Source organism: Vanellus vanellus (genome assembly GCF_965231255.1).
Source record: "Vanellus vanellus genome assembly, chromosome: 7".
NCBI lineage: Eukaryota > Metazoa > Chordata > Aves > Charadriiformes > Charadriidae > Vanellus > Vanellus vanellus.
Window position 1 is genome coordinate 19,260,188 of NC_138912.1, and position 144,179 is coordinate 19,404,366.

The window sequence follows — 144,179 nt, forward strand, 5'->3', positions numbered from 1 at the left end:
ATTTTATACCTCGATTGAGTGATCTGAAAGAAGTCTGCTTGCTTTAGCAAGGATTTGAGTGACCAAAGTGCAGACCGTTCTTATCAGAACAACTGATACGTGCCTGCCCTCATGCTACTAGCATTTTATCCAAGACGGAATGATGACAATACAGAAACATCCGAAGGTCTTGGGAGTCCTTCAACTTAGCCAAAATAGCTTTTAGTAAAATGAACTTGGAACCAAATAAAATCATACTTTTTCTGAGCTATTCTCATTTGGCAGCTAATCAGGTAACACAGAGAGGGCACGTCTGGAAAGGTGGATTCACCTCATGGAGAGTAGGAAGTCAAAACTGTCCCTTGCATCTGACAGCGCAGCAGCACCGGCTGCTGGGGGAGAATTGCTTTGCTTTCGGTAGAGGTCTCACGCAGTCCTGTAACTGTAGCCCACCCTGGCTAAGAGCTGGATCAGCGAATTTTTTCCCAGATGGCCAAGCTCTGGCTAGCAAAGGATTATAGCATTTTGAACGGTCATGTTGACTTACATAGGGGTACCCGCATATGGGAAGTTCAGAAATATACCTAAATGCTTTACTAAATAAACTGGCCCTATCCCTTTAGGATAGGAAAGGAAACCAAAGGCTTTGCTTCTGAGCCAGGCAGTTCTGCTGGGGGTGGCCTGAAGTTCTGCACTGGCACAAGGGATAGAGAAATAAATAAATCTTACTACAGATTCCCTTAGCTAACATTCCCCAGTCCTGTTTAATTTATCTATGGACAGATTTATAATGTACTTTGATGCTGAGCTCATAACATTCTTAAAAGGCGTATTTAATAAGCCTCTGAAGAGAAGAACCCGTTCTTATATGGAATCAGAGACATTATGCTTCAGTACAGTAAGAAATTAAACAAGTATTCATGCTACTGACATTGCTGACAAAAGCTATGGGAAACCATACTGGCTAAGCATCAATTACGCATTAATGGCTGCCCTGGGACCACTGTCTAAAGCAACAAACCTGTCAGTCAGATGCCAGCTTGGAAGCACAGGGTAAGAGAGGGTGCGAGCTGGTCCCTCACAGTGAGTCCAGCACCTGAGGCCACAAAGGCTGCAGGCTGCAAGTGACTCGTGAGGTGGCAAGATGGACTGAAGATGGACAAGGAGTACGGCACTGCTGTGTGGACTCTTTCAAAGCAGAACATACAGAGCTGTTTTGTCTTTTTTTTTTATGGAGGTAATTCACCGGTAGAGATGGTAGAAGAGTTCACTGTAAGTATGGTAAAAGAGTTAACTCAAGAATGACAGAGGAGTTAAGTAAAAGCAGACGTGCTGCAAAGCAATATTAGAACCACCCAAGTAGTTATATCGGCAGAATGGAGTAGTCACAGAATCACAGAATGGGAGGGGTTGGACAGGACCTTGGGAGATCATCTAGTCCAACCCCCCTGCCAAGGCAGGTTCACCTAGAGCAGGTTGGACAGGAACGCATCCAGGCAGGTTTTGAATATATCCTGAGAAGGAGACTCCAGAACCTCTCTGGGCAGCCTGTTCCAGTGCTCTGCCACCCTCTAAGTAAAATTTTTCCTCGTGTTGAGGTGGAATTTCCTGTGTTCCAGCTTGTGCCCTTTGCCCCTTGTCCTGTCGCTGGGCACCACTGAGAAGAGTCTGGCCTCATCCTCTTGACACCTGCCCTTTGGATATTGATAAGCATTGATGAGATCCCCTCTCAGTCTTCTCTTTTCCAGGCTAAGCTGACCCAGGTCTCTCAGCCTTTCCTCATAAGAGAGGTGTTCCATTCCCTTGATCATCTTTGCAGCCCTCTGCTGGACTCTGTCCAGTAGTTCCCTGTCTTTTTTGAACTGGGGAGCCCAGAACTAGTCATAACCTTGCTATTATTATTGGTCTGAGCATCAGAAATGCATGAACTCCAAGCTATGCTCCCACACAGGCCAAACTCATAGTGTTACTCAAGCTAAAGATCTGCATGTATGGACAGAAGTCAGCTTGGGACAACTCTGAAACTCATCCTTTAGGAAAGAGAAGCCTAAGGAACCAGATATGACCTTTAGTTACTGAACTACTTCAGAAATGTATTTCTTCTTTACAAAGAAACAAGGAATCCAAGATTGTCTATGTTTGTATTTTGAAATTGCCCGGTTACAGATTTTTTTAATTTCTCAGTTACGCTTTGTCCAAATACTTTAGACAGAGGATTTATTGGCAGTTATTTTTTCTTAGGCAAAGTGCCAGTGTCCTCTTTTAAATCCCTGCTTCTGCTCCAGTTGATCCCAGCACAAATGTGAAGGCTTGGGTGACTTTATACTCCCAGCCAGAGCTTCCAAACTTACATTGTGTAAAAGCTTGATATAGCACCTCTGTATCTATATTGGGAGGAGTTGTGTAAAGCAGCTAGATATGTGATTATTGTGAGTACTGGCAAATTCTGCTCCTTTTTTTACTTCTTATGCCAAGCACTCTGATATATCTTGGAACAGAGTCTGTGCCATTTGGAAACCCTGCCTTCTGCCCACTCTTCAGGGAAAAAGAATTTGAGTGAAGAGAAACCAACACAAACATGACATGCATGATGTGTTAAAAAGTTTCAAACAAAAAATGTAATGTCAGTGAAAGACCTTGATTTTTCAGGCCAAAACGGTGCTTTCGTTTTGATAAAAGCTACCTTAGAAATACAGCTAAGAAATTACGTTGCAATACTGCATGCAGGCTCTTTTGCACCTTGATCTTTTGTAAAATACTGGGGCACTTAAAACTAATGGATGGAAACATTAGCGTAAATGTTAACTAAGAATTGCAAACAACAAAAACCAGTGAATATATAAAAAGCGTCAGAATTTCAAGGGCAGGGGGGGAATATTTTCACCAGTGTGTGACAATTCGCTGCGCTTTGTGGCTGCTTGATAGGAAAATTTACATTGCTTCTCTTATAGGAAAAAGTATGCTTGTGAAAAGACAACCACCACCACCTTTTCTTGGGCTTGATCACAGAAGAGGGAAAGACCTTCCATAATTTTGGAAGACTTTAATTCATCAAGTGATTAACAAAGAAAAATATGACACAGATAGGGGGACTGGTTTTTGTTTGCAGCTTAATTTGGGCATGTTGTTGTGTTGTGCTGTGTTCAAACAGTGACTTGACATGGGCATTGACATTCCAGGCTAAATTCAGAAGTAATTCAAAGCAAGGCCACAGTGACCTGCAGGGGCTTATTTGTATGTTCTTTTCCTTTGCTATGTGCCTTTTAATGCCTTATATCACTCTCCCACGTTTATCTATATGAAACTATCACTCTCCTATTTTTAAATTGCTTCTGAATTTCATCTAGACCCCTTTCCTTTAAAAGATATGTTCATGGTTGTGCATTTGAGCTGCTGTATTGGAGCTCGTTCGCAGCAGACCCACTGACATGCAAACCTTGTTTCTGCATCTGACATGTTACCATATGGCACGTCTAATAGCACACTTACAGCGAGGCACCACTTTGGAGCTGACAGCCTGCTGACTTTTTAAGCTGCCTCTCAGCTGTGACGGAGAACATGACTGCTCTTAGTTGTTTTTCAGGGCAAAGAAGTTCATCTGAAATCCTGTTGTGGCTTCAGCAACCCTCTTTGATGCGACCCAAAACGAATTGGAAAGACTTCACTGAATCAATTCTTGGCTGTCTTCTGTTAGCTACAGGTGAGAGGAGGCAAGGATGGAGCTGATGCCTTCCCCTCATGTCCTCGGGGCGAGAACGGCGGGTTGAGTCCCCTGTTACGTTCCCTCCAGCAACCTGCCTTGCCTCAGCTGAGTGCCGAGTTTTCCACTGGGGAGTGTTTGTTGTGCGGATGCGTGAGCCTGGCCCCGAGGCTGGCGCACACAGCAGCTAGACATGCTCGGGACTGGCACAGCTCCTCTAACTGCAGGGACAAAAAAAGAGCAGTAGGAGGAATGGGACGGCAGGGAAATGTGCCTCTGAAAATGTCATGCACCATTTTAGCTCTCACCTTTTCCTAACATGTGTGTTGCATCACTGGAGGCACAAGGCGAAGGGAGCGGAGCAGAGCAAAGGGTGGGCAGTGGCCAACATCACCTCTGAATTAGGGCCCTTGTGCTTAGCACTGCTCAAGGACACTGAAAGGGTTGTTTTTTTTTTAAAACAAAACCCAAGAGGGAATTTCTGCCAGAGTAGTGATGTTTGGATAAAATCAAATGTGCCTACAAAACACTTAACTGCAGTGAAAATACAGAATTTATGAAGACATAAAATTTCCCTTCATATTTAGACAATGTATCTAAAGATTTTTGCTTAGTGCTTTCTTGGCACATGTTACATTTAAAATATGACATGTGATGGGAGAAAATGACCAGCATGAACTGGCAGTGCTCTCTTCTGGTTCCCCTGTGAAGAAAGTGTTGGAAACCATAGCAAAGTGACACATCAGTACCCATTCGGGGACACTGCTCAGAGCCAGAACAAAGCCGCTGAGATATGAAGCCTGTAACAACTTATTTCCTAGCCTGGCATCTATTTTTTCCATCACCATTTCCTCCTGCTCTCTGCCTCCTGCACCAAGTTAGACCAAATTTAATAGATAATTCCAGACATTCCTATTCAAAAGTGTCCCCTGGCAGGAAATCAGTGCCCCATTTTTCAGATTTAAGGGAAAAAAAAAAAAAAGTTAACCAAGCATTTCCTCAGAGTGTATGCTCATCTCTCTCTTACCCACTCTAAATCCATGCATACACTTTTTGCATCAGCCGTCCCATCACCTGCCTTCTGAGCCAGGCTACCAAAGACAAATTTAAGGTGGATGAGGAGTCAATTATCTGCAAGAATGAAATCTCAGTGGGTAATTGAACTCATCTACTCATAAGACTTAAAAAGGAAGAAAACTCATTTTAGATATGATGCTGTGTATCAGTAATGGAGTCATAATACGTTTCAGTAGTCTTACCCTGCTAAAAGTATGCTGACTCAACGGTTAAAATATTGCGCGACATAACAGTGGCTCAAAGGATTCTACAGCAGTTTGGCTAGAGGTTATTGGAGTGCATATAGTACGGTATATCTTTCCCTCCTGCTAGAAAGTCTTGCTCTAGTTCCTTGTTTCAGATCTTTGACCATATGACTCTTTTGATAAGGCATGAAAACATCATCATTTAGCTGTGAAACTTATACCAATATTAATTTTCAGGGAAAGCAGCAGATTTGCTCAGCTGGTCTGCTGAACCACTGCTTCCATAAACAATACAGGCAGATGAAATAAATATTAGGCAACACTTCTTGAAACTATCGCAGGGTTTTTACAGTGTTTCTTTTCAGCATTGCATCAGATTGCAGATTGGTGTTGGATATCGCCATTCAAACTGATTGAATTATACTGGCACTGAAGTACAGAAACCCACGTACTCAAAGGAACCTTGTGCTTTCTTAAATTTGTGCAAACTATTGTGGCTGTGGGGATGATGCACAGTGAAAGCATAATTGTCTCAAAAGGCAGAGCACATCCCACTGAATGGCTTTCTAAGCATCTCCGTGCCCCATCAAGAAAAGACTGGTAGTGGGAGTTTCAAGTGGGAGTTTCCACCCTTGTTATTACTTGCGTTATAAGGGTTACACGCGGACTCTGGTAACATTGTTCAGGGAGAAATCTTCAGGAGTATAATTACTCTTTCAAATTCATATGGAGAAAGAAAGGAAATGATCCGAAGAACAGAGGACCTCAAAGACCCATGAAAGCAAGAGGAATATCTCTGTTGACTTAGCTGAGAACCTATCATTGGAAATGTCAGCCAGCGAATAATGGCAGGGACCTTCTATATTTATAGGGTAACAAGTTTTTCATCGCTTCACACTAGTTTGATGTGCTTACACTGGAGTAGGTCTCGTGTTTTTCAGAAAATCTGTAGTTTCATTAGGCACAGTTGTTTCTAATCAACATCGCATCCAACTCTAATAGGTTTATACAGTTTAAACAAAATAGAGGTGAATGCCCTATTTTGATAAAAATGGTAGAAAGAAGGTTTTGCTAATTTCAACAAACCAATGTTAAAAAAAAAAAAAAGTCAGAGTCCAGGAAGTCGTCTGCCTTGAACAGAATGACCTTTACCTGCAAGGGGGATTGATTTGCCTTCATTTTTTTATATGGCTATCATAAAAAAACAGGGCACAAGCATGAGCCTGGAATGCAATTTACAGAAGCTATAGTGTGCTATAACCTATATTACGTATTTTTAAAGTTCTACATGCCATGTAAAAACACAGAGGACAAAACTAATACTATATTACTTGTAAAGCTTATAACAAAGGGTGGTAGAAGTAGGGCATATTAGAAGAGACATTACATACCCATAAGTCTAAGGCTGATCTAGATCTTTTGATATTGAACAAGATCCACGACAGAAAGCGTGGGCACGCTCCTGAGCACAGCATCTTTTTAAAGAGATTTGACAATAGTCAAGAATATGTTTAGACTTTTGAAGCTTTAGGATGTAGCATATGAATCAGCAGTCTTGTTTTTTGGATGAACAGATAATGAATCATCACTTCACTTCCTCTATCTGTACTTACGTTGTGTTACATAAAAGGGCCAGGTATACTATTTTATTTTCTGGTATTATACCTGCAGGGCATTCACACCTGATTTTGAAGCTAGCAGCCCTGATAATAAGGTGTCATTTCTGAAACAGAGACATTCCATTGACCAACACCCCATCCCGCTTTCAACATTGCTGTGCTATGACTAGCAGAGAAGTTTCTCCTTAAATACCTTCTTCGTGGCATATTCAAATATGGACTGTATGAATTATGAATATGGCTATTATCTGGAGAAGCCAAAAGTGTAATGCATGATGGCATTACATGATTGGTACATAATTTCTATGCTACCATTTTTATACAGAACTAGAATGTTTTCTCTCATGCTCACTGTCTGAGAAAAAAGCTACAAATGAAGCAACTTTCCTTTCCCTTAGGGGACGGAGAGTTTAAAAAAGTTAGCATTCTGTGTTGGACGGAAACAGATTTATTAAGCTTTAGTTTGTAAATATTTTACATATCTCTCCATTCCCTCCCTTGCTCCCAAGGGCAGAATCACAACTTCCTCTCCCATAACAGCCAGTAGATACGGCCAGGCACTTGCTGGCTCAGGAGACACACTGCTCCTGCCCTACCAATAGGCTGCAAACTGCCTTTACTGGAATCCATCTCTCTCAGCCTCTCCTGTTAGAGCTATGCAGCTTTCCATATGTAAATAAACTGCAGAGAAATATATAGGCATATGAAAAAGGATCAGAGACTTTAGGATGGGTTTGCCCTAACCCAGGAGAAGGACATGAATGGCGTGCCACCAATGCCATGTGTTATTTTGCGTCACATCTCATTCTCTGGGAAGGGGTTGCTGGTAGAACGCCTTGCTAAAGTCAGAGAGAAAGGTTGTTTGGTTTTGTTTTTTTTTTTTTTTAAATAGTTATATTTCCAAGGATCACTCTGATGAACATTCATTCCTCTAAACATTCCAATTTTGTAACAAAGAAAAATGCCTAGCTACCCCGGTTCAGAAAAGCTTTTTCCTTTTTACTAGTCTGGGAATAAAAACAGAATTCCTTTTCCTCTCCAACACACTCAGCGCTTTCTCCTTCAGAGAAAAGTCCTCAAATAACTCCTCATACCCTTAAATAGTACATTATGACTAGTAAATGCATATCAGTGTCACCGAGGTGTGATCTATGCTTTTGCAGTAGAGTACAAGTTAGATGAAGTTAGTGCATGCTCAATAAATAAAGTTGTGCTCAATTAAAAAAAAGTCCATCTAGTTGCCTGGTTAACACAAAGTGGCTACCAAGAACTAACCAGGAAGGGTGTGTGTGGGTTAGATTAGCATTTGAGCAACCTTAAGTGGTTTGAAGTAAATTTTTGTTGGTGTGGTGCAGGACCAGACTGGTGAAAGAGCAGCTGTGATTTTTTTTGCATTAGATGCCTTTTTAATGGACTTCAGAAAGAAAAACTGAAAGGTTGCCAGCCAGAATGCTGAAGTGAGATGAGGTAAAGTAGTAATGAAAATCTTAGTGGCTTTTGCTAAGCTAACAGGGCAATAAGCCTTGGCTAAAAGATTAAGGGACACAAAGTGGAAGTGTGGTGAACCAGTTTAGGAGACTTGGAGCCAGAAGGGATGAGAGGATGAACTGTAAATTGACAGCATGAGAAGTCACACAATCAAAATGAATTAGAGGAAGAGATAGGAAGAGGAAGCAGCAAGGTGTGGAAATAAAGACGTGGAAGATCTTAAGGTGTCGGAGCAAAAGCCTCCAAAGAGGTTTGAAGTTGGCCTATCCATTACAGCAAGCAAAGCAAATAGTTTGCAAATCAGCATTTTGGGGAAAACTCTTTTTTTTTTTTTTTTTTTTTTTTCAGATTTACAGATACGTGTGAATAGGTGTAATTTGGAAATGGAGGCAGATGTTAAATCAAAAGTCCTGAAGGTCTGAGAGAAAGATTGCAACAGTCTGTTTACAGAAGTGCAATAGCCCTTCCATAGATGGCTGAAATTATATACGAGAGAGAATGATTTTCAAAACTGCCAAATTTGGAACAAAAAGTGATAAAAAGAGAATCTTCCAACCCACAAATAAAATGTAATTTATTGTATGTCAAAATACTGATAACTGCTGTTTCCCAAACAAAACAAACGACCCTGAAGAAATTGCACAAATTTTTATGTACCAACCTGTACAGAAGCTTTGCCACAGCAAACAAAGAAGTTCTGCTTGTGTTCTATGTATGAGAGAACACCATGGATCTTGTTTAAAATCCTGAAATAAAGTGCCCTCCGTGAGGTGCTTGCGAGGCTGCATCTGGAGAACTGTGTCCAGTTTTGGGTCCCTCAATAAGAAAGTCTCATGGACTAACTGGGGTGAAAGCAGTGGAGGGTCACCAGGATGGTTAGGGGACTGGAAGGTGCTGCACCAGGCGAGGCTGAGGGAGCTGAGTTTGCTTAACTTGCAGAAGAAAAGGCTAAGTAACAGTGGGTGAGAGTGCACTCTCCCACTACCGACAGAGGGAATAGAGAGAAGATGAAGCCAGACTTTCCCCTGAGATGTACAGCAAAAGGAAAAGAGGCAGCAGTCACATGTTGCAGCAAAGGAATTCCAGATAGATAAATGGAAAAAATCACAGGAGTGGTTCAGCACTGGCACAGGGTGCCTAGAGAAGCTGTGGACTCTCTGTCCTTGGAGGTATTAAAAGCTCAGCTGGACAAGCAACCTGAGCAGCCAGATCTAACTTTGAAGCTAGTCCTGTTTTGAGGAGAAGACTGGATTAGATGACCTCAAAGGTCCCTTGCAACCTCCGTTATCCTGTGACTGTAATTCTCCAGAGAAGCATGCAAGATTCTTCTCACTGATTAAATCCATTTTAAAGATTGCAAAACTTACTGTAAGCATTATTGTGTATATGGAGCAAGCACATTTTGACAGTAAACGCTGTGTTCTGGGAAGCAGCATGCAAGAATAACCCAAGGAAACCAATTTATTGCAAATGTGTTATTTAGGCCACAAGTCTTTCTACACTCAGAGGCCCTAACTACTTCCCCTCCCATTGTGGGATGAAACAAGACTGATGCTGTTACAGCACTTGGATTTAAGAGCTTCATTATTTCCAGCAAATCTAAAAAAGAAATTAATCTCTGCATGAAATTTGACCCCTGTGAAACTGGAGAAATACACATACATACATAAACACACGTACATATATATGTTGTGCATCCAAAAAGGTCAGATCCAAAGGTCAGAAACTCCAATTTTACAGCTGAAGTGATTAGAAATTAGACTAAATCTGAAAGAGAGAAGGTTCGTTCGTCTCTTAGACCTGTGCCATAGGGGAGCTCCCCCCCCCATCAAATCCAAGAAAAACTTGGAAATCAGTACAGTGACATTCTGTCTCAAGTCCTGTTCTTTCCCTTTGATACACAAGACAGAAAAAACCTTGTAAGAGAACCTAAAATACAGGAATGGATCGCATCCCTTGGGTGGCAGAACAAGAAAAGGAGCATTATTCAGACCCTTCAAAGGCTTCTAAACACTCTGGGTGAACATATTGCAGATGTTAGCCGGGCTGCTGTCAAATATATCACTGCTCGTTCAGGATGAAGGTTTTCATTCAACATTAAGTCCTATGGGAATGGTAATCATATTGAAAAGTCATGTGGCTCCTGTAAGGAATTGTTCACATGTGGATAAAGAAATCACACTTTTGCTTGAAAGTTTGCAAAGAACGAGAATACTTCCCACATAGCCGATGGAAGTGTGTACTCAACCAACATTTGCTTGGTCACACAGGCAGGATTAAACATAAACTCAGTTGCACAAAGCAGCATTTCACTTACTGTTTTCTTTGGAAAAGACGACTGATCAGCAGAGGGAATTCCTCCATCTGGGCCTAGGAAAAAGAATAGAGAATAAACACTGATTATCTATACACAGCAACATGATTTATATTTATGAAACATTTGGCCACAGAATCTCAAGGTTCAACCTTCTTGGGTGTGTGGTTGAAAAAAAAAAAAACAACCACAAAAAAAAAGAAAAGAAAAGCAGTTTCAAAAAGTACTGAAATAACACATTTCTTTTAAACATCTAGGAGGGCCTTTGCATTCTCAAAAACTGGTCTGTATTCATAAGCCAGATTTATACTCGTATTAAATATACGTATGCGTTTTATTTTCTGCACTCTTGTGAATCCTTCTTTGGAAGTTCATATTATTCCAAAAATTAATACCGACATTCACGTTCTTCCTTCTTTCAGTTTTTCTATCCCTCGTTACTTTAAGTAGTAGCAATTTCTAAGGAACATGGCATTGTCTTTATTTCATCTCTGGCTTACTACAACCAAAGCAATTATACTTTTAAAAGGCTGCATTTTGCATAAAAGCTGTTTAAGGGAATCCTGCTCAAGATATCCTGAATTTAATGTAATCACATTACACAAAACATTCGAGCAGCCTGAGATGCATTTTATGGCTTTTTCTATGTCAGTTGTTTCAGAAAGCAATGCACTTCTCTTGCACTATGCATTTCCAAAGCGATGACTCATCTACCATTGACTAATCTGTCATTAATCAGTCTTAATAAGATTAGACATTTTAAATCAATTTCTAGCTTCTAATTCTGTCCAAAGCTTTCAGTTTCTAGGAATTTAAATGCCGCTGAATTTAAGCATACGAAGTTCTGAGACCCAGTACCGGCAAGAACTTTTGCTATTGACTTAAAAAGAACCAGACCTAGAGCCCCTGCCAGTGCTTAAAGAGTCCGGCCCACATCATACCCCAGGGAGACTGATTATCCTTATAGTTGCTGTAAGAGAGCATAAACACCATCCATCTCTGCATAATCGCTTGGCGAGTTTGGCTGTGCGCCGCTTGCCCCTTTCTCTAGGCTGTATTCTGCCTGGCGAGCCTGCGGCAAAGCCTGATGTCTACGTGCAAGCTGCGACTGGGTAGGAAATGGATGTACTGTCCCGTCAACGTCTGACTTTTCAAACGTTGTCTAATAATGAAATATCTGGAAAAGTTAAACATTTCTGAAAACACACTATTCCCATCTCCAGCTTTACGTCATTTTGTCTTTTTGAAATGTTTCATTATATTTGTTACCTTCTTTCTTTCTGAGTTAAAAGTTTATTCCAAAAGCAGCATATCTCAAACAAACATGGTTTAGCAGCAATTTCATCCTGAATGATACCAACAAAAATTGCTCTTGGAGTCTCCCAAAGCATAGCAGTATCATTATGATGAAGAGGAGTTTTGTGGGCACTGGAATACTTTTTTCTGGACTTTCTGTGAGTTGGCTGTTAATAAGTGGTCACAAGTTACTGATGTGCTCTTGGTGAGGGGATCCCAAAGGCCGGAGCATGTTAGGTCTGGTTGAACCATGAAGAATGGGGTAATAAAAATTCTAAAAAGATCAAAACCCTATTTATTCCTCATACGGACTCTGCCAGTGCTGAAGAAATCCCTAAAACAATGGAGTTTCCCAGGACAAGTTTCCTTGGTATATATTCGTAAACATTAGGAATTTTCAAAGTTCACCAAAGGGCTCTGAGAAGCAAGTAAAGAAAATAACCTTCCGTTAAGACTAAATAAGACTTCTGCTTACTGTATTTCATCGGATAAATCACTGATTTTAAATTTTCAAAGGCTCGCAGGCTCAACTCAGTTTAGACTTCACTAGCCTTGCTCTGTACCTGAATAATTACTCTTTGCATCAGGGCCACATTCACATAAACCTGCTGCCCAACTTCATAAATAACGCACGTTTACAAAGATTAGTCTTCGTTGCAGAGAGCGAATATTGAACAGAAGAGCTCAAATCAAGAATAAAAAAAAGGCTGTTGTAAACCTTGTGTGACAGCACTGTCCCCTGACTTAATGGGCCTCATCTGGCTGTTATCACAGATATTCTTTCATTAAAGCTCTGCTTCATTCACAGGTGTTGAGTGATGCTGCAGGAACCAAATATGAGCCAGGCAAAAGAAGGTGGATGTTTTCTGTTTTCAAGTAACCCCGGTATTTTGCCTTTGGCCTAGCAATTGATTTTAGTCTCAAGCCCAAGATCAAATCAAAAACTTCCCTGCTGAATTGCATGCTATAACTGCATTGAGCTAGCATTGCTCTCCCACCCTGCAAACAGCAACGATTTTTCAAGGGATGCGTTACTATGCGAGTGAAATGGAGATTTGCATTTTTTTCTCTCTCTGGACTTTTTTTCCTATAAGTGTGGTCATGACTGAACTTTGCTCTGAGGAAATGCTTGCTTATGTTTGCTTCAGAAGGTTTCGATTAAATGCCAAAGGCCATTCCACTCTTTCTATACCCTCCACTGCAACATATCTCCTTTCTTCCCTCCTGGAGCTGTAGGAGAGGACGGTGGAGAAGCACGACCACCTGAAAGTAATAAAGTCAGAATAAACCACAAAAACCTTGTTTAATTGCTCAGTTTCAGAACGCAGACTGAAAAAAAGCAGCTCTTTCATTCCACTCTGCCATAAAATGACCACAACCAACAAACAAATGGCCAAAGCAGCCCATTGCTAACCGGCAGCTGACAGAAACGCACAATCACTCATTATCTGCTCTCAGAGCTGATGATTGAAAAACGTCGGTTAGTTCAGCCAGGTGAAGAACAGCGAGACCCCGAGGGCCGTCCGCATATAAAAGCTTGCACTGTGGAGCTAATACCATATATTTGTCTTTGAACAGAATAGCGTGAACCCAATAGCCTGCTTGTCACGGGGCAACCTCAGTGAACCCCTTGCAAAGCGAGCCTGCGCCTCACGTTGCCCCCACATCAGCTAGGCTGCAACCTATTTTTAAAAATGTACATTTAAAATTTACTGAAACTACGGCTAGCTTCATTTGCTATAGCTAACTCGTTGGAACTAGCTTCTTACATTTGAAGTGCAATGTTTTCAGAAAAAGACAAGGAACTAGTCTGGGTGGTCAATATGGGTTTCCTTGTTACAGAAGCAGTTGGAGGTGCAACCCCCTATGATGGGGCTTAATTTTCTAATCAACCCTGCTTCTTCCTCTATCTGTCTATCTATCTATCTGTCGTTGCTTCTATGTGCACCTACAAATGTCAGGGAAGCTGATATGCCATGAAGTGCTGTCAAATGCACAGTAAGACAATTATTTTTTTCCTCCGGCGCTCCCATTTTAGCAGCCCTATTTGAGAGGTAAGACAGACAGACAGATCTGCATTTTCAAGCTGCCGATGACAGGAGAGCTGCCGAACCAAAATAACTGGAAACCTGAGTCCTCTATAAAAAGAACAGCTAGGGATCCGTCACTGACAGTGCAAACTGGTGTGCTACCTCAGATAACCCCCTCGGTTTGCCTCGATATCTCCTCGGATGAGGAAAGAGTTACCCTGGCTCTGCACAACGCTCTCTGCTTGTACTGGCAACCGGAAACCGGGACACCAGTCCGCGGCCATGAACGGGCTCCAGGGTACCAGGCAGGTACGGAGTTGCTGTATCTAGTCCTTATTTACTGACTTGGGCAATGATCTGCCCGTGAAAGGCTTTGTATCTCACTACTGGTTTTTTGCTAAGTATACTACCTTAGATCATCTTCCATGGTGTGTTCTAAGTCGGCCAAAACAGATATTTTACCACAAGCGGAACAAAATTTTTTATAGCGGCAAACAGTGCGATGAGCTACTAAATGGTAGCAGAAATACGTGTAGCCAAGCCTTGAGGCGACTCCTTTTGTGCAGGCTTCAAGCATGGAATAAAATAATTCCCCAGGTCACGTTTAACGCCTGCACATAGGTGCTGTGACACAGCAGCCCCAGCTGTGGCACGCGCTCCCCGATAAGGCAGCAGCACAGCTGCACGGTGCCCTGGGGGGAGCTGCAGGGACAAACATTCAAGTAGCAGAGGCTCATAAAACTTCTCCGGAGTCATTCACTCATTTTTTATAAGGGGTGAATAGAGGAGACTTGGGAAGCGCCACCCACGTGCCCGACCCTCCCTTGTGCTCGCGGGGGGCGTTGGGCTCTGCGTAGCGCTGCCAGGCAGGGAGCTGGGGCTGGAAGGATTTGTAGCTCTTCCTAAAGAGAAATAAACCCCTCCCAACTAGCAAGGCTTCCAGAGCACAGGTACTGTTTTCAAGCACTTTCCCCAGGCGAATGCCGAGAAAGCATCATCTACCTTTGAGAAGGTGCTGGCAGTCACCAAGAGATAAGAAAGACAGAGAAGGGAAAGGAGAGGAAGAGGGTGTAAGCGGCGGGGTGCGACTGGAGATGGGGAGGACCAGGGAAGGTCATCCTGAGTAACCGGCGCCAGGGAACAGAGCAGTGCTTTCCAAAACCTTGTCTGCGTTGCCAGTTAGTTCTTCAGGCTTCATCTGTGTGACATTTAGTGTCATGTACTGGCACGAAAGGCAGGAACTTCAGTCACCAAGGGTCCGAGCTAAGAAACTGAAGTCTTACTGTCCTATGAATACTCTTATTATACATACAGAGACAGTGTACCGATCCGTGTGCCACACGTCAGTCAGCAGAAGTCTTCCCTCTCCAGCCCTTTCATGACTGGTTTTTCTCTCTGCTTCTGTGTAGCTTGAATCCAAACTGGAGGTGTCCTTGTCACCACCTTGCCATGCTCACACACTGTCTCCTAATAAACTCACAGACAGCAGTGGAGCTTTTCAGTTATTTACCTCACAAACAAAGCAGAGAAATATAATTTGTGTGAGCCAGAAAAATCCTGTATCATCCGTTCATCACCGTACGACCCCTTTGCTTCATGTAGAGGATTTCCTACATCAGGGCCTGTCACATCCTCAGACAGCGCACTGATCACCATGGGTGCGAGGTGAAAAGCCATCAGCACCATTCAAATTAAATGTCCAAAAATGCTTTTTCACTGAGGACAAGGACAGTTATATTCCAGGATGACAGATTTCTACCCCTGGCAGCATTATCTTACAATGTAGGGCTCCAGCTGCTTTTCAACAAAGCTGACAGTCTATAATTTCAACTGGGTATTAGGTTTGTTCCACCAGGTAACATCCTTTAGCAGTGACTTTAAAGCAGCCCTACTTTGACATGGGAAACAATATCCACTTCACATGGAAATCCCATGTAGCAAATCCCTGTTTGCTTTCCAGCTGCTTGAAAAGGCAGGTGTTTGAGCAAGCCCACTCCTGCCTGCCTTCCTGCTGCTCTATTAGGGCCTCATCTCCCGCCTTTCCGAAAGAGGACAAGATGGTACAGCACAGTTTCAGAGCAGGCTCCTGCAGCGCTGTAGCTCCCTGCTCCCCTCTGGCCCCAGGTCAGGGAGACCGATTCCTGCCAGGGAAGGGTCTGCTCGGCTGCCCCTTTGAAACACTTGCACTGAGACATGAGACCCCTGAAAACAGGAAGAGCAAGTGCCGTAAGCAGGCAATACAGTAGGGCATTGAGCCTTAGGGGGGGGAAAGAAGGAAAAAATAAGATGGAAGGGGAGAGGAAAAAATCGGGGAAAAAAAAAAAAGAAAAACATGGGGAAAGAAAAGAAAAAAGGGGGAAAGGGGAAAAAAAGGGGGAAATAAAAGGGGGAAATAAAAGGGGGAAATAAAAGGGGGAAATAAAAAAGGGGGAAATAAAAGGGGGAAATAAAAGGGGGAAAAGGGAAAAAAAAGGGAAAAAGGGGTGGGGAAAGGGAAAGAAGGGGGGAAAAGAGGGGGAGAAACGTGGGGAGAAAGGTAAACCGCGGGTGCCCCCCGCGGGGGGGCGGCACACGGCGCCCCGCAGCCCGGACAGCCGCCGCCGCACGGGCGGGACACGTGAAGCGGCGACAGCCGCCCTCCCCCCCCCCCCCGCGGGGCGCCGGCAGGCACAGCCCCACCGCACCGCACCACGCCGGGCCGGGCCGCACCCCCGCGGGGCCGGGGCCGCCCCTTGGCCTCCCGCCGCGGGAAGAGCCCCATAAAGGCGGCGGCGGGGCGGGCGAAGCGTAGCGCAGCGCAGCAGGCGGCGGAGCTGCCCCATGCACTGCAGCAGGTAAGCGCCGCCCGCTCCCCCCTCTCCCCCCCGGCTCCGCGCGTTGTCCCCGGCCCCGTTCTCGCTGCGCGGTCTCTGGGCCGCCCGCTCCATCCCCGCGGGAACGACGGCCGGGCGGCCACGGGGCTGCAGCCTGCGGGGGAACCAACCCCCGAAACTTGCAGCGCTCTCCTCCCCTCCGCCGCTTTTACGGGTCCTGCAGGGCGCCCTTGCGCTGGTGTAGTGCCCGTTAATGCTGCCGGACCCGCCTCATCTTGTGCTGGCACTTCATTTTTTGCCTCTTCGAGCAGCCTGCCTTTTTCAGGTTGTGTTGTTGAGGTGTTTTTTGTTGTTTTTTTTTTTTTTTTTTTCTTTCTCCTCCCCCCCCTCCCCTTTTTTTTTTTTTTGATACTGCAAAGGCATAGCAGCAGTTGCCCCAGGAGCTGCTCATGAAAGTTCCAGAGAGAGTGTTTTTGAAGACTCAGTTCTTTTCCTATTAAAGCAAAGCAAAAACTTGATTGATTTGTTACTGCTATTCTCCTCATCTGACTAATTATGGCAAATACTGCCATAATAAAAAAAGCAAGGAGAAGAATTAAGAGGCCAGCACAGATCCTGCTTTTTTTGGCAGGGCTCTGGAATACCAGTGAGAACCCTGGGAAGGAGAGAGCCATTTATTTAAGTGACAATGCAAGAGCTCTGGCTTCCCATGACTCAACAAAAATCCACATTTCCAGCAAGGACTGCATCCTTCTGAGAAGGGATGTGCTGCAGTTGAAGCCCCTTTTTACAAATACTGAAGCTAAACTGGCTTTGAAGGGGCCGTGTTCTTGCATAGTAATTGTGATTTTCGATATCCGACCGGGAGGGTTATGAATAAGTCTTTACAAATAACACTGTAGCATTCTTATTGAACACTTGCAGTAGACTTTTGGTGTGGACTTTGGGGATTATTAAAAGATGTTTTTAAGCTAGTTCTTCAAGCCTGATGAGGTGAAAAAATAAAGTGTGTCCCTGTCGTTCCCCCCCCCCATTTGCTCAGCAGTCAATGTTAACAGTGCAAGAGAGCTCTGTTACCTAGACCAGGGTTAATACCTCATGCAAAATATTTCCAAAGGTGCTTTAGCATTTTTATTCACCTGAATTAACCAAAATTAGAGTGCCTAACAAATGCATTTATGGTTATTCAGAGCCACAGCGTGATGGATCTGTATCAAGGTACACAGCCTCCCATTTGATGCTCCAGTGGGATAGGCAACTTACAGCTTAATATAGTGCTGTCTCTGCTCAGAGATGAAGCGGCTGATCCAGCTTGCTGGAATTTTAAGAATGGGCTCAGAGTCTCTAAAAGGGAAGCTCGAGTGGATGAGCACTTCCGCTGTAACTGGATCTGTTTTACTGGTGACTAGAATGTTCTTTTCTGTATTTTCAAGGAAGTGTGTTTAATTAGCTGTCACTAAAATCTATTTTTCAGAGGTTCTGAAAAAGCAGATGAGACTACATTTGAATTGAAAGAGTTCAGAATTAGCAAGAAATGACTGAACACTCTCACCCTAGTTCCTTACCTTCAACTGTCAATTTTAATTTAGGCTGCATTATTTAAAGCCGTGCAAAGACGAGGCCATGAATAATTAAGACAGCGGATGAAGCAAATATGCATTCTTAAGAAGCTTCTTACCCGATGTAACAAATATTAACGTCCTGTCTTTCTGCTCCTTTCAGGATGATACAGATCTTGGACCCGAGACCCTTGCCAAGCTCCATCATGCCTGTGGACGTGGCCATGAGAATTTGCTTAGCCCATTCTCCACCGCTTAAGAGTTTTCTCAGCCCCCTCGAGGACTGTCAAAGAAACAACTTTGTGAACAGATTCAAACCTCTCAGACCGTGTCTTCACGTGAAACGTGACTCTGACGCTCAGAAGAGCGACTGGAACCACTCAGCAGCCCGAGCCAAGAAGCGAGTTGTGTTTGCAGATTCAAAGGGGCTCTCCCTGACAGCGATACACACCTTCTCTGAGTTCCAGGAGCACCCCGGGTGGGATCTCCAGTTTGACCTCTTAGGCCTTGAAAACATAACGTCTGGCTTAAAGCTACACGAGGAGAAAAACTTGATTCTGGGTTTCCCTCGGCCCTCAGCTGACTACCTGGACTTCAGGAACCGCCTGCAGAAGAACTTGGTCTGCCTGGAGAACTGCACCCTGCAAGAGAAGGTGCTGTCAGGGACTGTGAAAGTGAAAAATGTGAGCTTCGAAAAAAAGGTTCAGGTTCGAATTACCTTTGATACGTGGAAGACCTACACGGACGCTGAGTGTGTATACATGAACAATGTTTACAACGATTCTGAAAATGATACTTTCTCATTTACTATTGACTTGCCTCCTGCCATTTCATCGGAAGAGAAGATAGAGTTTTGCATTTCTTACCAAAGTGGAGAACATACCTTCTGGGATAATAACGAGGGTCAGAATTACAAGATTCTCCACGCAGAGTGGAAGCCTGATGGTGTTCAGATACCGTCTGCCAAGAAAGACTGTGCAGATCTTCAGACTCCAAGGAGGGGACAAGAGAGAGAGCCTGATCAGCTAGGCAGCCCGAGGCTGTCCAGCGGATTCTTTCCCCAGTGGCAGAGCTTGGGGCGTATTGAAAATTCATCACCATATTGGTGATTACTACTAGCGAGGAAGCATTCTTCCATTTGGCAACAGAACAGCGTTAGTTTTCTGGTTCACATACTACGTGACGAAACCACCTGGCAGGTTTTGTTGGCTGTCTGAACAAATCCAGATTCACTACTCCGCAGGACTTGTTTAACCGTATTATGCTACTGAAGTTCTTAGCCAAAACTTATCCTTGGAAAGAAAGAAAACCAAGATAAAACCCATGCGTATGCCACCTACTATAGAAATAGCATGCCCGTAGCTTATGTATACGCTGCTTTCTTTCTGCTGTAGACTCTCGCTGAGTCACTAGGGGAGAGGCTTTTGTGAGGAAGTGTGGAAGGCGACGGTATCTTAGCAAGCCATAACTGCATGTGTGAGAGTATGTGTGCGTGCGCAGGGACCTTACATGAACAGGACATCCCACTTCATTTTGCACCTATTAGGAGTGCAGTAGAGATGAGGTGATGCTGTTGGGACGGAGGCTTGCTATGACCCTCTACGTGCTTGTAGCAGGGGCAGGTAGGACTGCATGGCTAGGATTTGTGGCTTCAATACAGGTTAAGAAACTTAGAGAGGATAGTGGAAAAGTGGGAGAAGGGGAAGAGGTAGGATGTGCTGTATAACTTGGAGATGCACAGTGTTCTAGTTTCTTCTTTCCAAAGCTGGTCTTCTAAATCCCAGAGAAACTTCTCTGGGTCAAAAAGGAAGATCCAGAAAACGATCCAGAGGATCGTGGAAGTGACTGCTGCTTTGGGAAGACATCTGTGTCCTTGTTGGCTTTGTGAATAATAAAGGTCTTGCACGTGAGAACAAATCTAACCTTGACTTCATCATCCTACTCACTTAGCAGGCAGATGTCATTCTAATGTCAAAAGAAAAATGTGCCTTTTAAAAAAAATTTTAAAACCACCCTACATGCCAAATACAGGGTTAGGTGACAAAACAGACCAAGTGATTTGTAAACTTCCTAATCTGTAGCAGCATTGGATGATTTGACTCATCACCTGCTCTGATCTTACAGCATCTGGTGGTCAAGTGTCCTGCTCCCTATTGCAAAGTTAGCAATGACTTTTCACAAGTGCGTAACATAGGCGAGGTCCTTCATATTGAAGACAGTGAATTAGCTGCACGTTCTGAAAGCTAATTTCTTTTAAAGAGCAGGGTTGCTACTAGTTTTTTTCTAGACTGAATATAGGCTTGCACATAAATAGGAAAAACTGCTCTGTTTTATTGTACCTCATTTTTTGAAGGTTTTTTTTAGACTTCAGTAAACTAATGCATATTTTGTATCTGTATGCTTATAATTTAGCTTTCTGAGCTGTCAAACTGTAAGGGTGATCTGTGTTTCATGCAAGACTTGTGAGAAATTGTCCAATACATACTCAGCAGGTGTGAATGCTGGCACACCTTTTAGCTTTACAGAAATGGTGTTAACATCAAGATATAAATCACATTTCTGCCCATTGCTAAGAAGTATAATATCCTGAGTCTGTAGCTACTTGCAATACAGTGAGACGATAAATACTAAGGTGAAATAAGCCTCCTCCACTAATTGCACTTTTTCCTTATGTAACCCTTACTGTTATGTGTAAACTAGCCGTTTTAAGAATAAATTGTATTTTGATACATGTGGTTCTTACTGTGTCAGCTCAATCTGTCTATTTTCTCAACTTCTTTAAACAACTTCAGTTGTGATATAAGGTACAACCAGTTTGTTCTGTGCCATGGGATGTTGATAAAGCTGGCTGTGGTATGGTGTCTCAGGTCAGCAGCTGGCATTACCCTGAAGATGAGATCCAAGATCTTCACTAAATGAGTGATCTTCAGACGTATTCACCTTGTGAGTTGTGTCATTAAAAAAAAAAAAATCCAAACTAAAAAACCACAAACCCTGTATCTCAACAAATGTTACTGGAATATTTTGCTTTGACAGATTCTGCCAGGAATCCCACTGTGCCATGGACGAGTCTGTCTGGCAGGACACTGTCTTAATCCGACTGCTAGACTTAACCTGCCGAGCTATAGCATATGTGATGCTTGCATGGGCACATCTAGACAGCAGCACTTAATGTCTTCTGGCTCGTTTTCACCTGGTACTTGGCTCATTATGCTGCCCTCTGCAGCTATACCGCTGTTTGGGGCAGTGGGAGGTTGGGTTTTTCCTCTTACACCCAGGAGCCCAGCTGAACCGCCATCAGTACCAAACGACCCCGCAAAATCAAGTGTCTGTCTCTGAGCCAGCCATTCACCTTTCACACTGCAGTGTGGACCTACCCTTGCACGCACTCAGAAGGGAGAACACGGTGTGTTGTTTCCCAAGGGCCCTAGTTCCCCCGGGAGCGGAGGGACTTGGTAAACCCCGGCTTCTCCTAGGTGGCAATTTAGACCAGCACAGAGTAAGAACAAGCTAGCCAGCACCAGCTGCACAGCAGATACTTTACATGGGATTTCCTAAGACAGTAAGTCAGTGACAAGTTGCAGTTTAGTTCAATCCGTTGCACACAAAGTCAGGGGGTTCCCAGCAAGAAATCTAGTTTAATTATGAAAAAGCAATTCCCAAAAGGCAAAAGACAACATGGCACTAAGAGCGCGTTTCTGACCCGGGAAACGAATTTAGAGCTTCCACGTTGCAAAGCCTGCACTGGACACAGGTCCCTCCTTTCCCCAACACTGTCCACCAATCTCAAACTCTACTGAGTACCACACTGCGTCTCGCTATACAGGAGCTCTTATGGTATATACTGCACCACCAGCTCCCTGCTCGAGGAAAAAAAAAGTGAACTGAAGAGAGATTTGTAAACTAAGTGGCTTGAAGGCTCCTCTGCCTCAGTGTGGGATTTTGCTTCGGCAAACCAGATGAAAGGATACTGGGTAGAGAGCAGAAGCCTTCTAGCCTGAGGAAAAGTAGCATTTCTTATCCTCCAGCCAAGTTTTGTGACCAGCCATTACAACTGAAAAATGTTTACTCGTCCTTCTCTTCCCCGAGACATAAATTACTTAAAAATACCAGAAGAGAGGTTCCTTTGACCAAGCCTTGGCTTTAAGCCAGCTTCTTTGCAAAGATGCCTTGCAAAGATTTTAGTTGCCCAGCGGAGAGGTGATGCAGCGCTGCAGCGTCGCTCAGCAGCTCCAAAGCCCTCCCTCAGCCCAGAGAGCAAAGGATTTCTCCTGTCTCCTCTCCCTACCAAAGCAACGCAGCTTCACTCCTTCCTCTTTTAAAACAGAGTTTGTTTAACACTAAACCTTGCATCCATGGAAAAGGTAATAGGCTCCTAAAGGAAGGTATTAGCAACACTAAGGTATATTAAGACTTAACTTTTTTTCACTTACAGTATTTATCTTGTAGTACTTGTCAGAAACTGAGAAAGCCAGTATCACCCTTGGAAAACTGCTTTAGCCCAGGGGATTCAAACATGCATCTTAGATACGGCTCTTTCAGACACATCCTATTCAAAAATGGAAGGTATAAAGCAGATGCAGCCCTTGAAACAGAGCTTGTAAACCTATGGCATCATCTCACTCCCTTAGGAAGTCACTTTTCCAGCTGTGTTGTAGATTTGTATTTCCACCACTAATGTGACAGAGTGGACAACTGAATTTGCTCCTTTAGCTCTGAAGGTCTAAGGTGTCCAGCTTTCAGTTGTAGCCTATGGGTGGCACGGTACTTGGAGACTTTATTCTTCAAACAGAAGTGTTTTAACTTGAGTTCCTAATAACTGTACTCACTTTCGTGAAGCTAGGATCTAGTCTTACTGTGGAAAATTAAATTGAAATTTACTGGTGTTTCATATTAACAAAGATCTGTCACCCTGGGAGATCATCTTCTGAACATTTACGGAGAACATAATTAGAATTTTCACAGGCAATCAGTGAACGTCTCTTTTCTGTAATTATATATATATCTAAACAAATTACCACCATTTGTATGGTAAATTTGGCAAATTAGTGGGAATATGTTAAATGTTACGGTATTTATATATACATAAAGCAACAACTCCCATCCCTCCCAGACACTTCTGAGCTTAAAAATTAAATGTAATCAAGAACAAAATGTTTCAGCGAGGGTGAAACAAAAGAAAGGTTGCACTAAATCCTCTCGAGAGGCCTCTCCTCCTCTTTCAAGAATCACCTGTACTTCAGCCATTCCTGATTGGCATTTGCTGAACTTGTCCCTACAGCCCTCCTGTGGTGGCTCCACAAGTTTTCCAATTATTATTTCCTCTTCTTGCCTTAAAAGAGGCTTCTGAGGTCTCAGCCTAGTTAAAGTTAAGCTCCCGATTATGTGTTTTATTCTGCGTAGACAAGAGGAGGAAGCTATTGCTTTCTTTTTGCAAGAGCCTGTAAGTGCTTGAGAGCAAAGAAGAGCTTTCCCTCCTCTCTCCACATCCCTTCTCTAGGCTATGTAATACTTCATTGCATGAAAAATGGATATTTTGGCTTTTCATCCTTGTTTGGAAAAGAACCTGTTAGACCTTAGGATTATCCCATAGGCAGAAATAACACTCAGCTAGCTCTGGTAAAAGCCTTGCGGTGTGGTCCTCCGCTTCACCAGTGAACACAGCACAGCTCGGTACCCATATTTCATTGCTCAACTGACTTCATCTGTCTCATACAATAAGGCCTCGGGAATGTACGTATCATTTGTGCGGTGCTCGATAGACTGTCTGTGAAGCTTATGACAGCCGGGCAGATTGAATCAGTGATGCGCTTCACTGAACGATTTATTCTAAGGACGGCATTTCCTCCATTAAAACATTCATCTTTTTCCTGCTCCTCCTCCCTATGTTGCAAACTGCTTCTAACACTCCGGCCTTTGTTTCTCTCCTTTCTGCGCTAGTCATCGAGTTGCTCAGCTTTCATTTCTTCCGTGTGAAGAACAGCGTTTTCTGTTTCAGTGACAAAATTCATACGAGCTTGATAGGATGCGTGCAGAAAAGGCAGACTGACTTGTGTTTACTGCAGGTGGGCCAGCATCAATATCAGTAAGTGCATCTTTCAAACAGTAAGGTAGAAAATACCAGGGTTAATTCTGGCGAGGCAAAGCATGAACACAGCGCTGTGGGTCTGCTCAGTTGCTGATAGTTTTGTAAGATGCTCTAGGCGTTGGAGTGTGCTGAACGTACAGCGGTTGTGTACATGCGTTGCATCCTCAGCTTCCTTTGAGCACAGGGGAAAAAATAAGGCTGCTCAACAGCTAAAGACCGGGCTTTCTGACAGGAGCAACTGTCAGCAAGATTATGGTTACAGTAAGTTAGCAACCAGGACAGATTCAGGGGGAAGGAATAAGTGTCAAACAAGCAAACAAACATAATATACCAGAAACTGGAAGTCTGCAAGAGAAGAAATTGGTCTACAGTTTACTGTACTGTAGAAGAAATGAGGAAGAATAAAATAAAAGTTACTTGCTGCAAAGGTGTTATTGAGGAAATACCTCTGCTATCTCTTCATATTTCAGGTCATTGTAGTATTTTATATGCTTTTGGACTTGCAGCATCGCGCACCTTGCTTTTAGGAAACAAGGTGAAAGTGGCTGCTGCTACACACTTGACTAGGTGGCGATGGGACCGATATGGCAGTTCCCCTCTCTTGCAGAAATAGTAAAACAAAACAAAAAGCTTCACACAGCACAACTCCTCTCCTAAGTAGTCCCCTCTTCCCCCAACCACACACACGACCATAGTTAACCGTGAAGTCAAATCTGTGAAATTGTAATGTCAAAAGCAAATATCTGATTTTTTTTTTTTTTTTTTGAAACCCAGGACATTGTCTTACTGCTATTCCTTTGAGAAAAATACCATTTTAACAGACAAATTCAGAGTACGCAGCCAGTATCATTAACTGAAATCAGGGAAAACTCAGGATGAGGTGGTTTTGTGTGTGCGTGTGCTTTTGTGTTGTGGTTTGGGTGTTTTTTTTAAAAGACTTCTCTTTGCAAGGCTTTGCTTTTGTCTCCTGCCTTCCCACTCACAATCTCCCTCCAGTTTCCCATGCCTGGAGCTAATTCAACATCTAACCAGGAAACAGACAGCTTCTGAAAGCATCCAGCTGCCTTGCTTTAACCCAACAGTTAGAATAGAATTTACAGAGATTTAAAAAAAAAACTCTCAAACACAAAACCACAACACACCAAACAAACCAAAAACCAGAAAAAGCAAAAACCTCAATTCCATTCCTCAATTTGAAGGTAATTACATACTGCAGGTCCATCAGGTCAGGTCAAGAATATTACGGTACAGCACGGACCTCTTTGGCTCTGGGCACCATAGCAAATCCGCAGACCCCGGGAAAACAGATCTGTCCATAAACTCAGAGTACAGCCACAGCCATTACTATTCTCCCCTCCTCTACCCACAAAAAGCTCAGGCCACAGATTGATACAGTGCAGAAACACGCAGGAGCTGCAGAGTTGGATGGGTACAGTTACAGATAGTTTTGTGTTTAGGTGACAATCGTATATCAAATATTGATACCCTTCAAACTCTCCATCTAGCAAAGGTGAGTGATGGAAGAGCTCCAAACATTTTCTGCCCCGCTTTATCGTTCCCTCGGGAGAGTCCCACCCTCCCCTTTGCCTTCAAAGGTGCGCAGTCAAGACCAGCACATGGTCTCTGTGTCTGTAATCATCACCTCAGCAGCTGCACCAGCAACAGCATTTACCCTTTGCTCTGCATTGGGAAGTCAGGAAACATTAACTTCTAAGCCATTCTCCCCAGCCCTAGAGCTTCTTTTTTCTATCAAGCCAAAAGATCCTCCTTTTCTTACCTGGCATAATCTTCTGAAAGACCACAGGTGTCTGAACTGCCGGACAATATCACTTTCAAAGGTCTGTCATCATTTTTGTTCAGAAAGGACACCAGGGCAGTATATAATCCCAGTACGCAGGAACAGCCTGCTGGTGGAAAGGAGACCCCAGCAACTGAGATAAGAAGAGTTAGGACCACTTGTAGGTCCTCCAGACAAGAGCTACGAACCATCCCCACTAGCCAGAGATGTAAAGGATGCTTTAGGGATAGGCGTTATTGCTGAAGTATATCTTCTGCAGGCCTGGTGTTGGCCTGGGAGTGGTGGGTTAGTGCTGAGTGCTGCATTAGCAGCAGCTGAGAAAATGGGAGTAGCAGATGCTAATTGTAGGGCACACGTGGTGGTTATTTGCTAAATAACTGAATGACATTCATTTCCCTCCAAATCAAACCTTTGCCATGCTGGGAGAAAAAAAAAAGGGGTGTTTCACAGGTCCCTATCTCAGCATCCTAGTTGTACTGGGACCAGTTGCCCAACTTTTTACATTGGCTCATGGCAATGGTCAAGGCACCACTGAAGAAATGCCTGGGCCTGCGCTGAATGCAGCGTGGACCTTGCCAGAGTACCAGCTGCGGGTACGAGGCGCTCCCACTCAGCTGGAAGAGAGCGATGGGGCAATGCACTCTGTGACGAGTATGAGTGAAGACTCTGGTCCTCTGTTTCAAAATCCATGAGCAGCTGAATACTGAAGAACTCGACTCTTGCATTCATTCTAGCTAGTAATTAGAGAAAACATAGTATTTTGTTATTTTCAGTGGACTGCAAATGTCAAATATTACCCTCTTATTCGCAAGATCAATTACATAAATAACATTGCATTTTATTCTATCCGGTGAAAAATATGCTACTTCTTAAGTATAAAATGTCATACGAATGCTACAAGTGTATATTCTGGGCAAGTGCAGGTTAGGGTGTCATGTAGTCATAGCCCCAAGCAGCTAACTGACAGCGGAGGTTGTGCTGGATTGCTCTTCTTCACGCTTCAGTCATTATTCAGAGAGGGGGAAAAGAGATATGAAGTCTGTTTCCAAGAGCACGTCTTGCTAGCTAGTTATTAGAGCTCACGTCTTACTCCTGCTGGCTCTGGGAAGTTGCCCAGGGCATACACCTGAGCCGAGTTCAGGGTCACAGTGGCTGTGAAGCCATTCGCCCTGGCAGGTATGCTCTTTCTTGTCGCATGTGATAATATGGGAAAAGAATTTCTTTCTGTCAGTGTGGCAATCATGCAGAAAGAGAGGTCTGTGCAGTCATTTTAAATAATCAGTCACCTTCCCTGGGCTAAAAGCTCCTTAGAGAAGGCAAAATTTTACCCTTCAGGACCTACGGATCACAAGTTTGTACTAACGCCTTTCTCAGCCACTGGTGAATGTATGGCAGCAATGCCATTACAAGGAACAATTAGGCAGAGACATATATTTATAAATAATTATCATGTTAGGGCAGCAAGAGCAGAGCAGGGTGAACTCCAAATGAAAAATACTGCCTCTCCTTCCTTTTCCGTATGGATTATATTAGTCCCTCTGGTGTTTGCTTATCCCTCTCGGCAGCCTTTTCAAAGGCTTCTCAGCTCTGGGATTTAATGCCTGGCATTGCTGACGTGCGGAATTAAAAATGTAAGGCATATTTTCCACCTTCTGCTTTTAGATTAGCAACAGAAAAAGTAGTCCTCGGCCTGCATGTAAAGCCGGGAGGGCCCAAGGGATGCAGCTGGAGCGCGAGCGGAGCGGGGAGAGGAGAGCCCATCACGGGGCAGCTCAGAGCGGGGGAGGCAAAAGTCCCTCTGGAGCTACAGGAGCAACTGGAGGAGAGGGAAGCTGTGGAGAAAAGCTCTGACAAATGCTCATTGCTGTATGTTATCTGGCAGGGAAACCTGTTGAAATGTTACTTCAGGAGACAAGAAGAAAATGTTTTTGTCTATAGCCCTTGGCCTATAGGCCAAGAAAAGGAGTGGGTTATAGCTTAATTGATATCTGCAGCTGTTAACAATCAGGGTGGTTTGACAAAAGATAGTAAAAAAAATGATTTTCACTGGGTGGTCCTGATATACAAAACTAAAAACCTTTTATTAAAAACAATAAAGAGAATGGGAAGTGCGTTTTCTCCACCCTTAATGCAACATTATTAACAGCTCCAGTGTTTGCTTCTGAAGTGGCCTACAGATATTTTCCAGACACTGTTCTACCTGTTCTCCAATTCCTCTTGTTTACTGAATATTTTTTAAGCCCTCAAGGCATAGATATTAAAACACTACTTACAAAAATGGTCTCTCATAACACTTTTGAAGGATCTTCTGACACAGCAGGGTTACCACAGCTCCGGCAAGACTAGAAACCAGAATAAAATTCTAATAATTTACCTTTATTTTTATACTGTGAGTTTGGTAAGAAGAGCAGTGTAATTCATAGGCACGTAACCTGTGGTTTTGGTGCCACAGTGACATTTGCCACAGGTTTAAAATAATCTTGAGACTGTTGTGGACTTTTTTTTTTTCATCCATAGTTTCAATTTTTGTCAGAGCAACTTCTTGCCTTTCCTGCTCTGAGTCACCAGTTTGTGCAGAACAGCATGGGAGCCCCTGCAGTATTTTATGTAAGGGTTTATTTGTGTGCCTTTATAGAGACAAATGCGCACAGTAGTTTGTAATGTATTTTTTCCAATTGATTTTAAATTCTGGTCTTCTGCAACTAATCTTTGATGGTGCTACGAGTTTGCTGGGTTTGTGACTACACAACAGACTCGGTCTGACATAGCTGGTGAGGGAGAAGTATCTGTAGGGCAATTCCTCTTGAACGAATGCCAGTCCTGCCAGAGTGACTTTGGCCCATTATGTTCAAGCATCTTTTGTTCCCCGAAGGCATTCCTTCTCAACACCGCGAGCCCACGTGGTTTCCCGGACAGCGTGGATTTCCCTGCACATAATGGTGCAAATTAAGTGTCTCCGTCCTTCAATACGCTCGGGACGTGTGTGACTGCCTCTCACACTGGCAAGCAACACAAAAGTGAAAAAGGACAGAACGTGGACGGGAGTCCCTGGATATTTTCCACCATCCGGTCCTTAATGCTTGCTGCGAGCTCCTCGCTTCCCATGCTGGCTGCCAAGCAGAGCCCGGCCAGCTCCAGACACAGGGTAAAGGGGATGGCTGGGTCAGTGAGTGCTGGGCTGCAGCTCAGTGCTGCTGAAGGAAATATTCCTCTGCTCTAAGGAGACACTGAGAGAGCTGTACTGTCAGCACCTGCTTCCTCTTAAACATCTATTTTACTCCTACATTTGACAGATGGACCAGTGATGGGGAGATGAGTGCTGAGAGCCTCGGCTAATTTCACTGATTTGGAAACACAGCTGAGAAATATATGTATTTTTATCCCTTGCTATTTTCACAGGGGTTTTACTCTTTTCATTCAGCAAAGGCCAGAGCTACAAATCAAATCTGAATTTCATTTAGCAAGGAGTAGAAGATGGAAGTGTGAAGGTCTGGCTGATCTATACCAAAGGTTTGGCTGACCTAAACCATTTCACCCATTTTCATGGTTTTGCAGATCTGCTGAATATTTCAAGCACAAACATTAACAAACATATTCTTAGTGCAAAGACTGCTTCTGGAGCAGAAGCAGCAACGCTTGATTTCCAGCTGGATTTCCCACCCTACTCCACACAGGCTGCAAACAGTTAAGATTCCTCTCGGATAGCCCCTCGATTTTGCTGGTCAGGCGACACAGGAATTCTGCCACCACGCTTGCCTCCCTTCTTGGGCTCCATGCAGTTTTTCCTCTCATGCATCCCCAGTTCCCAGACTCGCAGCAGAGCTATTCTCACCTTACGTCCTGCCTGAAATTCACAGGCTGCGTGTGCTGCTGTGAGTCAGCAGTAATTACCCTTCATCTTTAGGAAAGACAGTGGTGAAGGAGTTGAAGGTGATTCAGCAGAACGCTTTATTAGCAATATCACACAGGCAGTCATCCCACCTGAGTCATCAGGTCCGAGCTTCACAATCACAGTGATCGTGTAATAGAGAGTTATCCTAAAGGCTTTCTGTAGTAGCCTGAAATATGCTATCCCTTTATACTTACAGACTGCAAATTAAAGCACTGTGGAAGGGCAGGGATGGCGCCTAAGCGCTATGAGCAATTTCACATTTGTCTTGCCTGTCAAGTGTTCTTCTCTCATTTCTCAAAAAACACAGCACTGTAGTTAGAAATCAGTTTATTGTGATGAGTCAGTGCTCATAGTATTATGCTGGCACAATTGAGGCACTAGCAATTAAACCTTATTCTCCAGTTGTTCTGCCTTTTTAATCACTGCCAGTTCTCATTTGTTTCTGGCTTATTACTTGCTCTGAAGGAGCTGGAGGCAGAGGGCCGATCAGGTATCACAGAGACATGCCATACTGATGTCAGTCTAACTGCAGAGTTAAAATATACTGCTGAACAAAAAAGATTGGATTTATATAATGAATCCACCATGGGGTTACATTGCAGCATCCATTAAAACAAGAGCAAACCAGCACTGGATACCAGTATCATGAAAGGAACCAGTAGTTAATTGTGTGATTGGCGGGGTATGTTTGTTAGCAATTACAGTAATTAGCAATGTAAACTAAAGTCAAAGGCATTTCTTCCAAACTTTAACTATTTCTAATTTCTTATTTAAAATGGTACAGCTGGAGGTAGCTATTTACGAGGCTGAGAGTGAACCATCACTGGACTGAGCCGCACAGCATAGACTGTTCTGTGGGACGTGTAAGTCTGCAGGCTTCCTCTACAGCCCTGCCAGCACACGGACCCCCTCTGTCAAGATCTTCCCCGTCTGGTCTACCTTTCCAAACAAAGCCTACTAATTACATGATGTTTTGTACGAGACGGATCAGTAAAGGGTCAGCATGAGACCAAGAAACTCCTAGTTTGTGGCTTAAGGAATGCAATGCTTAACATATTTTGCCTAAGAAGTATTTTACAGCAATGACATGCCGTCCTCTCAGTGCTTTATACGGCCAAGTAGATAATCTTTCCTTATCTCCTAAATATGTTTTGTGTAATACCCTGAACAGCATTTGCAGCCACTAATAAAGACAGTCTATTTTATGGACGTTCTAATTTTACAGGATCACATTTCATTATTTGTTTACTTAGTATAAAGATGTTACATTCTGCAAATATTTTCTTTAAGGCTGGCAATATTTTGGAGGCATGTCAGAAGGAAAGTGCTGGGTTTTTAATGTAAGCAGAAGAGACCATTTGAATGCCAAGTAGGGAAAGATGCGATGGAATGAGAATGCTGTGGCCATGCAGGGGAAGTCACACCCGAGAGCAGACATGACGCCTCCTAAATCTGTAGCTGGGTCTTGATCATGCAACAACTTTTCCCTAAGTTCAGAATTCAGGTTAATTGTGCTCTTCCTAAGGGGAAACAAGGCATTTCAAAAATATATCTGCAAAAGCTACATGGTTATGGAAACCATCCAAGTTAGCCAATATGAAAGTCTGTTTCAAGCCCTGCTCCCCTCAATAACTTATTTTGCATTTTATTTAATTTTACTTTAAAGATTTCACTGAATTCAGCACTGCCAAACGCCTTGATGCTTTTGTTTTTTCTCCTTTTGATTCCTTTCTTAAAAGTCTGAATTAAAACCTACCTATCTCTTTTCAAGGTTCCCATTTCTGTTAAACAAAAGAGTAAGAAAGACACATATAAAGGCAGCAGAGAGAGAGACTAAGATTAAAGGGAAATAGGATTTTGGTAGCCTGGCTATGATAACCCCACCGTTTCCTCCCTCTGTCTCTCAAGGGCTGTACTGCAAATGGTGAAGACATCAAGGTGTTCTTTTTCAAGCACACAGAGTTACTGGGTTTTCTGCTCAGCACATTTCCTTTCTCCAAGACTCTGACAAAACTACAGACATCACACACTGTAAGAAGCACCCAGGGGGCATGAATCTAATCAGTGTCCTCATCACCAGTTTGGTGTTCGCCCTTCACTGAGACCACACAGAATGGTGAATAACTCAGATGACAAATTTGCCAGGTGGAGCACAGGCTATGGGAGCTCTTGTCTGGTGCCCATTTCTGTGCCAGCATATTGCTAACTACCTCAGCCCCAATGGGGGACATCCAATCTGATTCCCTTTCACATCTGAGAAAATGAAAAAGAATGTTTTCAAGGAGGGTGTCCTGCCTATGAGACCATGAGTTCCCTCCAGATCTGAGAGGAAAAGCTCGGAAACACCTTTTTCAAGGTGTCCCACTGTGTACCACAGACAAAAAACTTCCTTGCATGTAATAAAAATATGGATCTATCTCAACAGCCCAGTGTTTGAAGTATTCAGCTGGCTTTCCTTGTCCTGTGAACACATGTATTTCTGTATTAAATTGCCATTGGATAAAGTGCACAAGCAATTCCTGAAGCTGTCCAGGGGATAAAGTATTCCTCCACTTACCCACAATAGAAATGAGTTGGAAGTAGGTGCTCAGTCGCTGGGGTTTCTCACAACTGAGCTGCCTTTGGGGCTCACAGTCCCAGAACTATGCAATTGGGAAACATTAACAATGGAAGCTGGAGCTGCTATACATGGCATCTGCCTGCTGGCTTAACCACCAGCTACATGGAGTTGGGGGAGCAGAAGGATTTAGATGCCAAAGTTTCTTTCTGGATCTGGACCTCAGTGCAATGAAGCTTCCACTGGATTTCAAAAAAGGGTCTGTCATTTGACCTCTGGTCCTCCCTTCACTTTCAAAAGAAAGGTGGATGCATAATAAGATTACTGTATGCACCTGATAATACTTGAAGTAGCAGCTAAAGAGATAAAGGGGATTCGTGGGTAACTTGTCTGTACTCAGATGGAATTGATTTTCATGGAGAAAATGGCAGAATCCCTCTCTGAAATGTATACAGTATTTGCCTTTTCCAGAAAAAAATACAGCTAATTTCTTTACGGGGTTTTATGGAGCTCTTAAACAGTTCTTCAGTGTGAAAAGTTATGTTTTTACCAAGTACATGTAGATTTATCGAGCATTTAACAATGGCTAGAAGCAGTCTACAATGAAACATTTGTCCAAACTCTATTGATAAATACCTTGTTATAAACGTAGTTGAGATGCCACGCAATATTTTCCCTGATAAGAAATAAAGCATAGTCATGTGTCATTCTGATTTCAGCAAGGATGATGTAGCAAAATATGTATTCATAAATTCACTTTAACAGACTACCGTAAGAACACAACTACAGCGTTTCCAAGGAGATCCCACAACAGATCCCATATTAAACAATGTTCCAGCTTCATTTTCAATGAACAGGGTTTTCTTTTTAATTTAAAAATGGGACATCATCTGAAAGGTCCATACACTTACCCAAGCTGTGGATTAATCAGGCCCTGCCTTCAGCTGATGCCTCTGTTATGGAGCTCATAACAGAAAATGTTTTATGCTCACCTCAGACACAGCATCGCCTACTTTTAGTTAAAGCTCTTCCCCTCTCTTTAGAGAGCTGATGGCAAAGGTGAACACACTCAGTATGTTCTTATAGCCTCATTTATATATGTTTTATATCACGAGTCTTTTGCTTTATCTAGGTTATCCCACCTCATCCTTATCCCGGATAATTGAGCGGTGAGCATGCAGCAGAACTGGGTAATGAGGAAGGAATTATATCTTAGGGAAAGGACTGTACTCCAGGTAGCTTCCCAGGGATTTTCAGGGAGGCTGAAGAGAGCTAAAAGTGTCTTAACTTCTAGATCTGGCCCCAGGGTAAGAACTCCTCAGCAAGGCGAGGAGCTGCTTTAGTTAACCGTGACTTTGAGCAACCGAGTGGGCTGCCCCAAAGTTACGAGGCAAGTTGGTGTGCGGAGCACTTTGGCCACATGTCTGACTATCCAGCTTGTCCTCCAGAGCTTTCCAGAGGTCGGCCTGAGTCACAGGCTTACACATGGGACTGCAGTGGCAACGCAGATGGGCAGACTTGTGGCACCGTGGCTGTATAGGGCTGCCCAGACACTTCACAAACAGAGGAAGAAAGGGGCGTGTGGATCTTCTGCCAGGCCCTTTTGTAGCAGAAAGACTACTGAGTCCCCAGAATATGCAGGGTCAGGTTATGGGTTTAAAGCACGGACATGAAGAGCATGAGAAGGAACCACAATTTTAACTTCTTGCAGGCTCAGAAGACACATGTGTTTCTAGCCTTAAATCTTTGGAAAATTAACAGTGTGAGGCCTTGCAGTCTGCCCTTTATACTCCGGGTGCTTCTGGGATCCAGTGGTCATATCATATCTCTCAGAACTGCTAAATGAGCCTTTACCAAAAAAAAAAAATAAAAAAAAATCCAATTTAAGAACTGAGGAGACATGCCAGAAGTGTCAGTGGTAGGCCTCCTTCCTTCCCCTTCCCACAGCCCAGCCGCCGTGCTCAGTGGGAGGTTTTCTTTGCTGGAGCTGCATTAAAAACACTCTGTCCCGGGCTGGATTTCCAGGAGGAGAAGGAGTCCATGTGCACATGTCAGAGCTTGAGCCTAAGCTCACATTCCTACTGCCAAAAGGTACTTGTTGATGCTCAATAAAACAACTTTCAACCTGCAAACCACAGACAGGCCAGGATCCTCTCAGACAGAAAAAAAAACAAAACAAAACAAAAAAGTCTAGTTTCTACACACGGAGTCCCAAGTTCTCCATTTCTCTTGGGACAACGCTACTTAGAGGACCTCAAACAGAGGATGGAGAAGGCACTAAGGCTCTAGGCTGCAGCCTTTCCACACAGCAGCAAGTACGGTTGCATCTAAGGCATCCATCCTATGTACTCATCTCAGCAGGATGAGTTCGGGTTGCATAGCTGACATGCAAGCACTCTCAGTTACGAGAACTCAATCTGGGAATAAGTCATCGGTAGAGGTCACAGCCCAAAAGCTTGCCAGAGCTTTGTTGCAAGAGATAGCAACACATAAAAGGGGTTAGCAAGTTGCCTTGAAAAGCAGGCCTCAAGTTGCGCCAGGGGAAATTGAGACTGGACATCAGGAGAAATTTTTTCACCGAAAAGGTTGTGAAGCACTGGAACAGGCTGCCCAGGGAATTGGTTGAGTCACCATCCCAGGAGGTATTTAAAAGACATGCGGATGTGGTGCTGAGGGACATGGTTTAGTGGGACTTGGCAGTGTTAGGTTGATGGTTGGACTTGATGATCTTAAGGGTCTTTTCCAAACTAAATGATTCTATGATTAATTTTTAAATCCATTGTAGACAGTCAGGGAGCTCTGGTTCTCTCCTATGCGCTTCTGAAAAATTCCCATATATATCCCCAAGCTCATTGCAGACAAGTCCTTTGAACCCCAGATGCACTTTTTTGGAGTTCTGGGTTGTTTTTTTTTCTTTCAGTAAGGGAGTGAATTCATGTGAAGGCCAAGCGCTATGCTAGAAGAAACATTCATTCTTCCTAGAGAAAATCAAGAAAGAGCCAGTGAGACGGCAGTGTTCAGAGAAGTACTTCTGTAGGACCCTGTGCTAGCCTCATCATTTCTTGAGAAACATCTCTCTAGGTAGTTCTCCGATGAATTCATTATTCCACCCAGTGACTTGAATTTATCCCATACAAACCAGATATATTTAGAAAAAGTTGCAGTCAAACCCATACGATGCCATCATTGATTTATGCAGAGCAGCAACAAATGAGCAATAAAGTTAAAAAGTAATAAGAGAGGTCTAGCAGATGGGCAAAGCACCAAAATAAACATTCTGATAAAAACAGACATTCAGCAAACCACCAAACCCAACATGTTCTTGGGAGTTTGGGTTTATTTGGGTTAACTAAGTAAATTTGCTAAGAATGTTGTTAAACTATTATAATACTAAGGCACAGAACACGACCAAGGACAGTTCAACATAATCTGGATATCAGGATATCAGAGAGAAAACGCAGATCTTATTGTAGCTCAGTTACACTTTGCCCCCATCACGCAAGCTTAAAAATCCTTCTAGAAGAGCTGCCCTTTCCCACAATCTGTGTCACTAAAACCAGATGCAGCAACAGCATTTGTGCACCCAGAACCCTCAGCTGCTGTTCCTCACATCGTGCCTTGACATTTTATATGAAATTGCTTTCATTTCAGGAAACTGGGCTCAAACTTGGGGAAAAAACTACAGTAATGCAATACTGTGTAATAAAATACTGTGCCATCTTAATGGGACATGGCACCTTGGCAAATAACTTCTCATTAGCAAGGTTTTTGGTCAACTTGGTTCCTGTTTTCTGCTGCAGGATAGGAAATGTTAGATAAAGAATACTTTTGTTTTGGGGAATGTGGCCTTATTATAACTGAGGAATCCAGTGCCATTACTGATGGTGGCTTGGGGGCAGATTCTGGAACTCGGCTGCTCCCTTATTTACAGTATCACAGTATGCTAGGGATTGGAAGGGACCTCAAAAGATCATCTAGTCCAATCCCCCTGTCGGAGCAGGAACACCTAGATGAGGTTGCACAGGAAGGCGTCCAGGCGAGTTTTGAATGTCTCCAGAGAAGGAGACTCCACAACCTCCCTGGGCAGCCTGTTCCAGTGCTCTGTCACCCTCACTGAGAAGAATTTTCTTCTCAAATTTAGGTGGAACCTCTTGTGTTCCAGCTTGAATCCATTACCCCTTGTCCTATCATTGGTTGCTACTGAGAAGAGCCTGGCTCCATCCTCATGACATTCCCCCTTTATATATTTATAAACGCTAATAAGATCACCCCTCAGTCTCCTCTTCTCCAAACTAAAGAGACCCAGCTCCCTCAGTCTTTCCTCATAAGGGAGATGCTCCACTCCCTTAATCATCTTAGTTGCCCTGCTTAGTTCCCATACTGCAGCTCTGAACCTGCTCACAGATAAGGGAAATGGGTAACCTCTCCTTTTGATCAGAAAAAGACAGTCACAGGCTCTACTCTGTGATAATAAAAATGACTCAAAGGGGGTAACACTGCTGCATAATCCATTGCAATCTGCAAATGAAATAGAAGGATTTTCAACAGCATGGTTTTCTTGTGTATACAGCCTGTGTACAGAACTAACATTTAGTTATATCTTTTTGGGTTAAGAACATCTGAAAATAACCTCCAACTGCAATTACAACCCATGGATGGCAGATGTATTTCCAGAGATAATCATCGGTTCTGGGCAGAAAATGAGACTTATGCGGCCGAGACCAAGATCAAATTTTAAAAACGCTTTTAGAGAAATCATTTCTAGGATGGTGGTTTCTCAACAGCTCTCAATCAATCCAAGTGCAGGCTGCCAGCAAAAAATTCGCCCTGCCCTCCTCCTTCACCTGTATGTTTCTTCCCTTCTCCTGGGCCTGCGTGAGCAGAGGGTGACCAGAGCAGGACGCTCAGCCAGCTGCAAAACAGACTCATTCTTTGCTGGGTTCATTTTCAGCAGGTCAGATTTGGATAATCCCAGACCAACAGTCTTGGTTCTAAAAGTGCTTTCGAACCACGTACAGTTCAAATACCTTTTTCCTGCTGTGAATAAATAATTTGGTTTACGTTGCAGCAGCAGCTCAGGAGGACGGGAGGCCACTGTGCTAGCCACGCAACCCCCGTGGTCCCTGCTGCCTACGGCTTGGAGCCCCAAACCCTCTGCCTGCTGCCAGACTCTCGCTTTTGTGCGGAAACCCTTTGCACGAGTGGAAGCAGGGCTGAAAGGACCTCTCTATACGCTTCCAGCTATAACGTCTGGGTCTGAACAAACTTTCCAGCATTAGAACTCAGGATGAATGGACAAGTGTAAAAAAACATATGGTAGGCAACTCTTATGAGTAGCTTTTGTCAGAAACAAAAGCTGAATGATGTACGAATGGGGAAACCTCGGTTGCGGGAGACTGTATAGTGGTTTTCTCAAATATATGTTTTTTGGATATGGCTGTTTCAGTCTATCAAATCAATATTTTCTAAATTAAGAGGGATTTATATAAACAGAGCGTAGTCTCTAAGGTGCTGTTTATGGTCTGTCTGGTATAAATATTTATGATCATTCTAAAATTAGTGATTTTTCTAAAGTGTGCTTTTGTTTAATATAGCTCATGACAGTTTCTATGTTAAATATGGAGGGTTTTTTTAAGAGAGAAACAGAGGCAACATAGAAACACACTGTAAACAGTGCTACAATGGTGGCTAATCAACAGAGGATTGTTCTCGTTTAATACTAAGCCTGCTTCTTGAGTGCAGTCTATTCGCGTTCAACCATAACTAGGAAGATGTGATCTTGGATATGGTAAGTGCTCCAAAATGCTTGGAGACACAAACTTCCACATGACATATTCTAAAGAACTGCTGTTATGGCGTAATTGCGTATGAAAATACAGACAAATAAATTAAATAATACATTTATGTGGAAACAGTTTTCCTACATGGAACCCTCTTTAAGATGAGTTATCACCTCCATAACCGTCTGTTAAAAAAAATAATCTTAAAATCAATAATTCTGTGATGTAATAGTTGAAACTGGGCTGTCCTGAGACAGCTCTTAACATCATTTAGGACTGGACTTAATGTTAAGAGGAGTGCTGGCAGGGTTGGTGCTTCTGCAGCCGCAATTGTTGGGATTTTCCCTAGCCATTCTCAGTTCTGGCAGCCCAGGGTTCTGGCATCAGCATCATGGGGATAAACCAGAGCAGATATTGTACTTCCTTCAGAATTAAAAAGTTTCCATGTTAATACGTCCACAGAATAGACTCTGGCAAACACCCCCTTGACACAGGCTCTTTCCTTCCAGCTGTATATACTATACTTTGCTTCTCAGGTCTTTTTTTATGACCATGTAGCGCAAAGGAACAGTAGCAGCTCTCTTAATAGGGAAAAGAGGGACACAGGCTTCCTCTGAAGGAGTTTGAAAGACAGAGTTCATTTTGCATCTCCCTCTGCTTTAACACCTTGCTGCTTTGTGCAGTTCTGGATCTTTCTGAATTTTCTTTCTGGATAACAGTCCACACTGTATAGCAAGTTGGCTGAAATAATTATCTGTCCATAATAATTGCACAAGTCAGAATATTTAAAAGCAGCATAGTTTGGTTTTCTTTCTACTCTGTTTTTAAATACCTTGGTAAAAATACACTCCAAATACTCTGACAGCAATACTTTACATGTCCTTATGTACAAATCTAAAGGTACACTTACCCATCTATCAAACCCCAGAAATATGGAATTTGCTGACATATGTACATGGCACTTGCAGACTGTACAACTCAGCACTTGTGTGGTAAAATCATGTTGATATTTCACCTTGTCTCTTCTGTTCACTAGTGTCACCTATGTGTAAATCGGTGTGTAAATAAACATCTGCGGGCCCATAGGTTTCACTATTTGAAAAACAGGCCCTTCTTTATTCTGTGTGTATTAACTATATATTCATAAAGCACTCTTTAATTATTTCAAAGTATATATAACTCCTGTCAAGTCGTGATGGGTAGGATGCTTCCAGGTAACATAAGCATCATTGTTTCTACTGCCAAGAAGTCGACAGACACATCTCAAATGTGCTGAGAAGCAGCTGTTACCATTGACTGTACGGTACTGGGTTAGGGATTCGGTTCGCTGCGGTAGAGAACATACCTTGCTCTGATGTTCAGCCATGGCCAGAGTGCCTGGTTCTTAAAAAGTAATGCAGGATTGCTAGAATTAGTTGTGCAATTTTTTTTTCTTGTCTTTCGGCCTGATGGATTTTTTTTTTTTTTTTCAAAAAGTAAATTACTATTGGCATTTTCATTCTTACCTTCATCACATTAGCAGTGGAAAAGCAGCTGTAGATCTTAACTTTGCTTGAAATTTTACCGGTGAACATGTGCACTTGGTTTTCACAAGTCCATTTCTTAGTACTTTTCTCATTATTGCCGAACAAATTTTATTCCAGGATGTCTGGAAAAATTGACAAATGTTTGCCAAACCGTCTGTAACAAAAAGACTATGAAATTAGTTGTGGGCTTTGCTGGAGTCATGAGAAAAGTTTATCTTTACTTACACTTCGAACATTGTAAATCAAATTATTTGACTATAAATAAAACACCTCACAGCTTCCTGGTCCTGATCTGAGGAACTGACCATCTCTCCCAAAGCCAAATGAATTGCTTATGCTTCAGGTAATTGAGATTCATCTTGGCCATTTTCTGCAGACAGCAATTACTAGATCATACAGAGAAAGTTGCTGAGCTTGCTCAGCTACGAAATTAATTCCTGCTCCCATCACCTTGTATTCTCTTTGCAGCTACTGGATCTGGTCCAGATTTTTTTTTTTTTCCATGTGTGCTGCTGCAATACCATGCTGGACTGACTCTGGCCAGAAAGAACATTGCATTCTGCTCCCTTCCTGCTCTGGCAGACACTGTGTGTACACAGCTAATTCAGTCCACCCTTTGCTAACTTGCTGTTTTTTTCATGCTGCCTCTTCCCTTCCTCGCCTTCCTTTTAAAAGCTCTTTCTCCTTTTCATGACATCTGTACAATTTTCAAGTGTTTCTGATTATACTCATCTTCATCGCTTTTCCCTCTGGTGTCGTGCAGCTCTTCTTTTGCCACAAGCTGCTTTTCCAATGTTTCTCTCTCTTTGCTTTTTAGTAAGTCCTGTCAAGACTTGCTGTTGCCACCGTGCTGCTGCACAGCTTGCTCTGCAAAGGCTACTTGTTATTATGTGGGTAGTAGTCAGCCCTGGAGAGAAGGGCTACATTGTGCTACGGGTAAGGCTGAACCCATACCAAATAAATCAAGCTCCATTTTTCTTCCTCTCTGAGATCAATTTATTTTGCTGCAGCCCACAGCAGAACTAAAGGCATCGAGTCTCAAGGCCATCAGAAGACATGGAGATTTCTGGCGTTTGTACGAATAGACTGGCTCAGATTCTTATCTTAAAATGGGGCAAATGTCAGAAACCTCTTCTGAAAACAGCAAAAACCCATGCAAGTACAGAGGAAGCACAGCTGAAAATTAACTTTTACTGATTTGACTAGATGAGGATTGACTGTTGCCCAGTATCTACAGAAGTGGCTGGAACTGACAGCAGAATTGAAATATCCCTTCTGACATGACAAAAGAAACGGTGAAAGAAAAAGCTAGCAGTTACTCAGGGAGGTGACAAGACAGACATAGAAATCATTCAGGCTTGAACAAAACAATTCTGGTTTTTGGAGGTCAGCTCTTGCTTTTTTAGAAGCAGCTCTTCCACCTGGTCAGGTTCAGTTACTGCAATTCAATGATCCGAGATGCTGTGTGCTTCCCCTTGCCCTTCTTTCATTTTATCCCTGTTACTGAATGTCATCAGAGAGGTTACCTAGGGAAATTATATATCAGTGATTCTGCAAGCCTTGGGGAAAGAAATCGGGGAGGTAAGATGAAGAACATGGAGTGTCTCCTAAGAGCACCCAGGCCTTCTGTCAATAATGATGATGGTGATGAGCACAAGTCTGCTGCTCCCGGTCCAGGCCTGAATCATCCTTCCTTGCTACCACACTACTTATCTTACCTTCTGAGTTGCCATCCTTCCAATATTAGCATGTGAAGCAAGAACTTATGTTACTTCTGGCATGCCTGGGAAAAGCCTAGCAGCACGAGCTGCTCTGGTAAGTCGTGGAAACCAGCCCTGCAGTCAAAAGAGCACTCCTCTTGATGGGTTTCTAATTGGAGTGCATCACATTTGACTATAAGGGCTTTCCTGACAGCTGACTGAATGAGCAGCATTGCAGGACTTTGTATTGGGCCTTTATAATGACTTGCAAGAAGGTTTCAGTTCCTTCGTTTGCTCAAGATGCAGTGACCACCGCAGAAACAAGTCTTACACTTCTGCTTTGAGGAGGAGAGAAAGAGTTGCGCTTTTCCTTCCCTTCAGATTCTCTTGTGGAACGAAAACCAAGGCACAGGCTATGCAGCACCAGCCCAAATCCCAGGGAGCAGGCTCCCCAGCTGCCAGCGGATCCTCCTTGGCATGAAGGAAACACGGGGAGAGCAAAGCCCCTGGACCTGGGGAACTGAGATCAGAGTCTCATTCAAGTTTGGAGAATGGCTGGAAACAGCATCAAGCCACTATTTACATGTGAGAGTCCTGTCTGTAAAATCTGCCTTTCATTTACGTCTGAATCAAAATATTGGATATTTTTGGGATCCAATATCCTTTCTGTTGTTACTGCAGGTGGCATAAAAGACCATATGCATCTCATGCATTTTTTTTCCAGCTAAGACCTGCAAGCTTTGCTGAACTCTCAACTCCTGCGGACTCTCTTCTCTCTGTTCAAGAATCATTCACTCCTACACACTTTTTCTCAAGCTACATGATCCTTTTCCCACATGACCATGTAAGCATATCCATGCCGCGCAGCAATATATATAGGAACAGAGTACTGAGAGGAAGCACTGGAGTCTGCTGCTGCCTCCTGCAATAGAAGAATGTGATCACATGGAGTGCATCTACTTACTCAGATCTGGTGTCAGAAGGATAATTCATGTCCTCTCTGCAGAAGTAAAAATAAGTAGGGTTCAGGCTGAGTTCAACAACCTAAGGTTGCATATTAGCAGCTCACAGTTCTCCTGGGAGATGAGGCCCTCTTCAAGTTCCCACTAACGGGAAAGCAGTTAGATGAAAGCCCAATGCATAGATGAAGGGCGCAGTGCTCACACTGAAGTGACTCATAGTTCCGTGGTCGTGACTTTAGTGGGCTTTTGCGAGCCATGACTGCAGCATCTTTTAGCAGGATTGCCTTGAGTCACTGGCCTGTCTGTTCGAGATCTATACATCTGTGAAACCTGAGCAGGTTTATAGAATAGACTGTTCCTGTTCATGCACTGCATTATGAATCGTAAAGTGCAACTGTGGGTAGACTGTCAATTAATTTCTATCTTAATCTCTCTTCTGAATAACAAAGCTGTATTAGTAAGTAGTAACATCCCTTTGCCAGATATCGCAAGCAAAATCTACTCTTAGTGCAGAAATACCAAATGAGTAGCAAACAACTGCAAATTATTATAAACCTCAAAATCCCTGACCAAATTAGGTCATCCAAACGGCGTCCCTTCCTTCTCTGCCTCTTTTCCATCCTCTCTCCTCCCTTGTTACACTGAGTAGGAACGCTGACTTCAGAGCAAGAGCAAAAGCAAGTTTGTTGTGGTCCTCCACTCAAACCACTTAAGTGAATTTCAAACACACACACAATTTAAATTCATGTATGGAAATTTAGCATGAAGACAGAGAGCTGGAAAACTGTAAAGCAGCCAACCCACGGCTACAATGCAATCTGTGTGAGCTGAGAAGCTGAATGATTAACGTACAGTTGCAAATGGGAATGAATTTGTCCAAAACGGAAGAAGCCGGGCTGTAGTTGCTGGAGGGGAAAGAAACAGATTCCAAAAAGAATCTGAGATCGCAGGGGACAATTGATTGAACATTGTATCAGTGTTTATAGATACCTGACGGTCGTGGTGGGGGGTAAAGAAGAATGAGCCAGACTCTTCTCTGCGGTGACAGGACTGTGACAGGACAAAAGGCAACGGGCAAAAACTGAAACACAGGAAATTCCCTTTAAACATAAGAAAAAAAACCTTTTCACTGTGGGGTAATTGAACACTGGAACAGGTCACCCAGAGAGGCCTTGGATTCTCCATCCTTGGAGATATTCAAAGCTGGACTGGACAGAGTCCTGGGCTACTGGCTCTGGGTGGCCCTGCTTGGACCAGAAGATCTCCAGAGGTCCCTACCAACATCCACCTCTCTCTGATACTGTGAGAAGTTGACTGTGGCTTTTCAGTGCCTACACAGAGGTTGTAAATATGAGAAGGACCAGACACTTACCTCTCTGACAAGATTAAAGAACTAGGAGCTGATATTAAATGATTTAAATAAACTGCAAAGTTTTGACCATCTGACTTGCTGAAGCAATTTGCTAAAGACTGTGGTGGATACTCCATCAATGCCAATTTTGAAATCAAATCAGACATTATTCTAAACACCACCTCTTTATTCAACTAAGAACCAATTCAGTAAAATCTCTGGTCTAAGCTGTTATGTGTTTATATTAGATTCTTTTTAATAACGGTCTTTTTAATAATGATCTAGTCTATACAAAGTATATTCTTATACTTCATAAAAGCACGTTGCTGAACGGGGCCTGTATTCCAGTGAACTTAAGTTTCTTGGTGTATCTTTTAGCTCAATATTTTTGTTACATTCTTTTGGCCTCAGAAAACTGAAAAAAAAAAAAAAATTGTATAGCATTGTCACCACGTAGGAAAAACCTACAGTGAGAAGACCAGCTGATGTATTTTTTCAACTCCATGAATGTGTCTATGGAGAAATCTAAATACCTTTGAAAAAGAAAATATAGCACGAGAGTCCTGTACAACCCACGTTTCTCCCTGGGGTGCCCTGCAGTATTGGTTTTCACAAGGAAAAAAAGTACTGGTGCATTTTTTAGGCTGCGGTTTCAAAAAGGTTTTAAGAATGACAAAAGCACCTCAAGTACAACTGTAACCATGACGGCAAACTTCAGTAATAGTTGTAAATCTATGGAAAATGTGCCCACCTCTTTGACTACAGAGGATGATCAGGTGTCATGGGCACAGAACTGACGCTTCCAGAGATCTTTTGAATATTAAGCTGGCTCGAAACATGAGGGCATGTGCACCTGAGTGGTGCATCTTCCAGTTCAGTGTGTCACTGGGACAGCAGTCAGTGTATGTAGTGTGTTGCACATGAACAGAGTGCCTTAAGAGGCCTGCTTCGGTTCAAATATTTATTTTGTAGATTGTACATCGATTAGATCTGTGCAGCCTCTTTGTCCATCTATAGTGTGCTGCAACCATTCAGGTTACAGCGCCCAGTTTGCCGCGTGTCCTGCTTCTATGAAAAGCAGAATATCCTTCCCATTCCTCCCTTTGACACTGGCAATTTTCAGAAGTGAAGGTGCTGCAACTTGTCAGCATCTTCCGTGGGATACCTGAGTAGTGACAGCCTGGGCTCCACACTGGCGTGCGGCAGACCGAGAGAGAGCTGGGGGCTGTTCTTCGCAGCCTTCTGTCAGACAGCCAGACCAAATCCCTTTAGACACAAAGAGGACATTTTTAGAATAACTAACGTTCAATCAGTGACAGGCCAGACAAAAGTGATGTGTTTCAGAAAATTGCGGCTCAGGAAGGAAGAGTGGAGATAACAAGGAAAGAGGATTCTCAGCTTTACAGAGCCATGTTAAATACGTGCTAAATCTTTCCAAAAAGAAAAGTAGTAAAAACTAAGTTGGCTAAAACTATCAAGTATCTTATACTTGAGCTGAGGTCTCCCTCACAAGAAATGAATATAAAAGAACTTGTTCCCTCTGGTACTTTACTCCTTTCTAGAGATGGGGAAGATGATGTTTGTAACGCACCCAATTTCAGCCTTCCACCCTAATCAACATGGCCAGAGACCTGCCCCCAGATGAGACTGCATGGCAGATCCACCTCCCGACAGAAGCAAACCTCTCCATTGCTAATGCTTTGGAGCACCCTGAAACAGACCTTTGAATCTGCAAGAATCAGTGCTCAGAAACGACCAATGCATCTTACCAGCCTCCCCTTGAACCTTTCACTCAACTTCCATTGACAGAAAACCAAACAAAAATATCACGCACACACCCCAAGAGAAATATAAAGAACATTTCTTACTGTCATAATTGCAATGAAGGTCTCAGACCCCCTTCTCCCCCACCCCCAGACTCCCCAGCTCCCAAGCAAAGGTAACTGGGGCGGCTGCAGAAACCCTGGTCTGAGAGTGCAGAAAAGGCACAAATCACTCTCTCACATAAAAAATTTTCTAAATACTGAGTGAGGGTAAATTAAATGCCCACATTATATTCTGGGACTGGTGCTTTGTTTATGTGATTCATCCACAAAGTTAATTTTGTAAAAGAAGTGCAAACAAGCACGGCCGTTTCTTTATTTAAATCCGGGTCTGATGGCTGGCAGAGGTCTGTACCAGCTTCCCAGGCTGCCGAACAGTGGGTCACCTGCCCAACACACAGTTAAAAGAGTAGTTCACAGCTTGTGGAAAATAACTTTTTTTTTTTTCCCTTCGGTTTTCATTCTTCCCATCTATGGGCAACTGGAAGAAAAGAAAAGAAAAGAAAGTAAAAACTCTTACTATCTTTAAAAGTTTGCTGATTTTCTAAAATGCATCAGCATAATGCTTAGCTAGCAATGGAGAAAAAAATTCTTACAATCCATTAAAGATGAAACCATTCCAATTTTTTACTAAAAAAGTTGCATTCAGGACCCAAGGGAGCGGAGCTTTCTTGATAAAGCCTCCACGTGTTTACTAACATGCATATGTCTAAAAATATGTATTTACCAATCGCAGGTTACCCGAGTTTAATAGATCAGAAAGACACTTTAATGTCAGTTAAACTTTAATGGTCATCCTCTAACTTGTGTGGCTGCAGACTTTGAAGCCATGCCCAAAATAAAGTAGGAGTTGTCTGGGGGACTAACCTGATTTGAGCATGGTTAGAGGGTAACCTTTGAAGGTCTGCCAATACAAATGATCCTTCTTGATAACATCTGCCTTGAGCGTGGTGAAATGTCTCTTGGATCAGATTCACTAAACGTTTCTGTCCTCTTTGGGCACCTTTCAAGTTAAAAAAAAAAAAGAAAAAAAATCACAGAATTTTAGCAAAAATTTTGCCCTAGTGGTAAGTTTAGATTGTTGACCTAAAATGGGGATTGCCTAAGCCCTTTTTATGTTTTACTAAATAAAGATATCTACTCTAATGTGATGTTAATTAATAACTATCTGAGAGTTGGAAACCTGAAGATGGGGATGAACAATCTAAAGCAAAATCTTTTTTTCATTTAGTCTGCATTTGCTGCCAAATTCAGTCCTTTAGACCTCTGCTTCAGCTTTCTTGTGATAAATTGAGAGTGATGAAGGTTGTTTGCAAAAATGGTTAGATTTGCTTGCTGGAGCTGGGATGTAAAGGCACTGGTATTCCCATTCCCCTTTTTCTCCTTGTTTCCCTAATATAAGAGTAACATTTTTTAGCTTATGCTGAAAGTACCCCAGAGCCCAGATGTAGACAGCTACAAGCACGCAAGAGAAAATTTTAGTGCACATTGAGCTTTAAGTAGTACGTTGTCAAACGGGAGCCTGACCGAGCGCTCTACGTACCTTTCTTTGCAGCTGGGAAGGTGAAGGGAAACACTGGGTACATCTTCTCGGTCCATTTTCCTCAGTTCACTTTGAGCCAGTGCACAGATTTGAGAAGGTTTCATCCGGAAGCCCGGGACAGCTATTTCCCTTCACCTGTAGCAGGATTTCCTAAACTTCCGAGGGCTGCTCCTCCTGCCTCAGGGGAAGGAGCAAGGTCCTGGCACCTGGCAGTGTTGCTGCATGCTGCTGAAGCCCTGTGTGCTTCCTCCCCGTCCCCAGCCCACCTTGGATAACATGTCAGCACTGGTTTGTGCTAGTTTGGTTGGTTTTCGTGGTTTGTTTGTTTGTTTGTTTGTTTTTTCCCAAAATACCACCTCCGATTGTCCTTTCAAAAAATGGAACCCCCTGACAGCTTCTCTTTAATGCCAATGTTTTAAGAGGTTACTTATTGCCAGTGTTAATATCAGTGTTCAGCCCTCCTGTATACCTTGTGTATGACACAGATTTCTCCTGCTATCCTATTAGTGAAGTCTTATCACATTTAAATCCAATTATCATTAATTCAAAAGACAGCCAACAGTGGATAGCTTTTCTGTGGTTTTAGAGGCTGGAATATAAGTATCACAGGTTCAAGTCTATATTTTTTTTATGATAATGAAGTGCTGCCTTCATTCCCAGGACTGAAAGGATGACACCCCCTGCCCCTCCCCCAGCCCAGGGATCGGGCCCCAGGCACCACCAAAATGCCACAGGGAAGCCCTGCAGTGAATTTCAGCCTCTGCTCCATGTTGGAGATGCCACGATGCAAACTTCCAGCAGACTGAAGAACCTCTGCTTTTGGTAGAATGGTCCCTAACCACCGAAGCGTGTCAGCGCATACACAGTGCTTCAGTTTCATCTGCCCTGTTCAGGAGCACTTGTAAACTTGGACTTTGTGATATGACACTTAAACAACTAATTTTGGCATGTGAGGAAATAGTAAAAGAGCTGTGAGCCTTTGTTGCGGCTTCTGCAGCATTAACATTACTGCAGCAGAAAGTTGAGAACACTGTTCTGGCTATGGGAGAAATACAACTCTTGCCAAAATTGCGTGCCACTAATACAAAACACATGAAATGTGAGATTCTTCTTTTTCTTAATATATTTTAGAACACATCGTCCCACTAATGTCTTCCAGAAACATAGAGGATAACCCTGCTGCAGCTTAATAAACCATCCCTTTGCTCTGTTCTTTTTATATTTCAACACGCTTTCCCAGATGCCACCCTCAGCTGAAAGAGATGGGCTGTTTCTACATTTAGCAAATAAAAATGTAAACACTCTGCAGTTTAATGAACTAAAGCCATGTCATGAACTAGAGGTCTTCCCTTCCTCCCCAAGCAAGCTTTTCCATTGGCCTCTAAGCAAGTATCTAAACTTCTTTAAAGGCAATATTGCCAAAAATGAAATTAGTGTGGCTTTCATTCTATCTTCAGATCTACTAGCTATTAAATGTGGAAATATCCTGGGACTTATTAAATGACAGGCAGCCCTATTGTCATTTCAGTCCCACAAGAATCTGCTTACTTTTTCCAATCTTAAAGAACAGTTAAAAACCCAACAGATAGGTTTTGTTTAGCAAAAATGTGTACGTTGTTTAAAACATTCATAGCAAATGTAGGAAAATATATAATCCTCACAGCTGATATATTAAAATTATTTTGCTAAGAGCCATGAGGTCAGGTGGCCAGAGTTTTCCAGAAAGCTGGTACGTGAGCAAATAGATGCACTTTCTGGGTACAGAAAACACAGACTCACCTGCAAACAGCCCAAGTGCTGCCTGGTGTTTGCATACAAGCCTGCTCACATTGTGCAACCACACAGGTCTCACCCACCAACGCTCGCACTGGAGCGAACCCTGGGTAGTTACGCTACGTAGTAAATTTTCACTGATGTTCTCATACCCCAGAGGTGTACAGCTGTGATATGAACTCAGACACGGAGATGATCCTCACCACCACAAACATAAAAGACAGAGCCAGGAGCGATATGGCTCTTCCAATTGAAGCCCATCTATGCACTCCTGAATTTTGAAGGATGCTGGTCAGAATCTCTCTGTTGACTCAGTTTGATCAGAGCTTTTAGTCCTCCTGGTTAAGTGAACAGAGGCGGCTGTTTGCCATCCAAGAGCAAATGCCCACCTGATTCTGCCAGAAGTGTTCGCAATAAGAAAATTGTATGAGGTGTTTTTGTTTCAGTGGCCAAAATTCTCCTTCTGCATAATTTGTATGGCTAGAAATTACTGTGTCTTATTCCAGTAGCGGACTAATGTAACCCTGACTGGGATTAATTGACCGTGTTGAAAAGATAATATGTTGATAAAGTTTATTTTATCTAAACAAGCTTTTTTGTATACTTTAATGTGAGGTAAATGGATATTGCTGAAAGAAAGGAAAAGACAGTGCTAGAGCAAATGCTCAGCCATTTTAGGCACAGAAAAGCCAGCTGGCAGGACCTGTGCCATACCTTTGGTATCAGAACGACCTTGCTTTCACAGCAGGTGGACAGGCCTGATTCTGGGCTGAGCCAACCTGCTCACACATCGCTGCTGGTTCGTGGTGTCTCTCTCTCCTTTTCATTAGTCGCCCAGGGTATGGAAAGCATAAAAATCTGCTGTAAATTGCCCGTATAGAAAGTCCAGGTGAGTTCCTGCTACGCGGGGGCTGCCCCCAGGAGCCGGGCTCTTCCCTGGCTGCAGCGATCCCCTTCTGAAGCAGCTTCAGGATTGTCTTCCCCAAACATTCCTGACCCTGCCTGCCCTTGCCAGCATTGCTTTCTGCTTCTGTTAAACCCTCTTTAGAGAATTTTGTGACTACAAAGAGGGAATTTCGGTGGTGTTAATGATCCCAGCAGCAGCGCCGAGGCTGCAGCTAGTGGGATGCCAGACGGCGCAAACTTGACCGCACCTCACCAGTTGTCGTCGAAGAGAAAGAAGGGCTGTTGCGGTAAGGAAGTGGTGGCAGACGAAAGGCAACTTGGTAAAAAGGAAAGAAAGCAACACTCCTAGCACTCCAACACCTTGCTTTGACCCGGGAATAACGAAGGTTGGAAATTCGTGGTATTATTATGCTGACTCTTACAGACGCAGGATATTACCCTATCTGCCCTCCAGAAAGCTTCTCATGATAAAACAAAACAGTCTCCTGAGGTAATGCTGGTTTATAGCAGAAATCCACCGTCAAATATAGGAGGGATTGGCTGCACTTTCTTACTATACAAAATATGTACTTGCCTGTACTAAACGCTAAAATAAAAAAGGGCAAGGTAGTGCTTGCCAGGGAAGGAAGTGTTTCCAATCCAGAGGACTTCAATTCTTTAGTTGGGCCAATATATTATTTTGCTTTTACTTTCTGACCAATTTGTTTTGGATTTTAAAGGTGATTGTGAATTATAAGAACACATCTGGGCTTTCAATGGACTTCAGCTTAGATAATACTGTGTAAAATATACCTGAAATAGGAAGATTCTACAAAAAGAAATTTTTGAAAGCACTGCAGTCCTTAGAACTGATAAAAAAGAAAATCTAACTCACGCCAGACAAATATGCACGGTAAGTAATGACACATGTCTTCCCTGTGTTACCCTGGTTTGGATTCATTCTAAGTGCACTGAAAAGAGTCTTTTCATGGGCACTGGGCCAGGACCACACTGATATTATCAGAATGGAAAAAATAGCAATTTATTATTGCAAGCAGAACATGCTAGTGACAGATACTGGCACTGCTTATATTATATTAACATTTCCCAATACTTTTTCTCACCTGTTTATGTTGCCTTTTCTGCTTGACTGTACCTCCCCTTCCATCTATTGCATCTGCCAAAGAGGGGGTAACCACTGAATTTCTGACGGTCCTAACCCTGGAGAAAAAAAAAATGTTTAGTGGTACTTGTCATTGCAGAGAGTGGAAATCGAGGGTCATCAGGTGTCATTGTATATGCCTTAATAGTCGCATACCATTTTGCACATCTATTCGTCCTGGGTAAAGAAAGAAGTCAGTAGCAGAGACATGTGTGTTCCAGCTTCCAGACTTGTTCTGCCAATGCAATGCTAATAGACCGTGTCCTGGAGAAGATTCTTTGTGGAATATGAACACCCTTCTGCTTAAATATGGTGAAGATTTGGACAAAGAATTATTCCATGTGTAAACAAAGTCTGCTGCTTATTTAAGAACACTTTTAGAAAAGCTGGATATGGATCAATCCGAGGGCAGAATGATCAAGAACAACGTATTTCTTGGAGTGAAAAGGGGGCTGCTTTAATACTTATTCAGCATCATTCTTTATTGACATTATCAGGTTTCAACAACTGACCAGAAGTTGTGGGTTTAGCATCCCTTAAGCATAAAAGCATCAGTGCCACACTATTTTAAGGAATTGCAAAGGATGCCCAGAAACACAAAGCTTCTTTCTTAATCTATGAAGACATAATTGGGAGTAGGCTGAGCTAGATGCGGAGAAATATGAAACAACCATATAAAGGCAAAGAAAGTCTGTTGTAATCACTGGCTGAGTTAAATCTGTATTTGTAAGAAGCGTGTCAACTCAGCCAAGAGCAGTTGGCAGCTATGTGTGTGCAGCTAGTTTTTCCAAAGGAAGGCCAAAGAAAAACTAGAGTGTGTTTATTCTGGCATCAAGAGTCTCTCACCCTGGCTGAAAGCTCAGCTGTGTTTGTTCTAAGTCCAGAATTATCTTCATTCTACGCAGTGTATTGTTGTTCCTTTCAGATACATATACATTCTTAAAACAAATAACAATTTGCATGCAGAGGTAATACCTTTGATGAAGGTTCATTCTGGTGAGGTTACCCGACTACTCAGCAAGCAACAGGGCGCCTTCTGCGGTTCTCCACTGTCCGGTGTCCTTCAGCATCCAGAGTTTTTACTAAACCCCTGCATGGCTCCCACTTTGTCATATGGGGAAACTGAAGCCTAGGGAGATTATCTGATTTACTGTAGAGTCAATAATTGCCAATCTTGTTGCAGTCTCATTTGAGAAAACTGACAATATACCATAAGTCCCAGGTAAAGGCTGTTGGCTTTCAAAAGAGAGCAGTAACGAAGCATAGTGATGTTTACAAAAGTAATGTCACGCACAAACTGTATAGCTCAAGGAATGAGTTGGCCGTACTAAACCCAAAAGCAAAATAATCATGTTTACCTTATTGGAGAGAGATCTGTGGTGGCCTCCATTTATGCAGGCGTTATCTGGAGCGGTAACCTGGGAGCTGCAATGAGATGGGCTTTGAGATGAGAAGAGCGACGCTGGGGCTTTGGGAAAGGCTACGGGAGAGTGACTGGAATATGGCTGCAGTTGGGCTGAACCCCTGGGGAAGGGACAGAGCTAAATGGGCCCCCATGCTCTACCAAAGGTGGGTGGGTGCTGGGGGTGACACCTGCAAGAGGAGCTGTGGGTCTGCTCACCAGCCAAATGGGAGCTGGGGCGGGTCAGTGGGATGCTGGTGAGCCTGCCTAAACCCGGATTAGCGTCAGCTGTGGTCCCTCTGGCTCCGGTGGGCTGCTGCTGTGTCTCCTGGCTAGCAGGGAGGGCTAGTGTGGAGCCACCGAGCCCCGCCCAGAGCCACGCTTCACATCCAACATGTCCTGCCTGCTCCCCATGCCCTGCCGGGCTGTGCCTGGTGCCAGCTGCTGCCTGCTGAAGGTCACACAGGAGCCCTGGTATAGAGCCAGGTGCTGAGTCCAGATGTCCGCAGCCTCAGGCCGGTGCCTTCATCACAAACCCCCTTCCTGTCAAACCACTCGCGCTTACTCTCCAAGGTGTATGTATGTGTTTTTCTGTGAACAGAAAAGAACAGGAAAAAAAAATTAAAATAAACCTGAAAACTCTAATTGCTTCTTTACAGAAAAATCTCTCAGAATACAAAAAAGAAGCCAGAATTTTATAGAAATAGTGTCCCACAGAAATGATAATAAGAAGTCTGCAGAATTTTGTCAAGAATTATTACTTGTTCTTTTCATCCAGACCTGTATTCCTGCTAGAGAGTTCTGCAGCAAGCCTGAAAAGTCCAGGTATAAAGCATTAAATTATCATTTGGAGCTTACATAAAGATTGCCAGGGAAATTATTTCCTTCTGCAAATCAGCAATTTCCTACTTGAATGAGAGAGAGTTCACCTTTAACAAGCACTATTACCATTATAATTGAACACTTCTATGAAGCGTATTTCTTTGCTGCCTTACAAATGCACTTCAGTGAAGTACTGCAAGATGGCTAAGAATATTACCTTTGTCTTTAGATGTTTGTCCGTTAAACACAGCTTAAAACATTTTTTTTTTCCAGGATACCCACATAACTGATAGATCATGTAACGTGAATGCACATTGTCATACTAAGTTCCCACAAAGTTTTTTTTGCTCATAGGATGGAATGAGTTAAATTCAGAGCTAGATTTGTATCTTTATTCATATAATGCCAGTCGCAGTGGAAGTATTAGAGACATTAGTAACCAATTTGTCCCCAAATACCCGTGAATTTAATAGCCTACTAGGCTTTAAAAAAATAGATGCTTTACCAGCTTTGGTTGACATTCCCACGTACAGTGTGTGGTCACTGGAAAGGAGGACTTTGGCATCTCAGTGGTCCACAAGAGACTCCTCTCCTGGAGAAGGCAGACACACAAAAGGTGTCAGAGCCTGAGTCTAAAGTACGGTACTATTTTGCAAATCGTGTTATCCAGACTTATCATGCATGTATCAGTTTTGAATTTAATCTCTGCATTAGCTGACTTTCCCCCAGAGCATGTACCCTGCCAGGAAGATGTATTTTCATTACCTTCCTATTTGATTTTTATAATACTAATCCCGAGGCAAACTTAAAAAAGCACAACAGCAGTTAGATCCCCATCTGGGTTTTGCAGAAAGATTGCGGAGATTGGAAAAGGGCTTAGTAAAGGAAAATTTAGCATCAGATAGATAGCTTTCAGATCAGATTTATTAGCGATTCTGCTATGAAGACTGGCCTTAGAGAAGCAGGACGGGCTTTGCTCCTGAAACCCTTCTGTAGTTATTGCTATATCCGAGACCTTGCGATTTGCATGAAACGGTGCCTCTTGCCACAGGCTTCTCAAGATGCTGACGCTTTGCTCTTCAGCCATAAATTGGCAACAGAGGGATGAGCAGACTCTTAGGATATGCTGTGGCTGACGTGGCAGATTAGCCATTTCCATTCGGTCGTGGTTTGGTTCCCCCCCGGCACCCGACAGATGAGTTGGCTTTTGTATTCTGCTGAATCCTGTGATCGCTCGTGGTCTTCCTGAACTGGTAACAATACAGGGCTTGGGAACCCCCAGGGAAAGAAAAGGCTATTGGACCTTGTCTGCCATTTTCTTCCTCGTTTGCCTGTGCTCGCTCAGAAGTCCTGCTGCTGCAAGAGGAGAAAGCGCGTGAACCCTGGTGAGCGGGCTCAGCCAAGCTCCTGGAGTAGCTGCTGTCGGAGCCAAGGCTTAATGGGGATCTAAATTCAGAGTAAGAAATTTTAGGTAAAAAGAACCTAAAGTCTGGTTTGTTTCACTTAATTTCCCATATTGGAAAGGTGCTTCAAGAAAAGTCTGAAATAGCATTTTTGTTTGCCTGAAGTGTGGCTGGTGATCGCCGATCATACTACTCACAGAGCCTTGCTACCGAGAGGGCAGGCTGATAGCCTTGGCACAAGAGGTTGTTCCTTCAGCTCCAAATTAGATCTGGCTCACAGGAATGGGCTTTGAATCCATCCTGGAGCAGTGATGGTAGGTCACCTCAGTCCCTTCCCCTGGAGATTGCTGCCGGAAGACTGGGAGGAGCACAGCAGCACTCCTGAGGGAGCGACCCATGGGACGGGGAGCCACTGCACAGCCCTCTGCAAGGAGAAGGCTCCTGCTGATGGACCAGATCGCCTGCGGGGCCAGAGGAGGCAGAGCCCACAAAGCCACCTTCGTACAGCGGGTGCCAGAGATACCTGGGTGCCCTGCACTGTAAGCAATCTGATGTCTGTAATGCACAAATCCCAATATTAAGTGGAATTTCTACTTTGTTTCAAGAATGCATTAATTATACTTAAAAGGCGAGGTAATTAGGTCACGAATTGGTCTTAGATAATAGAAAAGAAAACATTTAACAGTGATTTAAAAATTTATAATGCAAAACTGGATATGTTTCTGTAGATGAAATCCTTTCAGCTTTTCGGCACAGATTATTTTTTTCCCCATCCTAACTGTCAACACTCTTCTGAGCAAACACTGCTTCATGTTAGAATGAGGAGTTAATGTGAGATAAAAGCTTGGGGCAGATTCTTGCCCAGCATGAACTCACATCTTTAGGATGGAAGATGGCTCTGCTTGTTTCAACAGCTGCCTTTCTGCTAACGCTGTGAACCACAGCTGTTGGTGCTGCCAATAGACATGACCTGAGCAAGCTCCCCACGTGAACTCCATCTCAACCTATGAACGGCATTTCTTGCCTTGGACAGAGTCAAAGTTCTTCAAAGAGTTTAGAGGACAACTGGCAAACACCTAGTCTCCTATTAAAAAAAGGAGGGAAAAGAGCAACAGATTAAGTGATTAGCACACAACAAAATCACTATTTCACAATAAATAAAACCAAATTAGACTGGAAAAGTCATCTTTTTTGGATTAGAAATATTTACGAAATATGATTTTGATGAGGTTAAAGGTGGTAACTTCTACAAGCCCATGTTGAGATACCAATACAAACACATACCTGCAGAAACTGCAAAGGTTACACATTCTGGACATGGATTTACTTTATTAATTCAGCCCGATCATTCAGAACTTTAAACGTACAAATGTAGTCAACAGTTTTGGAAGATAGCATTTGCATGGAAGTTATTGCCTGCAGATTAGGGACAGGGTCTGCACACTCTGCAGCAGCCGCATCCTCAGGGTAATTGCGCAAAGACAGTGATGCACAGTTCCTGTCAAACTCACCTCGGGCAGAATTTCATGCGGAGCTAGGGGAATCCTATCAGAAAGTGATTAGGCACCACTGAGCCCAAACGTAGAACTGGAGCAGCTAATTTATGGTGCTATTAATTCTTACTGAATAGGATGTATGTAAAAAAGTTTAAATATATGCTGCATAAATACCCGTGGGCAACAGGCGCACAATTGCTCACGCTGTTTTGCTTTTTGCTGTTTTGATGATTTTTCTCCTTCATATATTCAGAACCACAGTGTGCCTGGAGCTGGTTATGAACCCTCTCCTCAGACTGGAGAGTTATAAGGGCATTTCAATCTATTTTACTTGTCTTGACAAAAATCGGGTCATTAAAGAATGAGAGGTCAGGGGGGGAACCTACAGCAACACTATTTACCTTCCGATACCTGAAAACAAACACCTCCTAAACTAAAACTGAGGGTATTTGTGTTTTAACTGTATTCTAAGTAACTTACTATTAAGGCAAGTTAGGAATATTCAGAGAGGATGATTGCTTCATGTTTCTGGTGTGCTCTGTGCTTTGGGTATAAACACTCTCAAAACATCCAAGCTTGATAAAGGGGAAAAAAATTAGAAGTGAAAGCTTCAGAAACGCCTTTTCATTGTGCAGACTGCAATTCTATACACAAAGTTATGATTTTCATAAATAAAGAAAGAATAAATGATCAAGTTGTTAAGTTTGGGGAACATATTTTGTAAACTAGTGAGCGTATAAATAGTTATATTAAAGTCTTTGCCAATCAGGTTGTCAAACTGAAATTTCTACAGTCAAAACTTGAGTTCTATATTGACAGCATTTTTACAAGTTGGCAAATATGGGATTCATCCAAAGCCTGCTAAAATCAGCGAGCATTTTCATGGGCTTGAATAAGGACTTTAACACGATGTGCTTCATAATGCAAATGGCACAGTGTTCTCAACACCCATCTCTGCAAAACTGCTTGAAGCTTTATAATCAAAATGGATTATTTTCAGCTCCAAAAGCATATTAAAAATTCAAAGTTTCATGGAGTCTCCGAATGCATATTTTTCAACACCTTATTCTTCAAAACTGTCTAAGTTTCATTTATCTACATGAAAAAAAAAAAAACAGCCAAAAATAGAACAGAGAACCAGAAGTCAGGAAATCCAGGTTGAGTTCCATCCTATATATGACTTTGTGCAAAAGACACTGTTGTTCTGTGATGAAAATAATTTCAAAGTGCCATAGGCATGCTCTCCTCCAGCACTTGAAGCACAAAGGTTTTTCTGCTAACAAAATCTGCAAAACACATACACCAAACCAAACAATTAAACTTCTTTCTTTAGTTAACTGCAATCCAGAAAAGATTTTTGCAGAAGAAATGGCCTAGAAAGCATTCATAAGCATCCATTGGCTGGTACGGTGTCTGCAAACACCCACTAAAAAAAAAATCACATTTACAAATCTCTCCATATGCTATAGATGTGGAAATTTTAGGATGCCTTAAATTGCACTTGTTCACACAGAATTACTACGCGCAGTGCAGGATATGGATTGCAATACTGAATAGCAGCAGTAAGAACTGGTGATAAGGTCTCTTGCTCTCCCACAAGAAAACGTTTGCAAAGAAACTGGCGTCAGGAAATAAACCCCACACCTGATGTGAAGGGCCATTGAGTCCGGGACTCTAAAGGTTCCCTGCCTGCTCCACTCAGTGGCTGTCCAGCTCAGAGCCTGACCCTACAGCAGTCCTTCCCAGAGACAAGGCAGTTTCCCTGGAGAAAATAATCCCTTCGATGGTTCAGAGGCCAGGCAAGGCCTTGTTCGAAGGTTTATGATGCTGTATAAAGAGCTAACTACAGCCCAAAGAATATAGGGTTGATATGACAGTGAAGCATGTCATTTTCTGAGTTCGATAATAAAAAAGAAGTTGGTCCTATGTAATAACCGGACAATTTACCGTGATGGCTTTCACAGTATTCTCTGTATTTTCAGCCAGTAAGGTCTTTCTGCCTTGTTACTTTTGCACATTGCTCAGGAAAATGTCATACTGAGACATGAAGTATGATGGTATTTTAGTTATTAGGCTTACCACACTTTGCAGAATGCTTTCCCATTCTCCGGCCCCGCTGTCCTCCTCTTAGGTCCCCCCTGCCCTGCGAGCAGGAGGGAGGCTTTCAGGCACCACTCCTCAGCACGACTAATATTTTGGTTTAGCCACCAAACCAAAACATTTTCAGAAAACAAAGACTGAGATCAAATCGAGATAAAAGTGCAGTGGTGGCTATTTTATTCTCCCGAGGCGAGGAAGCAGAAGGCCCTGGTTCACACTGAATCAGAAACGAGGCTTTTATTCCTCTTGCAGATGCTTAAAAAGAGCAACCGCAGAAGTTAACAGCTAGAGCTCAGGCAGCGTTCAGGACGGTGGGAGAACGCAGGTGGCTGTGACCGACTCGGCGTGCTCACCGCCGGTACCGGAGGGCCAGGCATCCTCTGCCCGATGCAAACCACAGGTCTAGGAGCTCATGGGCCACGGGCAACACGAGTTCAAATCCTGCCCTCAGGAGGCCTGAATGGCAATTCCCCCCATCGCTGGTGAACGCTCTGACCACCTGAGTATTGGATGGAAAGGCATGACACCTCCCTCACTCCGTAAATCAAATATTTCTCCCCGCAAAGCTCACGAGTTGAAATGAGCCGTTACATTTTATCAGCAGTTTTGGATCAAACAAGACCTCCGGTGGGTTCTAAAGGCACAAGGGAGGATTGCTTTAGGTTTGAATAGCTGCGAGCATGCAAAACCCCGTAGCTATATTTTATGGATGGTCTATTTACCAAAAGTAATTGCTGATGTATATTAGTTTATCTTGCTGGAAAAATCAGGCGCATTTGCTAAAAAGCTAAGTCATTAGTGAAATAAGCACTTACGCTACTGTCTAAATGTAGTACTGAAGGTAGGGAGTAGTTACAAACTAGAACATTGCCCTACAGTTACCTCTTGTTTTTTAATTCCCTTCAGCCAAAGCCATCCTGTGCTCCTCTTGTGGGCAGTCTGGGAACCCCACCAATAAAACCACCCAGACAAAAAAAAAAATCCAAAAAAACCCCACCCTTCAATACACAAAAATAAACAAACCTTTGTTCATTATATGCAAGCTGCCAGTGTGTGGTTCAGTATTTTCTGTGGTTCTCTCTTCACAATCTGCCTATGCTAAAAAAAAGTAGTTGAGGGAGACTGGAAAGGCTGTTACGCGGTTTTACAAGATATAACGGACATATAATGCCCAGCATGTACCGTATGTTAAGATAATATCATTATTTAGCTGCTTTGGACTAGTAACATTCAATAATTGTGATGGAGCTCTGATATAAGCAATACATTTCCACATTCTTTTTATATCATTCCATTTAGGTCTGATAAGCTATGTGAAAAATTCTGTGCTATTACTAACAAAGATAGTGCTCGCTGCAGACGTTTTGTCTTTTAATCTGCTGTAATTAAGACAAATAAAGCTCTGATATCAACATTGCCCGGTTCCAAAACTGCCTTGATTTAAAAAGCTTAAAAAAAGTCAACAACCACGTGGCTGACAACTTGGTAGTAGTATCTGATCCGTCCAAAACACAAGAATCTCCTGCTTCTTGGTTTTCTCCTTTGACCCCCGAGCTGAAAAGACACTGGGGTGCAAATTGAGTGAAGTCATCAGAGAGATAACCACGTGCACCTAATTAGAGAAGAATGCTAACTGCAGAAATTTAGCACATCAGGATATTGCATTTGCGACATTCTCAGGACAGCTGTGTGTCCACATACTGAAATCCATGAACAAGTGAAACCTACAAAAGGCAGGTAGATTATTTTTTTTTTCCCCTATAATTATTTTCTTCAAAAGAAATGACTGACCACTAATCCTATCAGTTTGGCGATAAGCCTACACTGCAAATTTCTTTGCTAGTCTCCACTTACCAATATCCAGCCAAACCTGTTACAATGAGGTTGGGAAATCAAGGACGGAATACAGAGGCGAGCTTCAGCTGGGATCTAGCCTTCATTGACCAGCTGACGTGGACAAGTGGAAACGACTCTGAAGGGAAGAACTGAGAAGCATTTAGGGAGCTTTGGCCAGGGGCTGCAGCCCCTCTGCACGGGCAGCCAGCTCGCCCTGCCCCTGGCATGGCACTGCTCTGCCATGGCTCTGCGGCACCGGCTGAGCAAACACCAACATCTCCTGCCGTGGCTCGGGAATCAGAGGTCCATCTAGACAGACTCGAGACAGATATTGTTAACTCTTTAGCTTTCTAAGCACTGCCAAATAGGGGGGGATATGGTATGGTCCAAGACAAACCTTGGCTTTCTCATCTCATAAGTGGAGCTTGATTGCTCAATCTAAGTCTGAATTCTGACAATCTGAAAGCACGTGAAACCCATCACCAGTAGAAATTAGGTTGCATGGGCTATGACAGGATCAACAGAAAAAAAGCAAACATCCCCAAGGTAATTCAAATAATAAGCTAATTGCAAGAAAAAGGAAGAGGAGATCAAATTTCAATGACTGATCTGAAACACTTATAGCATTATCCCACAGGGATTTTTCTCCCAGACAGGTTGTCTGACACGTAGCCTCTGTGTAGCTGTTCTGCAATGAGAGGTGAAGCATAGCGACTGTCTGCTCTTCCCCCTCCCGCCACCTTCACCACCTTGAACCATTAGTTTTAACCTTTTTTTTTTTTTTTAAGAGGCAAAGACACATTTACAAGTTACACCCCAGACACACAACAACTCATTATCCTTTCTCAGCAGCTTTATCTATGTGTTCCTTATTAATATTAGAATCACTTTGATTTATGAAAATGTGCTGCAAATAGAGGATTGAGATTGCATGTAGCTAGGATACGGGCTGACAAGAGAGCTAGTCAAATACTTAATCTATGTAAGTGACAAAGTTCTAAAACGTATGTTAAATTCCCCTAAGTTACCCTATGTCTTAAGAAAATACAAAATAAAACCTGAGGTCTAGTAAAAAAAAAAAAAGGGGGGGGGGAAATTTGTCACAAATAGCCTAAGGGATGAATTCCTAATCTAAGGAAATTCAAAGTGAAAGCTTCCATTTCTTTATCACTCTACAATTACATATCTGTGTTATTATGAATGACAGTAGACCTTGAACAGAAGTGAAAGGCAGCATCACTGTGCAAAGAATGCAGATTGTTGCTGTAAGTAATGACAGAAGAAATTAGCCAGGGATTGGTTGTGCTGCATGAAAGCAGTAATTTCTTCTTCACGGTACACCTACAAGTATGAAAAAGCTAATTGAATGCATGATTAAGCATAGCATCCGTGCTTATGTCATATATAATTAACAAGCTCTACTAATAAAGTCAGCAACAAATAAACTGAGAAGAAATTCAAGAGCAAAAGATATACTGAAAATACCTTTGCACTGTAAAACATGAAAGCCATCAGTTGGTGCCCAGGAGACAAGGAAAGGAAAACTGGGAAGTTCATTTTTTCTTTTGAACAACAAATGATGTGAAAAGTGACGCAAGATATTACACTGTCAGATTCACAACTGCAGCGTACCCATTGCACATAGTTACAAACGAAAACCACGCACAACTACAGCGAGCACGTGGGGATGGGAAATCAAGCAAAGAGCTCAGAAAATTCCAACACTGTCACTTTAATAGAAAAACTTACTGCTATTGCATCTCTCTCAGTTTGGTTATGTGCCTACAGTAGTTTACACAAAAAAAAAAACAAAAACAGGGAATGAGGAACAGAATACACAGCTCGGCACAACTGCGTTGATGCTGCCTGAACAGCTTTGGTTATAGGATGATGTTTAACTCTTAATATCTAGGGTAGGAAAATAAACCTGGGTCTGCTAAACTAATTTCACTGAGATTTTAGTTCCGTACCTGTGAGTTCTTGGCCAACATCAGAGACTACTGAAGAAATTGAGTTCACTTTTTGGAAGGAAGAATTTATGGGTATTGAATATTTCAGAGTAAGATATACATTTAAAAAAAATCTGTAAGCATGTGAAACCCATCACCAGTAGAAAGCAGGCAAGCACGGGCTAGGAGATGATCAATAGGACGAAAGCAAACATCCCCTAGGAAACTCAAACACAGCTTGGCTGTAATACCCCAGGAGATTTCAGCCCCTATCATCAACTAACAGAGCAAAGTAAGAAGTTATTAACTTGGAATCCTTTTCACAGATTTACAGTAACCTCCAGAAGCACAAGCTACTGGAAAGAGAGTTTTCACCTTCCAGAATGTGCCATTTGAGATAATAGCTGCTTAATGCATTTCAATCAATATGCAGAAATATGATACCAAATAGATTCTGAATCCTAAAACAAAACCACCCAAAACAAAACGCAATGAGGTTGTTTATACGCCACAGGAACAAATGTATGTTATTTAAAAGCTTCAGCCTGAATGAATACCAAGTGCTTTTAATGCTTGGGAAAGCTTTTCTTTCACTGTAAAAATTGCCACAAAAGTTAGAATTCTGAAAGAAAGCTGATGCAGAGCATTTTATTGATTTCAGTACAATTAGACAATGCGGTAAGCACTATACAGCTGTGCACATGGGAAAACATTACAGTTTACTCAAGTTTTAGCTCTAACATGGTGATTGAATTAAAGAAAAATAACTTCAGTTCTTAAACTCTCCAAGAGATTAATAATTAGAAAATGTAAATCTCATCAGTTAAGGGAATAAAATTTGATTTTTTGCAACTAAAAAGAAATTCTCTAGACACGAAAGTAGATTTTTCTCTTCCACAACTAATCAAATTGGTTTCTGTGCTCATCTCTGTTTTACACAGGTCACATTTATCTGCCACAATTAATTTTTCTATTGATGAAGTGAAATGTTAAACAATTAGTATGATGCATTTAGTATCACAGAACATATTGGGTGGGGAATTTTAAAATCTGAGCAGGATACCCCTCCACCTTGGAATCCAGAAAGATTTGGGAAAAGATTCCTCTGTCAAGTAGATGAGTGAGAGGACAAAATTGAGTGCCTTCTCTGCTCACTGTGGCATGTTACTGGCCCATCTGCCCTTTCCTTCCTCCTAATCAAGGCCACCTATGGAAACCCCCAAGCAGTATACATGCTGACGCCACAGTCCTTGAAAACGAGCTGCGTGAGGTTACAAAGAAGTCACTATAAGACAGCCAAAACCAAGGCCCATGTTTAAGTTTTAACCACATTATCTTCAAAATGACCGTGCTTTGGCTACTTTATGTCCAGCTGGACTGATTTTCCAGGGGACAAAACCCAGTTCCTGCCCCCCACAGTATTGCTGCTGACACAAAATGAATAGCAAAAGAAATGAATATTCTAGCTCCCCACTAGAGCAAAGAGACTGAACATACATTGAGTAAACCCACTCATTGAGAAAATGGTTTGATTACCTTTCACATGGTTACAAACAGTTCTGTTCTGATAGTGCCTACAGAGACCAGCGGAGGCTGGACTGGTATTATCCGCAGCGTGGTAGCAGCCAGAGATGCTAGTGTAAAGATAGTGAGGACTCTGTGAGAACAGATGCATTTCTCCTGGTTAGTGTGAAAGTATGCTATAGAGTTAAAGCACCACAGAAACAAGAAGCCCATAAATTAAACCTTTCCATCAGACATTTACATGATCTAGGACAACTCTCACGGGAAGAAGCTATTGCATCAGAAGGTAACAGTGTCTTCATCACTCACTACAAATATCAAATCATAAATGTTGACACCAAAAAGAAAAATGGTAAATGAAGCCTTGCTGTAGTAGAACATAAAGCTCTTGAAACACGCAACAAAACCATTAATGTATGTATCCTATTCTTACACTTATAGGCATTATTTAACATTGTACTGCAGTAGAGTCCAGAACTGAACTTATGTTAGGTGCTGCCCAACTTACATGAACTTTTCCCGCTCTTCCAAAATTTCATGAGCAACCACTCTACCAGATCCTCAGAGGCAAAATCTCTCCATCTTCCTTGACCTCAGAGTTCTTTTCTAAATGTAGTTTGTATAACAAATTATTTTTGAATCAATTATCCATTCTACAGTTAGGAACACACTAACTATATCAACCCATAATAACCCTTGCCTTACCTGTTCTGCTGTTATATTTTACATAAATACATTGGTGTTTTAAGACTTTAATAAGAATTTAATTAACAATTTGAAAGGTGCAGAACTCTGGGGGCCCATTTTTGCTAATTAATTTAACAACAAAACCCACTTGACTATGAATCAGAACATTTCTAACACATGTGAAACAGCTGTGGCAGTCCAAACTGCCCTGTTATTATTTTCCTAGACACTATGAATCTTTAAAAGTGTGAGGAACTTCAACACCACATACAACAGCACAGATCCTGAAGAAAAAAAAAAAAATCCAAACAGAATAGAAAATTACTTGACTCAAACAAAAAAGCAATTTTCTTGAAAGAGAACTAGGTCCTTTCTAGAAGGCAAAAAACACATGATCTTACAGTCTGCCAGTCAGGACATGAAAACAGAGGCTCTGAGGGACCTTTAAGATATTTCAGTTTTACCAGGGAATGATTCTGAAAGAATATTAAATACCACTGCTATGGAAAATAACAACAGATACAGCATTTGCTTTTGGAGCAAGACAACTGGTACCACCACCAACTGCAACCACAGAGAAAGAACCTCACCACATTTCGAAAAAAAAAAAAAAAAAAAAAAAAAAAGTCAAAAGGAAATATTGCATTTCAACCTCAGGTCTCAGCACCAGCCATCTGATCCCTAGGTGGAACAGGACAAGGCAAGCTAGGTTTTCTAACCTCTTTCTAAATATCAGTCTTGAGGCTATTGACTGTTCAGAACTCAGTAACAATCAATCCCCTCTCTTTGAGGCTTTGGCAGAGTCTCTCATTGATCCCAATATACATTACGCAACTCTCCATGGAAAGAGAAGACATTTTCAAAACCCGACGTTAGACAGAAGCAGCTGCTTCTCCCTCCTCCATGTCCGTTTGCTAAAAGCCGAATTATATTTGCCGATTTTGTGAATCTGCAATTATTTGTGATATACATTTATAAGATACAACTTTTTTCTTCATTATTTGAACTTAAAATATCTACCATTAGTTAAGAGGAAAGTCCAACATCTAATTAAGTGGTTTCAATCCTCATCTTTGCTGCCATCTGTAGGTAACTTGAGTGGTACAAAGGAGACAAAAAGCAGGTTTGCATCTAGACAGATATTAGTCCTGTGATCAGGACCCATGTCCATGAGAAAGCATGATGGTCTTCTTCACTGCCCCTCCCGATTTTAATGTTAAAATTAGCCAGAAAAAGATACAACATACAACAACTAGGCTCTGCCTCTCATTGTACCGCAAAGTAATCTTGCAACTGAGGAAATTAAAAAAAAAAAAAAAAAGGAAAATTAAGTTGAGGATCCATGCTATTTTACAGCATTATTACACCACGGTATGCACTGGAACACCTGTAATTTTGACTAGAAATATGGAATATCCTTCTGGGTGTATGCCTGGTAGTTGAAAATCAGGGTTTTTTCAGTGAGCCATACAATATTTTAGCAAAACTGTTACTGTAAAGAAGACTTTTCAGAAGAAAAATAAGACAAAAGCAGATATGTTCATCATATCTTCAACCCCATTATAATCAATTTTGGAAATCTGAAATTAAACAAGTGAGGCCAGAAATTGAAATATTTGATTTAATGACTACACAATTTTAATACATAAAAATAGATACTTAGTAATGAACAAGTTCATACAAACCAGATTTCTTTTGTACGGTACAAAACAAAGATGGAGATAAAAAAAAAGATTTGCTGGATTACAGGGCAAGACAAAAGAACAAAACATCATTGAGGAGAAGTTTTAAAATTATCAGAGGCTTATTTCATAAATACAGTGCAATGCTTTCATTTAACAAATACAAAATTTACTATTTAATTTATCAACATCAGGAAATATATAAAATGTCGTTGAATGACAATCTTATTTAAAAACTGATGCAAATACAATAGCCTTTTTAGAATTCTGAGGTAATATTATACAGTAAATCAAAAAAAGCTTCAATAAATAAAACTAAACCCAAGGCAAAGTGCAATTCAGTGAAAATAAGATAAAGCTTTTAACAATAATAGATAAATAGTTATTAAAAGTGGGCTTAAGCCATAAAAAAATATTTTGGCTAATATGTCTTGTTTTCAGATAAACTGTATAGCTATTTATTCACAAACCAACCTTCTAAGAATCCAATTCTACAGATAGGGGAAAAGCAGGAGCTGTTTGTTTCCAGATTTCTTACCCACATCCACATTTATCTGTTAGAAATTTAATGTTGCTTGAAGCTATCTAGTTCATTCAGTGCAATGGTGAAAGTATCGTTTATTTCTTAACATGTGAAGTCCTGTTTTATTTTAAAATCTCCATTTGGGAGAAACAATACACAGGTTCGAAGTGCTGTTTTTAACGCTCTCCATGCTAACCTAGTTTTGTTCCAGGCTGAAGCCAAAGGAAATTTTATTATTAGCTTCAAGGAGAGCACAATGAGTACAGTGCCAAGTATTTTAAAGTATCCCAGTATTTATACTGTTTTATTAAACAGATAATCACCAGTACCTTCTCTAGGAAACAGAATAAAATAAAATTTGCACTTCGCTATTGAAGAAAATCCACAACAGCTTTGATACTATGGATTAGGCAGATTAATTTGTTCATCATGTGCCAATCGGTTGTATGTAAATAATACAGTGAGGGAAAACAAGAATAATATATTTTACTCTTATTGCAAATAAGTAATTCAGTACAGACACTATAGGATACTTAGGCATCCATGCCCCAGCAGAACTCAATGGGGAAAGCTGTCAAATTAGATGCTGAAGTGTCTTGAACAATCTGGGCCTCATTCAGCTGAAAGAAAAATCTATAGAACACATAGTAGCTATTCATATTTTAAAAAATACTATACTGCATGCCGATAAATTCTTTCCATTTAATGAATAAACCCCAGACTTACAATTACATCTGCATTTCAGAAGCAGTTACCTTCCCAGCTCCTAATTTACTAACTCGGAGCAGGCATACCAAGAATTCTTTTCATGTAGTTTGTGCAGTGAAAACCACAAAACATTGTCTTTAAATGCTGGCTTTCAAGTTAATGAAAGCTTCAACATTCTTCTGAAATGTTATTGTATTCACTTTTGTCACAGCTTATTTAAGAACCTTCAACGAAGTTGCAGAAAAAAACGATGGCATGATGTACTATATCAGTTTTCCATGTGTTGTGGATTTCATTCTTTTCCTGAAATATTTCACCATATGTGGAATTTATTTTAAATATCTAGTTTTGTTTACTATAACGCTACAGTAGATCTGGTTAGTTAGCTGTCAAAGAATGAACTAAGTTGCTTAATACCTGTAGTTTGAAATTGAATCCCCTCAAGCTGAAAAAAGTACCTTTTAACACTCTTGTACAGTCAAGCCTGTTGATCTGTAAAAGCTGAATATAGAACATCTAAAACCTCTTATTCATAAAAAATAAATTTTTAGCAGTAAATGGCACTATCAAAACCATATTTGTTCACAGGCAGTTATTTACATGCTTCTTAGACAGCCTGTTTCATTGAGAAGGAAAACCAGAATATTAAAACTTCATACATTTTATAAAGACTAAAATTCCTATTTGCCTTTGTGAAAATATGGCTACATGCTCTATGTAATATTTTTTTTGTATTACTCATGTTAACTGAAAACATTCTACCACTGGGATTAGCTAATAAAGAAATATTCTGTATCTTATCTCCCAGTGGGATACCTGTGATGTAAAGGAATTATGATTAATGATAAAGTGCTATTAAGAGAAAAGAGAAACAAACTATAACTTAGAAATTGTCTTAGTCAGGTTTCGTTTATCAAATAGATTAACCTTTTGTATGAAGAAAGCTACTTTTTGTGACAAAGCAAGCAGTAAATGTATTGCCATTCAGGAAAAAACATACACTTTATATTTAATTTAAAAAAAAAAAAAAAGGTATATCTAAGTTGGGTAAGACTGGCACAGTATCAAGAGACATAACAACAAAAAGCTTAAAGGCACAATTAGAAGAGAGAGAATGCTACATAAAAATGCTGTTCTTGAATTATTTCATTTTATTCTAGACCAAAACCCTCTGCATTTGAAATTCCAATGATCAACTTTTGCTTCAGTTCCTTCTTGTTCTTGTAAGGAGGGAGACAAAGCTGGTTGAAGCAGGTGTGGGCCACAGGTAACCTAAAATAATTTAAGAAAACCCCAACAAAACACATTTAATAATAATGCAATAGAAGCCGAACACTGCCAACTGCCTACACATTTTCATTAAACATTACTTAAATAAGAAACCCTGTAAAAGGAACATTTATCCTAATGTTGTTGGTTCGAGTTCTGTTGAACACAAATAACACCACTGTTGGTACCACATGACTTCAAAATCAGTTTTTCTCTAAATACAAAATCTGTGTATAATCAGAATCCACAACACGAAGAAGGAAGATGGGTCCTGGAGTAGGTATAGAAACACTTAGATGAACCACAGATACTGTAAGGATACAGAACTCAGAGTTCAGTCTGGTAAAATACATCTTTACAGACACAGCTCAGTGCAAAGTACTGAGGAGCTGCTTGAAGCCCTGGAAAAACAGCAGTTCACAAATTTTGGTCTTAGCCACACTAACACTTTCAGTTGCAAGTTTCTTTTGAGAGCTGAGTTTTAATATATATTGCAGGTATCACTTAGGATTGCCCGACTGAAACAATGGAAACTCTGCTCTTCACTAGAACGGCTCAGTTTGATGAGAACTGTTCTTCAGTAGCAGAAGCATTTGTTTTGCCATCAGTATGAGATGCCACTAACATTCTGCCTCATAGCCACAGGCAATAAGAAGCTACAGGATCTTCTTGCCCTTTATGCCCTCAAGCGACATGCAGGACAGCACTGAGGATATAGACTTGTCCTACAACTGATTACTTGTGGGGAGAGAGGAGAAAGACAATGAGCTGAAGTTCAACCTGACATTTGGAATTAACCCAACACACTGAAAAAATTCTAAAACTTGGACACTTCAAAGTTAAATTTTAGTATGTGACTCAAAAGCTCTCCAGTTCTGTTTTCATTAAAGCCCTTAGTCTTTTGAATGGCAGCTGCGTGGCCTTTGGTCATTAGCAAGTGTTCTTGAACAGGGGTGGAACACCCCCCCACCCCCAGATCTGGAAACCCAACCTACTGCCCCCTCTCCACCCATTAAACAAGCAAGCAAAGATCTGTTAATCAGTCTGGAGTCATGTGCTTCAGAATTCAGAAAGTTGGGAAACTGCAAACTATTATTTTGGCAATTCTTATTGCTGCATTCTTTGATCCTACTGTGTGAGCAATGCAATGCCAACATGTCTATGTTCATCCCCACGCGGGCAGTCTGACTGCAACAATTATCTTGCAAAATACAGACCTACAGAATTTTAAAATGCACACTATTTCAAAACACATATTCCTATTTTTAAGAAAAAGAACAATTTACAGGAAATAAACAGAGATTCAACATTAACTGATTTTTCATCAGATCTGCATGTTCCTTTAACATGTTACTGGAAACAATTATTAGCTCATTGATAAAGCATTAGAAATACCACAGGAAATGAGATAACCCAAATTTAAAAACAAAAATCAGGATTTATTATGTTTATGCGTTTAATTCATCTCACCACAGAAAACCCAACAAAATTTTGACTTTAAAAACATAGTTCCATTTAAGTATTTTGATTACCTTAAACGTTTGAGAAATTTATGTAAAGCCAGTAATTACTGCTTGTCAGCGGTTACTGCTTAGCAGTGAGTTTCAGACCAGTAAGCTTTTCTATACAGCTTTCCAAATTATTTAAATGGACTTTCTCCAATCTTGAGAAGGAAAATACTAGCTGGAAAGTACGTGGAATTTCTCAAGTCAATTCAATACAAAGTAAAACACTACCAGAAACATAAGAACTTGGCACGAACAATTTAACCTTTGCAATGAAATTACAAAGCTGCTTTGTTCCTATTTCTTCTGAGCAACCACTGGATCAGCCATACACTTACTCACCAGAGACCCTAAAGGAATGCTACATCTTCTCTAGCTATATGCGTTAAAATTCTTATTTAGACCATCAAGAGAGAATGCAAGCATTTCTTGCAACTGAAGTGGCTGCTATACATAATGACAAACAGACTCAACAAATGTAGAACAATTCATGATGATTCACAGTATATTTTCATTAGCTCAGCTGTCATGTTAGGAACAATTAAATAAATAATTTATTTGAATTGAAAACATGTAAGGAATCTCTATAAATAAAGAATTCCTGGCCTCAAATATAAATGTTGACCGGAAAATCAATTTTCTATTAGATGGTCACCTGGAAAATTTATGCAATCAATAATTGGGTATAACAACATTTTGAAGAGAAACTGAAGAAGTCCATAAAGTTTCTTCCTTATACATTAGTTTGCTTTTCTTCAAAAAGCCATTCAAGAGCGATAAGGGCTCTCAGGAAATAATTTAACAAAAATTTTAAAAAATCCAGAAAACTACTTACCAATTAGTGGATGTTTCACTCTTTGAAATCTTGAAATTCAAATCAGCCATTCCGCCCACAGGTACTCTATCACTTCCTGTAGCAAAATGTAGCAGCTTCTTTTGAAGGTCAAGAGAAAATGCAAGTACTACATCCCAAAAGTATCTATGTTCAGGGCAGAGGGAGAAGAAAATGGTGTAAGATGCAATATCATGACAAAACAGTGTGATGATGATAATACAACAGCAAGTACTACACGATAAATGTAATTTACTGAAATTTAATTAATGTAATATTAATCAGTAGTATCCTAACATGCAAGGTTAAATAAACTCCTAAGGATTTGACAAATCTTGTCAAATGATGCCCAAACTCACTTTTCTATACAAATATAAATGCCTCTACTCACTAATATAAGTGTCCTTAGTCTCAAATAGCATCAGAAGAGAAAAAACATTTTTAGAAGATTGGATAATAAAAATAAAGACTCAGATTTCACTATGCAGGATTTGAAGGTACTCTATTTTAAACTATCTCTATTTCAACCTGATCACAACCTTTTAAAAGTATGCAGCAACTCATTATGCCATTAAGGACCTAACTCTAATAGTGTCTTTGTCTTACTTGGAAATAAGTTTTAAAAACTTCAATCATTCTCAGATTATTCTCTGAGATTATTCCCAACAGTCTACCATTTTATGATGTTTTTAAACTCAGAAATTAGAATGAAAAAAATTAAGCCTACCGTATAGTAAGATCAGTTTTTTGGTAGCCCTCATATTGGGTACTTCGCTGTAAAGCAGACATATCCAGTTCAGGACTGCCACAGACAAGAATTTCAACCTCTTCTGGACGAAGCAGCTGCCAGAAATTAAGGATAAAATATTTATTTTTTTAAAGATGAGAAATGATGCTACTAGATTCAGATTAGGTTTTTCTTTTGGCATTATAGAAAAATTAAGAGTATCATTCAATATAAATCTATAACTTACATACATACTGTTTTATAGAAAAATTAATTCCTCAGTACTTTGAAGAATCTCTTACTACTTATAGTATAAAGCAAATTACTGGATAACATCATTATTTTAGCGTATTGCTTTTGTGCCTCACTTCTTTTCCATTCTTACATTTATTACGCTGACTCGCCTGTCATCTGATTAGGTTACAAGTGGGTCAGGAAGAAAGTTAAATTCGCACACATGGAATTCAGAGGGAGGGTTTTGATCCCAATTTTGGTTACAACTTGCATTTCATTTACACTGAAAAGTCCCAGTGTAGGCTGATGAGTAGCAGTGACTGACAGAACCTGACTCTTAGTTGTACATACTGCTGTGCAAAGCAAATACACATAAAAATTAACCACATTTAACAACCACTAAACTTACAGCTGCAGAATCTATTTATTCATTTACTACATTGTTAAATTGCATGGAAATCCATTGAAATGCCATGACGTGCTTTCATTTTCCTTCCAGAACCTTCCCTGCAGTTAGTCACATCTCACTTTGCTGCAAGTATGTCATACTTGGCTAATTTCACAGGAATGAAGAAAATCTCATGCAAATTGTAATTGCCTCTTCTTTCTCTTCTTACTGCACAAGGGATGATGCAAATTACAAAAGGCATTCCAACAGCCAAACAGGACTGAATACGGAAGAATGTTTAATTTCAACCTCACTGAGTGTTCTTCCTGCAAAAAGTAATAGGTGTTTTCAGAGGAGTCACTCAAGAGCACACAGACATAGTTGCTCTGCTGCTCATAAATATAGGGAATAGAGAGAACCCCTGTCAACATTCACATGAGAGCCTGTGAATGCATACTGATAAAGCTAACCTGCGGAGCTTTATCTGTTTTCAACGGAACACTACAGATAACAGTTGATTACCTGCTTAATTTCTTCTGCTTATGTTGGATTAATCAACAATTATTCACAATTATCAATCAAGATTATTCACGAATCCTAGAATCAACCAGCGTAATTTGTTTAATTTAGATAAGTCATTGGCATGTATTTGAAACAGAAGAGTCATGTTTCATTTTATTCTTACCAGTAACGCATATGAAGCACAGACACTATGAAATCCATAATAGAAAGCAGCAAATTGTTTGTAGATTGATTTGTTGAGAAGAAAATCAACATAGAGCTGCACATATTCTAAGAAACAAAAACATTTTATTTTGTTACATCATAATTTTGAATAATCATTTGTTGTGCTCTCTCAAATTGTATTGAATGAAGAAAAATGAATGCATTTAATTTTAGATACTATTAAATTGGGTAGGCATATGAGAAAGGACTACAGTAATTTCACTTCCACACTTTGTTAAAGAAAACCTTGGCTTATAAGAAGGAAAAAAAGGACAAACTTAAATCTGCCAAATATGTGCAGTTTATACATATTGAAGTACCTTTCCTATTCTGATTTGTGACTGGAATTTTATCTCCATTTGGCTTTAAGTTATAAGATTTTATAACACCAAATTCTTCCTGAAAAACCTGGAGAAGGAAAGGAGTCAAAGTCAGTACTGGAAAATACATTCATATACTCACAAATTACAAAGCTTGTATTTATTATTTAATGTATTTCCCCTCTCTCTTTACCACTTGCTGTAATTTTGACGGTTGTGGGGTTTTTAAAAGCTAAATATTACAATTTTCAACAAATTGCTCAAGAAATTGCTATTTAAAGTAGAAAAATTGACCCTGTTACACAGTGGCATATAAAACTGACCTGCAGGCTCTGGAGCCACACAGTTTTTCATACGAAAGAAAAATTTAGGAGCATCAAATAAAATTAAGAAGGTATTTGTTCCACTGTTGCTCACCTGGAAACTCAAAAGTACCCGCTTTACAAAAATTCTCACATGGTCTGACAATAACGTAATTCAAAGCTGAGGAAAAACGCTCAATACTAGTCCAATACGTATCCATAAACCAGCACAAAATTTTACTAACTAGTATGTGTTCTAAAACAATGAATAAATGAAAAAGGCTTTCTTGATTCAAGTAGCAGTTAGACATACAGGTCAGGCTACTGTTAAGTGAGATTTCCTGGACAAAGCGTATAAAATAACCAGAGTAAGCTTTGGCTAGCACCTGGATTAGACAGAAAAGGGATTGTTTTGCGTCCAGATGAATTCCTCAAACCAGGTCATGGATCACAAGGTGATGGTGTCAGAGCAAGCAAAGTGCTGGAAACGCACCGGCATCCAGCCATGCAACCCTGGCAGTCAGTGGTCAGGTCCACCTACGCTGTCAGGGGACAACAGCTTAAAGCCGGGTAACGGAGCCAGCCTCTGTGTGCCCCAAAGCCCCAGGACTAGACAGGTTCTTGAAGCAGCCTTTAATGCCCATGCACTTATATTCCAAACAATGAGCAATCATGCAGCAGTAGGGCATTCCACTGCAGAACCATCGGTAAAAATTACTGAACGAGTTTGAGAATCACTTATAATTGTGTATTTAATGACCTGAAAGGTTGAGTAAAAATCCTCTTCGACATTGCCTTCATAGGATAGAAGTTCACTTAGTCCATGGGCCAATTCCTACAATGAGTAAAAATTCTTTAGTATATCTACAAAACTAAGCGATGTACGTTGCAGGGACGTGCCGGAATCATTACTTTATACAAAAAGTATCTTGGAAAAAGCCGTATATTCAAACTGCATGCACAAAGAAAAGCTCGCTGCTTAGTATGCATGTGTATATGTATTTATTTCAGTATAAACTGTTTCATGTTTCTTTTTACCACAGAAAATGTGTCTAGAATGATTATATGAGATTTTGGTATTCTAACTTCAAGTCAACCAACAAAAATTCTGCTATGCTAGAAAACATGGAAAATTTCCGTTTTCAACAGAAGAAAAGGAGACTTTACCAGCCTCTGCTAAAGAAAAGCTGTTTTCAAACAGTTTATAATTCAAACATTAAATATAAATAAAAAGTTTTAAATCAGTGATTTAGCCTCTTAAAAAACATAATACTTACAGGCATAATCTGAAACAGGTCATCTAATGTGACATCACAAATGCCTACAAGCGTGTTATGATCACAGGGAACAATGGGAGGACTCAATAGTTTCTTGTAACAGCAAGGTGGGAAACGAATATCCAAGGTGATGCTATTATATACAGCAAGTCCCATAAGCTATACACGTCAAACGTTAAGGGCAAACCCCATACATCCTTATTGTAGTTAATATTTTAAGTAACTTGGAAAAAATATTTTAAGATTTTACTCAGCATACTCTAATACATGCTAAACCCACAGAAGGAATGGAAATTATTTAATTTTTTTTAATTCTTTTTGGACTGACAATTTTAAATGCAGTTTTATATTACAAGTAGTAGTTAAAATGGTTAAATGATGCACATGAAGAGAACACTTGAGAATCTTCATCACAATATTCTATATGAGCACTTCTAGAATAAATTGTTCCAAAGTATTGTTATGAAAAAAGTTTAAGAGAACTATACATATTTTTTTTTAATCCAAAAATTCTAAGGAGAGCTCAATATAGCAATTTTTCTTTTAAATAAATCTAAAAGCATAAAGACAAATCTGAACTGGCACTGCAGCTCATCAGCTAGCACATTTAAGCGTATCTTGTGAAATGAATTTGAAATGATACCAAAAAAGAGAAGAATCCAGTTCATGATTCAGCTTCTCACTAGAATAGAATAGTTCAGTTGGAAGAAACCTACAACAATCATCTGGTCCAACTGAAATCAGTAAAGTGGGGACATCATCATCTCATCTTAGTGGTTATAAGCATATAATCATTAACCATTTGCCTGAGGACTTCACAAATGACCACAACAGAAACCCTAGGAAATAAACTTCTACTCAAACGAGCATGTGGCTTCCATTCAGTTAAGAAAAAAAAAACAAAGGCCACCTAGTGATCAGAAGGGACTTAAATGAAATATTAATGCATACAGGCTCACTTATGTTTACTGAATGAAACTCAGAGGCGTAAGTACATAAAAAATTACAATTTACACACAAAATGTTGCATGTTTAATCTTAATTCTAGTATTCTCCAACTCTGAAATGTACCACGTGCCCACCATTTTCTTCCTATTTTTAGTTCACTTGCTTGAATGACATTCATTCATACATTTTAAACAGAACACACTTGTATATACATCACCTGAATGAGCTTTAATCAATGTACCAACTCAATGAACAGCTGTCTGCTTAGCACCGTCTACTGGACATAAAAGGATACAGCTCCAACCAATCGGAATTCAGAATAGTTATCGCACTTAAAGCTGCTGAACCAATGGCAGTGCGAGTCCTTGTGGTAGGTGAACATGCCTGCAGAACAGGAACAATGGCCTTTACAAAGCCTGAGCTTCAATAAAAAGTCATACAAAACCTCGTCTTTCTCACATATGCATCCTTAAAAGTCCTCCCAGGAGTGCCCGTATCTCCACGCTTGTTCTCAGCCCCCTCTTCCCACCCCAGCAGGAGCCTATGGGTGCTTGGGCCAGGACCACCAAGGACCGCCAAGCCCAAAGCAGGCCCAAGCCCACCAGCCCTGTTGGGTGCCAGTGCAACGCGTTCTTCAGTGCCTCCAGTTGTGGATATTCTGCACTGTCTCTGTGCAATCTGTTTCTTCACTGTACTTCATCATCTGTACAGCCAGAAACGTTAATTGTCTAACTAAAAAACTTCTTGCTGCAACATAAAGCCATCTTTTCCTCCCTTCCTGGGTCAATAGCAGATGACAATCTTTAAAAACGCTGGTGTGAATCCCATAATATAAATACCACAAGCTTTACCTTCTTGGAATAGAATGCTGTAAAAGGTTTACTAGCAGCAAAGGTGTATGGTTGATATTTTCTGACAAAAAATTGTAGAAATTAAAAAAACCAAAACAAAACAAAACCAAAAAACACAACCACCCAAAACACAAATACCCTAAAAGCGCCACTCCCTGGACTAAATGACAAGCTAGATCCTACTGAAATCATGACTATAGACTAGTTTGACTGCTATTTGCATCAGATATGGATCATCCTGGTTAAAGAGTGATAGAAAGTAAAAAACTATGTAATGAAACCACATAACAGCTTTAAGATGCCTAGGAAGTACTGCTTAGAGAAGCAACACGCTCTAGTTAAGTGTGCACTAACAGTGAAATTAACTTCAGCAATGCAGAAGTAAATTGGATAAAACATGACGACTGGTTTTAATTTGTTGGGATTGAATGGGCCAACAGTTTATTATTGTTTCCACCGTCAGTGTACAAACCAAAGCACTGACTAAGGACATCTTGTATGCAATAGCTTACCACATTTATGTTTGAAGATGAAGTTGGGGAAAAGTGATATTTAAACGAAAAATCAAACTCCTTTGGATTAAAAAAAGAAAAGAAATCCAACCGATTTCCCAGAGACATCTAGTTCTTATGAAAATTTATAGGTAAAACTCTGCCTTCATGTTTCCCACCCCCCCTACTCTCCTGAACAATCTAACTTAATCTTTTGAACTTTAGCTCAGAAAGGTGCTCATCACAAAAGGTTTAGACAGTGCCTTTACCAGAAGCAACAGAACAGTTGCATGTAAGGCACAGCAAGGTTCAAATACTGAAAGATGGCAGTGATGCTGAAACAAAATAGGTCTCAAAAGCCATTTATTAGTTGTCTGCAATGAGATGAAGAAAGCATCATAGCACACATAGGAGGGCAGACAACTGAGTTAATTGGTAGTTCTTTAATTTCAGGGGTTAAACCTGCAGGATCAGCTAACCTGGAAAGGGTAATGACAGTGATGTTTTCCTATTTTTTTCCTTTCAAGCTGCTGACATATGTTATTTGCAACTTAAACATTCAAGACAGCAGAGTATGCAGAGCCCCTTTCCAAGGGACGAGAACATTTCTGAACTCCTCCCGCACTTTCCTGATAGTCATATCAATGAAAGAATTGACACATTAAAGTGAGGAAGCCTGCCAGAGCTGGCAGAAAAAAAAAAAAAAAAAAAATTACTCTCAAATGTTTCCAAACTCATCAGTTACCAAGCTCTGCTCACAACACATTTTTACTAACATAACTGTCAAACTTACAGAACACTTTGTCCAGGGTAAGTTGCTTCCTATTAAGGTTGTTACCACCAAATGTCATATCTCCACACAGACCCCTTTTTACTAGAAAAGGGGCTATAGGCAAATAAGGATCTCGGAACATCTGAGGACATAGTTATGACTTGAAACTCTGGACGGAGTTTTAGAAGGAATCTTATAAACAACAGAGGACCATGCATTTAAGGGACATGACAGACAAGCTCTTGCATTCCAGCAATGGCTATCAGGTGTTACGCTGAACTTCCTGGAAACCAATGTTTCTAATTTAAGACCCAGCCTTGGAACACTTTAACCCATTATAACATCAGTAATGTATTCATGCACAGCTGAGAGCTGACTCATTTGAGGAATATTAGAGTGGGGAAAAAACCCACCCAGATCCATCTACAGCAATATAAAACAAGTAGGTGCTCATTCATGTCTTCCATTTACTCAAAAAATCTTCCTTCCCGCCCCCCACCTTGGACCTGCAAATAGCATTATGGGCTCACAGGTCCTGGTAACAGCAGAGGCAGGCTATTTCATTCAGTCTCACATCTGCCTATACTGTCTCTACATCTGACTGAAGGATCTTTCTCTCCTGAGAGCATCTCAGACCACTTTAAGAATACTGGCCACACAGATACCCCAAACAGAATATATGATGACAAAGATTCAATTAAGAACTAACTTCTACCTGCACTAATCGCAGAAATAGTGCAAGAACTTGCAGACACTATCAGTGCAACTACCTGTGCAAACAGAAACCACTGATACACAGGAGGCCAGAGTCAGCAGTTTGCCAGAACTGAGGCCTGCAACAGCATCCAACTGTAGCTACTTACAAAAAACAGGGAAACTCCCTAAACTAGCAATAAGAAGACAGCTGAAGGCACTGTAAAAAAACAGAAAATGCAGCATGAGAAGAAAGAGGCAAAGATGGCAGGTGACAAATACATTTAGCCTTATCTCCACTTGAATATTTGCTAAACCATCTACTTCAAAGGCTGCTATATGTCTCTTCCTATTTTGGAACAGGAATATCATATTCCAATTGCAACTGAACAACATATTAAGCTAAATGGAAGAAAACTATTCTTAAATCAAAATATATGAATGCAAACATATACTTGTGTGAATCCTAGAAAATTTCCAAGGGCAGACAAATGTCGGCGTTTCAATGGCTTGCATAGCTTTTGCTTATTCTTCTTACCTTGTTAGTAGGTCTAGCAATTCACTAATACTTATAGAAGGTTTTCTACTCAGAAGAGAAATGGAAAGAACCCTTTCAAAGGCCCGATTCCATTTGAGTTATAACAGCTTTAAATTATCCTTGTCCTACTCCATAAAATAGTTGATGGCCTTCTCCCATTTGCCCAGAGGTAAATCAAGATCCTGTCTCTGGATAAAGATGGAAACGCTGTAACACCACAGATATATTAGAGGAAGAACTTCAAGGAAAATCTCCTGTCAGACCCGAATCCCCCTGATGCTCATCCAATGTGCTCACTAGGCTAGGGATACTAACAAACCATAAAATACTGAGCCTCTGGTTTCTGAAACAGGATTTAGCATGACTAAAGTCTTAAAAAGCTGAATCCTAATTTTAATTCTAAACCTTCCATTGATCAGAGATTTGTTCACCCTCTAATTTTGCCATACCACTGAAGCAGATTCTCAGTTATTCAGCAATGCTTGAACCACCTTGTCAAAAGCTAAGATCTTCAAAGCTCTTCAAGTACTTCCCACTCTCTTCCACCTTCCTCTATGCCAAAACTTCTCATCTATATACAATTCCAACTTGCCTGCTTTTGGTTTTACATCAACTTGTAACTGGTCTGCCTAATACTGGACTAATGAAGAATTCTTATGCATCACTGTTTTGACAATTTAAAATGAACAAATTTTCAGGTTGTACTTGAGAACATCTATGAGGACTCACCATAATCTGGGTGAAAAATCTGGCGAATGAGAAGAAGAAACCATTCTTTTGTCAGGCCACCCATATCAAGACCAGCTTCCCCTACAAATGTGACTTTCAACTTCTTTTTCAGATCTGCCCTCTTCCTTGCTAGCTGTTGCAAAATAGGTAGGGAAGAAGAAAAAGGAGATTTAACATATTATTGCTACCTTTAGCCATAGAGGACACATCTCTGTCTCTATTGCTTTTGCTTTGTTTAAACTAATAACTTGCATCATCTACTAATAGGTCAAAATTGCATCAAAACAATGATCGAACTGCAGAAGCAAGACAATCATGACTACCTGACATCATCAAGTACCTTGCAGATGGTGCCACTCTCTAGGCTAGAAAAGAAGTTAGGTGGTATGCAAAAAGAATTTTAATAAGCTACTAGATACAATGAATTGAGTCTGTCTGGAATATTTTGGATATATATAATTTTTTTACCTATATAGAAGATACTCTGCCAGGAAGAAATGATAGATTTAAAAAAATTAGACATCCTTTGGAGCTATTTAGAAATAAGGAGGTAGCTAAAACTTTCAATATTTGGACACCATTCTGTTCAGTGTAAGATACCTGCCAGCAAGTATCAGCTGTTTTGTAAAACATTTTTTAGACAATGGTACAAGCTCTTTTCCTTCTTTTGTCCTAAGAGACAGCATTTCATCCAGGTATGCAAAAGACTTGCAAAGAATTAGATTACAGCCTTTCACAACTAGCAGTGGTCTTTCAGATCAAGTCCCTATACAATATTTCTTTAAATCATTAATTACTGGTCAGCTCCAGAGAAAGCGTTTAAACCAGTCAGGGAGATGCATGTGATAAAATAATTTCTACGTTGTTAGCTGCTCAAGTAAATGACTGTTGCACAAATTTTATAACTATAGGCATTTGTATTATTTGACACACACTTTTTATTAGATGCAATGCTAATTAGCTTTGCAAATTGATTTTTTAAATTTGAAACACAAATAATACATCTTTCCCGCACTTTTCACTCCCCATGCTTTTGAGAATATGGATAATATAATGCATTTTTACTCATCCCTGAGATGGGCAGAAGAAGAAAACATTAGAAATAAATTGGCTGTCAGAACTCTTGAAGTTGCTCTTGATTACTTCAGTGTGGGAAAAAAAAAACCAACAACCTACAGTGCCTGAGAGAAAGCAGTATTACCACTCATAGTTCTTCTATCTTAGGAGAGAAGGCCACAATAGACAAGCTTTAATCTAGGAAAAAAAAGTTTAAACTTATGTTTTCTGAACATGAGTAATCAGAATTTGTTTGGTCTCGTTTTCACCACTTGGAACTACTTTTCAATCCCATCAGGCTGGTTTTAGTGTTGAGAAAGAGTAGGGAACTAAATTTAATTAAATAAAGTTAATTAGTAAGGTTCAGTGGATACTGAAGAATTGCCTGCTTTCATGGATACATCCGTTTCATTTCTAAAAATGGAAAAATTACATTCAAGAATGTGAGGAATTTGTTAAAATCAAGATAAGAACTTAAGAAAGCCTAAAATTATTCTTTAAGGACAGAGACGTTAGTGAAGGAAAAGAATAAAAATATTCCAAGAATTAGAACAGAACAAACTTATTAGTGATTAGTCACGTACTACTCATGCTCCTACCATGGAACCAAGTCCTACATAACCTGATAATTATGCACTGTATTCTTAAAACAAAAATTGCAAGTGCAAACACATACTGCATGGCATGAGAACATACATGTTCATTACGGGCTTAGCTATGGAGCAGTATGAGGATGGAAAATAAAGGTCAGAAGGTTTAACCCAAACTATTCTGCAGCACTGGTACTGTGACAGTAATTCAGTTTTTTTTATTTAGTTTTATACAGTTATATTTCCAATCTCTTGGTGCAGAAAGATTTAGATATGACTTATCAAACTGAAATTTAAGTGCAGTAGCTATTCTGCAGCAACACACCATTTAATTACATTTTTTTTGTTACCTCATCAAGTGAATCACTAACAAGGTGCGTCCTCCTCACTTTCACATTTAGGAACAACATATTCATGTCAGGTTTCTGTCTACGGGAGACTTTATCCACAAGGCTTTGCTATTTGAATGAAAAAGAAACATCACATAGGCAGCATCTCCATTTAAAACACAAAGTGCCATACTTGTTAAATGTAAAAAGTCCTTAGTATCTTGCATTAATGACATTACCCTAATATTATAGCTGCTTCAGTACCTCCTAAGGGATGGAGCACAATTTCTTTTCTACTGCAGATGGCATTTACACCATATTCAAACTAACTTATCAGGAAGTTTAACAAGACGGTGGCAATTGTGCAGCAACCTTTTAAACTCCCTGATAGTTAAAAACATACCCATAAGATTCTGGAGAATGGCTTGTGCTTTACTTAGCTATTCACAAGACACATCTAGCAAGACAGGAACAGATAGGTTGTGGTGCTGCCACACTGAGCAGTGAGGAAACCAGTATCACCTAGCACCTGAAGAAAATTACCACTGAAGGAGGCAGACAATGCCTCTTTCAAAACAGAAGAGGCCTCCCAGAAGCAGTACCTCTTTTGTGACTTGAGAACATGCAGTTGCATCTTGGTCTTCCCTGACAACATATCTTCACAGAATAAAATAGGAAACAGTCCAAGATTCTCATAGAATTTTTCTTCCTTAATTATCTTGTTAATTTAATATGCTAGCACATTAAGCTGGTTTCTCAAAAAAGAAAAAAAATAATTACTGTAATTCTTTCTCCACAACACTGGTATTTATAAGCATCCTGAAACTACGCACATTAAAATATAAAAATACTGAGAGAATCCAGCATGGGCATTTGTAGACCAGTAACAGTAAAACGGCTCAAGTTCTTTTTCAGGGTAGTCCAAAATACTAGAAGCTGTGAAGAAAGGCTGTATGTAATATCAATCTAAGAAAACTTATAAAATACCAATGGATGAGATACAAACATTTGTGACTTACCCGTGCAATACTTATCATCTGTTGTTCTGAGTCCCTTTGAATAATAACTTTTTTTGCTGCTATAGAAATAATAAATGGGTATTGACAGAAAGAAAACCTAACAAGAGAAAAGAAGATAAAATATTTCCTTTTTAGCATCTAGGATATTATTTTCTTTTTAAGAATACAGGAGTGAATCTTTGCATTATCATTCAATAACTATCTTCCCTCCACTGACAGTAATTTGCAAATAGCTGCTGTTTTTTTGGTGGTTGTTTACATAGATACTAAATTCAGTAGAACAAACTGTTATTTGCAAATACTACTAGAAATTGTAATCAGTAATAATACTTATCCTCAATAAAGCGCCTTTTTAATTGTTTTTCATTATCAATAGACCTAATAAACAGTCATCTTCTGCTTTAAATACTAAATTTTAATTGCTACACTGAATTAAAAAACAGTAATATCTTCTTATTAAATACAGGAAAAATGCTATCTCAGTGCAGCATTCTTAGGTACACAGTAGAAATACTTCTGGTTTGGCTTATTTGCTGCAGAATTGATTTTCAAAGGAACTGATTTTCCACAGGTCCTTCAGATTTAACCCAGGATTACAAGTGTTTAGGACTTCTAAAATACCAGATCACTGCCACATTCCACTGCAATCAAAGAATACAAATTAATTTTGAATAACTTCAGAAATCATCAAGGTAAAATATTTTTTTGGTACTGGTTATTTTGGTGAGTTTGTTGTTGATTTAGCTCATGCATCACCTAGCAGAAGTTTATATTGAAATACCCAGAGCTTCAGACTCTAGGTGTGCATCTTCAATCCAGACTGCATGTACACCCTGAATCCTGCCTGTAAGAAGCTCTGGATTCTAAGGTCTTTAAGAAAGAAAGGAAATGAGGAAAAATATTCTCACTTGGTCTCCTGGAAATACTAATCCAAAATGTCTTAACAAGGAGTATTGACTTAGTTTGAAGAATTATGTATTTCAAAATATTTCATACAGAATGTAAACCAGGACTTGTTCCTACTTCGCCTTCTTAGTTCTAAGCATATAGTCTTGATTGCCATTCTTTGGGGTTTATTTTTTGTTTTTGTTTTTTTGTTTTTTTTTTATTTACTTTTTTTTTTTTTTAAAGTGGAACAAATGATAGAGTTAAGAGAGGTAAAACTGGAAAAACGTGTGGTTGTAATGGCATGAAAGAACTGAATTTACTTTAAGAATAATGCAGCTAGTCTGCACCTCAGCCACTACAGAAATTATGTATCAAGGAAACTTTGTTTTGATATATATTGAGTTCGCAGCTAACTGAAAAGAACTGGAGCAGGTGGAAATATCACAGCCCTTTTATAAGCTTGGATGCGGGTGCAAAACCAGCCAGATGGTGCCAATGCAAAAAAAAAAAAAAAAAAAAAAATTTTTTTTTTGAAGCTCAGCACTATTCAGATTCCAATGCTCTCATTGTCATGGGTTTTGGTGTTGGTTTTTTTTCTTTTCTTTTCTTCCCTTCTTTTTCCTTCCCAAGCAGAGTAGCAGGTATCAGACAGAAGCCTAGCCTAAAATACCTGCTTTGGTCAAGCAAATTACAAAATTACGCTCTCCAAGTTTTCCTCAACTGCTGCTAAAGGCAAGGAAAATTGCATATGCAATAAACAAAAAGCTACATTTGGATGGGTGATGTCTTACATTAGCTTACAGAAAAGTCTTGAAACATAGGGAAATTTTAATTGACCTCGTAATTCAAGCTGTAAAGTCTGAGTGATACATACTGATATGCTGAAAAATACAGCTATACAAAATATTACTTTTATTAAGAAAATATTAATAAGATTTTAAACTTTAGCAGAAAGATGAAATGACAGTTTCTCTAGATGTTTAAATCGTACTGCTGTCTGCCTCTCAAGAAGAGAAATACCTTTGCAAGCTTTTATTCTGTAAAGATTTAACTTTTGTATTTATTTTCATGTAACAGAAATAGTACAATTGATTTCACTGGAACAAATATGGTTGGAGCCACATATATACAGGTAATTAGATACATTTTCATCCTTAAGTGGCAAGTATGCACACAACACCATTTTCTATTAATGTATTAGAGGTTAAAATGTTTGTAGTAAGACTCAATTAGAAGTCTATGCCAATAAATAATAAAGTCATAGTACTGTCATCTATATTTTACATCTTTTCTTCAGTTTGCAAAAGCAGAATGAGATTTATTACAGTCAATCTCGCATTCCATTCAGTAGAAAATATAGGAAGTAATGACTATACTATGTTTTTCCAATAAAATACAGTATTTAATGTAACTATATATACACATCTATAAAGTGCATGTATATCAGATATACACACTATATATACACACTATATTTAAGATAGATATACATAGTGTAGATACAGTGCTTTGAAATACTACTTAACAAGAAACAACCGGTTATTCCTCTTACCTGTGAGAATTTCCATAACATTGCCAGTTATGATATTCTTCCATAAGATCAATATGATCAAGTGTAGAATTATAGAAGTCCGTGTATGAAATAATAGGAGGACTGATCAGACTATTTGCAGCATCTACAAAGAAAACACAAAAGTCTTTTCACATACTGCCTGGACTCAGCACATCTGTTTTCTAGGCATCTTGAGCACCAGCAACCTCAGAAACTACAAGCCAAATCAGCTACTAGTAACTTTGTCTTGGTCTTAGCTACAGAGTTACAACTATAACATAACGCCATAAGACATCAGATTAATTGCTGTAGAAAATGGTAAATCCCTAGTTCAGCCCACTTATCATAAGAGAACCTCCATTTGACTCTAGCCCACTTAATGACATACACTAAGTAAGGTTTCATGGATAAAGAATGCAATGTTCTGCTGAAATCAATAAAAAAGCACTTTGATAGATGGATTTCTTAAACACGCTCATTTAATTTCAAACATAGCTATGGATATAATATCTACATGCTTCCCAGTTAACAATACTTTGTTTGAGTTTGATACCTGTTTGCGAATAGGATGGAAAGAGAGGGGCACGAAACAGTACGCAAAGATACATCTATTTCCTCAGGTAACTAATATACCACCTAGACTTACCAGTAAAAAAATTAAGTACTTGGCCAAATGAAGAAAACCAATTCACATTTAAGCTGCCTATCCCATTACATAACATTCATATAATGTCAAAAAGCTGATAAGTTTTCTCTATTTGCACTTAAACATAATTTAATTTTGATCAGTCAGACAGAAAGTAGTGTATTTTGATTTACTAAATATCCCTTTTCCCAGAATTAAGGAATTAGGAACTCTTTCACAGATGGCTAGACAACACACATCTTGGTTTTAGATACAGTTGAGCTTATATGTCTAAACTGTCACTCTGGACAGGCAGGACCATGTAGAATGTTTCTCAGGGACAGGGATTTACTATTTTTAAGCTGTCATTTTGGACTTAAGAGGCATATATGCATTACCTAACTTCTCTTAGATGCTGAATACTTCTGTGGGGGTAAGCTACTCACAGAAGAAATTCTGGCATTTAAAACAGAAACTTTAACCATCGGTTACTTCTGTGGATTTTTGTTTGAATGATCCTTCAGTTGTTACAGGAAAATGATGCATAGCAATTATCCTCTATTGGAAAGCAAGTACGAAGACTTGCCAATAGATGGTTTTTGTTGGTTACTACTTTTTGGCATTTTATTGTAGCTTGTACTGTGCCACCATCACTGTCAGTCTTCCCCAGAAGAGGAGAGGTATAAACCAGCCCTCCCATATGTATATATATACACACACACAAATGTACATACATATACATGCACATATATACACATACACAGTTCAAGAAAAATACCTACTAAATAAAGCCAGGACTTTGGTTGCTGATGGAATCCACCAGGTACATTTCACCATAGGTGGAAACTCTTCAGGTTTTGCAGGAAACAGGCGTAAAGAAATAAATTGCAGTAACCTGTCCACCAGCTGCTTGAACCTCCTCTGTGAAATCCTAAAACAAACATGCTGTAGTTATTCTCATGTGATCACTGTCCACACTAGAGTTTGTATTATCAGATTTCAATGTTATTCTTTAAAAAACATGCTTTTGTCCTATACATAAAAACAAAACTCCAAATACAAAGTTTGAAGAAGCATGCTTTTAAATATTGACACACAGCAACGCTCTTCAGTGCACCCCTAACTATGCTTTTTAAAGTCTGTGATTTAAAAAAAAAAAAAAATTGCAGTCACTACTTGTTCTTGACTTTTAGTAATCTAAGAAAACAAAAATCCTTAGCAGTTTCACTCTACAGTCTGACTACTGAGGAATTCTGAATTTTTTATTCCGAAATACTTGGTCCTAATGAATACAGAGTGGAAAGTACTTCATATGCTTGTGACAAGTGTACATTTTAAATTATGTACTGCACCACTTCCATAATATCACAACAATACACATATATGTGTAGATATAGTAAAGGATCCTTTTCTAATTAAGAGCTCAACTATTTTAATGGATTAGATTTCTAGTACATATTTTAAGAATAATATCATCAATAGGCCTATTGCATCCTTAACCAAGAGGGTAAACCTTATTTGTAAACACCAATTCAAATGAAATCATATATTACCACAATTAAAAAAAAAAAATCTACACATATTATGGGGGGGCAGTGTGGGGGAAATACAATTTCAATCCTTGCAGATAAGAAAATCCTTTACTATCATATTCCCTAGGAGATAAGGGAATTGTAAACATGGCTTTTGTTCAGACGTTTTTTTTTTTTTACCCCAGACTGAACTTTTTGCACAGTCATTATAAGGAAGGCAGTCTGCATACCAACTTAAAAGCTGCTCTTTGGGCAGTTACCCCTATATGACTTTATTAGTGAGGGGCTATTAAAGTTTTTTCAATTAATTAAAAATCTAATGCCCTAACTACACTCTTACTATCTCTATTACACTGCCAAGCAGGGACTTGATTTCATTTGTGGTTTTCAAACAATACAGTAAAGTTACAGTATCTTTTGCGAATTATGCAAGATGAACCTTTATTTAAACAAAGATCATAAATATGTTTGTATTAATAATACCATTTAAACACGTATCTAAAAAAATTACATACATAAGTTATTTTGCATGTGTTATGGAAAAATAATTTACATAAGTTATTTTGCAATTAAGGATTTTTTTGCATAAAGATATTCATTTTTATACATTATACACAGTTTGCATCTATAAATCAGTATCACGTAGTGGACTATGTCCAAACGTACTTTGAAAACAACAAATACAACCTCTTTAATTAACTTTCATATAATTTATAAAACAGTCAACATAAATGGAAATACAGTAACAATTGTAATCCTAAAAATGGAATTTTTATTTTTATTTTTTTATTTTTTTTACTTTTTAGACCAGTGCACTAGGAAATGATGGTCAGCTTCTGTTAAGGCTGCTATCTGTCTTAGCAAGTGAGCATAGATGACATAAGTAGAAGTGTTACTAAATTGAGGATTCTGAAAAAGATTAAAAAAATGTGTTAGGTTAATAAGCTGCATAAAGGGAAAAAAGTCATTAGGATTTTTCTTATGTTTGTTGTTGCCAATACAATTAAGCAGGACAGGAATTCACAAAATTGCTGTGACAGTGGTAAAACTAAAAAAAAGTTATTTGCAACTTCTAGTCAAATAAAAAAATACATAACTTCTATCTTGTAAAAGTATGATTTTTTTTGTTTCAAAAGAAGGCCCACAGGCAATAAAGGAAGCACTCAATATATTTGTCTCGATTATCATTTACTGTGTAGCACACAAATCACGCTCCTCTGAGTGATGTGCTTTTCATCTCAGTAACAAGGATTCTCATAGCTCCTGTCTTCCCGCATATCAATCCAAACTTATTTTCCCTCTTACGTATGAGTTCACACCTTCCCACTTTTCAGCAGGATAGATTCCTTATAATTCACAGCTAGTATACCACCCCAGAGAAGAAAACTATTGTCTCAGAAAACTAAATTACCATCTGATCTTCTCAAATAACAGCAGAAACCTCTCCTTGTGTGAAGAAGTGTTGTCTACGCTGGCAAAATTTAAAGGGGAAATTTGCTACAAAGGCAAATCGACTATAGTAGCAAAAGTAATAGGTTAACACAGACAGAAATCAGACAATGTAGCCAGTCAGATAGACTGGAGAGAGTCTGCTGGGTAAAATGCAACACTGGAGAAAGTTACAGCAACATAAAAGCGTGCATATACTGAAACTTTCTGGAAGGATCAGAGTTACAGCATACCAATAAAGCAAATCTGGGAATAAGGAAGAAATAAGAACAAATAACCTGCTAACACACTTGTTCCTTCAACTCACAAAATGACAGGAAACAATTACATGTCTGTTAGTTCGTATCTTTAATCTATACAAGCTTTCCCCATCAACTATCTTCCATTAAGCTCCCATTCCCATCATGCATAACCTACACTTCTTCCATATTTTAATAAATTCCTATAGCAGGAAATTAAATGTGAAGTATTTCAGCTATACAAAGTATCTTGTTTGCATAGTATACTGGTTTATAGATTATAAGTTAAGCAGACATATACTTAAATAAAAATACTGTTTTTTGCTTACCTGTAAAAGTATACAGTATGCTCTAAGATCATCTTTCGTTCGTGGCCTATGAACGAAATTATAAGCAGAACCATATGTATACATCACATATACACATTAAGAGTCATGAAATCATGCAGCCCACAATTTAATTTTGCTTTGCTAATACGTGTGGAATACCATGTTTAAGGATCTTCACCACTCAGAAACTGAAAATGCCACTTAAAGATTCTGACTACTCTCTAAAGGCAGTAGGCTATTTTAGCATCTGTGTTTTGTGACATAAGACAAGGTAAAAAAAATAAAGTCAGAATTTAAGTGAGAGGTGTTCCAAAGAGGGAAGTCCATGCTGTTGTCTATCTTGGGTGACACCACAGAAGAGTTTACTTGCCCCATCTTTGATATTTCCTGCCAGAATTCTCCATACGCTTCTGGCACTGCAGCCTCTGTACTTCTTGCTGTTTATCTGCTTCAAGGCTTTTACATAACCACAAATACACATGCAGCAACAGCACAGAAAAGGTAGTATAAGGTGGAGAAAGGAAGAGCCAAGGGCTGGCTCACAGGTGAATCACAAAAAGGCGCTGCCTCTTGCTATATCTTTTTGTGGGTCAAACTATGCATTCTCACTTCTGTTACTTCTTGCTAAAATGTTGTCATCTCCAAACCTCCTGCCTTCGGGCTATCCCTTTCTGCATCCTGCACTGCCCTTTCTATGCTGTTGCCATGCATGAACAGTATTGTAAAATAAACTTCTGATCAAGGAATTATCTGGGTTAAAACATCCTAGTTGCTGTTAAGGGGTGGGCAGGGAGAATATGTTTTACTTTAGATGAATTCCTTAATTCATCTGACAGCTCGGATGTCCAAAAGATTGCCCTGGCAACAAGCAGCTGATGTTTTGGGGGGGAATGTATGGCTGGGGCTCGGTCTGCCTCTCAGAGGTTCAACATCAGCTTACAGATATATATAAGATATATTTCATCAGGTCTGTCTGCCAAAAGGAGACAAGTTCTTAGGAGTTAAATAAATTTTATGAGAATATTTTATTTCTTTGGCTAAAACAATAAAAAGAATATGTATATTGGCTCTAAGTGCCAGCACAGCACTAATGCAAACATTTGTTATAATTACCCTTTCCATTCTTGTAGCAGCCCATTAATTATTCCTTTCAGGACTGACTTCTGAACATCTTGAGGCTATGGAAAAAGGAGAGGAAAAATGATATCTGATGTAATTATACATATTCTATACTAGATACTATATGAACAAGGAAGTTTGTTTTGCTTGTGATTCTAACCAGCTAAGAAATCTTTGTGTTTAGATGCTGAGCTCCTAAGTATCTTTCCCTGCAGACTATTAGCTGAGGCCCGGAGTAGTGCCAGTGGTGGTTTCAATGCTTTAAACAACTTAAAAACTGTGAATAGAATTTCTAAATTACTTGTGTCCTTTGTTTACTAGGCACAGTACCTACTTTTTGCTACCCTCATCCTCACATTTTCCTTATTTCCCACCATACAGTGTCCCATCACAGTCATGTCATATCTTGCAAGCAGCCTTTGAGATCTACCACAGTATAAACTGTGCATTACTAACAGCGAAAATTTCCTCCTCTTTTACTACAGCAGTTTTCATGATTCTATGGCAATTCTCCTGGGACCATTTTAAGTATGTTTTGAGAGATTCTTCAGAAATCGTGCCTATCTGAGAAAAAGTTTTGGTATAAATTGCTTCTTAGCATATTCCTTAGCTGAAATAATTGTTACAATGTTTTAAAACATGAATTCTTTTCTTCTACTTACAGTATTTAATAAGGCATCATAGACAACATTCACAAATTTTGCATTGATTCCAGAGTCCTCAATGGTATTAAATGGAGAATTAGTATCTTTCTGCAAGTTAGATAATACACAAAGCATTTTGGGTTTGAAATGTTTTCAGTATTTTAGCTATCTTTGAAAAATAAAAGTTTAACAGCAAGTTTAAACAAAACACATACAGACATTATTAATTTTCCTTATCAAAACATAAGAATCTAAATTGCTTTTATTAATAAGTGAAAGATGAAGCTAAACAATAGTAATCTTACATGAATATTGCCAGTGTGTAACTCCATTATCTTGTCATTCTATTTTAAAAATGTAAGAGGGTTTCAAATACTAAATTGCAACAAATTTTCATCTTTCATCTTTGTTGTCAGTCCATCAGACAAAAGCAATAAATCATAAGCATTCAATATTTGTTAAGTCACAGGTTACTTTGTCTAGGTTTAGGCGCTAATATCCATATTAAATATCATACACACATTTTGCTCTGTAATAGGAAGGAAATATTAATTTAGCCTGAATTCAGAAAGTTTTCACACACGAATATGATCTTTCCCAAGGAAAACTGAGTATGCCATCACAACAAAGGAACAGTTATACTACTTGAGTCTGTATCACACATTTTTTTTTTAGGGACAGAGTTTGTTTCCAGATTTGCTTTGGCCTCTGTATTAGCTGCATTGGCTGGCATGTTACTAAACTGCAGTTTGTGTAGAAAGTATCTACACAGTCATAGTGTCACAAAGTGAACTACCTACTGGAATTTCCATTACTTAAATGGGAATCAATAAATCAATGCAATAACAGATTGTCTACCAAAGGCAGCCGAGATCACAACAAAATGATCTCAGTGGCCTTGAGTAACCAGCTGCAAGCATTTAAATCATGTTTTTGTGAATACTTTGAAAATACAAAGCCCTGTAAGTACTAAATAGTATTATGAATTATTTTCTACCTTAAACGCAGCATTTATCTCCAGGAAAGAATCAAATGTTGTAGAATAAAAATCATGTACAGCTTTCCAATCTCCCAATGACTTAGCCTTTTCCACATCATCCCTAGAAAGAATATATTAAAATATTGGTGATACAAGGGTTCAGTCTTCTCAACCACTTAGTCTTTATACTGCACTGTAACTCTAAGCTTCCCTCACTAAGCACACTTAGAAGACAGACAAGTATAATATCAGTATCTTTCTAACATCTTCCTTGTCATTTTAAGATCACGGTATTACAAGAGAACAAAAGCATAGTTTGTGTTTGATACACCTGAGCAATGTCTCTTATTCAAAATCTTAATTCATGGTGTCACAATTCAGTATGTTAAGACAAATAATTAGCAGAACAGATTACACGGAAGATACACTGACATGATAAAATTTCTGAGACTAATTTATTTAAGTATTCAGGCTCCTAAACTAGCCAAATCCATTATTATTTTAAATAATTTTATTTCTCTTCAAATTTTTTAAATAAAACTTAATCTTTGTATGTGACTGTACATGTTCCTTAAGGGGACAACAAAACCTATGGATTTACTCTTAAAGTCCTTTTAAGTATTGGACCTTAAAGCAAGCCTCTATACATGAAATTTTGTATAATATCAGACATTTAAAAAAACAACAATCAAACAAACAAACAACCCCAACCAACCTTTGAAGCAGAATTTTATTTTAGCTATCTACAATGCTGGTGATACAAATCCCAGTTTTCTCCCCCCCTCCCCCGATAATTTCTTTGTATCCCAGAATCATAGAATTGTTATGGCTGGAAAAGACCTTTAAGATCATCAAGTCCAACCATTAGCTAACTCTACCAGGCCCACTTCTAAACCATGTCCCTGAGCACCGTACCTAGACGGCTTTTAAATACATCCAAGGATGGTGATTCAACCACTTCCCTGGACAGCCTGTTCCAGTCTTTGGTAATGCTTTCAGTGCAAAAGTTTTTCCTAATGTCTAACCTAAGCCTCCTTGGCACAACTTGACGCCATTTCCTCTTGTCCTATCAGTTGTGACTTGTGAGAAGAGACCAATGCTCACCTCTCTACAACCTCCTTTCAGGTAGCTGTAGAGAGCAATAAGATCTCCCCTCAGCCTCCTCTTCTTCAGACTAAACAACCCCAAGTCCCTCAGCCGCTCCTCATAAGACTTATTCTCAAGACCCTTCAGCTTCATTGCCCTTCTCTGGACCCTCTCCAGCACCTCAATGTCCTTCTTATACTGCAGCACCCAAAATTGAACATAGTACTCAAGGTGCGGCCTCACCAGTGCCGAGTACTGTGGGACAATCACTTCTCTACCCCTGCTGGCTACACTATTCCTGATGCAGGCCTGGATGCTGTTGGCCTTTTTGGCCACCTGGGCACACTGCTGGCTCATGTTCAGCCAACTGTCCACCAACATCCCCAGGTCCTTTTCTGCCAGGCAGCTTTCCAGCCACTCTTCCCCAGTCCTGTAGCGCTGCATGGGGTTGTTGTGACCCAAGTGCAGGACTCGGCACTTGGCCTTGTTGAAGCTTATACCATTGGCCTCAGCCCATCGATCCAGCCTATCCAGGTACCTCTGAAGAGCCTTCCTACCCTCAAGCAGATCTACACTCTCAGACTGACAAGTCTGTAGTCCCCCAGATCCTCCTTCCAGCCCTTCTTGTAGATGGGCATCATATCTGCTAATCTCCAGTCCATTGGGATCTCCCTGGTAACCCAGGACTGCTGATAAATTATGAAGACTGGTCTGGTAAGCACATCTGCCAACTACTTCAGCGCTCTTGGGTGTAACCCATCTGGCCCCACAGACTTATGCATGTCTAGGTGGTGCAGCAGGTCACAGACCATTTCCTTTTGGATTATGGAGGTCTCATTCTGTTCCCCATCCCTGTCTTCCAGCTCAAGGGGCTGGGTACCCAGAAAACAACTAGTCCTGCTATTAAAGACTGAGGCAAAGATGACGTTAAGCACCTCAGCCTTTTCCTCATCCTTAGTCACTGTGTTTCCCCCTGCATCCAATAAAGGAGGAAGATTTTCCCTAGTCCTCCTTTTGTTGTTAGACATATTTAAAAAAAGTTATCAGTGGGACATAGCAAAAATGCTAATTACTTTTTAACGCTTCACTTGAAAGAATAATTGATACTTGATAATACTTGATAATTACATAATTAGTCAGCAGTCAATAGATACAAAAATCTGAATATGAAAAAAATTTCAGCTCTTCAGATCAACTGAACACCAACAAAGGATCATATCTTGTCAAATTCTTTTATACCTGTTTCCTTTTCCACCAAATACAGGAGGGTTGGAACTAGATGATCTTTGAGGTCCTTTCCAACCCAAACCACTCTCTGATTTTGTGTTTTCCTGATCAACATTATCGCCCTGTAAAACACTGAAGGGTATTACAGCAGCATAATGCTGCTCTGTGGGTGCTAAGGACAAAAGAAAAAAGCCACACTTTCAATGAATTAGTAGATAGCCCTTCTAAGAACACATCCACACTAAAGAAACATTCTGCCAATATATGTTCATGTATTGCAGGCAGAATTCCCTACTGCAGACACACCTTATGCCATGAGTTCTTCAACAGTTATGCCATTTCCTCAAATGACGGTGTCAACATCACAATTTTTGGGAACATAGCTATGTTAAGTAGAGAAAAAACATTCCCTATTGCCTTGTGCCCACAGCAAACCAAGCAAAGCCAGTAAAACTTTGTGGTGTAGACCTGACATCAGGGAAACAGGCTATACTAGTTAAAAACAATTCAGGTGGTTTCCCTCGGGACCTTTGCTAGCCTAGCTAAGCTGATCAAGCATCGCATGCTGAGTATTGTAGCAGTGCTGGAAGAAATCTAACGCAGATACAATTTTGATTAAGGGTCTGTACTGATCTGGAAAAACGTAAGTGGAACACAAGACACTTTCACATCAATTTTACTTCTAGCTAAAACAGTGTTATGGGGCAGCAGCATAAATATTGTCTGCGCGGGCTCTTTAATCTCAGAACTCTTTTTACTTAGCCAAACTTAAAGCACAGTGCCTGTCATACAGAACTGCTAGAATAGTTTATGCTTACACTGCTTAAAATTGTGGTCACATAGCAGCAAGGATACATGAAAAAAGTAGTAAGTTTTTGCCATAAAACTAATATTGAAAATGAACAGTCTTTAACATAATGTGTAAAGAAAGGTCATCAGCAATTTAAACTAATGTTAGAAATATTGCAGTCCACATAATCACCACTCCAGGTCCTCAAATATGATGTTATACATTTAAGTGTCTGATGTGCAGTGTTATACACAAGACTGACAATGCCTCAATGGACAGGACTCACCATAATTGGCAGTAGAAACAAATACCTAAGATTGAAAGGGATTTTCTAGTCCCTACAATAAGCCATACTTACTTTTTTCCAAAACTAAACATCCACTGAATGTCAGGAACTTAATTTCTAAGTCTGAATTACAAGCTTTGCTATTTCTTGAACAGAATAACACATCAAGCTAGGGAAAGTATTTTGATAATTTTCACAGTAGCAGACTTATTAATCCTATCACCACAACCAGACCAACTACTTGTCAGTCTTACTGAACTGTTTCCTCATTTGAGATTAACAAAATCAGATGTATGAATTAGGACAAAATGAAAGAAGTCCAAAGAAAGAAATTACACTTTTAGAAACACCAGTGTAACTTACTGAAAATCTTTCACAGTTTTGGTTCGGATGGGAAGGGAAGGTTCAGGAGGAATCGGCGCTTTCAGTTCTTGGGGTAGTGTATCTATAGAGATGCGCTGCTTTTGTCGTACATCCAGGCAAATAGGTGGTAGGTCTCTCACTTATGAAAAAAGTAAAGAACAATTAATAAAATGCAATCATATACATAAACATTTAGCTAGTAAAATACAGATACATAGGAACTAGGAAAAAAGAAAACACACACTGATTGATTACACGTCTTTAAACCCCTACTTATCCAAGTACTTTTCTTACCACATGCTCATCCCAGATATGACGGAAACTTTGACTAAATGAAAGGAAATAGAACCCTAGAAACAAAAACGGTGTCCTGAGTTTGTAACTATGTCTTTGTGAACAAAGTGCTCCCTCCTGCCAATGCAGGGAGAAAACTGGCTAGTCTGTCTCCTGCCTAAGGCCTTCTAATAGAAGAGAGTCTCTAATATTTTATAAACAAGCTCCTGGACCAAGTTGCAAACAAATGATTTGCCTATTACAAAAACAAAGAAAGAAAACCAAGCCAGATTTTCATGAATTGCTGACATGCTGCTGGCAAAAAAAAAAAAAAAAAAAAAAAAAAAAAAAAAGCTGGTGACTTGTGTTCCAACTCCTTATTAAGGAAAATAGCAAAATGCTGTACTTACATAAGACATGCTGGTATCACATCAGTAACATGCACTGGTATACATTTAGCAGTGTTCACATCACACAAGAAAAACCCAAGTTCATATATAGTTTCATTTTCAGAAATGAGTGCAGCAGAGTTTTCATTAAATCTATTTGTAGCTGTAGATGCTCAACCTTCTGAACATTAAGCAAAGTGCTTTCTAAAGTCAGATGCATAAATAAAGTGCCTATTCTGAACATCACATCTACTTGAACCTATGAGGAAATCAAGCTAAGCAAGTGAGAACATAATTACAAAAAAAAAAAAAAAAGGTCAAAGGAGGTCATGGAATTACAGTTACCCACGTTGATGCTGTTTGAAAGACAACCCAAGCAGTTAATGACTGGTAGCTATTACTCACTAATAGTAGCGTTGTCCATTATCATATTTACAATATGTATTGTAATATACATACTGTAACACTGGTGTTCCCCACACCTAAGAAAAATCTCAAGCACAACCACACCAAAGTCCAACTATTTTTTGATGCACGAAGACAAGTCTTCAGTCAGTTTTTCTACACTGATACATAATTTTAGCTAGAACTGACTGTGGATCATATACAGCCTCCTAAAAGAATCTCTCCAATAAATTAAATAGGAAATGCAAGCTTTCTGTCTTGCAGAGAATTACTGCTGAAACAGTAGCATCTTTAAACATTTCTTCTCAGTGAATTTGGTTGCATATTCCAAGTACAAATAGCAGTTCTTTAACAAGGTCTATTTTACTTGTTACTTTCTATTTGATCTGAGAACACTGAATTCGGTTTATGTGCTAAAGTTTTGGCAGCAGGACAGCTGCAGGGATGGCCTCTGTGACAGGCGAGAAAGCACCTCGCAGGCACCCACGTCAGTGGACAAGGGGGAGGAGGAGGTGCTCCAAACACTGGAGCAGAGAGATTCCCCTGCAGCCTGTGGAGAAGACAGTGGTAAAGCAGGTTGTCCCCCCGCAGCCCATGAAGGGCCACGGTGGAGCGGATATCCACCCTGCAGCCCATGGAGAGATCGTGCCCAAGCAGGCTGCTGGCAGGAACTGCGGCCCATGCTGGAGCAGTCTGTTCCTAAAGGACTGTACCCTATGGAAAGTGCCCATGTTGGAGGAGTTGTTAAAGAACTGCAACTCATGGGAAGGATCCATGTTGGAAAAGCTTGTGAAAGACCGTATCCCCATGTTGGAGCAGGGAACAGTAAGAGGAGGAAGGAGTGGGAGAGATGAGGTTTTATGAGCTGAGTGCAACCCCCATTCCTCACCCCACTGTGCTATTTCGGGGGAAGGAGGTAGAAGAGTGGGGAACAAAGGAGTGAAGTTGAGCCTGGGAAGAAAGAGAGACAGGGGGAAAGTGTTTTGAGTTTTGTTTAACTGGCAATAAATTAATATCCTCAACTTAAGTCTGTTTTGCCTGTGATGGTAATTGGAAAGTGAACTCCCTGTCTCAACCCATGAGCTTTTTCATCTTATTTTTTCCCCCTGTCCTGTTGAGGAGGGGGAGTGCTAGAGCAGCTTGGTGGGCATCTGGCAGCCATCCAAGGTAAACCCACCAAAACCATGAAAAAAAATAATTCCAATGCAGTATACAGAAACGTCCATTTTACTGACAATGTCTTCTCAAATATCCTTAAAATGCTTTCTTAGTCTGATTTATACAGCACATTTTTAAAAGCATTTACATGAATTATGACATATAGTGTCTTTTATCCCAAACATACAAAAGTGTCCTCAAAACCCAAACACATTAAACTAAAATCTTCTATGAATTGTTTAAGAACCCTCTAAGCCTTTTCCAAGAGTTGTTGTTTTTTTAAAATTAACTAAATATCAAAGTAGTATCACTACTCCGCTGCCTACTCCATTTATCACAGCAGGGAAATAGATGCTAACAAAGTCCCCAAAACCCAAAGGCAGATTCTTTTCACTGATGCTAATGACAGAAACACTGTCATTGTGACTTAACTCAGCCACCATTCATCAGCCAATAACAGATCAGAGTTGCCCTCAGTCCCCTGAGTATTGCATTGATTATAGATATGGAACCTTGCCCACTCTCACAGCTGGAACTTAAAGCTATTTAAAGAGAAGAGCAGTAATTTAAAACACCAAGTGGACACATAGATACTAAATTAATTCAAGCCAAGGTGCCAAACAATCCTGCCATGTAAGTGCTCTGCTATTGCGCTTCGTTCTCTGAAAGCAAGATAGACTGACTTAAAAGAAACTAAGACTATGTCTTATTTTTATACTCTGAGAAAGACAAGTCATTCTCATTTAGGTCTCATTATATCTTCTCAATTTTAAATGCATTAAACATTGATTTATAACCAGCTGAATACACTAAAATGAGGAAAATATTCTCTCCACATCTGTAGAAGAGACAGCTGCTGACAGAAGCTGTTTCTCATTTCAGTAAATTGATGATGCAGGTGCTAAGCTGGTAACTTGCACTCTGTCAGTGATGCAATTTTCTTTGAAATACACACAGCTTAAATTAGATATACTAAAACTGAATTTTAATAATACATTTAATAAGTACTGTCAACTTCAGTATGTTTTGCCATAATTCAAGTTTATTTGTAAATAGATTTATTTGCTCATCTGACATTCAAAAATATTAATTAAGATCTGTCACTTGAGTTCCATTGAGGAGAAACTTGAAACTTTATGTATTGAGTTGATAAGCAGCAATAACGCAATATTACAAGACAAGAAAAAAAACAATCATTTCTGGCTGTTTGCCCAGTTACAGCAAGTAAAAAGATTCAGCAATGCATGACTGCTTAGGGAATGATCAAAAACTTTGAGGAAAAAAACCTCATTGATACAAAACAGACTGGACTAGTACAAGGAAATTTAGGGTGAATGAATTTAGAACAGCAGTTATTTTCACACAGCTAATGGCAGATGAAAATTTTCAAAGCAGGTAAAGCAAACAAATCTTACTTGTATTTGTAACATTATAAAAGAACTTGAACAATCTAGTTCATATGTAGATTTCATACCAGATCACTGTTGCATTAGAAGACTTGTTATACAAATTCAAGCTCTGTGGCAGCTACACAGCAAACAAACATCACCCTAGCTTTCATGCTATATTTACTAGCACTACCTTTCCAATCTTTTGTTTTTCAACAAAATTAACATTCTTTGAACTCAAGCCTGAAGTATTGTCAGTATATGCACATATATACACATATTTAGAGAGACAGCACAAATATAGATAAACTGAAAAACACCCACAAACCAAGCGTCATTCCTGAATTCCAGAATAGCAAAAGAAGCATGTTTAACTGAGAAATTTGTTTCAATTATTATTTTTTCCACGGAATATACGTATCTTCTCAAAAAATTTTGAATGCCTCTTGGACTGTTTGTAAAAATAATCTGTTTTTATATAGGCAGGTTACCCCGATCCTGAAATTAACAGAATATCTGCTCATTTTTACACTTTGAGCTCAATTTCAAAAATATATCCTTGACTATAATAAATATTGCCACGCATCAGTGCAGCAAAAATTAACAACTAAGTACTTATGCAGCAGTAATTGCAACCAGGACAGTATCATGAGCAGCAAGAACTGAGGGCACTTCAAGAGAGAGGTGTTAAGAGCTTACCACTCTTGTCAGATAAAAAAAAAAAAAAAAAAAAAAAGGAGCAGGGGGCGGGGAGGAAGGTAGATCTCTTCTGTTTAGTGAAATGAATTCTGCAAAAGAGTACTGTATTTTTCACATTGCTTGGCTGCGTACTAGATTTAATTTTACTTTGTCCTAAATTTTATTAAGCAGCAGGCTTTCATACCATAACATAAGATTATATTAAGCAACTATTCAGACAGAAGCTGGACAGGAAAGAAATAAGGCTTAAATAATTAAAGACAGTAACCTGGAGTCTATAAATCAACTGCATTTATGTTTCTGTTAACAAGGCTAGCGGCAGCTGAGTAGTTAATATTGACAAGAGGTCACTTTCAGCTTTTGAGGAAAATAACGTTATATGAGAAAGGCAAAACATTTTATTTCTCTGAGGACTTTCAGATGCCAACAATATTGCAATTCACATACAAAGACTTTTCTTTAAAAATATATAGGTGAGAGCAATGGCCACCTGAAGGTTTTTCTTCCAGTTTTGTTAGCTCGACCTTATAGAACTTTGTAAGAATCAGCAGAACTCTGACGTACTTTGCAGCATCTTCTTTTTGCCTTACCTCAAGGATTACCCTCAAGAATACTACTTCTACCTTAACACCCGTGAGTTATGCTGCAGTGGGAGAATTCATCACTGGGCCACGTCCAGCCATCTTTGTTTGCTTCGTGTAGTACAAAGTGAATCAAGCAAAGTATAAACTCCTGTCTGAGCCATCATTTACACATAATTGCCTTTTGTGTTTCAGTGATTGCCTTTTTTTTTTTCTTTTAAGTAGAAAGCACCTCCTAACTCCATCACAGAAACTGTTAAAATGTTAAAAAAAAAAAAAAAGTATTCCACTGACTTTTACTTTTGCAGTATAGCTAGCAAGGATACAAAGATTATTTTAGTAAGGATCCAATCCTGCAACGTATAAACCACCTTTTTCTGCACAACTTTGAAACTGGTAACACCTGTCCACAGTTTTGTTTCAAACTCACACTACTGAGATCTAATTAATGCAGTCTCTTTCTTTCTAGCCTCAAATTCATTGAGTGCTGAAGAACCACAAAATAATAAGGCTGAGGGGGGCCTGCTCAGAGGCAAGATGAGTACAAACCCGACAAATACTTGCACAGCCTTTTATCAAAAGTCCCAAATTATTGAAATTCCATATCTTGGCCCAAAAATCTAATAAAAATTTCAGGTCTAACCACAATGTCATCTCATCAGACTTCATGATTCTAGCCTACCATACTGAATACACAGCTCCACTTTCTATCTTTTCATCAATTATCATTTCCTCACTGTACCACAACAACCTTCCTTCTTGCCTTTAAAGCTCTTCAGAACTTAACCAATCTTTTTGCCTATGAATTTTATTTTGTGTCATCACTGGCCTTCACCTTCACTGAAAAACAGCAACTGTCTCCCTCAAAAGCACCATGCTTGCTTCATCCCTGCCATCCTTCAGATAGATAGAAGTATCTTCTTCACAAAATTCCAATGCAATTTCCAGAGAAACTGCTATCTGATGCAGTTAGACAATCTGACTGCAGATGGACTACTGCATCTGTAACTTTCTTTAAAATTTCAGATGATTGTTTCATCCTCCAGGTCTATTTGTTTTTCTTATCCAACTTGTTTCTATGACATAACCTCTACAGAGGATGGACTATCATATATATCACTGCCTGCACAACGTACAGCACAGCATAGTTTAATGAAATCTAGATTTCTACATTTTCTGGCACTACCACAATACAAATATTGGCAGAACACTGAGCACCTTCTTAAATTGGTAACTAAGTAACATAGGGCTTTTATTCTCTCACCATTTTTGATGTTGGGTATAACAAGTTGCGTAGGCGAATTTCTGTTTCCGATGCCTTCTTTCTTTTGGTTGATAGTTGTGATGAAATTGCTGAAAGTGGAAAACTGATTTTTGGCTCCTCTCTCCAAACCCTGTAATTAAGATGACAGCATGCTATAAAGGGCTAATACATTACTGCAAGAGTAATCTTACTCATGAGGTATTACACGGAGTACTTAAATATCTTTTATCTTGAAATCAGAGTGGTAATACCTAAATAAGACATAAATAATGCTTCTGCAAGTTTCTTTCAAATTGAATCAGGTGAGCTACCATAAAATTCCTTTCCACTACATTCAAAAACTCAGGTATTAATTTGCAGGATATGAAGTTATCCTTGGATTACTGCGAGAAAAACACAATACAATTAGAATGCTTTCAACAATATTCTAACTTTCCATATCTGAATTTCTAACTACTTTTATATTTATCACTACATCCAGCTCAGTCTAAACAGATGAACCTGTCACATATTCCTTTTTCCAAATAACCCTAACATACTGAAGTAGTTTAGACAAATTTCCAAAGACTAGAAATGCGAGGCCAAAAATTCTGTGGGCTAATCTGCTAATAAAATTTAAGTACAATCTACCTGGCTAAAAACCCCTAGCTATTCAGAAATCACCAACATCAGCTGCCGCTGAAGAAAGGATAGCCAAAAAATATTTGTTAGCACAGCGTTAAGAAAACCTGCTTGAGTACCTGTATGTGCTGCCACCAAGGAGTCTGCACAAACCTTTGCTAAGAAGTGTTGAGCATTTTAACAGTGAACAGAAGTGAAGTAACACAACAAACTTCCAAAGGATTACACCAATCAGTCTGACACTGAGTGCTATTAGATATAGTTATTTACTCTGGAGAAGTTGCAAAGCCTAAGTGCGTTGAAGGGCTTGCCCAAGATGACAGAACTCACATGATGGAGATTTTCACTTCAATCGCTGCTCCAAGTCATCAGTTGATATGAGGCAAAGGCAGAACAACTCAAAGAAAACACTCTCCCTGCACATCATGATTTTCAGCCTCACATTAACCTAAACATTCATTTGCTTGAGATCTGGTATCTGTGCTCTCAGTTAGAGAAAATGTTTTCAATGTTTCCATCAAAACTGTAATTCCCCAAACAAGAACAGAAATTCTAGAATAATTAACATAATATCCTATCAATTTTTTTAAACCCATACATTTCCCTTTCCCTTTAAGAGGAGTAAATTTGCACTAAGACATGCAGTCAGAGTTCTGAGGAAAGCACTTCACTTCCACCACAACATCCTGAAATACCACCAGGAGGGTAATGACACAGACCATAAACCTGCCATGCCACAGTGTACACAAGCCGGTACACTGCCAGGAATTTTAAATAACTGTGGCACATTTTTCCATGGCTTATAACTCAGCAAATTATAAATTTGAGCAATCAGCAGGACTTCTGGCTTTAAAAATACCAAGTTTCAGTTTCTAGCTCCACATTCCTTGTATGCAGCAAACATTCAAAAATAAAATGTAATTATGACTATAATTTTCACATTAATTTTTTCTTTTATTCTATAACCTTTGAAATATCATTAAGATGCTTTTTAAAATTCACCTGGCACATGACTGGAAAAAAACAGACCCTGAACAAACATGGCAAGACATGATTGACTGAAAAAGGACTTTTTAACCTCAGATATGGATTTCTTTATCTGCTGTGTAACAAAATGTATGCTCTGCATAGAAAACCTCTGGAGCTTGGAGTAGTCTAACTATGACTAATAGGGAATAGATACCATAGATAATTGATAAGAGGAGCTTTTATGAAACAGACTATTCTGATAGCCTTTTTGACCGAGTCAGCTTTTTAGGTTTTACTCCAGCCACGCCACCCAAATGGAGTAGTTGAACAGTTCTTTAAAACGTTCTTCTTAATGCCACCTGCCTCAGCAGTGATCAGAAAGAACAAAAATTGCACGTGCTATTTAGCTCATCATCCTGCTCCAAGTGCAGTTCCAACAATATTAAACAAACGTATGGACAAAGGCTTTACTGGAAAGCCCTGGAGGAATACTGGGAAACTACATGCTTATAATGAGCATCTCTGACACCTCCCGGGAGAGTAATCTAGGACAAGTGTACAGCACCACGTCATACTGAGAAAATTTTGTAGGAGGTCAGTGAGCCTCTAGAGCCTAAGACTACACACATACTGCCATCAGAAAACTGAACCCCCACATAAAGAATGAGTATGCTTAGAGGGAGTAAGTGGATCAAATTAATCCTTAATCCTGCTTTTAAGAGTATATTAGTAACTCACAACTCTGCGGGCTTCTTAGTGGAAGTTTTCCAAAGCATTAAGCCCTCCATAAGGCCAGAGAGGTACCAGCATTATACTTTATAAATGTATGTTTTTCACTATTGAAGTTAAATCAGATGGTGAAAATAAGTCAAACTGTTTGCAAAGAGCACGTACAGAGTGCTTTCTGGGAAGAGGCAAAAAGATCACCTAGAAGAGCTTCTTGAAAATCCTATTCTTTAGTCCTAACATAACTCACTTAAGACCCACATGCGCATGGCAAGCAAAGGCCAGTGAGGAGTAAAAGGTTTTCTTCCCTTTGCAAGAAGACACGGAGGACATTCAGATTACCTAAAGGCAGCTGTTGATGCAATAGCCTACTCAAGAAGTAGAATTTTGCCCTCCATTCATATCCTGAAAGGTGTAACATAGGACTGGCTTTGCTTTACAGAAGCCTCTACTTGTCCCTGCTTACTAAGGGGCGAGTTTTCACAAGTGTCCTTTCAAAATCCGAATACTGATCTCCAAGCCCTCAAACCCTATCCATTATTTCGAATCACCATTTGGCACATCAGAAAAAGCCTGAACTCCTCGAAGGATCATGTTAATTTATTCATGGACTAATTTAATCTCCACAACTTCCCTTAGAAGTAAAAGCCAAAAAAAAAAAATCCCACCCAAAGTAACCATTCTCCCACAATTCCACATGGCCCAAAGCCATGATATGAATGACAATAACAATAGTCACATAATCGCTTCATACCAACTTGCAGCCATCTTCAACTCCAGATGAGACATCTTTTGCACATGATTTTAGGAGAAAAAGGATACCATGGTTATCTATTAACTTACTAAAATTCTGACCTTGACCACAGCTATTGCAGGGAATGAAAACTGCTTAAAGGATGTGTCACACCTTCACCTTGCCTTTGAGGAAGCTCGAGTCATGCCATATCAGTTGCACAAATCTATGGTGGGTCTTTAGTACATTGAAGAAAATGTCAATTACACAAAATCTGGGAAGATGTTCTGAGACAAGGATATCTGAGGCTCACTTCATAGAGAGACAAGGTATAGTATCTATATCACCATAGTCATCATATGATAGCTATACATTTAGAATATGCAGAGAGAACAGGAAAATTAAAGTCATGTGGAGTATCACTGTATTTGTATCAGGCATGTATTTTTAATGGAAGGGAAATTTAATGGGAAAAAACCACGAATAAGCAAAGATTTTTTTTTAGAAGACAATAATTTCTCCCATTTCTCATTATATCACATTAAACCTTTTCCCCAGTTTAATGAGGAGGAAGCTAAGAACATTTCTCTCTTTAAAAACGTTTGAGATGATTTGATTAAGTAACTCATTTTTTGATGTTCAATCAGAACTTTTAATACAAGGACTTGTATTAAAATCATGCTATATATGATGAACCTCACAACATACTTCACAAAGCCCTGGAATTAAATGCATAGGTTCATCACAGCTAGGACTTAGCAGACGAACAGTCCAATATCTTCTTTAGAGCAGCTCATAAGTGTCTTGCAAAAGCATACCTGCATTCCCTTTTCAGATCAAAACCTGCTTTCTGTTACAAACAGAAAAATCCAGGTTTATGGAAATACCTACTACATCTGTCCACAAAAGTCTCTCTCTGTAAGATACTATTAACACCCATATGCAGCTCTGTAAATTCAAAACCCCACACGCATTTGACAAGCAATCACACCTAGCTGGATCTGCGCTCCTTTGTAGCGGGTCAACTTAAACAACTTAAGCCTGTGGGCAACAGTTCAGAGATACATGAAGGATGGGCAGCTACAAACAAGTTCTCCCGATTCTTTAAGGCAGTGGGAATTCTACATGGCTGCCTACCTGCACAGGTTTTTCATTATCTAAGCCTGACACATTTTAGACCAGCACTTGTATCTTTATTCTAAGGGACTGGCATTTGCCATTCGAAGTCTGAAGTAGAGATTTTCAAAGGTACAAATAACTCCTGGGCACTTGTCCATTGCACATTCTCCCACCAAATCTGTATTTGAATCACAAGAACAAACAGATTATTCCACATTCAGATAGATGTGCAAAGCTGAAAGTCTTTCAGAAGATTGGAACATTGTATGCAAAACACAAAATTGGCAGAACTGCTCAAAGGAGTTTGCGTATGATTAGTTTGTTTAAAATTCCAATTATCTTATTACAGTCATAAACATTAGATACTCAATCTTTTAAACTCAAATTATGTAAAATGATAATTTACAGCAAATCATGTACTTATCAGAACTACTGGATTAAAATCTCATAACTGTATTACCTACTACAGGATTGGTAAAATTTTGCTCTGTTGTTGGACTTAAGTAAGTTACAGCAAGCTTTAACGTTGAGCTAAGTAAGATATTCAACTCACGCCAAGAAATTTTTAAGTTTTGTAATATTGTACGGTCAACAGAAAGAAAATCATAACTCCGGCAAAATTAAAAAACTCAAACGAGGTTTCTGAAATGAAATTGATTCTGGCACATATCCTCCTCACAGTTTTTTTACCTACATTAACTCATTCATCAATTACCAAAACGTTTTGTCATCTTTGCTTCAACACAATGTAAAAGCCGGAAGAGACCTTTTAAGAAAAAGTTAAAAATGCAGAAGTATTTTCCAGGTAGCTCTCCTGCTATTAGGCACATTAAGAGCTGAAACCCTCCACCCCCGAAAACCCTTCACGAATATTCACAATGCTGCAAACCCTCAGTCATGACTAACCCAGAAGAGCAGACCGTTGTAAAATGTTAAAGAACTATAAGTAGACGGAGAATTTATAGCTTCATTATGTCACTGCTTACAGGCGCACTTGTTATTTTTAAGAAACTTGAATGAAAGCCTCTCAGCGGAAAAGAACATGAAAGAAAACCAACACGATCTCCCCCCCCCCCCCCCAGCAGGAACAAGGCGGCGAGCGGAGCAAACCCCCGCGGGCACGGCGGAGACGGCCCCGCACCCGGGGCCCACGGGTGGCCCGGCCCCGCCGGCGGCCGCAGACCTACCCCGGCAGCCGCGCTGGATGCCGACGGGATGGGCGGCAGCTTCTCTCGCTCCTTTTCTTTCTCTCCTTCTTCCTCCTCTTCTCCCTCATCCTCTCCGCCCTCCTCGGCTGACGGGGCCGCCGCGTTGTCCTGCTTCAGCTCCGCGCCCGGCGGCAGCCCCGCGCCGGGGCCGGGGGGGAGGTCGGCGGCTGCCGTGGCCGCCGGCGGGCTCTGCAGCGACATGGCCCCGCTCCCGGCCGCCCCGCGCCTCTCTCCTCAGAGCAGCCTCCGCCGGCACCCGAGTCCCCGCGCCCCCTTCTTGTTCTTCTCCTCCTCCCTCCCGCCGCCCCCGAGCCCCTCCAAGGAGCCCCGCGGTCACCCCCAGCGCCGCCGCTCCGCTCCGCGGCAATGCAGCAGCCGGTCTGCTCCCGGGCGCTCAGACACCCCCGCACGGCGGGGCGGAGCGCGGCCCTGCCGCCCCCGCCGCGGCCCCGGCGAGGAGGGGGAAACGCGGGACGCAGCGGAGCGGAGGCGGCCGGCGCCGCCGGACCCCGCTGCCCTCGCGCCCCCCTCAGCCACCGCGCCACCTACAGACCGCGGGCAGGAAGAGGGGCCGCGGCCGCCATGTTGTTTATAGGCGGCTCATAGAAACGCGCTTGGCGACCGGGGGCTCCGCGCGGGGGCAGCGGAGGACACAGCTACGGAAACTCCGTAGCGCAGGAGAAGCCGCGGTGCCGGCCAGGCGGTGCCGGGCGTACGGGAATCGGGGCTGTGCCCCGCGCTCTGCGCAGCCGCGGTGGCGAGGGGCAGGAGCTGCACGGCGCTGCGCGGGGTGGCCGCCGGGCCCCGGGGGTGGGGGGGCCGCCCTGCAGCGGTCACCTTCCCGCACCCCCGTGAGGCGATGCTTCTCCCGGCCGGGATCTCCCGCCTCCCAGCGAAGCCGTGCCCCCCGCGCCCCCCACCAGCGGCTTCCTGCCGGGCCGGGGCCCGGCAACGAGTAGATGCAAGAGTAATAAACGTAAAACTGCGGTGAAGGGACCTCGGGGTGGTTTGCGGGCACGGCGGTCCCGCTCCTCTGCAACAGCGGGCCGGCCTTGCGTGTTGTGGTGCTGGTGCGAGCTGGGCTGTCCGTAGCACCTCTCGCACCATCCTGTCACCTCACAGTGCCTTCGCCAGGGCTTCAGGTCACACTCTAACGAGGGAAATAAAGAAATGAAGTGTAAAAGCTCAGGCCGGGCTTGGTTTCAGTGGCAAAGCTGAAGCAGAACCAGGGCCCGTTCGTGGCAGGTCTTTGCCCTTGGTCCGGACAGGCCTCGGGGTGCCTGAGGTAGTACCCACTGACAGAGCCCCTGTACGGCAGCCCGGGCTTGCTGAAGCTTTGCTGTAGTAAAACTAACCAAATCATCTTCAGAAGACTTGCTCTGTTGAGCTGGTTGGAACACAACATCTAGACTAGATGTTATATAGCACTTGTCTGTGGGGTACTGACCTATGACTTGGCTTGGCGTGCAAAGGTAGGAGAGTCCTTCCCTGTGCGAGGGGTGCCGTGTTTGCACTAACCTACATGAAACTGATGTCCTTCAAGCCGTCAGTTGCCAGACAGAATAAGTTGCTTTTGGACCACTGTAATTTTGTGTCTAGAGGAGGGTTGCCCTCCCAGCTTCCGGATCAAAGGAGTGTGAATGGCACTACAGACCACTTAAATCTTCAAAATTGTTTTTTAGATGGAGGTAAGCCATGTGATAGTTTTCTCAGCATTGGCATTGTACAAGGAGCTCCTGCAGGTTGGAGCTGTGGTAAAGATCTCTGTAAGCTGCATAAAAGCAAGGGCATAATAGGTACTGCAGTGTTAATCTAACACACTGAAAAATGCTTTCCCTTTTTGAAGGAACTGGCAGACCTGGAGTTTATTAGTTTTCATTAAGAAATCGCTTTGTCTCCTTACCAAGTTAAATAGGAGAGCTGTATTTCCAAAAAGTTCATTCCTCACTGTGCTTACTTCCCAGTTGCTCTCAGTGGTTTCCATGAATAAGTGGCCTGCTGCACTTAAACAAAGCCCCCCAAACACTCACTCATCTTTTTCCTTTCCGTGCCAAGAAATAACATAATGATAGTAATTGCAACAACTTCAGTACAAGCAGCTATACACCCGGTGGCAGTCCCCAACTGGAAGTAATTGGCACAGCTGTTTTGTGGAGCTGTGCCAACTTGAAACGTGGAAGGATCTGCTCCCTTGAGCCTGCAGAGAGAGATGAAGCAAAGAGAAATAGAAATGTAGGAAGGCAAGTATACGAATGAATTCATGCTTTTTTTTTTCAATTCCATTGAGCTATAAAGGCCTCATTTTCAATAGCTTCAAAACCACTGAAATAGCCTTCTACCAGGATTATTTCACAAAAAAGCTAATGCAACATCAAAGACATCAATTTTTACTGTCCATACTGTCCTGTGCTATTTGAAGCTGAAGTGTTCTGTTGAACTAAGCTAATTTAGATAAATATTTTGGCCCATGACAATTATTAAAATAGGCACAAAAGTACTGTTAAAAAATTTCTTCCTATTTTTATAAGAAAGTAAAAGGACCACATACTGAAGGAGAAGCAAACATATTTTCCTACTTCTAACAATGGTAGCATACATCTGGTGCCTAGGGTTTGCAACTAAAAGTGTTTCAATAGAATTCATAGATCCACAAGGCAGTCAAAGATGTAACCACAGCTGGGAAAGGGATGTCTAAACTGGCTTCTATTTTGCTAGCATGGATGGATGCTGGCTGGGTGCAGCAGTGCTGCATATAATGAGACAATACGTGTAAACCTGCAATCATTTGTTGCCAAAGCGATAAACTGGGGTAGTGGGCAACGGAGCAGTCAGCAAACAGGATGAAGACAGTTTATCTTCTAACAGCCAAGATTTGTGGGACACAAAACGTACAAAATTTTGCAAAACTAAACAGAGCTATGCAACTGCCATTTTACAAAACTTCACGAATTTCTTGGCCAGATGGCCTGGGAGCCTTGACAAAGGGCCATGCACGCTCAATGCCTTTATTTTGGAAGTGTTTGTAGGCTTTTTGTTTGCATCCCCTTTCATAATATTTCCAGTTCTATATTTAAGGCTGATAATGCTTTTGCTTACCTCAGTTGTTGCTTTTCCACCCTCAACTATTACTGTATTCCCTCCTTTATCCTTCCAAGGACCATTTCCTTGATTTTTTTAATCTCTTCTGAGCTACTCAGAAATCTTAAATCACATTGTGCCAGCTACTTCACTGTACTTTTGGGGGAGTAGGGGAGAGGTAAAGTTCAATCAAAACCTGTTGCTCATGCCAAGTACATGCTGCCTGGGCCTACACATTCACCCTAGTTCCTGGATGAGTGTGCAGCCTGTGCTGGACCTCACGCTGGCATGCCGTGCTGCTGGCTCAGATACGTACACCCCTGAGTGACAACGGGGGGGACACAGGCAGTACATGACCTTGAACATATTTTCTTGTACTTATGGGAGAAAAATCCTGCCTTATCCTGTGGGGTGTTGGTCCTTTCAACCAGAAGACGACCTTTTTGACAATTTCTTTTATAATTGTTCACAGATATATTTCTTGTATCCAAAGTATGTGAGTTGTCAGGAAGGGGAAAAAGTCAATGGCACATCTCTGTGCAATGGCATGGCCGGCACAGACTGCCACTAGGCATGACAGATGGAAACAAACCAAATGCTAACATTTGTTCACATATGATTAGTAAATGCTTACAAGTAATAGATACACTCACAGAGACTGGCATTTGGGAGTGATGCACAAATGAAAAAAAAAAAGCTAAATTCCTTGGCTAGTATTTTCATGACAAATAATTGAGTGTACCTCACATGTTCCTCTGCAGTCAGAAGTCAAAATGCAGCCATTGCCAAAATCAGCCCTGATTTAATTCAGTATCATTAGGGGTGTTTTGGGCCCATTGTGGGTTTTTCCCTGGCCCTCAAATGCTTTACTAGTGTTTGCAATCAAAGAGTATCAAAGATCCCTGCTGCAAACTGGCATCTCAGGAATTGAAGTGACCCGTGTCCTTTAGAAAACATAGACTGAATTTCCTGTTCAGTTGGTGACACACTCTCATCACACAGCTATACCATGTCTCTCTCTTTCATTGAGTAGTACTGTTTCTTTCTCTTCATGGCGTTTGAAGATCTCGTACACTTTCCAGTACAAAATATTTGGACAATTTAACAGGTGTGTGCTTTGTGGGATGGACCCTGAGTGGGCACAAGGGGAAGCGCAGCATGACTGAAACATCAAAAGGGGAAGCAAAGGCTGGAGGCAACCCATTTCCTCTCTATGGGAATAGGAGAGAGATAAATTGTTGGGAGTTTTCCAACACAACAGGTTTTCAGCAAAACATTTCGGTTTCAACAGAAAGACCTGATTCATTGAAATGGAAATGTTTTACAAAGAAGCATCTTTTTCAGTGACCTTTTAGCAGAACTCAGGCAGGATGCCACCAAAATCCACCTGTTATTCTGCCAACTCAGTTGGAGAGCTCACCACACATGCCACGTGAATCATCAAAATCGGAGACTGCATGACTTCTGGACTTCCTGGCCAGCTAACTCCCGAGCTGCTCTACCGTCCTGTGTCACATTACCCATTAGGGAAGATGGAAGTTTGTGTCTGCCCACAAGTCATGACTGTCCAAGGCTGCACAGCCTCAGAGCTTGTAAGGGATGACCCCAGTCTCGTCTGACCTCCCCTATTGGCAGCCATCAGTTTCCCTTGAAGTTGGACTAAAGTATAAATTTGGGGAGTTTTGTCTTAAAGAATCCAAATGATTGTGAATCTGTCTGCCATAGTTGACAAACTAGTGTAATTAAGTTTATTATTCCTGCTGGGAATAGGAAATTATGTCAAACTCGAGCTTGTCTTACTCTGTCTGTCCATTCCTGGATCATACACCCTGAACTGTAAGAGAGAAAAGCTCCCTCCTTTCCAGGAACAAATGTGCAAGGTGCACTCAAACTCTTCTGAGCTAAGTCCACATTATTTCCCCTATGACCGACAGTAGATGAACTAATCTATAGCTCTTACTTACCTCTTGGCTGTCCTCTAAGTCCCATTTTTTTAAGACTTTATAAACATTTAGAAAAGTGGTGCAAAGAACTCCTCAGCCAATTAATCTGAGGCACTTACATGCAAGTTACCCAGCTGTTGTTTTGTCTTGGCAGATACTCAATTACATCTTTCTCTTTGTCAAATGGTAAACTTTTGATTGAAGGTACATGGTCAGATGGGATGCATCCTGCTTGGGCATTCCTAGTACAGAGAAGGAAGAGGTAATCAGCAGTTTTGTCTTATCTGCATCATTACATCTGCATTTTGGGTTCCTTGTTGTCACTGGCTGGTGCAATACAACATCTGTACTAGTGAACTGTAAAAGGCTCATGGACTCTGGTGCCTAGGCAACAGCTGATTTTTTAGGTTAGTGATTAACTCTTTTGTCTGCCTGAAGAAGCTGAATATTATATTACTTCTTGCCATGGAACAGGACCTTGGTGTTGAAAGACATCATTAGCCTCTATTTTAGAAACACTACATCTATTTTAGTGATGTTCAGAGTGAGGTTATCTGTGATACTGCAGCATATGCAAACGCTAGGAGAGACACGACAAGAGAAAAAGTCACCAAGTGAAGACAATGAGCTTAGTGACCGTACAACTTTTACTAAGGTTTCCTTTTCTTCTCTTCAGAAAGTTGGTGTTGGTTATTCAATCTTTAAATTTCAGTTAACTTCACTTAAACTCTTACAAGATATCTTCCCCAAGGTATAGCAAGGGACAAAAGCTGAGGCTAGGAGGTACTCTCTATCTTTGTCATGTCTCACCTGGAAATTATTTTGAAATGAGATAGAGGCAGATATTCGACACAAGATTTTATCCAATTTCTGTTCAAACAATAAATAAGAATCAAGTATGCCATGCTAAAGAAGGTTCAAATGAGGAGGCAGTATGTCACGTTTAATTCAGAAAGTTGCTTGTGTACTTTTGTCATCATATGACCTATAAAATTGTAAAATACTGTTAGAATGAAGATTTCTGTGTAGCGTGGCTTTGCAAATCTTTGTTTACTTACGGGTCAACAAACTAGCCTTATTTCTTTAAAAAGAGAACGTTCTTGAACTGAAGTGACAGTGAGAGATAAAATTTAAATAATTTCAATATGCTCATCCTTTTTGCTTAAGAGGCCTCAGCTGAGAGGAGTGGTGCTGGAGAAGGTGGCGGTAACCGGGGCTGCAGCTCCCTCCAGCGCCGGCGCGGCGGTGTTTCCAGCCGGGAGGGAGCCGGCCTCACTGAAACAGCATCGCACACGCCTGCGCTTCTGGTTGCCAGCGTTTGGAAATTATGTATTAGCTCACAGACATCATAGAATCATAGAAATTCCTAGATTTTGAGCTTTATAAATAATAAATGTGGGATCAGGTCACATATACAGTAGCTCACGTGAGTATCCTGGAAACTGATAGGCCAAATGGCATAGATCAACTTTATCTCCTATGTTAGTTTTGGCAGGCGTAAGAGCTGGGTGCTTAAAGAGTGTTGGGAATTTCACTTCTTTAGTGCAGTATGTAGTACTCCCTCTGCAACGTCTAAATGGGATGGGTACAGTGTTTTCTCCTTCCCATACCTTGGTTAGCTAATTCTCATTGTGTTTCTGATTTCTTGAAAAGGTAATGGCTAACTTTTGTAAACAGGAGAGATGTCCAAAAAACTTGCAGAGGTCCTGAATCTCCCAAAGAGGAAATAAAACAGTAACTAAAATCAGAATCAAACACTGAATGCTGCTCTTCTTGCCGGTGAATCTGCTCCTTTCCTGCCATGCTTTTCAGGCTTGTCTGTAAGTTAAACCAGCTCTGCTTTTAATCTGTTGCTACAAGTCCATGGGAATCCAAAGCGGAGGAGGAACCTCTCCTTCTGCTGGGTGCTGGCAGGGCTGTTCCTGCAGCAGAGCAAGCCCTGAGGACAGTTGTCCCCAATACCCATTCCTCACATGCAGCTGGAGCCAGGCCTGGATCCACCTGCAGATCTGTAGCATGGGCCCTGATGTGCCCCAGCTCAGCACCTGGCCGAGCGACAGCTGGTGGGTGCTGTGTCAAACAGGCAGGCACCTGGCTTTCCCAGGCTCAGCCTTCCCTTTTCCAGGACTGCTTTATTTTCCCTTCTTCCCTGCTCAGGGTATCAGTTGTTTGCGAAAGTCAGTTATTTCAAAACGTGTCTCAGGGCTTTCTTTCCTGCCTCCCATAAACACTGTCAGTTCCAAACCCAACACTGCCACTTTCACAAGATTTTTTTAAATTTCCCACATTGCTATCAGTTGCAAATTTGCCCTAGGACACTGCTATAGACACCCTGGCTGCCTTTCAACAGTTTGCCTGGAGTAGCTGGGAGAGGGAGTAGAGATAAGGAACGCCGTGCTGTGCTATGGCAGCCACAGACCAAAACCTCAGAAAGGAGAGAAAAACTTCCAGCAAGACCCCAAACTGTGCTGTAGTGTCAGCATAGGCCCCATCACGCGTACGTGCTGATATGTTCACCATACCTCTGAGGAGCACACCTGAGGTTTCACAACAGCTGTGGGGGAAAACAGCAGCCTTTGGAACATATCCTCGCTCAGCGTGGACTCTGACACCAGAAGGTCCCTGTGTGCCAGCAAGAGGCAGCAGGACACACAACTCATAATTTTCCAAGAGAAAATGGGATCGGATGGGTGCCAAGGGCTGTGCACACCCTGAATGTAGCTGCAGGCAGGGCGCTCCCGTGCAGGTTGCACTAGCATACTCTCCAAAGCCTTTTAAAAAAATGTACAAGTGTAAGTAAATAAGACCTAATTGTGTTTTATGGATATTTCTTTCACAGAAATACTCATATTCGCCCCAAACAAGTTCATTCCTAAACAATGCCTCTTCTAGTAAAACCTCATTTTCCAACAAAAAACCTCCCCTCGGTGTGCGTGGAACTGAAGGAGTGATGCAAACACAACTAATGTAATGGTGACTGAATTTACTTAATAAATGAACAAATAATGCTGTTTTGCTTCTGTCATCTTCAGAGGAAATGTTCACTGAGTGGTTAATAATCACATTTTCTGCCTTTGCCCCACACAGAATCCCTGTAGAAAAAACCCACCGCAGTGTTTGACTCTAGTGGTAGAAACTTTATAAAAGCAAAGCATTGGTCTAGATAATAGGGTTGATATATCTGACCCGAATAGTTCTTTTTTAAGAAATGTTTCCTCTTTGTCCTTTTCCTGCACTTATTCTCCTTAAAAAATAAATATTCCAACATTTTTCACAAAGATCTTTACCTCTACATAATCTCTAATAGGGTCCCACTCACTGGAGTCCTTAGACACATAGTAAGACAGTGGAGAATCTTGTAGTCACACAACATTTTTCATATATACATAAGAGATATTAAAACTCACAGCTGTACCAGATCCCTGTATAAATTATTACAATTCCTTAAACTGAAAACTCCGTCTACTGAAAAAAAAATCTGGAAGCGTTTTCCTTGAGACTGGCTTCAGCTCCTGCCTTTGTTGGCCAGTGCTGGTAGCATGAGCAGGACATCACTTTCCTTTTCCATCTGAGTGAGGGAATAGGCTTATCCCGGTCTTCCACGCTGCACCGCTCCACCTGACCTCTCTGGAAAAGGAAAAGGGGCAGCGGAAAGGTCTTGCGGAGTGTCCTGTGAGCCCTCTGTCCAGCAGAATAGGCAATAAGGAGATGTGTACAGATCCTCCCCGTGCCGCAAAGCCCGGATAGGGGTGAGCAGGGGTGCCTGCTCCGGCAGGGTGCGGAGGGGAAGCCGGGTGAGGATGGCCCTGCTCCTCCAAGGGGCTGAGCTGGCAGTGGGGGAACGAGGGAACCGGCTGTCTTTAGAGCGCAGTCTCCCACATTTTCAGCTGATTTTGCAGAATTTGCTGTTATTGAGTATAGAGATGCCTGATTTGCTGGAGAGCACTGCAGGAGGACAGGCTCCTTCCCAAGACAGTGGTGCCAAGTTATAACGTCATTTGTATTCAGCCAAGTAGTGCTATTTATAATAACCTTTCAGGTGACCCAATCATATACTTGGTAAAGCACTTCTAAAGAAGGAGATTACTTTCCAACTTTTCAGGGTATGAAGTCGTGTACTATATAAATGCTGCAGCTTAACTACTGTCTATGTTGAATGTCAGTTAGGATCAGGTAGTGTTCATACACTTCTGATTTTTAGCAGTTTTTATTCAAGACTTTTCAAATTTGCATCAAGCTGAAACTTGGCATGTAAGCTGTCAGCACAGATGCTAGTTTTATTCCAAAAATAAAGTACGTTAAAGCTTTTAAAGGTGTCAAATGGCTTATTTATGCAGTGGTTGCAGATGCTTTAGTTTTCTGGCTCTTTCAACTATACAAAAGTTTACTGTATCACCACCCTGCCTCCTCCATTCTCCAACATTACAGTCCTGAGCAGCAGGGAATAAGAAGATAAATAATCACACTGGAGTAATAATCCAAGGACAGTGTGCCCTGGAAACAGGCATAAGTAACAGTCATTTTTGGTGAAACAGAACGACCTTTACGGAATCACCATAAAGAATAAAAATTGAGAACATACCTGAAGTGAACGTGTTACCCACAATGATGACGGTGAAAGGGAAGACAAAATCCTCAGCACTGTGGAGTGTCCCTAACGCTCCCACTTAGACAAGAACCTCCTCCCAGGGGCTACTGTGACCTCCTCCTCTGCAGTGGTTACTGCAGAGGACAGCTCTACATCCACCATGATATTTATTGAGTATGTGTATTAAAGTCTAAGGCACGACAATTCAGAAAACTTATACCAGTATAGATCAGTTATGTTCAGTGATCTACAACACTGTTTGAATGGTAAAAAACTGCCCTTCATAGAATAAACCAACCCAAATATATAGCCGCAGGTGAAACCACTTGCTCCATTTTGCAAAGGCAAAGAAATGCCCTCTGCCATATCCTCAAGTTAACAAACCTGAGTTCTGGTAGACTAGAAGATAAACCCTGGAGATTACAAAACGTAGCACCTTTCTTGCAGAAAGTCCTCCCAACAGCTGCAGGAGAGGGCAGATCAATGTAAACGTGATGTCCACCCCCTTCTCTTTCCCTTGTAAGTACCCTGGAAGAGAGGATGGGAGAGAGAACAACCTGGGGAGGTCCTGCTTAGTCAGAGATCTGTCTTCAGGACAAGTTTCCATTTCTAACAAACAGAGGCAAAATACACATAATCATTTGCAAGCATGTTAAAATATAAATAAAGAGTGTCTCATATTAAGATATGTAGTTTTTATAAAAATTTTCTAAGTTTTAAGAATACTTACAGGATGCAAAGATTATCATCAGATTTTGACTGAACTTACTCATTTAACATGATCTTCAAATTCATAGCTGTATTTTTTCCAGTGAGCGATTTACTCTTGGTAGAAGCACTTGTGCCACTACAAGTTAATGCAGTGACTGCTTTATTCTCCCTCTCCTGGGGAGGCATGCTCCATCTCTTCATAAAACAGAGAGATTTTGCCACAATGGTTACAGACAAATATTTTTAAGTTTAGAGCCTTTCATTCCAATGAATCCAACTAGACCCAAATATAAATAAAGACCAGTCACAAGATTATAAACTTGAAGCCTTTGCTCATACATAGTACAATATATTCACTACTCAATCTTTTTTTTTTTCCTCTAAGGAATGATAGAATTTCAGCACTCGTTGGTTATACCTCTTTTTAGAGGCTTTCATCAGTAATTTCTCCTCTAAAATTTACTGCATATAATGTTCAGCTGTAGCAAAATAATAGATAATGATACCATATCAAGCTCTATTTAGTAACCCAGATTTAACAACACACGCCTACAGTTCTCATGCCATGCAAACAGCTTAGTCCTTCCTGTCAGAATGAAGCAATGTGAAGAACCTGAGCTAATTTCTTTGGGTTTCAGACAGCTGTGGATGAGAACTAATTTATGGTCAGGTTTTGAAATCATGCCAGCAGGAGCTTGCTCGTCAAACAAATTCTCCAGTATACTATTGGGAAGGTCACATATCACATCATTATTTGATGGGAACCTTGTCAGAAATCTCCTCCCCTCCTGCTACAGCTGTCCTTGTGAAATAGCAAACAGGTTTTCTGGTCATTGTGTGCTCTGTGAATTATTTCACTAAAAGCTTATTTACAGAAAACTCAGGGATCCATTTTCTCCAACCTCCATTTGGAGGTTGAACCAAATCATGTTTGTTTAAAAAAAGCCAACTGTCAGTGTGGTACACACCTGAATCTTTTTTAATAATTTCAAAATGCTAAAGTCATTTTACAACTGAAAGAAATTTAAAAAATGCACAAAAGATTCTTCTTTATCAATCCTTTGCTTTTGAAGATATATGAAAATTTAAGGATGGGATTTTCTCCTTGCGCGCATAAAAAGACAGCCTGGGAAGATACAGGCAGAAGGATCCAAGTTTGTGTCCATGTCTGACCAGACCACCTCTTGGATCTGCGTGAATGTGCCACACATCATCTGCTGCTACTGTGTGGGCATACACCAGTGTTTCCTTAGCACCGCACCCTCCTCTGAAAGAGGTTTCAGGAAGCCTGGGCAGAGGTGAGGGAGGAGCACAGAATGGCCATGGTGCCCAGCACTTGCGCTCTTGGAGGTCAGCATGGCTCTCCAGGACAAAGAGCCAACTGAGAGCCTATGGGTCAGGATTAAAGGGAAATCGGGAGCAGGGGACATTGCAGTGGGGGTCTGCTACAGACCAAGAAGACCGAGTGGATAAAACCCTCTATAGACAGATGGGGTGGCATCACGTTCACAGATCCTGGTTCTCATGGGTGACTTCAAGACCCCAACATCTGTTGGAAGGGTAACACAGCCAGGCATAGGCAATCCAGGAGGTTCTAGGATTGCATTGATGACAACTTCCTTCTCCAAGTGGTTGAGGAGCCAATGAGGAGAGGAGCTATGCTGGACTTTGTTCTTACCAACAAGGAGGGGCTGGTAGGCAGTGTCAAACTCAAGGGAAGCCTGGGCTGCAGTGACCATGAAATGGTCAAGTTCGAGATCCTCGAGGCAGCGAGGAAGGTGCACAGCAGGCTGACCACCCTGGACTTTCGGAGAGCTGACTTTGGCCTCTTGAAGAATCTGCTTGGTATGGTGCCATGGGATGAAGCGCTGGAGAGAAGAGGGGTCCAAGAAAGTTGGTTAATATTCAAGGACCACCTCCTCCAAGCTCAGAAGCAATGCATCCCTACAAAGAAGAAGTCAGGCAGAAAAGCCAGGAGGCCTGCATGGATGAATAAGGAGCTTCTGGACATGACCAAAAGAAAAAAGGAGGCCTATAGGGAGTGGAAACAGGTGCGGGTAGCCTGGGAGGTATACAGAGGAATCATTCGAGCAGCCAGGGATTGGGTTAGACAAGCTAAAGCCAAGAGAGAACTAAATCTGGCCAGGGACATTGAGACAAACAAAAACTCCTTCTTTAAGTATGTCAGCGAGAAAAGAAAGCCTAGGGAAAATGTAGGCCCTCTCCAGAAGGGAACGCAAGAACTGGTTACCTGGGACAGAGACAGAGCTGAGGTACTTAACAACTTTTTTGCCTCAGTCTTCACTGGCAAGGACTGAAAGAGTTGGGGCTGTTCAGCCTGGAGAAGAGAAGGCCCGGGGAGATCTTATTGTGGCCTTCTAGTACCTAAAGGGAGCTTACAGGAGAGCTGGGGAAGGGCTTTTTACTAGGGCATGTAGCAATAGGACAAGGGGGAATGGCTTTAAACTGGAAGAGGGCAGGTTTAGATTGAACATTAGGAAGAAGTTTTTCACTTTGAGGGTGGTAAGGCACCAGAACAGGTTGCCCAGAGAGGTTGTTGAGGCCCCATCCCTGGAGGTGTTCAAGGCCAGGCTGGACGTGGCCTTGGGCAACCTGGTCTAGTGGGAGGTGTCCCTGCCTATGTTTGAGGGGTTGGAACTCAATCATCTTCAAGGTCCTTTCCAACCTAAACCATTCTATGATTCTATGACACTCGGGTCACTCCAGAGCTGTGAGTGTGCGGTCTGTGCACGCTGCGTGTGCTCCAGCTGGTGTGCACCAGTGGCTGCTCCGCACCTCTCCTGGAGCCGAGTGGTCAGAGGGAACGGGCCAGAGGAGCACACCTTGGCCAGAACCTTCTGTCTCCTCAGCCTTCATGAACCCCAGGTCGCATTGTAACATTTCCCCTCAGGAAACACCATGGTCGATGCCAGAGCTTTCTGTCTCCCAAGAGTTTCTTCTGTGCCCATCTCCAAGTGAGACAAATAGAAGCTGGATTTTTTCTGGTAGGTTACTTGTGCTGTTGAGTGTCAGCAGTGTCTGTAATTTCATGAATGCTTTCAGGTAGCATAAACCAGTTCTGGTGTTGAAAGAAGCTGTCCACCCTTCCCCACCCTCCAGCTACTTGCTGTCATCCCACACCTCCCCTGCCCTGGTGTTTGCAGGAGCGTTTTGCGTGGTCACTGGAAGAGCAGGTTGTGCTTAAACCAGGGAAAATACAAGAAAGGTTGGTAAATCATTCATAACGAGACAGTGAGGGCCACCAGCAGGGCTGGAGCCCAGCGGTGGCTTGGTGCAGTGCCTGAAGGTCAGGCACTCGCTCCAAGGCTGGAGCTCACCACACTGGTGTAGGTGCTGTACAGGAAAGGGCGACTAAATCAGCCCCTGGGAGAGACTCAAACAGGTCACCCCTGGGATTCAGAGCCCAAATTCACTTCTGGTGCCTGGCTGCCTTACAGCACAGAAGGGGAATGTGCACGTAGGTTATATTTTGCAAGAACTTCCCAAAAAAGTTACAGCGAATATTTTTTGCTTGTGGTGTGATTTGACACATGACATACATACCACAGCAACCTTCCAGGGTGAAGAATGCGATCCTAGTATGTATCTGATATAATTAAGGGTGTATGACTTAAGTACCAGCTCATGGCAGCGGTCTGAAGTGATACCATTGGACCGAGATACAACGTTGTGGTTTTGCTTCCCATCTAGGGAATTGCAATAAGTGCTAAAAATACTGTTGGCTGCATGGAAATGCAGAGTGTTATCACATGCAGAGGGGGAGATGGAATGTCAGTCCCAGTAGACGTCACCAAAGAAGAGGGAAAACAGCATTGAACATTTTAAGGTAAGCCTTTTTGTGTTGCCAGCAAGATAAGCTGGGACTGGGTTGACATTCTTTATCCCTTTCTCCCCTCTGTCCCTTGCAGGATGAGAAATGATCTGTTTAGAAGTGAGGCATAGGCAAATAAAACATATATGTAAGCATTTGCACCGTAGTAAGTATCAGTTTTCTGCCACACATCATATCTATGTAGCTACCGAAGATGTTGTTTTCCTCCCTGTGTTTTGTCATGGGAAGACACATTTATTTTTTCACTGTATTTGAAGTCACTCATCTCGAGGGAAACATGGGAGGGGATGCTTGACACGCAAGGACTGTGGTGACTCATCCTCCCCTCCAAACCCACTCTGTGCCCTGGCTCTGCTATCCCAACTCTGGGTGGCACACAATGACTGTGATTTAAGAGAGCAGCCAGAAGAGAAGAGTTGTTCTGACAACCTCTTCAGAAAAAGTACCCATGACCCTGTTTGAAATCGTGGTTACAGACAGCGGCATCTGCTGAATTATTTAAATTGTTACATTCAGGGTCTACAATCATATAATCAGAAGAGAGGGAGCAGAGAAATTTATTCGCAGAGTTACTTGTGAAGGACAATAAGGTAATAAACAAAATGTTCTGGATAAATAACAAATTAACCAAAGTGATTTGATATGAGCCTTAGAGAGCTGTAGAGCCGACTCCTGCCCATTTTACCCATAAGAGTAGTTTCATTAACAACAACCTGCTTCTTAGTAAATTGCCAGTTATAATAAAAACAATTAAACTTGTTCTTTTGCTTCTCTGTTGTTATGCATTTTAATAATTCTAGTCATAACCATTAAAACTTGTGCTTTTGTACTTCCATGTTGCAAAATACTCTTCATGTCACTGTTAAACCACTCAATCTCCCTTTTCTGTCTGAGTGTCACTATAGCATCCGCAGAAGAGGTAGAGGAGAGGTAAATAGATGCAGAACAGGTGCAGGAATGGGATGATGCAACCGTCTGCTCACTCTGCCCGCAGGAGCATCGCGGCACCGCGGGGCCGTGACTATGGGTCCAGAAAGAGGGACTGAGTGAATTCCATGCCAGAATGTTGACAACATCTGATACGCGCGAGAGGGATGCTGAGCGCACAGAACTGCGTGTCTTGCTGAACATAACACCGTGCAAACACCAGCGGGGTTAGATTTGCACTCAGTAATCATTTATTAGCTATAAAAACAGATGTGCCTTATAATTGCATCTAAAAAAGTGCACTCCCAGAATGAACAATCCAAAACCTATATGAAGATAAAGGTTTTGTAAATTTAATAATTAATTTGGAAAAGTTACTCTCCATTTTCTTATACTGTAAGTGCCAATTTTAGTAAAGTACTGAGTGACATCTGTGAAGTTTTTTCAAAATATTTTTTATTTTGTCACATTTTTATGTTTATAATGACTTTATGCTACAAGAATAAAGGTGTGGCTACGCATGTATTGCCTTAGAGCAGTGAGTTTTCTTTGAGAGAGTTGTTTGTGTATTTTCTTCTCTTTTGTACTGTTCGTGAAGTACTTCAGGCTATTCAGGAGAATAGCTAGCTAAAAATCATGATCTTTAATATGCACGTGTACAATCCTTCTTCTGCGAAAACAAGTTGGCAGAATTTTGTATGAAGTTGTGGGTAACACCACTTCCCTGAACAATGGTACATTTGGGAAGTGGCTGGCAGTTTTTCATTCTGCCCATGAGAAGTGCCACTCCAGAAGACTCGTTTTGTGAACGTCCTTCTCTCAGGAGCATTACTGTGAGGGCGACTGGGTCAGTGGTGCAGCAGCTCGGGGGGGGAGAGATTTCACTTCATTGCCCCTATGAAAGGGGAAAAGTGAGGTAAAATGATACTAATCTGGACTTTCATCCACGCTTCCAAGAGTCACACTTGAGAAGCCAGCAGAGTTGTGTATGGGTGTTATTCATCCCTGTTTCTGGAGCCCCTAAATCTGTTGTGCTGAATGTTGTACCAGAACTGGGATAAAAAGGCATGCCCAAAGAAAGCTGGCGATGTGTGTGTGATACAGCGGCCGGTAAATGAGTGCTAATGGATGGAAATAAAGAAATGATTCTGTTATAGGCTGGGCAGCGATCTGAAGAATTGGTATAAAGGGAAGGTGAGAGGGGGTAAAAACTTCCTGGTTTCTAGCAAAAAGACTGTTTCCAAATAGAAGGGTTTTGCTCAGTATTTTTATAGAGTCTCGTTGGAAATTCCTCTTGACACTGATGGGTATTTAGTGAGTTTGAAGTATTTAACCTTCTACTTTGTGCATGTTTGATGAACTGTTGTGGAACCCTCTTGGATAGCCACACAGTTGTGATCTCTGGATTAAGGAGGGACCCCTAAACCTTAGGGGTCTGTCCTAAGGCTGAATTTGGTCCCACCAGAATTCATCATTGTACGCTGTGGTGGTGCTCTGCAGCCAGAAGTCCAGCACCTCTGGCTCTGGCGTAGATTTATCAAGAGAATAAACCAAAGACCAGGCTGCTGCCAGTGTCCATGGGTCATGGCAAATGCAACCCAAGCAGAAAAAAGTCTCTTGGGTCTTTGTATTGCACCAAGGAGAGCACAGTCCCAATCCAAACTGGATCTCCACAGTACAAGTAGGAATTATTAATGGTAACAGATTGCTGTACAACTGAAAACACAGGTCAAGGACACAAGATGTCCTTGCCTCGGTAGTTTTCCATTTGCTCATGATGCAAATATCTCCAATGACTATCTATCTGTCTGCTCTCTTGGCTTGTTGTAGTCTGGTGGGCAAAGCATTAACTGTGATGAACTTGGGGTTCATGTGAGCTCAGTTCACGTGGTAAGTCAGACTCCAGACTCCCAGTCTGTGCGAGTAACTCCACTGATAGCGCTTCTCTAAGTAGAGTCGTAGCGCTGTGCCCTTTATTCTCTGCTGTATAAACTTGCGCCCACTTAATCTAAGCAATTCTGCTTAAAGTTGGTTGGCATAGTGGAGTTTTTGCTGCAAGGTGATTGAAAAAGGAGAGAAGAAGTAAGTGATGGGAAGTGAAGCCAAACTATAAGTGGACTGAACTCTGTTTTCCTTTTCAAAGTAAAACTAAATGTATGTGATCTAATTTAAAATGACAAGATGCTTTTGAAATATATATAAAATGTTTCATTTTAGTAGGAAGAAATGCTGAAAATCTTTTTTGCTACCTAGGAGACATGTGGATGACATTGGCTGGGAGCTTGTTACAGCACAGTAGTACAAAGCAAATTTTTTCCAACATTGCCACAGTACATGTTTTTTTTTCAGTTTGAGATCTTACTACTATAAAGTCAGTCAACTGAGAAGAATTTCTCATGTTTTGGGTCGTAATAAATCTTCCAGAACAGTGTCAACCAACACCTCGGGCAATTTTGCTGGTTCACATTACTCTATATCCTACAATACAAATTGCTGAAATGGGAGAAGGGGCTTAGGTACACATTTCAAACATTTCCTTCCTAGTTGTGGTCAGCACCATATGACTACATGAGAGAAATAGCAAGGGTTTCATCAATAATATAAGAGGTAAGATACATGTCAAGTTTTAAGTCAAAAAAGAAAACAAACACCAAACAACTCCTCCTTCCCTGCTCCCCCTCCTATTCCCATCTAACTGTTCAGCAGACTTTGTGAGAAGTCTTGGAACAATTTCCCTTTTCAACACTTCTAATTTAAATGACTTACTAGAAATGAATATTTCATGGCATATCAGGACTCTGTTCTTCAAAGCTTCGTCTCTTTAGTGCTAATTATTTCAACAAGGCCTATACTAAAGGCAAATCCTGTCACTTCCCTATATTGTCTGCATTAACACTATAAAACTAGCTTCACATGACAGTTCTCGTTTCTGGCATTTCTTCATTTTCACCTTTTAGTGTCTCCCACATAAAGAAGGGACACAGTTTGAAGAGATGTAGGGTTTGGAAGCCCTGTAGTTAACCAGCTATGGCCTCATTAGTAAAAAAAAAGAAGCAAAATTGCTAAAATGTAATCCTCACTTCCCTTTCTCTTCAAGCCAAAGCCACCTTCAGTTTCTATACTGGAAATTCCCATAGCAGTATCCATAAACAATGTAATGTTTATCCCTCCAGGCCAGTTTGAAAGAGTATGTATTGCCTGAACAAGGAAGCAAGGTCTGCTTAGAAATCTACCTCTTTGGAGTTAAGAAACTTAGAGAGTTTCCTCTAGACCTCACTTCTCTTGTCGTAGTAAAAAAAAAAAAAACAATCAATCAACCCTCCACCTGCATTCATTTCACGATCTGATGGGCCCAGAGGTAATAAAATAACCCCCAAACCCAACACTCCTGTCATTTGATCAAATGGAAAGACATGCAGTACGAAGCTGGGAATCTTTTCCATGTACCTTGGCCAAGGTCAAGACAACCCTGTGTCCAGCCTGTTCCCTGGGCTGTCGGCATTTCAGACACATTTTCAGAGGCTCTTGCCACAGTTTCTTCATGGACTGTGCACGCTGAGGAAAACACATGTAAGGCAAAATCCAGGCTCCCTCTTCTACCTTTACTCATACTCAACCTCCAGCAGCCCATCTCTCATTAGCTGCAGTTGGGAAAGCGAGACTTCCTTTGTCCTGGCTTCTGCCTCCCTCTCAAAGTCTAGCTGAGCATCCAGGTGGACCCTCACATTGAGAACGTGAATAACAAAAGCTGCTGGGAGTGGCCTACAAGAGAACAGCACGGGGCTGACGGTGACATTCTGCCTGCCACTTGCTGATATAATCCTCCAGGTGAGAGCATTAAGGGCTGATGGCTGCTCTGTGTTGCCAGAGCAGCATCAAGTAAGACCGATGCAGCCAAAGAGCAGTAAACAGTATGAGCAACAGTGGCAATAATTTCTCCAGCCTACTCTTTGGGTCACTGAGCAGATTGAAGCTGAGGGAATGCCTCAAAGGAGGAAAAAGCCAGAGTTTCAGACTTCCACTGTTTGTCCCCAACCTCTGAGCTGAATGACCCAGATCAGTTTTGCCTTTCTAAAATTGGTGTTCACAAGAACCACACTTCACTGCTTCAAATACTCAAGGCAGCTTTTCCCTCGATACCTACATATGGCCTTTACTCATCCACACTGTTTTCTGATGGAGAACTAGAAGGCTTTGCATGCCCTTACCTGTTCCCACAGCCGGTCTCCCAGGTGCCCAGCACCTTTGTTCACAGTAATCAGACATATGAAATTAAAAACTCAATTCCAGATTTATGAAGTGCAGATTACTGTAAGGATGGAGTTATCATCACAAAACAACCTGCTGTTTATTATCAGGCCCTATAGGTTTTGACAAGTTTAATAGTTTCTGATATGGGCCAAGTGCAAGGTCTTACATCTGGGTCAGGGCAATCCCAAGCACAAATACAGGCTCTGTGGGGAATGGCTGGAGAGCAGCCCTAAAGAGAAGGACCTGGGGGTGCTGATTGCCAAGAAGCTCAACGTGAGCCAGCAATGTGCGATCGCAGCCCAGAAGGCCAACCGTATCCTGGGCTGCATCAAAAGAGTGGCCAGCAGGTCAAGGGAGGTGATTCTGCCCCTTTACTCCACTCTCGTGAGACCCCACCTGACTACTGCATCCAGCTCTGGAGTCCCCAGCATAAGAAGGACATAGACCTGCTGGAGCCTGTCCAGAGGAGAGCCACAAGGATGATCCGAGGGCTGGAGCACCTCTCCTATGAGGAGAGGCTGAAAGAGTTGGGGCTGTTCAGCCTGGAGAAGAGAAGGCTCTGGGGAGATCTTATTGCGGCCTTCCAGTACCTAAAGGGGGCCTACAGAAGAGCTGGGGAAGGACTTTTTCCTAGGGCATGTAGTGATAGGACGAGGGGGAATGGCTTTAAACTGGAAGAGGGCAGGTTCAGATTAAACATTAGGAAGAAGTTTTTCACTTTGAGGGTGGTGAGGCACTGGAACAGTTTGCCCAGAGAGGTTGTTGAGGCCCCATCCCTGGAGGTGTTCAAGGCCAGGCTGTACGTGGCCTTGGGCAACCTGGTCTAGTGGGAGGTGTCTCTGCCTACGGCAGGGGGGTTGGAACTTCATGATCTTCAAGGTCCTTTCCAACCTAAACCATTCTGTGATTCTATGATCTTAACTAACTCCCATTCCTTGACTATTACAAGAGTTTCAGCCTCTTAAACACTTAATAAACATCGTGAAACAATAAACTAGCTGAAATGAAAAGAAACATTGTGGGATTAGCTCTGCATCTAAACTGAGCTCTTATTGTATTATTTAGCAAACACAAGGATAAATGATTGTAAGGTGGTTCTTTTGAAACAGCAAAACAAGTAGGACGATTTGGGGAGACATAGTGTGAGTAGGATTAAGTCTTATAAAGAAAAATCCCCCATGACATTGTAGCTGAAAAAAAGAAGGCGTTTTTCATTTGTGCGTACAAGCTATTGCAACAATTTTTGCAACAAAGCTGAAATGGTGTCTGCAGATAGCCATTGGGGTGCAAACTTCACGTTTGTAGGATGCATCCTGGCATGCACAAAAGATCTTCAGATGCAAAAGACTGCTTCTATATTTTGCATCACTAAATATTTGCATTAGTCCTACAGCATTTGACAGTACTGTTTATGATTGAGGGTCAGATTGTGATATCTGTGTTCACAGCTATTTAGCCTTTACCCTTAGCCCTTCCCAATTTTTTCTCCGTTTATCCTGCTTCTCCTGGGCTTGCGGCCATATAAACTCTACAAACAATTGTACTTCTGTCAGGCTGCTCACCCTGTTGGGACTGCCAGAATCTCACTGGGCTGATCAATCACAGTTTGATTGCTGCCGCCAGACCTAACAAGGAGATCCCCTGATGTCAGCGAAGCTATTGGTGAAGCAAGGCGCCGCTCAAAGGGAATGAGGGTATCTCACAGTTGATCTGCTTGCTAGGAATGTGGAAGTTAGGGGAGCAACAACAACAGGCAGAAATATTAAAAAGTCTTTTTGTATAATTAAATACTTATTTGGGGATTGCAAAATACAGGAAAATAGGGAACAAATATATTAATCCAATAAAGACTGGGCCGATGGAAATGATTCTACACATGAAAGCTGAAGCACAACAATGAAAAAGTATATATTCCAACAGAAAATCCATCACTATTTACCTCCTTCTGTTAATACAATCATAGTTTATGCTAAGCCCGTCGTAAAACTTAAATGAGCTGGAAAAGAGAACATTCTGTTTTGCAATTGTTAAAAACAATTGAATATGATGTGAAGTTCGCTGTTGGTTTTGGCAGCAAGTCCTTGCTCCTTTAAACTCCTAGGTACACACTTTCTATTCTTTTGTAACAGGGACTTTAAAAAGTCATTAATTTGGCTGAGTTTGCATGGGAATGATGCGATCAGGACAATGTGGGGAGCAGCGTTTGAAAGACATAGTTTGCAAGGTTGTGCTGGGCGACAGCAGCACTTCGATCTGTCAAACACCCAAAACGCGTGCTCACTCTGCGAAAGACTGGAATAAACGAGGAAAATAGGGTGATACTGGTCACTCAGCTGCAGCTACAAAGTCTTACTTGGCATGTGGCTGAGGTTTTGGGCAGGCAAAGTGCGTACCAGTGTGGTACATCAACAAAGACCTCAGGATAGATCTGGTACTGGACGGAAATAGTTCTGACTTCATCTGCAGTACTTAGCAAACAAATTTGTTTCACTAATTTTTCTTTAATCAGATTCTGAACTAAAATAATTCTCGCGTCAGTGAAACTGGAATAAGGAATATTGTAAAAGCATGAACAACTGATAAGACATGAATAAAATGACTTCCATGTGTATGTGATTGTTATAAGTATGACTTCTCTTTTAAATAGAGTACTGTAAACAAATACACGATCCGGTTTATTAACAGAAATTGGCTGGATTACAGTTTGAAAATAAGATGCACATGTTGGCAGTTACTATATTTCACTACAGTTAGGCCTTTAAAAAGCACGCTTCATGTGGTTTTTTCCTGTAGAATTTGTAGGCTTTTTAGCTCACCTTACCAGAAGATTTTGAGAAGTATCTTTTCAAAACGCACATACAAGGCTGACTTCTGAATCCATATTCAGACACGAGAGGGCAGATCCAGTCTCCGTCAGTTACATGGGCCGGGGTAGAAGTCAGAAGGGCGTTCCAGCCAGACGGGGTATGGCACAGAGCGGGACTGGGTATAACCAGCTGGGAGGTTTGCACGCTCGCCAACAGGCTGTGGTGCTCGGGACACAAGACCAAGAGCTGCGCGGCCGGGTTCTGCTCGGGGAAGAGCTGTGTCAGTGCACTGTTTTCTTAGGGCTGTTTCATCTCACAGGATGGTTGTTCTCATCTCCTGGTGTGTAAAATGATGACAAAACAGACCTTCCCTACTTCCCATAGGTGCTATTAGGGGAACTTAAACTGCCAGACTTAGGTACAAGTTGCCAAAGAAAGGTAGATATTTTTTTTGTTGGTTTTCTTTGGAGTAGCTTTGAGAGAAAAAGCTTCTCCACTTGGTATAAACAAAGAGAGAAACCGGCTAAACAGCAGCAGCCTGGCGTCCAAGGCACGTGTGGGACGCCCAGGCCAAGTGCTTGTTCCCGGTCAGGCAGAGCCCTTGCTCTGCCCTGGGTCTGCTGCCTTGCTGGTGGTAAAGCCTCAAGCGTTAGGCTGCTGGCTGTTCTGGAGCAAGCCTCCCTCAGAGCGAGCGCCTTCTCTTCCAGAGACACAACAAAAACGTGATTTAAGCACTTCACGCGTTTTGAGAGAGCTCTGTGCTGGGATGTGCTGGTTGGAGCGGAGCGGGCAAGTTAGATTCCCATGGCAAGGAATGGTGATAGAGACCACCATATTCAAGCCTAAACAAATGATTGCTGTTGCACAGTTTGGACAGATGGCTGGCAAGAACAGCCAGAGGCAATTCAAAGATAATATTCATGCGATGTCCCACTTGCCCATGTTAAGGAAATGCATGTTAATCCTGGCACTAATCCAGTACTGGGCTATGACATTAGAAGCACATAGGCACCAAGTAGGAATATGTCTGCAGAGATCCTTAGGGATGATTATTCACTCTCACAATACAAGGACTTTGCGTAGCAGATCTAGAAAAAAGAAGAGGAAACCTGGGCCCTGAATATCTGCTTCAAGCCCATAGTAATATCCAACATATCCGAGCAATGATGACAAAGTGTTTTGCAGACATTCATTGGGGTGTAGTGAGACATCACTTTCCAAGCAAAGCCTGGGATAAAATTACATCAGGGGCCATGCCAGTCTTCGGCTGCCCTGAGCAGGTCAGTAACATAGGAAAACTTTTTTCCCTGTCTTATGTTACAGCTTTCCCCGTGTTGCCAGAAAACCTCATGTTATTTTTGGATTTGGTGCTGATTCTAATGTCACTCTTCAGTAAAGTGAAATAATTTGTCATTTGCAAAAGGAATACAGTTAAAATTGAGCACATCATAAATCTTACTAGAAAAAAAATCCGTTCAAATGACGTGAGATGGAAGTGTGTTCTGAAAACTCTCTAAAGGGTCTTAAAAACGCAATAGGGGCAGAGAGATGCCATCCAGTTAGTCCACTAGTCCTACCCACCATCATGACTACACTAAATAGCAAAATAATCAGTTTAGGAGGGATCAGAAAATGGGTCGAAAATATTGAGAGAAGGACCCAGAAAAGGCAGTATTCCTACCCCTCTCTGTTTCATTTCATTCTGCAAAGTCAAAGATTGTTTTCTTCTCTTTAGAAAATGAAAGCCCTACCCTCTTTTGTTTGTTAGAAAGCGTCGATCTTTTTATACCACCTGTCTGCTCAGACAAGCAGGAAATTTCAGATAAATCTTTGTAACGGGCCCTTTTTTACTGTAAGGCCAAATAAATGGTTGAGGTATTTATTTCTGGGAAGAATAATAGATGAGCTTCTGCTCTGCCTCTGGGTTTGTGGCTGTTAATCAGTGACAGCAATTAAAAATTATTGCCTTGTAAATCGTTTCCATTACCAGCCTAGTTCATGTGGTGGAGGGAGGCAAAGGTGAGCAGGGCCATGGCGCTCAGTGGATTTCTCAGGTTGGCAGCCAACACTAGCGCTATTGCTGTTATGTCTGTCTCCCTGTGACGGACGTCCGCTGGAGCAGAGCCCCGTCAGCCCTTGCAGCCTGAGTGGTAGAACGCATCTCGTATCGCAGCAGCTCCGAAGGGCTGACCCGCTTCTCTCTACTTTCGTGCGTTCCCATCTTTGCTGCATGGTAGGCTGAGCCACGAGCCAGCTATTGGCTTTATCAGCCACCTACGGAGGATTAGACGGACGTCACATGGCTAAGGTTTCACAGCAAGCCCAGGCAGCTCATGGTGGCAGTGGCTCTGTCTCGTGGGGAGCTGAACTGCAGCGTGCCATGGCCCCAGCAAAGATCAGACTGCATTTATGCAGCCAGGCTTTCCAAAACAGCCATCGGTCACTGTTCAGACACAGGGGACTTAGATGGGTTTTGGCAGCTGGATCCCCGAACGCATTCAAAGAATGGGGTGGGACCAGCCTGTAACCAAACTGTTAGGAGGCAGCGATGGAGACCTGGGGAACCGTTCCTGGAACAGAGACCCTCCATCACAGCAAACCCTATGCCAAGAACTGCAGCGATGCAAGGACAGAAACATTCATCCCACTGCCTGTGAGGTGGTAGTTTTGTGGTTTTCACAATAAGAAAGGTATTATTAACAGTAAATTTGTCCCTTGCTCTCAGACATAAAATTTGCAAAGCTACGAAGCCAGGTGTCTGGTACTGTGGAAATCACTTCAGAGATGAAAACCACCAAAACTGTTTTTAACTGGCTGTTCTGGAGGTGTTTCCAAATGCGAAAGCCTTTGTTTAGGGAAATCTGCTAAGTTGCCAGGGGAAAATAAGGTTATCTAAAATAGAATTTACAGAATTGGGATGCATAGTACAAAAATGAACAGATAGGATCACAAATCTATCTTATGCTAAATACCTCCCTCTATTATTCAGGGACCCCTAGATTTTAATTTCTGTATTTTCTAATGCTTGACTTAGATTACGGTAGGAATTATACTACTGTCATTTAGTCAACTCTAGCAGCCACTGCTTTCATTAAAACCAATGGAAGCAAGACTAGATGCAAACCTATTTACAGCAAAGCCAACCAAGCAACCCAAAAACCCAAACAAACCCCAAGCCCTGTACTTTATAAACCACTTTCTTTGATACAGCTTGTGCTCAGCTCCGTGAGAACGTGAGGGGGTACATTAATCCCTTTGCAAGGCTGAAGAAGGCAAGTGTCAGATGGAAGACACTTTATAGTGGGTCTTCTCAGACTATTTCTAAGACATTGAAACTTCCGCTACTATTTAAGATTTCTTCATGTTCTCTGGCTGTAATCTGTTCTTTTCAGGCCAAACATGGACATTCTCAAACTGAAACAGTTTTCCAACCAACATTGCAGAGGATTAAAAAAGAAAAAAGTCATTTCTGTCTTGCACAGTTAAGGGAAGACCCACAATGAGGAACTCAAAACTAACACTCTGCTTTTATACGGAAATTCCAAGAAAAGAGGAGCGGGGCAACAAGTATAATGAACCTCCAAGGAATGATCTTTAAGAAGGATGAAACATTAGACAGTTTTCAAACGTATCTTAAGCAGATATCATTGTGAAAATGGCTATAAGGAGCTTTTGTTAGTGTTCCAAATTTAACTGGAAGCAGCCTTCTGTCACAGTAAGGAAGCTGTTACTATAAATATTTTACAATGGAGAAATAAGCTTTTAGCAGCTAATAAAAATATACATAGTTAAAGAAATGTTGCATTACCCAGGTCAGCATTATGTTTCACCTCTGCTTTCCTTTTTTTCACACCTTCTTCACACTTCTTTCTTACTGCAGGCTATAATCCTTGAGAGAGGAGGTACTGAGGTTCTGCACAAATGTAATAGTCTAAACCTGTCTTTTGTTGGTTTTTTTTTTTTTTCGATTAAGACTAAGAATTTAACAATTTACAAGACAACACCTTTGCTTGAGGCCTCCTTTCAGCTTTTATTAATTAAAAGTCCACCTTTGATACAAAGTGGGATCTCTGTGAGGTGGGAGGCATCGCATTCTCCAGTATATTTAACAGAGCGCAACATAATAGATGCAATTTAGGCCTCTTGAATACTGCTTATCTCTTTGGTGGCATAAATTTAGAACGTGTTAAAAGGTTTAATGCTTATAAGCCTTAAGCAAGTTACAGCAATGTTACAGCAATGTTACAGCAAGCCAAAGAAAAAAAAAAAAGGCGATTATGCATTCTCTCAGGAATCTCTGTAAGGAAGTTATGGGTGTAGCTGCAGCGCCCTTTGGCTTTGGTGAAAGCCTGGAGCAGGAAGTATTGTGGGATGTCCCTGGGGAAACTTACAGAAACAAAGGCTATAAAGTAAGAGAAAAATCTCGATAAAAGAATTGATGTAGAAGCTTAGGAGAAATGACTCTCCTATTGGACTGAGGGTCTAGAAGAGGATTATCTTCCTTCTGGAATTGACAGCTTATTGCAGAAAAAGAAATGAAATGCTATGGCAATGATGGGCTCCCCCAGCGTGGTTTCTGGGACCTTTCACTCGGGGGAGTGAGAGGAGTTTTTGTTTCTATTCTGCTCTTTTGTTAGTAATGGCTGTAACAGCAATTTAAGCAACAGAAAGAATTTTAAACCGCTTGAGGAAGCTGTCAGGATTTTGTGATTGACTATTCTTTTGTGATTTCTGTAAAATGAGTGGGACTCACCGCAGGGGGACTCCAAATCTTACCCTCCTCACCACTGACCCCAGAGCTGCTCCGAAGGTGGTGCTGTGAAAGCCCACACTTTCCACTGCAAAGAGCCGTCGCTGACAAACGTGGTTTCAGATAATGTTCAAAGTAGTCACGTGGCCTCGTGTCTGACTTCTTTTTCTAAAAGCAGAAGTTACCTGGTTAAGTCTATTCTGGAACAATATTGTCAGCTGTTTTCTGAGTATTCAGAAAGTCCTGCTTTGTTTGCAAATTTAGAGCAGAGAACGAACAAAAGTAATTTGTCAGCTTGAACAAAACCATATATTTGAAGCTAGAGGCAAATATCAGGACACCTTCTTGCTCGAACATTACGGGCCAGACTACGTCAAATGGTGGAAATCAGTTCAACACCACTATTTCGCAGTTCCCAGTAACTGAACCTCTGACTCTGGGCTGAGCTGCCCCATGGTCAGACTCCAGCGCTTACACCCGCCAAGGTTTCAGCTCCGCAGACCTGCAGAAGGGCACGAGCGACCCGCTGCCCTGCAGACCACATTTTAAGAATAGTTTCGGCATCTGCACCAACGCCTTCACTTGCATAAAGCACTGGGCTCTGCCCAATTTTGCAAAAAGTCATGTTTATCATGCTAAGTTTCTTTAGGAAAGAGGGAGACCAGAATTAGTCTCCTTGAAAGTCTTTCTTCTGCTGCTGCAGCTATGTTAAATATAGAAGTTTTTTTGGTGTAAAAAAACAGACATGTGCCTAATGCCAAAATTCTAGTGCCAAATATTTTATATGCGTGTTTACTTCACAGCATCATTCAAGCCCCAGAGCTGGCTGGTCCAAGTAGTTTTAATAATTACTTAATAATATCGCAGCAGCTCCTCGGGAAGTTCCCACATGAAAAATCCACTGCTGGCAGATTGAGGAAGGAAGAGGTTCAGGTAGAAATTCTCCCTCCTGCATACACGTCGTTAAGATTTTATGTGGATCTAAACATGTGAAGAATATAGTTTTCACCCACAGATGGCGATGAACACAATCTATGCCTTCCCAAAGATAGAAAATTACATATTTAGACTCAAAGAAATGCCAACGTATAGCTTAAGGAAAGGGGCTCTAGCTTACGTCGAAACAGCATGATCAATTTGGCATGAAAAAAGTGAGAGTCAGATTGCTATAACATCTACCCATTCATCGGGCTCCTGTGCAACCCGGGAAAGCGCAGGCTCTGAGGAGAAAACCGCCTCGTCCTAATAAGGCAGAGCTGTCTGCTGGCGACATAGTCTGGATGCCTTCTATATGAACTAATGCAAACCATTGGGAGAGCTGCTTCTGTGCGGCTGAGGAGCCGTATCATCTTTCCATCAATAACAAAGTACGATCATCTTTGCAGGATTATTCGTGCTGAGTTGCACACAAATGCTTTGCTCGCATGTGTGCTGCATGAAAAATCTCACGTTACAAGAAAAACCACTTACCAATGTCCTGGGTTACCCTCTGCATCTCCATCAATATGAAAACGCAGTGAAAAAACCCCGGTCATCATGACTGAATAGTAAGCATTTTTTTTCTGCACAGGGAATATAAGATTATAGCAAATATTTGATTTATTTTTGACTCTGGAGTAAAATGATATTGCTTCTTAGTTTGACTTCTCAGGACCTCCCTTTGTCTAGATTTAACTTGATATGAACGAATCCTTTAGAAATAATAGATGTGCTTTGGAACAGAAGCCAACAGCTCAGAAGAAGGGCACCTATCCAAACAGCCCAGCTTCTGCCTATTGCTGAGCGGAGATGGCAGGGTATCTGCTGAGGTGGGAGCTGCTGCTCCCTTATTTTGAAGGGATGTCTTTATTTCTTGATATATTTGTAACAGTCATATCCACTACTTTAATGCGTTTCAGGGAGAGCCACATCTCCCTACTGACGTCAAGAGAAGCAGCTGAAAATAGGCCAATAACAATTTTTGGGTTTTAAAGCTGTGGCTGTGCAGGAAGGAGGAGATTTCTTGTTACAAGCACAAATAAGAAAAAAGGTCATTCACAAAGAAAAAAGTAAGTAAATCACGTCAAAATTATTCACGTTTTGCTGTAGCACTTATATTTTGTTGCCAAAAAATGATCCTTCCTGCAATAAGATTTCCATCTGAATTATTAGGAGATTTGCTTGATTAAGGGCTGAAAGATGTGGCTTTTGCTCCGAAACTTCATTTTGGTCTACTGGCATTGTGGACCTTTCCCATTCAATCAGAAACACCCAATAGATTAAAATGAAAATGAACACTCAGCTATATCTACTACATCTTACTGTTTTCTCTCAATAACTATAAACATCTATCCAAAATACGGTGACATCTCGTACTTTTCCTACTGCCTGCAGTAATCAAGTATGGCTCTACCAGCCTCCTAATCCCTCTCCATGCCCTCCTTCCAGATTTCGTTCCCAGAACGGGGTGTTAGCTTGAAAGAGAGCTAGGAATTGGGGTGAGGGTAGAAGAACGTGCTGTGGTGCTCACGGGTGAATAAACAGCGCAACTGAAAAGATTTTGATTAAAGAGAGATGTTTATCTTGGCGCAGAAGAAAGCATGAACTTATTCATCTGGCATTTTTATGAGGTGGTTTGTTATCATCATCTTTGGGGCTCCCTAAAGTTTGGTTACAATTAATTTTCAGTTCAGAGGAGATGCCCTCACTTGCTCATCGATTACTCAGGAAATGAAGGTAGCCCCGACATTCGCACGCAGAAAGGACCCTCCACCACAAACCTGCCAGTTACTGGAAGCAGCTCTTTAATAGCAAACTTCTGCAAAAAGACAAGATACACAAAGGGTGCACCAGACCAAGCATCAATACACCTCTATAATTAACAAAAGAAAAAAGAAGTTGAAATTTTGAAAAGTACTTTTATAAACCCTTCTAATGAATGTATATACACAGAGCCAAGGAAAATTATGATGGAACTCTTTGACGTGCCATCTCCTACAGATATACCTTTTCTCTACCAACAAACCACACGAATCAAACTCTGCCTGTAGGAGGAGAGAAGCTGGGTCTGACTAGGGATCTACAATTCACTTATGAGTCCTCCTGTTTCACTTGTAATTATTTAATAGTTTCAAGTTGCTAGTCATATGGTTTCCACAGAAGGCAACTTCCCTGCATCAATTATGGTTTCCAGTTCAAATTTCACAGAATCACAGAACGATAGGGATTGGAAGGGACCTCTGGAGATCATCTAATCCAACCCCTCTGCCAGAGCAGGGTCATCTACAGCAGGTTGCACGGAACAGCATCCAGGCGGGTTTTGAATGTCTCCGGAGTGGGAGACTCCACCACCTCTCCGGGCAGTCTGTGCCAGTGCTCTGCCACCCTCAAAGTAAAGAAATTCCTCCTTATGTTTAGACGGAACTTCCTATGTTCAAGTTTGTGCCCGTTACCTCTTGTCCTATCACTGGGCACCACTGAAAAAAGACTGTTCCCATCCCCCTGGCACCCTCCCTTTAAGTATTGATAAGCATTGATAAGATCCCCCCTCAGTCTTCTCTTCTCCAGGCTAAAAAGACCCAAGCCTGAGAGGCTTTCCTCACAAGAAAGATGTTCCAATGCCCTAATCATCCACATCTGAGGAGATGGACAGACACAGTTATTTGAACTTGCAGACCTTGGAACAGTGCGTCTCCATTGGAGCGACAGAGAGGGATTGCAGTACACTTGGCAAAGACCAAAAGGTGAGCAAGTTACAGTGTGGCAGAGTGCCACTGAAGCACCACCAAGGTGCCCTGCCAAGTCCTTGTAGGTGGAGTCAATATAGAAAGCCATCTAAAATTTTCCAGAAAACAGTTTTCACATGACTCACATCTTCTACAGGTAAAAAAAAAAGTTAATTATTTCCCCTCTCAGTCCCTAGCAGACAAGACAAGAACAAATGCTGACACATCAGCGTTTCACACAAGTCGGAAATCATCATTTATGGCCACTTCTACATTTTTCTGCTTTGTATAAAGGATCTCATTCCTCTACACCAGAATCTGTCTGCACACAGCAAACACCAGTGACACATCTAAGTGTAGATACTCAGCACTATGTGCCCCAGCACCTACAGCTGAGAAAGCTATTCATTTGGTAAGCCAAATTCAGAGCCTCCTTCTGCTCACCCTGAAGAAATGCTCCATCATCATTCCACTGCTTATGCTCTTGTTCTGCCATCCACAGAAAGCCTGGTGACTCAGAAGTGCCCGCTCTTGGGCAAAAGAAAATGGAAGACACTAGAAAAAAAAGAGTACAAGAAAATAAACCTCCTTAAAGCCAGGAAAGGTCTTTTTTTTATTATTATTATTTTTTTTTATTTATTTTGAAGAGGACTGGCCAGAGAGGAAAACTTCTTTCCTCTTCCTCCGTGTTGCTGGAGTTCTCTAAGCATGCTCCAAGTCCAGACCGAGGTTGGGAGGGACCTCACTCACCTTTAACTTCAGCTGTATTGCAGGTTTACTAGACTGAACACCCTCATTCTGGTTGAGAAATAGTTCCCTCATTTCACTGCGTTCTTTACTCCCTTAAGTTTCTGTCTGCTCTCTCCATGTCACTATGATGAGAGAATGCCGAGTCCAGTCCCAAGCAATCATTCTGAGTATGTATTTCAACATTGTTGTGGTTAATTAACTTGTCAGATAGCAATCCAGGAGCAGTTGGATATATAGGTCCCTCAGGCATGCTGCATATTTTATCTTTGTCGTATCTCTAATTATAACCATAGCTGTGATTAGAATGCCGAGGTTCACGTTTTTACACCTCGCTCTTTCCTTGCCAATCCTAACTTCCATTTCAGCCTCCTCTCTCTGGCTCCAGCGGCAAAGAAAACAGACATCAGTGACGGGGAACGCCTGCCAACGCAGCAGGAGCGAGCCAATGCTGATCCCTCTTCCAGTAACATGTCCTGGCTGAGCATGTCCAGACTAAAAAGTCATTACAGCCAAACATATACATCCTCAAAAGCAGCTAGTATCACTAAGTACTAAAATGAACAGCACTGTCATCAGAAGCTTCTTGAACAGACAACCTTTAGACTCAGGGAGAAATTGGAAGTGGGTTTTAAACTAGATTTTCCTTATACTGGAGGGCATTTCTTATGCTTAGTTGCATGAATAACACCCAACTCCTTGAAATGCTCATCCTTTCAGAGACCCGATAGGGTCCTTGCAATGAGGGAATTCAGACTATCTGAGCGGAAAAAAAACCCAACAACAAACCCCAGACAAAAAAAGGGTACAAGGCAACATCAACAAGGACTTGTGCAGGACTCAAGTACCTGATCCCAGAGTCTCTCTGCTTGGCTGCCTCCTAGCACTGGAGAAAACTCAATTTGACAGATACTTACTTTTTCCACTTCACAATGCCCAGGTGCCCTGAGCTGCACCACTTTATACATCCAGAAGTGTCTCTGCTCAGATGGAGCAGAGGAGCTGAGCATCCAGCTCTGCTTCAGCCCGATCTACACTCAGAGACAGGGCTTGAGCTCAGCCGGGTGGCAGGAACGACTCGGTCATGGTGTAGTTCCTTTCCAAGTCTCAGAGATGCAGACAGATACCATGGTGTGTGTCTTCTTGTAGCACAGAGGATGAGGTGGGGTCCTCTTAATTTATTATCTGTCTGATGCTTAGCATCTGCCTGTGGGCAAGAAAGCTGTGATCCTGAGCAGGATGTCTTTGTCACAACGTGAGGGAACAATCCCCATCCCACCAGCTGAAGCTGTGACACTATTCAGAGAAGCACTCACCATGCTCAGGGCACTCCAGTGCAAGCAGGGAGTCCTGGTTACTCTCTCTGCTGCCAGAAATGCTTGCGTATGTTACTTTTCAATTGCCAAACATAACTCATCTTGGGGGCAGGAACCACAGCTCACAACACCCGTCTTCCTCATGAGTGCCCTAAGCACTAGCCTACAGTCCTGCAGCTTTTTTGTTTCTCTACATTCATGCTTTCTCTCCTTTTAATTAATTTTGGTTTGGTGGCACACGTTCAAAAGGAGAGGGGAAGGGTGTTCTTCCAGGATAAGTGGTTGCCTTGAAAATAGGACATGTGGATTTGAGTTCTCTCAGGTTGAGAAGTCCTGAGTAATGTGCTTTAGGCAATCCTGCTTTAGCAGGGGAGTTGGACTAGATGATCTCTAGAGGTCCCTTCCAATTCTGAAAACTCCGTGATTCCGTGATGTAGTCCTGAGAAGGGGACCGAATGTAGATCCCCTGCTTTAAGGTGGGCATCTGACACACCCAGCAAGCCATACCCTGCTCCTTGAAGGAATGGACCTTGGAACCGTCCCCAAGGCAGAGCCAGGACCAAGCTTCTGCAGGAAGGCTTCTCCCTGAAGCTTGAAGCCCATAATAGGACATTTCACTCAGGTAATTATCCAGGCAACTTCTTGCTGAGCATATAGACTTTGCATGACCCTCTTCTCAGGCTTTCTGACTGCTCATCTAAAATGTTAGGGAAAAAATATTAGTGATTTTGTCTAAAAATTGGTATGGTAATAATGATGCTTTCAGGATTGAGCCAATAGTACAAGCACTGTGCTGACCTTACAGTTCAGGTGAAATGATTTCATACTTGATTTATAAAATCATAGGATGGTTTGGGTTGGGTTGGAAGGGACCTTAAAGATCATCTAGCTCTAAACCCCCCTGCCACGGGAGGTATTTTTTGGGTGGTTATTTTTTTGGCTGAAAAGTGCTTTCCCCCTATAACTTCTTTTCAAGCAACATGTTAGTATGAGGCCTGGGTTGCTGAGAGCTAGTCACATTGCAAAAAGACTGTCTCAGGGCATGATCTTCCTGAAAAAATGATACTCACAAGCTAGACTTAGATCATGAGTTTTATAGACTACTGTGAAGGTGTCAAATGATGACGGCTCCAGGCATCCGTAGCAAAGGCCTGGGGGCTGGAGAGGCTGTGACCCTGCCAGGCCTGTACGCCCTACTGCCCTGTGGGCAAAAGATCAGATGGAACTGAAATAACAGTTACCATGTTACATCATGTTGATTCAATACACAAATATACCTGTTCTCACTTCAGCTTTTCCCGTGCTTTGAAAAAAAGCGCAATTAAAAAAAAAAAAAAAAAGTCTATGAAATTAAATTGCGTATGTCCAAAAGCCAAGCCTGTTTTGGTTTGCTACTTTGCAGTTCGTTTACACTAACAGGATTTTTAGAAGTTCAACATACCACTGCTGTCCTGTAATAATACTTCACAGTATGGTAAGATATGCTGCCTTATTTTTCTTCTTGGCCCAGACTGAATAATTCAGCATTGCATGTTTCATAGTCTGAGTCATAAATGTTGAACGTGATTACACAGAGGCATCGGAGTAGTCTCTCATTTTGCTTGCTTAAAGATCCACTGAAATTCGTTGAGACATTTACAATTCCCATGAACCTGAGGCTTCTGACTTGAAGCTTTTTATTTTTTCCCACCCACTGTCAGGACGGCGACTCTGAGGCCGCAATACAAGTTCAGAAATTGCAAGAATGCTGAAACCCCCAGATATTCACTTCTCAGAGAATATGCGATGAACATTACATAAGCTGGCTTTCTTCTAGCAGCGAGCAGGTATTACCAGTACGCGGCCACACGCTAATTCTCAGTACTCTGTAACCTCCGTGCCAGTCCCTGTTCCTCTGCCTACGAAGAATTTTGGTATTTAATAGAAGTTCCTGTTTACCGAAATTACCTCTTTTAACCCTCTAACACCCCTTTTCAGTAGCAGAAGAATGCAGTTAGATCCTCCCAACCCTTTCTGCTCCAGGGTAAACAAGCCCACCCCCCCTTAGCTCTCTTCTTCTCTGTCATATGCTCAGCCTCCTCCTCAGCCCCCCATTTTAATGGCTCACCACTGAATTAATCTATTTATCAATAATTGCACTTGTTTAAAAAAAAAAAAATATATATAGCTGGTCTTCCTACTGGAATTAAGCCCAAATACACCCGCGTGCAGGATGAAAGACATTAAAGTGGTGGGTTTTTTTAAGGGGGGGGATTTTAATTCTTGTCTTTGGAACCGGTTATGGTCAACTGAACAGGAGTCACTTGTGCCCCTGTTGAAGTCCGTACAAAGCTGAAGTAAATCTACTATGAGAAACACAGGGTTGGTTGTTGTTCTTCTTCACACTAGCATACCTGGCTTGATCCTCTACTCCAAATCCAATGCCAAAGCAGATGAGCATTTGCCGTTTTGGAACAGCGAATAGAACTGGTACCTGCCTGACTTCCCAAGACACCCCCAGTGCAGGAGCTAGCTAATATACAGCCTGCACCCAACAGAAAGGGTGCAGCCCAAGGTAATGGGGCTAGAATGAAAAAGGCACTACCAACACCTACTTCAAATTCTGAATACGCTGCTTGGGGAAAGAAGCCACTGGAAGACTTTAGGAATTTCTAGATGTGCCGGCCATTTAAATAATTGTGTTAGGTTACATACAATAGCGCAGATCTTCATCCATCTGTGAGTACTGTGCAAACTTTTTATGCAACACTTAATCATTTTCCTCTTCCGCAAGCTGATGGATACAGAAACGGGGGCTCCAGGGCAGATCAAGGGAGCTGATGGAACAACCTCATCAGCCCACTCATTAGACCTCCTACACGACCAAGACTGGGCAGGCTTCTCTGCACAGCATGTTCCTCTTCCCCAAACTTGCAAGGCGAATTAGAATACGTCCAATTAAGACACAGAGGAAGCTTCAGTTAGAAGGAAATAACCTAATTCCTATTTCACTGGGACATGAGGGCAATACATCCATCTTTATTAAAGCAAACAGAACAAGGATAACAACGCTCTGCAGTCCAGGGCCAGAACACAACCCTTACTGTAAATAGAGGGTTTAAATATTATTCTTAGAAGGATAACGTTTTAAAGAGTTGCCAAAACCCTCACTGGCCAGACCTAATGCCCGCTGACATGTAGGGAGTCATGTTTTTCAAAGGTGTTGTCTTTGCGACAACCCCGTCCCCTAACGAAGGGCCGTCCCGCACGTGCCCCGCTATAGTTTGCTGTGTTGCATCTTGCTACGTGCACAGGTCACACCTCGCAATCCTCCCTTCGTTGGGCGTATTTGCAGCACTACGTTTCAACACCGCTTTGATCAACCGGTTTCCTGTAATAACCTTTGGAACTTACATCTTTGAAAAATTATACAACAAAACCACTCCAGCGACAAGAGTTTTCAGGTGGGCTGGAAAACACTCCTCGTCACAGATGAGACTCGGGAGTTTTTAATTTGCTTTAATGCAGTATGTGTTTTTTCCGGCATCCACGGGGAAAGAAAACAATGTCGGTATCAGACGATGATAAATCAAAGTATTTTTAAAAGACCGTGTTCCACTGTCTCCAGAATGCACAGCAGTTTCATGGCGAGGAGCACGGACGCGAGGCAAAGCGGTGCCTGGCAGTGCCGAGAGAGAAGAGGTGGGCACACACCAACACCGGGGCACAGCCGGACCCCCGGTCCCTCCCGGCGCCGCGTGTTTGCCCTGCAAAGCCCCAGGCACATGGAGGGCTCGCTTTGCTTGCTGCGTGCTTTTTCAAAAGAGGAGTATTGCTGAGGTTAGAGATGTCTATACCACGCAGCGAGGTGGGGCGGGATTTGCAGTGAAAACGAGTGACACCGTTGTAAACCTTTTATACCTTCCAGCCCAGGGCCTCAAAGGCTTTCCCAGCTGCTTGGGTAGCCCCGGGGGCTCCCCAGGACGCGGCACTCCTGAGCACAGTGGTCCCCACAGCGCTCCCAGGGCGGCTGCTCGACCCCACGGCGTCTCAGCGCGAACCCCGCGCTGGTGCTGAGCCGTGTCGGGTTTAGCCCTGGCAGGGGACGTTTCAGCTGCATCAGTGCCCAGCTATTCCGTCCCACGGGCGGCCTCCCAGGCCAACGCAGGCGTTTTAAAAGCTTACTTCGTAAATAGCAGATTTCATACTGTTTCGTCTACTGTTTCCCACCCCGGTCCCAGGGCTAAGGACAAAAG

General features: G+C 41.3%; 2 protein-coding genes and 1 long non-coding RNA gene across 3 annotated transcripts; 1 reads left to right on the plus strand and 2 right to left on the minus strand.

The window, feature by feature from the left end:
- Nucleotides 1-16,489: 16,489 nt before the first annotated feature.
- Nucleotides 16,490-20,785, plus strand: PPP1R3C (protein phosphatase 1 regulatory subunit 3C). Its single transcript, XM_082486286.1, has 2 exons — nt 16,490-16,522; nt 18,224-20,785. Exons 1-2 carry the CDS (start codon nt 16,509-16,511, stop codon nt 19,167-19,169), a joined length of 960 nt encoding a protein of 319 aa, XP_082342412.1. The 5' UTR covers nt 16,490-16,508; the 3' UTR covers nt 19,170-20,785.
- A 25,715-nt stretch (nt 20,786-46,500) lies between these two features.
- LOC309674351 lies at nt 46,501-51,121 on the minus strand. The gene is made up of 3 exons (XR_014269387.1): nt 51,057-51,121; nt 50,863-50,959; nt 46,501-46,540 (listed from the first exon to the last, which is right to left on the minus strand). It is a non-coding gene; the product is annotated as an uncharacterized lncRNA (long non-coding RNA).
- Nucleotides 51,122-65,734: 14,613 nt separating this feature from the next.
- On the minus strand, nt 65,735-107,498 carry HECTD2 (HECT domain E3 ubiquitin protein ligase 2). The gene is made up of 21 exons (XM_082486208.1): nt 107,249-107,498; nt 101,894-102,023; nt 95,737-95,875; nt 92,003-92,105; nt 91,024-91,113; nt 90,356-90,420; nt 89,243-89,288; nt 88,025-88,134; nt 86,476-86,624; nt 85,069-85,192; nt 82,629-82,725; nt 81,631-81,738; nt 79,635-79,767; nt 75,856-75,944; nt 74,613-74,771; nt 74,096-74,170; nt 73,034-73,121; nt 72,673-72,779; nt 71,366-71,481; nt 70,642-70,785; nt 65,735-68,304 (listed from the first exon to the last, which is right to left on the minus strand). The coding sequence occupies exons 1-21, from the start codon at nt 107,468-107,470 to the stop codon at nt 68,184-68,186; spliced, it is 2,415 nt and encodes an 804-aa protein (XP_082342334.1). The 5' UTR covers nt 107,471-107,498; the 3' UTR covers nt 65,735-68,183.
- Nucleotides 107,499-144,179: the final 36,681 nt, after the last annotated feature.

Coding starts and splice junctions, on each gene's coding strand:
- HECTD2 (XM_082486208.1), bottom strand. CDS start 107,470: ATGTCGCTGCAGAGCCCGCCGGCGGCCACGGCAGCCGCCGACCTCCCC. Junction 91,114..92,002: donor AGATAAATGCTGCGTTTAAG/GTAGAAAATAAT, acceptor TCTAACTTGCAG/AAAGATACTAATTCTCCATT. Junction 74,772..75,855: donor AATTCCGATTGGTTGGAGCT/GTATCCTTTTAT, acceptor TGACGTGTATAG/CTTATGGGACTTGCTGTATA.